This window comes from Lampetra planeri, chromosome 61 (genome assembly GCF_965212315.1).
Source record: "Lampetra planeri chromosome 61, kcLamPlan1.2.h2, whole genome shotgun sequence".
NCBI lineage: Eukaryota > Metazoa > Chordata > Hyperoartia > Petromyzontiformes > Petromyzontidae > Lampetra > Lampetra planeri.
In genome coordinates this window covers 3,242,483-3,386,661 of record NC_136167.1, presented here as the reverse complement: position 1 = coordinate 3,386,661, position 144,179 = coordinate 3,242,483, and the positions used below count along the sequence as shown (strand labels likewise).

At 49.7% G+C, this 144,179-nt stretch overlaps 3 protein-coding genes and 2 long non-coding RNA genes across 8 annotated transcripts in view; 4 read left to right on the top strand and 1 right to left on the bottom strand.

The window, feature by feature from the left end:
• The first annotated feature begins 59,904 nt into the window (after window positions 1–59,904).
• On the top strand, window positions 59,905–75,506 carry LOC144736513 (uncharacterized). Its single transcript, XR_013588767.1, has 3 exons — window positions 59,905–59,991; window positions 63,990–64,068; window positions 75,262–75,506. It is a non-coding gene; the product is annotated as an uncharacterized LOC144736513 (long non-coding RNA).
• On the top strand, window positions 66,417–74,868 carry LOC144736536 (interferon-induced very large GTPase 1-like). The gene is made up of 3 exons (XM_078619085.1): window positions 66,417–69,803; window positions 70,359–70,662; window positions 74,845–74,868. The coding sequence occupies exons 1-3, from the start codon at window positions 66,487–66,489 to the stop codon at window positions 74,866–74,868; spliced, it is 3,645 nt and encodes a 1,214-aa protein (XP_078475211.1). The 5' UTR covers window positions 66,417–66,486.
• Window positions 75,507–76,431: 925 nt separating the features above from the next.
• On the bottom strand, window positions 76,432–83,181 carry LOC144736568 (uncharacterized). Its single transcript, XR_013588774.1, has 3 exons — window positions 83,105–83,181; window positions 78,031–78,443; window positions 76,432–76,712 (listed from the first exon to the last, which is right to left on the bottom strand). It is a non-coding gene; the product is annotated as an uncharacterized LOC144736568 (long non-coding RNA).
• A 2,682-nt stretch (window positions 83,182–85,863) lies between these two features.
• C61H1orf21 (chromosome 61 C1orf21 homolog) lies at window positions 85,864–124,899 on the top strand. Of its 4 annotated transcripts, none has more exons than XM_078619037.1 (6): window positions 85,864–86,068; window positions 107,678–107,936; window positions 109,285–109,436; window positions 110,621–110,682; window positions 117,979–118,039; window positions 119,226–124,899. In XM_078619037.1, the coding sequence occupies exons 2-6, from the start codon at window positions 107,795–107,797 to the stop codon at window positions 119,262–119,264; spliced, it is 456 nt and encodes a 151-aa protein (XP_078475163.1). In that variant the 5' UTR covers window positions 85,864–86,068; window positions 107,678–107,794; the 3' UTR covers window positions 119,265–124,899. The 4 variants fall into 4 exon arrangements, with proteins under 4 accessions (XP_078475163.1, XP_078475160.1, XP_078475161.1 ...); XM_078619034.1 differs by having other exon boundaries at window positions 85,870–86,068; window positions 110,618–110,682; XM_078619035.1 differs by having other exon boundaries at window positions 85,870–86,068; window positions 107,627–107,936; window positions 110,618–110,682.
• Window positions 124,900–139,064: 14,165 nt separating this feature from the next.
• Window positions 139,065–144,179, top strand: part of LOC144736497 (E3 ubiquitin-protein ligase RING2-like) — a 19,456-nt gene continuing 14,341 nt past the window's right edge. Inside the window, exons 1-2 of the mRNA XM_078619042.1 lie at window positions 139,065–139,336; window positions 142,539–142,674. The gene's annotated coding sequence lies outside the window, so the exon portion shown is untranslated. The remainder of the gene's footprint in view (window positions 139,337–142,538; window positions 142,675–144,179) is intronic.

The following is a 144,179-nucleotide window of genomic DNA, read 5'->3' as shown; positions in this document are numbered from 1 at the left end:
TCCTCCTGTTGCTCTTTTGGAAGCTGTTTGATCCGCCACCGCCTGATTCGTGCGGCCTCGATTCTGCGTCGGTTTCTTTCCTTCGCCCTCTGTACCTTCATATCTTGCGTCAATGCCCCGCATTTGCCTGGTGTCTCTTGCAAGGCCTTCATCGCTTGGCTGTCTTGTTCCGCCTCCTTATTCTCTGCTGTAAGCGAAACGGCACTGCCCTCCCATCGAGAGCGTAACTTGCACCACCAGAGAGACATCCTCATCATGATGCTGCCTCTCGAGACTTCCTCCCCCTCCATCTCTTGACGTCGCTTCTCCTTTGCCGCTTTTTTCTCCCGCCGTAGCCTCAACTGTGCAGCCTCCTTCCCCCGCATCTGTAGATAATATTCCTTCTCTGAGTTTTTCTCCTTTTCAATCTCGTTGATCCGCCACCGTTTTAGTGCCGTGGCCTCGATTCTGCGTCGGTTTCTGGCTTTCTCCCTCGTCGTGTTCAGATCTTGTGTTGTTACCCTGCATGTCCCTAGTCTTTCTAGCTTGGCCTTTTTCTCTCGATTGTCTTTCTTATACAAAAATACACTCGTTAGGGTTAGTGCGTTCTTCATCTGATCCTTCTCCCTCTCTTTCCTGGTCTTCTTCTTCTGCTTCACCCTCTCTTTCCTGGTCTTCTTCTTCTGCTTCTCAATCTCTCTTGTGGCCTGCTTTTTCTGCTGCTGTTGTTGATCTTTTGCGGTCTCTTTAGACCATTGTCTTCCTCTTCCAGCCTCCTCATGACTCTTCATCTCCACCATCAGGTCTCCTATTCTTCTTCTTTTTGAAGCACAACTGCAAGTGCCAGTCCTTGAGTCTGTGTAGGTCCTCTGAGTTTTTATGCGAGTTTTGGGATCTCAATGCGAGTCTGTGGATCGCGCTGGGAGGCTATGGCTCTCTATGTGAGACTATGGATGTGATCACGTAGTTGGCACGGGTCCCCAGTGCAATTGCACCACCTGTACATGTACGAGACAATTTGATGTAAGGGAGGTCTGGTCCTCGTGTTGCTCACAATATATACAACTGGGCCTGTGACGTCACTATTTCCTGTGCGCTCTCAGGTGGGCGGAGCAATAATGACGTCACCTCCGCACGGTTTATGACGTCTTCAACGCGTCACTGGCGGCAGCCAATCAGACGGGAACACAGGTATACACTCCAATTACACGCACACCACTTGATACACACACAGCACAGCTACCCACAAGACCCGCGGTAATGTTGCCTCCACTTAGTGGTGAACGGTGGTTATTGTCAACACAATCATGTTGCAAGCTTGATTGTTAGTAAAAACACAAACTCGCGTCTTATAAACATTTACTGGCTATGTATAAAACGTTGCTGTGGAAATATGTGTAGAGAAATTTGGATGACGCTTGTTGGCATAGACAGATGACATGTTAAAAGAAACTGACCACATAAAGAAAAGTCACTGACTTCAAGAAATAATCCTGGCTAGGAACTCCCACCACATTGTAAAAGTGTTTAATCGTGTACCATAAATAGACCGCTTGACACTGCTTTGACATGTTCAACCAGCTGAGCAAGTTCACCCCAAAATCTGCCACGCTAATATATTTTATTTTGTTTGGCATGGCACGAAGCTCAATAAAATTTCAAAAGAGTTAAATTATCATGGTGGGGTAACTTGTAGGCCTATCGTGCCCCCGAACTCTAAATATGTGTAGTGGATTCAACTGAGTCGCAGACGTACTTCTTGGAGGCAACACATATTTATTAATACCAACACGTAACACAAAGGGGTTACTGCCCCTTTTCCAGACAACCTATGGTGGTGGACCGCCAGGCTAACTACGCTAGTTACGGGGGGAGTAGCTGGGGTCCTTGGCCACGACCACCTTAGAGAAACCTCTTGTTGTAATGTATCACGCGGTAACACCGTGGGGTATTGTGAGTAATGCATCACGTGGTAACACCGGGGGGTATTGTGAGTAATGTATCACGTGGTAACACCGTGGGGGTATTGTCAGTAATGCATCACGTGGTAATTCCGTGGGGGTATTGTCAGTAATGCATCACGTGGTAACACCGGGGGGTATTGTGAGTAATGTATCACGTGGTAACACCGTGGGGGTATTGTCAGTAATGCATCACGTGGTAATTCCGTGGGGGTATTGTCAGTAATGCGTCACGTGGTAACACTGTGGGGGTATTGTGAGTAATGTATCACGTGGTAACACCGTCGGGGTATTTTGGGTAATGTATCACGTGGTAACACCGTCGGGGTATTGTGAGTAATGTATCACGTGGTAACACCGTCGGGGTATTGTGAGTAATGTATCACGTGGTAACACCGTGGGGGTATTGTGAGTAAAGTATCACGTGGTAACACCGTGGGGGTATTGTGAGTAAAGTATCACGCGGTAACACCGTGGGGTATTGTGAGTAATGTATCACGTGGTAACACCGTGGGGTATTGTGAGTAAAGTATCACGTGGTAACACCGTGGGGTATTGTGAGTAATGTATCACGTGGTAACACCGTCGGGGTATTGTGAGTAATGTATCACGTGGTAACACCGTGGGGTATTGTGAGTAATGTATCACGTGGTAACACCGTCGGGGTATTGTGAGTAATGTATCACGTGGTAACACCGTGGGGTATTGTGAGTAATGTATCACGTGGTAACACCGTCGGGGTATTGTGAGTAATGTATCACGTGGTAACACCGTGGGGTATTGTGAGTAATGCATCACGTGGTAACACCGTCGGGGTATTGTGAGTAATGTATCACGTGGTAACACCGTGGGGTATTGTGAGTAATGTATCACGTGGTAACACCGTCGGGGTATTGTGAGTAATGTATCACGTGGTAACACCGTGGGGTATTGTGAGTAATGTATCACGTGGTAATACCGTCGGGGTATTGTGAGTAATGTATCACGTGGTAACACCGTGGGGGTATTGTGGGCAATGCATCACGTGGTAACACCGTGGGGGTATTGTGGGTAATGTATCACGTGGTAACACCGTGGGGGTATTGTGAGTAATGTGTCACGTGGCAACACCGTGGGGGTATTGTGGGTAATGTATCACGTGGTAACACCGTGGGGTATTGTGAGTAATGTATCACGTGGTAACACTGTGGGGGTATTGTGGGTGATGTATCACGTGGTAACACCGTGGGGGTATTGTGGGTGATGTATCACGTGGTAACACCGTGGGGGTATTTTGAGTAATGTATCACGTGGTAACACCGTGGGGGTATCGTGAGTAATGCGTCACGTGGTAACACTGTGGGGGTATTGTGAGTAATGCATCACGTGGTAACACTGTGGGGGTATTGTGAGTAATGCATCACGTGGTAACACTGTGGCGGTATTGTGAGTAATGCGTCACGTGATAACACTGTGGGGGTATTGTGAGTAATGTGTCACGTGGTAACACCGTGGGGGTATCGTGAGTAATGTATCACGTGGTACCACCGTGGGGGTATTGTGAGTAATGTACCACGTGGTAACACCGTGGGGGTATTGTGAGTAATGAATCACGTGGTAACACTGTGGGGGCCTGAACCCACTTATAACATAAGGTAAATTTTTGCAACTCGGGAAGGGAATGGCATAGATGTATTTTCTGCTTTATTATTAAGATGTTAGTGTCGAGTTTTTTAGTGTCTGTAAGTAGGTAGATGGATTTAAAGGAACATGCGTACACAAGATATGGAGCATGATTTCACGTTTCCAATGTTTCACCTGGAGAGGAATCAAGACACCACGCTCATGCACATTTGCATGAGGTACCTGGGTCGCCGATATGAGGAGAGCAAAAACGTAAACACAACATGAAGTAATCGAAAATGGAACAGAGTGCACAAACATTGTCGCTATTTAACGTAGCAAATGTCCAGTCACGACAAATCGGTTCGTACAATTTATTAAAAATAATTCACATTCACATTGACTTACAAAACCATTAAAACAATAAAATTGACAAATCTTTTTTTAGCTGTTTCTATTGTTTAGTTGATTTTACTTCCACTGTGCCTCCGATTAGCAAGGTTGATATGTACAATGCAAAAAAAGGTAAATTACATTCAAAAATAGACTATTGATGAGTATTGCACTTGCACAGACACAGACTGGGAGAAGCGGCATGAAGTTATTCAGAATAAAGCTGTCAAATGTCCCCTTCTCCCCCTCTCCATTGATATCTAGCAAGGTTGTCGGTCCAGTGGTCTCCATGCTTGAGCTGAACATTGCCACGCTTCCACTCGCGACCTCCTCCTTCTCTTGATGCCGCTTTTTCATTGCCGCCTTCTTCTCCAGCCGCAGCCTCAAGCACGCGCCCACCTTTTCCCCCGTCTTTAGTCGCGAGGCCTTTTCCTCCTTTTGCTCTTTTGGTAGCTGTTTGATCCGCCACCGCCTGATTCGTGCGGCCTCGATTCTGCGTCGGTTTCTTGCCATCGCCCTCTGTACCTTCATATCTTGCGTCAATGCCCCAAATTTGCCTGGTGTCTCTTGCAAGGCCTTCATCGCTTGGCTGTCTTGTTCCGCCTCCTTATTCTCTGCTGTAACCGACACGGCATTGCCCTCCCATCGAGAGCGTAACTTGCACCACCAGAGAGACATCCTCATCATGATGCTGCCTCTCGAGACTTCCTCCCCCTCCATCTCTTGACGTCGCTTCTTCTTTGCCGCTTTCTTTTCCCGTCGTAGCCTCAAATGTGCAGCCTCCTTCCTCCGCCTCTGTAGATAATATTTCTTCTCTGAGATTTGCTCCTTTTCCATCTCGTTGTTCCGCCACAGTTTTAGTGCCGTGGCCTCGATTCTGCGTCGGTTTCTGGCTTTTTCCCTCTTCGTGTTCAGATCTTGTTTTGTTACCCCGCATGCCCCTAGTTGTTCTAGCTTGGCCTTTCTCTCTCGATTGTCTTGCTCATGCATACATAGACTAGTTACGGTTAGTGCGCTATTCATCTGCTCCTTCTCCCTCTCTTTCCTGGTTTTGTTCTTCTGCTTCTTCGTCTCTTTCCTGGTTTTCTTCTCCTGCTTCTCCATCTCTCTTGTGGCCTGCTTTTGATGCTGTTGTTGATCTTTTGCGGTCTCTTTAGGCCATTGTCTTCCTCTTCCAGCCTCCCTCCCATAGCTCTTCATCTCGAACATCAGGTCTCTTATTCTTCTTCTTTTTGAAGCACAACTTCAAGTGGCAGTCCTTGAGTCTGTGTAAGTCTCTGAGTCTTTATGCGTGTGTTGGGATCTCAATACGAGTCTGTGGATTGCTATGGGAGTCTATGGCTCTCTATGTCAGACTATGGATGTGGTCACGTAGTTGGCACTGGTCCTCAGTGCAATTGCACCACCTGTACATGTACGAGACAATTTTCTGTAAGTGAGGTCTGGTCCTCGTGTTGCTCACAATAAATATAACTGGGACTGTGACGTCACTATTTCCTGTGCGCACACTTGGACTGTTTAGAGCCACATGTGGGCGGAGCGATGATGACGTCACATCCTTGCGGTTTATGACGTCTACACCGCGTCACTGGTGGCAGCCAATCAGGCGGGAACACAGGCGAGAGCCACACCACTTGATACAGACACAGCACAGCTACACACAAGACCCGCGATGACGTTGCTTCCACTTAGTGGTGAACGGTGGTTGTTGTAACACAATCATTTTGCAAACTTGATTGTTTGTAAAAACACAAACTCGCGTCTTATACACATTTGCTAGGTATTTTTAAATGTTACAGTGGCAATATGAGTAGATGAATTTGGATGACGCTTGTTGGTATAGAAAGAGGGCATGTTAAAAGAAACTGACCACATAAATAAAAGTCACAGGCTTAAAGAAATAATTATTGATAGGAACTACCACCACATCGCAAAACTGTTTAATCGTGTACCATAAATAGACCTCTTGAGATTGCTTTGACATATTCAGCCAGCTCAGCAAGTAAACCCAAAAATATGCCACGCTAATATCAGGGTGGGGTAAATTGTAGGCCTATCGAGCCCCCGAACTCTATATATGTGTAATGGATTCAACTGAGTTGCAGACGTACTTCTTGGAGGCAACACATATTTATTAACACCAACACATAACACATATCCCCACGTGGTAACACCGTGGGGGTATTGTGAGTAATGCATCACGTGGTAACACCGTGGGGGTATTGTGAGTAATGAGTCACATGGTAACACCGTGGGGGTATTGTGGGTAATGTATCACGTTGTAACACCGTGGGGGTAATGTGGGTAATGTATCACGTGGAAACACCGTGGGGGTATTGTGGGTAATGTATCACGTGGTAACACTGTGGGGATATTGTGAGTAATGCGTCACGTGGTAACATCGTGGGGGTATTGTGAGTAATGTATCACGTGGTAACACTGTGGTGGTATTGGGAGTAATGTATCACGTGGTAACACCGTGGAGGTATTGTGGGTAATGTATCACGTGGTAACACCGTGGGGGTATTGTGGGTAATGTATCACGTGGTAACACCGTGGGGGTATTGTGAGTAATTCTAGATTTGAAGCTTTCGTGACTGCAAGGATTCATATTCTTAGGTTTTTTCGGTAAAGTCACGTAGGTAAAAAATTGAAATTAATAAAAGCAAAATAAAATAAAAATCACGACGTTTCAGAGGCAACACAAGCTTCCGTCTTCAGGTGGAACCGTCACAGCACGATAGCTGTATCAAGTGAGAGAAATTCCAAGAACACAGTATTTGTATATATACTGGTTGAGGGTGGGAGGAGCCAAGGTAGGCCCTGAATATTATTTTGTGAGGTTCGGTGCGGCTGAAGCACGCTGTTAGGAATGAGCCTTTGTTGTGTAAACTAGATGTGGATGAGGTAAAGGTGCGTGTTAAAGGGACTGGCCATTTTGTCATGTAGAGATGATGCGGCTAAAATCCCTGCCAGGAAATGAGTATTTGTTGTGTAGAATGGTTGACTGAGTCTATTATTATGTAGGGGTGGTGCGGCTGAAATCGCTGCCAGGAATACTCCAAATATGTGTAGTTAAATCTTTTTTGCATGGTTAATAACATCTTTCCAATGATTACTAAGTTTGTATCCATCATCACGGTTGAAATTATGTTTGTGTTTGTATATTTGGATGGCCTCGTATACAAACCTTTGATGGTAGCCAGGAGGCTTGCAGAGCACCTTAGTCTCGTTAAAGACAATTTCATGAGAGCCCACAGCATTGTAGCAATGATCGGCAACGGCGGAAGAATCAGGTTTGCCTTGTTTCAGATCTGACTTGTGCTCGCGGACACGATCAGAGATATGACGTTTCGTTTCTCCAATGTAGCAATCACCACAACTGCAACTCAGTTTGTAGACTCCAGGGTATTGTAAGTCAGGAATGACATCTTTCACAGATGGAATTAGATCACATATTTTATGTACTGTACTGAATCGGACTTGAATCTTATGTTTGTATATAATTTTGGAGATCTTTTTGGTCACGCCTGCTATGTATGGTAACGTGATAGTTTTGATCGGAGTTTCATGTGGCTGTTTCTGTATGGTGGGAGAAACAGCTTGGCGGATGGTGCGGTCAGAGTATCCGTTTATCCTGAGGGCCCGATGTACATGTCTTAATTTACTGGCCAGGTGGTGTTGGTCAGAAATGCCATGAGCTCTGTGGTATAACGTTTTGATGAGAGCATTCTTTTGAGATGGGTGGTGGTGGGAATCGGGTTTCAAGTAGGAATCTGTGTGGGTGGCTTTCCTGTAGACAGAATGTCCCAAGGATCCGTCAGGTCTCCTCTCAAACAGAATATCTAAGAATGGCAGTTTACCATCTTTCTCCACTTCCATGGTGAATCTGATGGATGGGTGTCTGGAATTGATATGGTCCAAGAAGTGGTTCAATGCTGGGAGGCCATGTGGCCAAATGACGAAAGTGTCATCCACATACCTCTTCCACAGGGAAGGACGCAGGGTGGATGTCTGGATGGCGTCTGATTCAAACTTTTCCATGAACATGTTGGCTATCACTGGTGACAAGGGGGAGCCCATAGGGGTACCCTCATTCTGTTTGTAGAAGGTGCCATTTCAGGTCAAATAAGTGTTGGTGAGGCAATTCCTAACCAGCGCAGGTACATCCAAATTCAATCTATGTTGGACCAAGTCCTCAATTATTGTTAGGGTGTCAGGTACTGGGCCCTTGGTAAACAGAGATACTACATCAAAACTGACGAGGATATCATCAGGAGATAGTACCATGTCCTTGACCATAGAGACTAATTGGGTTGAATTGAGTACTGCCAAAGAGGTCTTGCCTGTGAAGGGAAGCAGAGTATCTGATAGAAACCGGGCCAGTTTGTATGTAGGAGAGTTGATCATCGACACGATGGGTCGTAGCGGGGTGCCTTCTTTATGGATCTTGGGAAGACCATAGAGTCTGGGAGGTCTTTCCGCCGATGGTTTTAGAGAGGGAAGTTTGGTTGGTTCGATTAGGGAAGTCGAACTCGTGATGATTTTGTTAGTTTTTGTCATTAGGCTGTTAGTAGGATCATTTTTAATTTTGGAGTAACTCCCATCATTAAGTAGGTCCAGGATTTTGTTGTTGTATGAATCTTTATCCATGATGACCGTGGTATTGCCCTTGTCTGCCGAGAGGATGACAATATCATCTCTCTTTTTTAGGTCCGCGAGTTCAGAGCGTTCGTTTTTGCTAATGTTACTAGTGGGTTTCTTAGCATTCTGAAGATTAGTGGCTATTTCAGCTCTTGCTACATCCGCATGGATGTGTCCTATGCCTCTGAGGGCTACATCAATCTGAGAAATCACATCCTCTACTGGTATATATTTAGGGGTGACAGCGAAATTTAGTCCTCTGGCTAGTACCGTTTTCATATTGTCAGAAATTGGGATGTTACTCTGATTAATAACGGTCTTGTTGATATCCAGCTTTGTGATGTGTGGCTCTGGTTTCTTCTTAGATAGGAGGTTGAATTTAGAAATCAGGTTAGCTTTGCATTTGGCTGACATTGAGTCAGCAGAAGCAGAAGTCATGTTGTCAACGAGGTTCCAGTCGGAAGGGGACATTTTTTTTGTTAACATTAAATGTGTTTGTAATAGAGTGTTGTCTAAATTTTTGAGTTCAGATCGGAGTAACCTTATTCTCTCCGAGATTAGTGATAGGCCAGCTTTAAATAAAATCTGTTTAGAGTTCGGTGACGACACAGCAGCAGATGTGAGTGTGAAAGCGATGGGTATTACCTTGTTATTTAACACGTAGGCTGTCGCGACCAATGTTATTCATAATCAACATTTTTGGGTTTAGATCGCGTTATTTATAAATGTGTCGTAACCCTCCACCACCCGACACGGCCAATCAGTAAAAATGTGTCACATTGACAAAAGACAAATAGTTCACTGCTTTAGCCCACCGGTGTGTTGAAGCCACAACATTTACAATTTGAGTACGACGTTTCGCCGGCAATTGCATCCAGCATCATCGGGCAATTCGCCAGAATGGTGAGGCTCTGCTGTGTCTCCCGTTCTTATATAGAGCAGCAGCAGGGTGACGTCATCATTAACTCATTAACTCATCAGGTGCAAAGATTCAAGGGGGTAATGATTGTAATTATATACTAGATTAGTAATCAGGCTGTTGTTACGATGCGAGTTGTAGATTAGTAATCATTTGGAATGTGTTTTATTGTGATTATGCTACATTAGTAATCAGTTAGTGTTTGTTTCCCTCATAAGGAATTGTAATGTATCTTATTTAATAATATGCTTCCAGGCCGCACTAAGCCTGTAGCTGTCTGAGCGATTAAAGTTATTTCTGTTTCTCTCAATTTCAATCGATTCTCTAATTAGTCTTTGCCAGTAGTAACTAGTTTTACACAACACTGCCACGTTGTCAAAATCAATTGAGTGTCCCTGTTGGCATGCATGTTCTGCCACTGCCGACAGTTGTGTTTGTGATAGTTTAATATTTCTCTGGTGTTCTTTTAGCCTTACACTAACGTTACGCCCTGTCTGTCCAATATAGCATCTGCCACATACACAATTAATCCAATATACACCTTCTGTTGATAATTTAGGTAATTCGTCTTTAGTGCATGTTACTAGTTGTTGAATTTTGTGTACTGTACCAAATCTTACTGTAATGTTTTGCTTTTGCAAAACACGGGCTAATTTGTCAGTTACTACTGAGATAAATGGTATTTTTATTGTTTTAATAATCTGATCGCTTTCAGCAGTGTTGCTTTGGATCGTGATTTGGCTTTTAGTGCTCTGTTAATTTGAGCATTATTGTAGCCATTCTGTCTTAGTGCTTCTTTAACATGTTTAATCTCTCTCACTAGACTTTCACCATCTGACACTGTTTTAGCCCGATGTATGAGCGTCTTGATAAGAGAGGATTTCTGAGCTGGGTGATGATGCGAATCTGCATTCAGATAGGCATCAGTGTGCGTTTGCTTTCTGTAAACGCTGTGTGTTATTTTACCATTTAGGCCATGCCCAAGTAAAATATCCAGGAACGGGAGTGTGTTATTCACCTCCATTTCCATGGTGAACTGAATGGCCGGGTTTTGTGCATTGAGATGATTTAGAAAATCGTTAAGTGTATCTTTACCATGTGGCCAGACAACCAAAGTGTCATCCACATATCTAAACCAAAAGGATGGTTTTAATGTGCTCGAGGCAAGTGCTCTGGTTTCAAAGTTTTCCATGTGTAATGCGGGCGTAAACGGCTTCGCGGATATGACGTCACGGGGGGGAGGAGTTAGGTCACGTGTGAGAGAGGGGTGAGGTCTTAAGGGAGAGATACCAGAAGAGACGGGAGAGTGTGGGAGATAGAGTTAGAGTGAGGCCACGCAGGGCGGAGGTCGAGGAGTGGCGAGATCGCCACACACACGGAGAGTAAGACTTGGCACCGTCGGCCAGCGGTGACCAAGCACGGAGGAACGACGGGCAGCGGTGGAGCTGCAGTGAGGGCAGTGGTGGAGCTGCAGTGAGGGCAGCCGGAGGACTGCACAGGGGATTCTGCAGCGGAGCTGCAGAGGTGTGGAGGCTACGGGAGCGAGGGCAGCTATGGAGCTGCCAAGGGGAGAGCTCTGAGCGAGGGCCGTGTGGGACAAGTGTAAGAACCCGAATAAAGGACAACGGAGACAGACCCAGGATCGAGTCCTTTATTACACATGTACAAATTTGCTATAGCAGGAGATAAAGGAGAGGCCATTGCTGCTCCCTCCCTTTGTTTAAAGAATTCGCCTCTCCATAAGAAGTAAGTGTTATTTAAACAATGGTCTGCGAGTTTCGGAATATCTTTTGGTAAACCTGTATTCTTTACCAGTGTATCAAGTAATTTAAGCGACTCGCTCACTAAGGTTCCAGTGATCGAGTCGCTTAAATTACTTGATACACTGGTAAAGAATACAGGTTTACCAAAAGATATTCCGAAACTCGCAGACCATTGTTTAAATAACACTTACTTCTTATGGAGAGACGAATTATTTAAACAAAGGGAGGGAGCAGCAATGGGCTCTCCTTTATCTCCTGCTATAGCAAATTTGTACATGGAAAACTTTGAAACCAGAGCACTTGCCTCGAGCACATTAAACCATCCTTTTGGTTTAGATATGTGGATGACACTTTGGTTGTCTGGCCACATGGTAAAGATACACTTAACGATTTTCTAAATCATCTCAATGCACAAAACCCGGCCATTCAGTTCACCATGGAAATGGAGGTGAATAACACACTCCCGTTCCTGGATATTTTACTTGGGCATGGCCTAAATGGTAAAATAACACACAGCATTTACAGAAAGCAAACGCACACTGATGCCTATCTGAATGCAGATTCGCATCATCACCCAGCTCAGAAATCCTCTCTGTTTTAGCCCGATGTATGAGCGTCTTGATAAGTGTCAGATGGTGAAAGTCTAGTGAGAGAGATTAAACATGTTAAAGAAGCACTAAGACAGAATGGCTACAATAATGCTCAAATTAACAGAGCACTAAAAGCCAAATCACGATCCAAAGCAACACTGCTGAAAGCGATCAGATTATTAAAACAATAAAAATACCATTTATCTCAGGAGTAACTGACAAATTAGCCCGTGTTTTGCAAAAAGCAAAACATTACAGTAAGATTTGGTACAGTACACAAAATTCAACAACTAGTAACATGCACTAAAGACGAATTATCTAAATTATCAACAGAAGGTGTATATCGGATTAATTGTGTATGTGGCAGATGCTATATTGGACAGACAGGGCATAACGTTAGTGTAAGACTATAAAAACACCAGAGAAATATTACACTATCACAAACACAACTGTCGGCAGTGGCAGAACATGCATGCCAACAGGGACACTCAATTGATTTTGACAACGTGGAAGTGTTGTGTAAAATTAGTTACTACTGGCAAAGACTAATTAGAGAATCGATTGAAATTGAGAAAAACAGAAATAACTTTAATCGCTCAGACAGCTACAGGGTTAGTGCGGCCTGGAAGCGTATTATTAAATAAGATACATTACAATTCCTTATAAGGGAAACAAACACTAACTGATTACTAATGTAGCATAATCACAATAAAACACATTCCAAATGATTACTAATCTACAACTCGCATCGTAACAACAGCCTGATTACTAATCTAGTATATAATTACAATCACTCCCCCCTTGAATCTTTGCACCTGATGAGTTAATGAGTTAATGATGACGTCACCCTGCTGCTGCTCTATATAAGAACGGGAGACACAGCAGAGCCTCACCATTCTGGCGAATTGTCCAATGATGCTGGATGCAATTGCCGGCGAAACGTCGTACTCAAATTGTAAATGTTGTGGCTTCAACACACCGGTGGGCTAAAGCAGTGAACTATTTGTCTTTTGTCAACGTGACATATTTTTACTGATTGGCCGTGTCGGGTGGTGGAGGGTTACGACACATTTATAAATAACGCGATCTAAACCCAAAAACGTTGATTATGAATTACCTTGTTATCTCGGTATCTCTTTAGGAAGGCCAGCGTCTCGAGAAGCTGTGACTTCTTGTCTCGTTGTCTGTTAAAAACTCTAACAGATAGGTGGAATTCCTCCCCGTAGAGGCTATTAATTCTAGATTTGAAGCTTTCGTGACTGCAAGGATTCATATTCTTAAGTTTTTTCGGTAAAGTCACGTAGGTAAAAAAATTAAATTAATAAAAGTAAAATAAAAATAAAATAAGAATCACGACGTTTCGGAGGCAACACAAGCTTCCGTCTTCAGGTGGAACCGTCACAGCACGATAGCTGTATCAAGTGAGAGAAATTCCAAGAACACAGTATTTGTATATATACTGGTTGAGGGTGGGAGGAGCCAAGGTAGGCCCTGAATATTATTTTGTGAGGTTCGGTGCGGCTGAAGCACGCTGTTAAGAATGAGCCTTTGTTGTGTAAACTAGATGCGGATGATGTAAAGGTGCGTGTAAAAGGGACTGAGCCTTTTTGTTATGTAGAGATGATGCGGCTAAAATCCCTGCCAGGAAATGAGTATTTGTTGTGTAGAATGGTTGACTGAGCCTATTATTATGTAGAGGTGGTGCTGCTTAAATCGCTGTCAGGAAATTAGTCTTTGTTGTGTAGAATGGTTGACTGAGCCTATTATTATTTAGCAGCATCACAGTCGTTAAAAAGTGATAGAATCTGCAGGTGCAATATTATAGGAATGCAATGTTTGTTTCTGTATAATAACCCTATTTTATTTATTTGAAATGTGATCACTATGGGCTTAGAATGTTAGTTTGTAATCCATCAGTAAACCCAAGTATTTGAAGCACTCCGCTCGTTAAATGACGTTGTATCTCATATCCATAATGTTGAAGAGAATTAAACTGGATTTTTGTTTTAAGAAAAGAGCATGATCTTCGTTATTTGGGGGATTCCGGAGCGACTTTGGTGATGACACTTGATATTGCATGAACTCGAAATCGTGTTGGAGAGTATGTTTGACTTCGTTTGGAAATTTACTCCATACTAGTGTAGTGGGTTCACTTGAGAGACACACTTAACTCAGGAGGCAACATGTTTATTCTACGACCACAACGGGGTCAATATATAAACATAACCACAACGGGATAACTACATAAATGGGTCAGGTCAGTCAGCACACTGCCTGACCCACGATGCCGAGCACGAAGACCGGAGACCGAGGAGAAGAAGTAGCACGGCGGGTTCCATGCCAGCAGACAGCCCCAATGGGACCCCGGGACCTCCCTTTCATGCCCCCCAGTGTGGCCTCGCTCCGCTCTCGACCACGCCCCCTGCTGGAACTTCCCAGAAGGTTCTGGGCCATACACATCGTGACCCTTCTGTCACCTTTGACCCACATCCTTACCCTGTCCTGTCACGTGCCCTTGCCAGCCAACCGGGCTGCTATGTCCTCAGATGTCCCCTCTCTGCCAGCCACCAGAACCATGCCCCCCAGGGACCATTTTCCATGACATAGCATACCCTGCTGGCAAAGAGGGCTACTTACACTCCCAGTTCTCTCTGTCAGTAGCTGGCGCTAGGCGCCATAGTGACCCATTATATATCACTACACTAGCATGACAATGTTATCAGCAACGATATTGAATTATGAGCGATTTATGTGGTCCAAAATTGTTTAAATATAAAGGGAACAGAATTGCAACCAGCATGGAACCTCGTGGATCACCCTTTGTTATTTTAATATTTGTGGACGAGATGTTATCGCCATGCACATTTTTCGAGAACGGTCTGAAAAGTAACTTTTAAACGATTTTAATGTACTGTTTGAAAAATGTAGTTTCCCAAATCTGGCGAGTAGAATACCATGATTCAGCGGTGTCAAAGTCTTTTGACACATCGAAGAAGAGTGCACAGCAGTAGTGGACTTTATCCAGGTTACTGAAGAGAAATTTTAATTTTAATACTGTCATCTTCACGAAAATCAGACTGTTTACTGTGCAGCAGATTGTGACTTTTTAGGTCGCAGTTCATTCGTGATTTAAGTATATTTTCGAATATTTTAGTAACTGATAAATATTTTAGTAATACAAAGCTGCTTATCGCTTGATTACATTTTCAGTGTACCGGTATACCCTAAGCTGGCAATATCGGGTTGTCAGGAGCTCTTGGTTGGGACTGCACGCTCTTGGGTGGCTGCCAGTCGTGTGTGTGTGTGTGTGCTGGTGACCTCGCGACTCCCCTTGGCAGGAGTCCATCCACCGCCTGCTTTCACGCGCCCATGACCTTTCGCTCCTCGCGTGGAGTTCACGGCAATCGTCCACCCGGGGCCTGTTTTGCACGTGCCGTGTTCTAGCAACTGGGGCGCCACGGTGGCTAGAAGATGTCAACTACCTCGTCTGGTGTACGAGAGTCATAGGTTCGATCACAGCCCTGACGCCTCTATATTTGGAGTTTGTGTGTCCTCCCCGTGGTCGAGTGGAGATTCTCCGGGTCCTCCGGTTTTTTCCTCCACATTTATAATCAACATCACGCGCTTATAATATTTGGCTATTATACATTTCCACACGATGAGCCACTTCGTTGAGCTATCATTTCTGGTCGCTTCTAAAAAAGAGCTACACAGTTCATTGGAGCCTTACCTGGTAAAAAAAAAAAGTTTTTAATGGAACTCGTGTTCTCCGGAGCCACGATCAACAAGGATATGGGATGGGAACTCTGTGGACTGGCGTGGGCGGGTGCCACACAACTGTTTTGTGGCTTTGGTCTCCAACACGCAACCGGTGTGCTGTACTAGTAATTAATTGGCACCTGTTTACGTGACAACCCTTACAAATTGGCTGTGTCGGGTGGTGGCGGGTTTTTACGACACATTTGTATATTTACGCGATCTAATACAAAAACACCCTGTATTATGGGTGTTATGGGACGTTGTTAGGTTGGGTTTAATTTTTTGTTTCCCACCTTTTTGCCCTGATGCACCTCGCCATTTAGGATGAGGAAATCCCCTTACGGACACGTGCCACATTTTCAGTTACACAGTGTTGTCGGGGAGGGGGGGGGGGTGAGCACCAGAAGGAGAGCCGTCCATAGGGGCCGGGGGCAAATCCCACCGCGTGGGCTTCCCGCCGACGCCCTCCAATGAAACTGGAAAAATAACATCTGACAGTTTTTTTACGTGGAAGCGCGTGCCCCGCCCCCCCCCCCAAGCGCGGGGCCCTGGGCGGTCGCCCCGATTCGCCCCATGCCCCAGGGGGACAGCTCCGACCGGACGAACCGTGTGAGTGGATTTGGCGGAATACAAGGGAGATGATTACACCTCCATGTCCGCCACACCTCTCAAAGATACGACGCGTGGGGCCTCCTTTTGAAAAGAGGTTTGCCGAGTGCTCAGCGGTTACAGCCGTGCATTACGCGGAGGTAAGGTGCTCATTTAGTGCCACAGGCTGCAGGGTTATCATTGTCCAACAGGCGTGCGGGCGGGAGGGCAGGCGGCCTCTTGTTGGCCTCACCCTCTCTCGACCACAGGAGACGGACCACCTACGAGGGTTGTTGTCTTCCGAATGCGACTTGTTTGCTCAACCTTCACGAAAACAATGAGCATCACCAATGGGCAGGGGCGGTTTCTTCATTAGGGCGATTGGGCGACACACCACCAATGTGTGAAAGGGACTTTTTCAATCACATTAACAATCTCATTCAACCACAGAGCTATGCTAGCCGTTACTGTGCCTCTGGATATAGTCCAATCAGCGTCATGTCACGTTCTGTGGAGTACCGCCTCTTTTTGGGCGATTTCACTCCGGCTGAGAATCGCCCAGAGTGGTCCCATAGACTTACATTCAAAGATGATTTTTTTCGAAAGGCGGGCGCTGCAATGCATTCTCTATGGCTTCCGGGAGGGCTCGCACTAACGTGCTTACGTCATCATACGTCAGCACGTTTCAGTCAACAATTTTATTTGTCGCCACCTAGTGGAATTTCGATTTAAAGCTTTCGTGACTGCAGGAATTCATCTTCTTGGTTCTTTCGGTAAAGTCACGTAGAAGGGAAGTAATAAAATAATAAAAATAAAACATAATAAAATAATTCTCACGACGTTTCGGCCACAACGCAAGTAGCCGTCCTCAGGTGAAAACCAGGTCTGTCGAGGCGACAGCGTCTGAATAAAACAGCACACGTGCTTGGAGCATGTATTTCAGCTGGGTTGGAAGGGGGGAAGAAAGGCGGAGCCTTAACAAAAGAATATGAAATATCAAGAGGAATTTAGCATATTTATGGGAAATGCAGGTATGTGACTAGTACTGCATATGCCCGTGCATTATGCAGGATTAGCAGCATCAAAGGGAGGGGATAAGGGTAGCATTAATGAAGGGAAGGAGTGTTAATAGTATGTAGCTGCAGTAACTAAAACCACCACGTAAACAACTAAAGTATAAACTACATATTATCATCAGTATACTAAATATACTCTACAATACGTTGAGTTACTAACAGTAAGTAATACATTACAATTCTACGTCCTAAAAAAAATATATATAATATGCTTGCATCTAAACTTTATTCTCTTACATCACACGAGTCTACACCCTACTATATACTGCCATAGACAAACCCAACATTAAATTATATACTGTATTGCACACCAAAGAAAGGTTCTCCTTTTCCGACCACCTTGTAAGTGCCACGCTGCTACAAGGAGAGATGTTTCAACAGCATGGCCATACATTCCCTGTTGAGGCTCTGAACATCACTGTCAGGGCATACCCTATGTTAAATAAGGCGAAGCTGAAGACTGAACTGTCTGTCATTTATGAGAGTCCAGAATTCAAGGGCTGCTGTGGTGCACTAGCGCTGTACCAGGTTTTGCTGAAGTACAACCTCCATGATACTTTTTCAGAGACTGTTGCTCTGTTGAACATCCTCATAACCACTCCCATGACAACTGCTGAAGCTGAGAGGTGTTTCTCAACCTTAAAGAGAATCAAGACATTCCTGAGAAATGTAATGGGACAGGAACGTCTGAATGCAATGGCTATGCTTTCCATGGAGAGGGAACTAGTCAGGAACATGCCTGCTTTCAATGAGAGAGTAATTGATCACTTTGCTACTTTGAAAGAGAGAAGAGCAAAATTTCAGTATAAGTAAGCAGTGTATTAAGCGAGTAATGTGATGTAAGTAGTGTAATAATAGTGAGTATAGAAACAAACAAGGAGATGTATTGTAAGAGTCACTTTATTTTTCATTAATATTAAAGTAGTGAAGTTGCCTTTACATGCTTAAGCTGTTAATTTATCCATTGCATGGGTGGACCTTATCCTTATCAATCATCCAAACATTTGCCCCCCCTGAGAGATTTTGCAGGAGCCGCCACTGCCAATGGGTGGAGGGAAGATCGCAGAGGAAGGCGCGACTCTATTTCCCGGGCACCGGGGCCGTCTCGCGGTGACCCCCAAGCGACTGGTGGAATGGGCCAGAGGCGGGTCGCTCCGTGCGTGGGCGACACGCGGGAGCCAATCGCTGAGATTGCGAGCTCCGGGTGGCGGCCGTGGCTGAGAAGCCGAGTTTGTGGCATTGGAACTCGGCGGGGGAGGGGGTGTGGGGGGAAGGGGGCTGAGGATTAAGGGCAGAAGGGGAGGTGGGGGCGCCTAGGAATATTTCCACTCATCCGCTGGAATGTTTTCTTCAGCTCAGCCACAGGAAGCTCAGCAATGAATGGTGGCGCATCGATTGATGTTGACGAATGGATGAGCGGAGCACTGCGCTATGGGCCCAGCGACCCGCGTTCTATTCTCGATCCGCGACCAAAAACAGTGACGACTATTTTAAAATGAGTACCCGGTTCTGCGTGGAAACTTCAGCACTGGGGAGACAAAGGTGGAATGGCATGCTGTATCGGCCTTCATAAGTGCTCTTTAACATCACTTGCCTCATCAGTCTGTTAAAGGCTATACGGGAGATATTTGTCTTTGGAACGAGTAAAGAATTTCATTGCGTGAATGTTGAACAGAGTTAATGGCTGGGTGAGTTTCTGAGAGTTATGAATGAGTCTAATTGGCAATGACTTTTGTCGGTGAATGATGAGAGAATGAGTAAGGGACGAATGAACGAATGGAAATCTGTAAATTGGCGGGGGTGAATGATTCAGCGACGAAAATGAAATACATTCGTGAGTGGGCGAATGAATGGCGAAATTAAGAGATGAAGAGTCAATAAATGAGTAGATGTCATGAATGGATGAGTGCACAAATGAATGAATGAATGCATGCATGAATCTATGAATCAATGAATATATTAGCGAGTTGAACGGCTGTTGTGGGTAAGTGGAGGTGCGAGGCGCTGGGCCTCAGGCGTCCCCGTGGCTCTGAAGAGCCGAGTCCGACTCTTCTCCCAACTCCTCTGGCACTGGCTCCAGCTCCCTCCCCCAGTTTCCCTCACTGCCCTCATAGCCCTGCCCAGGTACCTGCCCACTGCCCTCCCAGGCCTGCCCTGGGACCTGCCCACTCCAATGCCTATTCTGCCCACTGCCCTCCCAGGCCTGCCCTGGCACCTGCCTAATGCCCTCCCAGCCCTGCCCGGGACTCTCTCCGCTGCCCTCCAAGCCCTGCCCTGGGACCTGCCCACTGCCCTCCAAGCCCTTCCCTGGGACCTGCTTAATTCCCTCCAAGCCCTGCCCTGGCACCTGCCCAATTCCCTCCCAGCCCTGCCCGGGACTCTCTCCGCTGCCCTCCAAGCCCTGCCCTGGGACCTGCCCAATTCCCTCCCAGCCCTGCCCTGGGACCTGCCCACTGCCCTCCCAGGCCTGCCCTGGCACCTGCCTAATGCCCTCCCAGCCCTGCCCGGGACTCTCTCCGCTGCCCTCCCAGGCCTGTCCTGGCACCTGCCCAATTCCCTCCCAGCCCTGCCCGAGACACTCTCCGCTGCCCTCCCAGGCCTGCCCTGGGACCTGCCCATTCCAATGCCTGTCCTGCCCACTGCCCTCCCAGGCCTGCCCAGGTACCTGCCCACTGCCCTCCCAGCCCTGCCCGGGACTCTCTCCGCTGCCCTCCAAGCCCTGCCCTGGGACCTGCCCACAGCAGCGCGGCCATTCTGTCGCGTCCAGCAGGCGGCGGTACTCGGCGATCTCGGCCTCGAGTTGTAGAGGATCCGAAGGGCGTGGGGGGAGGGGTCCCAGGGGAAAGAGGGGGCGGGGCCGGCCCTGTACGTCCCCCCGGAGCGCGCGCTCCCGGTGCTCAGTGCGCACGCGCAACAGGATCCTGCGCAGCGCCGCAGTCTGGGTGAGAAGGGGGGGGGGGTGATGGGGGGGGGAGTGGTGGCGCAGCGGTTAGCGTGGCGCTGCGCGACGTAACCCGACTGACGAGCGAGTTTGATTCCCGCTCACGGCGGTAAGGGGCCGTCCATAAATGACGTCACGCAATTTTGGACGGTTTTTGACCCCGCCCTCCCCTCGTCACACGGCGTCACAAAAAGTCAGACCCCCCCTCAAATATGACGTCACAAAGCTCTGCCCCTTCCCCCCCCCAAATAAAACATGCTTCAAATCGCTTTAAACTATTGTCATTGTAGTGCGTATTTAATGTGGCGCTGCACTCTGATGTTGTAGGAGAAAACATTTATTAAAAAGTATATTTAATTAAGTAGAACGTGTTGTCTATATTTATTTCAATTTGAGCATTTTGATGTGACATCTAATTTCTCACACATCGTCACAAATGTCTGACCCCCCCCCCTAGGTGCGTGACGTCATTTATAGACGGCCCCTACACACCAGCGATGATTGTCTGAACCCGTCCTGGGCCTCCCCTAGGTCGACTCAGCTTTAAATTATGAAGCCACTTCGTCGAGCTATCATATGTGGCCAGGGCGCTTCTGACAAATCAGCTATATAGCTCAGTGGAGCCTTACCCGGTAAAAAAAAAAATTCAAATGCGTACGGTGCGGTGTATAAACATCGCCACCAGAAAGACAAAGGCGGCCGGGCATAGTGTCGGCCACACCACCCCTCGTGTGCCGTGCCGACATTTCTAGGTGCTACTGGCGAACAGAATTTGCCCCAACAGTCTGTCAAAGGCTATTCGAGCAATCTGTTGCCTTTTGGTCAACTCAAACGAAGCACCTGCTCTGCTTGCATATGTTGTGCCACCAAACACTCCACAGTCCACCCCATTAACTCCACATTGGAGATGCAGCGGTTGTGGAGAGAGTGGAGAGTTTTCCGAACCCTGTGCAGTGTGCTTAGGGGCGTCCATAAATGACGTCACGTGATATTTTTGACCCCCCCCCCCCTCGTCACCCAGCGTCACAAAAAGTCAGACCCCCCTCAAATATGATGTCACAAACCTCTACCCTCCCCCAAAACCATATTTCCATTTTTAAAATAAAACATGCTTCAAATCACTTTAAACTATTCTCATTGTAGTGCGTATTTCATGTGGTGCTGCGCTCTATTGAAGGAAAAACATTTATTAAAAAGGAGGCGTTGGATAGCTGAAATTTAGCATAAAATTCACTTGAAAATATTCATCGTCCAACTAAAACTGCAGATGTTCCGAATATTATATTGAAATAATATTATAATTATTAAATATGAAAAGTAATTATAACTATAAAAATGTTGTAGTAGAACGAAGCAAAATGGAAAGTACAATTGTAGAGGAGTAGAGGAGAGTAGTGGCGTCGTGTGCGCTGTCCAGTGCGATGACATCACGGGACGTGGGGTCACGCGCGCTGGACAGTGCACATGACGTCACGTCTCCTAGGGTACTTAAGGGATACCCCGTGACGTAAGCGGGGTCACCGTGGGAACGGGTAGATTAAGCAGGGTGAAGAGGGAACCAGGGGTAGAGAGAGGGATCGAGTGGTGAGTCTGGGGAGAAGCCGGTGGTAGCCGTAGAGGTGCTTCTCTCTCCGGTCGGTGGAGTCGGCAGAGTCCACGATCCGACACGAGAGAGAGAGACCGGAGCTAGCCGGCAGGGACCCGGACTCAGAGTAGGACCCCTAGCCCCTGGGAGTTGTGTACCCTGTGTAATATTGTAACAGCTTTAATAAACCCTGGCGAAAGCCCTTAACTTACCTCCGTCTACAAGTACGTCCGTCGGAACTACTCAACACAATTATAACAATCACATATTCATTCCACAGAATGAAAAGCCCTGGTAGAATCATGAAAATCTGAATGTTGAATAACAAAATTTATGCTTCTCCATTCTCCCATGGAGGAGCAAAATGCTCCTTCGTGGAATAAACAAAAGGTGACCTTAGTAAATTTAAATAATCAAATAGTTAATAATGAAAATGAATAAAAATTTGTGTTGTTATAACAATTATATTTAATTAACTAGAACGTGTTGTTTATATTTAAAGTTGCGCATTTTAATGTGACGTCACATTTCTCAAACCCCCCCCCCCCCTCGTCATACATCGTCACAAATGTCTGACCCCCCCCCCCCCAGGTGCGTGACGTCATTTATGGACGGCCCCTTACGACCAAACTCTGGTTTGACATCGGAGGTCTAACTCAGAATCACCCGAGCGGCACTACCTTTTCACCGGCTGCGTAACGCTGTATAGGAGCTACCTGACCTGCCGGTCAACACGAAGCTTGGGGTCGTCTTGGTCACAGCCATGTGTTTGTGAAACGTGCAGCCCATTAATGGAACATTTTCGCCAGTTATAAACATTCAGGCTGGCCTGCCTACGACCCCTCCTGGATTTAACCAGGCCGGATTGTGTGAGGAGCTCACAAATCCTTTAAAGATCTGGACAAAGTCCCATCGATGAGCTCCTCCAGCAGGCAAGGCTGCATTGGCTGGGTCATGTTGCCCAAACAGATTTTGTTCGGCCGGATAGAGGGGGATAAACGGGCGCGGCAAGGGCTACATAATAAATTAAATTACGTGGTATGCGAGGATATGGAGCTGAGTGTACCAGCAGTGTCAAGCTCAGCCTTTGTGGAGTAGGTTCGTGAAGGACGCTACAGGGCAGTTGGAGGCAGTCGCCCTCCATCAACAACGAAAGGCAGAGGAGTGATGCTCACAGCAATGAGTGGAGTGACGGGCGGTTAAATCACAACACGTTGGCACAGTAAAGAGCACAGGTAGTGCATCTGCCAGTCATCTCAGTCAGTTAACCCATGGCACCTGGGTGTGTCCCGTGACCTCCTGCCAGCAGGTATTCGACATTTCACTTGGCCGTAAAGTGCACATAGCCTGGCACAAGCGCCGTGGCGATGTCACCGCTACTTAGTAGCAAATGGCGGTTGTTGGTGCTGCTACTGATAGAGGAAGTGGTGGAGAAAGTGGTGGTGGTGCAGGACGTGGTGGTGGTGCTGGAGGTGGTGGAGGAAGTGGTGGTGGTGGAGGAATTGGTGGTGATGGAGGCTGTGATGGAGGTGGTAGTGATGTCACCTGTGCGAGCAGCTCGCTTTTCTCCACCTTGAGCTGCTGCTCCTCCCTGCGCAGGGCTCTGCACACGCCCAACGCCTCCAGCGCCTTCGCCCTCTCCTGCGAGGGTCACACACACGGAGTGGCACACAAACAGAGTGTCACAACAACCGCCATTCGCCACTCAGTCACCACGGCGCTTGTGCCAGGCTAAGTGTACTTTAAGGCGACGTTAAGTGTCGAATGCCCGCTGGAAGCAGGTCACGGGACAGACACAGTTCCCATGCGTTGACTGATGCACCACCTGTGCTCCCTACTGTGCCAACTTGCTGTGTTTTAAACGCCAGGCGCTCCGCTCGTTGTTGTGAGCGTCGATCCTCTGCGCTCCGTTGTTGCTGGAGGTCGACTGCCTCCAACTGCCCAGTAGCAGCGTCCTTCACAAGCCTATTGCACAGAGGTCGATCTTGACACTGCTGGCACCAGTTATTGGCAAGTCCACTCAGCACCACATCCTCCTGTACCACATCACTCCATCTCTTCTCTAGCCCGTGCCGCGCCCGTTTAGCCCCCTCGATCCGGCCGAACAAAAGCTGTTTAGGCATGCGGTGGCTGGGCATGCGGGCTACATGACCCAGCCAACGCAAACTTGCCTGCCGGAGGAGCTCACCGATGGGACTGTGTTCAGATCTTTATATGATGTGTGAGCTCCGATTTAAAGCTTTCGTGACTGCAGGGATTCATCTTCTTGGTTCTTTCGGTAAAGTCACGTAGAAGGGAAGTAATAAAATAATAAAAATAAAACATAATAAAACAATTCTCACGACGTTTCGGCCACAACGCAAGCAGCCGTCCTCAGGCGAGGACGGCTGCTTGCGTTGTGGCCGAAACGTCGTGAGAATTGTTTTATTATGTTTGATTTTTATTATTTTATTACTTCCCTTCTACGTGACTTTACCGAAAGAACCAAGAAGATGTGTGAGCTCCTCACACAATCCAGGCTGGTTAAACCCAGGATGGATCGTAGGCAGGCCAGCCTGGATGTTTCTAACCGGCGAAGATGTTTCATTTGGGCGATCCATGTTTTGCAAGCATAGAGAGGGCAGGGCATAACCATGGCCGAGAAGACCGGAAGCTTCGTGCGGAGTGACAGACCAGGTAGCTTCTACACAGCATTACGCAACCGATGAAACGAAAATGCCGCTCGACTGATTCGGAGTGAGACCTCTGCTATCAAACCGGAGCCAGTCATGAGCACACTGCGCAGGTATGGGAAACTCTCCACTCTCTCCACAACTGCCCCATCACCGATTGGGAGTTGTGGGGGTGGAGTGCCTGATGGTACAAAATACCCAGGCAGGTGCTTAGTTTTGGTTGTGCTGATGGTAAGGCCCTACCTCTTAGTGGCAAGCTCCAGTTTCAGTAGCAGTGCCTCCAACTCCTCCTCTGAATGAGCAGCTATTACCAAATCATTGGCATACATAACGTGGTTGACCAATAGGGAGCCATCCCTTGACCGCACCCGGGCATCGATCAACCCTCCCATTGTATCTGTACCAGATGTAAATTTCTCTGGTACAGCCATCAAAGGCTTCACGAACTACGTGGTCGAATTATGATGTTAAATAATGTGGGAGCCAGAGGACATCCCTGTCGCACCCCAAGGTGAACAGGGAATGACTCCGACTCCCGACCACGTAGTTTTACCCGGGCCCGCTCACCATCATGAAGGTCCTTAATGATCGTGAGCAGAGGGTCAGGGACTCCGAAAGCACGAAGAACAACCCAGAGCCCAGGCCTACTGATGGTATCATAGGTCTTGACCAGGTCAATAAAGCAGAGATGTAGGTCTTGTTGGAATTCCCTACATCTCTGCTGTAGCAGACGGACATAAAATATGGCATCTGTACTGGACCGCCCTTTCCTGAAACCAAATTGGGGCTCTGCAAGCCTCTCCTCAGCGTGCCTAGCAAGGCAATGTTGAATAATCCTTGCCAGGACCTTTCCCGGCACACTGAGGAGTGAGATTCCCCTGTAGTTGTTACAGTCAAATCCTGCGGAACCCGTCCAGTGGTCCAGACTGTTGCTATGATTGTCATGTAGGGCAGCCTGTGCACAAACGCCACCCTCCCTCAGCATTTCGCTTGGGAGATCATCTCTGTCCGGTGCCTTTCCTGGTCTCAGACTCTGGATCGCCTTTAGTACTTCCTCAACAGATAGCACCTCAGCCAGCCACTCACAGGGGGTGACTTCTTCTTCCAATATTTGAGGCACCGCAGCCTTAGCAGGTTCATCCCCACTTTGTCCCACGATGTTTTCCATGTCGAGGGATTTCCCCTCTTCACAGACATGCTCAGCAAATTTGCAAACCTGTTCCTGGGGGTCAGAGATTGGATCACCGTTTTTTCCCCTAATTATGGTAATAGGTGTGGCGCTGCAGCTTACTTTTTTGATGGAGTTAAATGGGATTTGTGATCGCGGGCCATTGAGGGAGACTCCATCTCCTCAGCAACCCGCGACCACCACCCATCCTTGCAGCGCCTCACGGCTCTCCGAACCTCTGAGCGAAGGCTGCGGTAAGCCTCCTCATTCTCTAGCGTGGGATGCTGTAGACGATTAGAGTGGTCCTGTTGCTTTTTCTCAGCCAGCTTGACCACCTCCCCTGTCAGCCAGGGTCTCTGGGGAGGTCTGGACCGCGTATCCAAAGCAGCCATTGCAGCTGCCTGAGTCACAGTCCTAAACCTCACCCATTTACCCTCGACATCTGGAGGAGTGGGGGACGATGCCAACCTCAGCCGCAAGCGATGATGAAATTCTAGCTTTCAACTTTCATCAGCTAGCTGAGACCAGGCCACCTTAGATTTGAATGGGGTCCTGGGTGCACCCACCACCGGAGTGGAAGAATGACAGGCGCATCTTACAGATGACAAGTCGATGGTCAGAGGGCAGATCAGCTCCACCGTTGGTCCTGGTGTCAAGGACATGGGCCCGTATTAGCTGTTCCGTCACTATGTAGTCAAGCAGATGTTCTTGCTTGGACCTGGCATGCATCCATCATGTTGTGTAGATGTGCCGATGCCGGAAGATGCCTTCTATGACCTCCTGTGACAGGAGGTCATAGCAGGCATCTGACTCATCGGCCTTGCCTTCAACCCTCCACGGATGCTCGTCTTCGGTGGGGGCATAAGTAACCACGACCACCACTCCTCGCCTCCGGTTGATGGGAAGGCGAGCCCAAAGTATCCTGGGGCTTACAGCTTCCCACACTTCACCGCCATGCTCCCACGCCCCCTTCATTGTTTTGTTCAGAAGAAGAGCCACTCCCTGTTGTTTGATAGTCTCCTGCCCCGAGTAGAGGACTGTCCACCCCTCATGGTGGCAGGAACCAGAGCCGGTACACCGGACCTCCTGAATACCACAGAGATCCAGGCGGTGCTGGTCCAGCTTTCGACAGAGTAGTGGCAGCCTCTCCTCCGCAGTGAGTGTTCGAACATTCCACGTGGCCATCCGTAGTGGCTTTTTGTTGTTTCTGGAGGAGCCCCGAGGGTAAAGATTAATTTCCTGGCGCCGCCAAATGGGGTTTGGCCAGGAGACGTCATAGACACCTGTCCCCCCGGGGCCTCCGGCACAAGCTAATTAATTACATTTTTGCGTGAGTGACACACACGGGTATCACCTGTGTGGGTGAGTGACACGTGGAGTGACACACACGGGTATCACCTGTGTGGGTGAGTGACACGTGGAGTGACACACACGGGTATCACCTGTGTGGGTGAGTGACACGGGGGCTGCATGGAGGCGCGTGGTGCTGCCCCCTCGCAGGCAGAGCGCAGCTGCTGCAGGGCGCATGCACACGGACCCCCCACGACCCCCAGGCCCCCCACGACCCCCGGGCCCCCCACAATCCCAGAGCCCCCCACGACCCCACGAGTCTCCTCCGCGTGATGAGTAATTTCCTAGGGGTCGGGGGGAGACGGGGGTCACAGGGCTCTCGGAAATAACACAATCAGAGACGGTTATGATGGAGATGATGATGATTCCTGAGATAATGATGGTGGAAATTCTGATGATGATGATGATGGAGATGATGCAGATTGAGATGATGCTGATTATGCTTGAGATGATGATGGAGATGATGATGGAGATGATGGAGATGATGTAGATTGAGATGATGCTGATTATGCATGAGATGATGATGATGATGATGATGGAAATTATCATGGAGATGATGGTGATGATTCTTGAGATAATGTTGATGGAGATGATGATGATGATGATGATTGAGATGATGATGGTCGAGATGATGATGATAATGATGACAGAGAATGATGATTGAGACGGTGAGGGTTAAGATGGAGATGATAATGATGATGGAGATAATGATGGTGATTATTAAGATGAAGGAGAATGACGATGAAAATGATGGAGACGATTATGATGAGTAAGATGACGATCATTGAGATGATGAGTATAGGATGCAGGAATGAATTCACACTGGTCAGGAACAACGCTCCCCTGTGTGTCGCTCCCCTGTGTGTCGCTCCCCTGTGTGCCACTCCCCTGTGTGTCACTCCCCTGTGTGTCACTCCCCTGCGTGTCACTCCCCTGTGTGTCACTCCCCTGTGTGTCACTCCCCTGCGTGTCACTCCCCTGTGTGTCACTCCCCTGTGTGTCACTCCCCTGCGTGTCACTCCCCTGCGTGTCACTCCCTGTGTGTCACTCCCTGTGTGTCACTCCCCTGCGTGTCACTCCCCTGTGTGTCACTCCCCTGTGTGTCACTTCCCTGCGTGTCACTCCCCTGCGTGTCACTCCCTGTGTGTCACTCCCTGTGTGTCACTCCCTGTGTGTCACTCCCCTGTGTGTCACTCCCCTGTGTGTCTGTACTGGTGAATAAATACTCACGTGCTGGTGATTGTGAGTACGTGTGTGAATGTTAGTACGTGTGTGAGCACTGGTGAGTACGTGTGTGAGTACTTTGTCTGAGTGTAAGTACTCGAGTATTTGTGCGAGCCCTACTTGCTGGAGATAGACGGATGCCCGGCACTCAGCGTGGTTCTCAGCGTGGCTCTCAGCGTGGCACTGAACGTGGCACTGAACGTGGCTCTCAGCGTGTCTCTCGGCGTGGCACTGAACGTGGCACTGAACGTGGTTCTCAGCGTGGTTCTCAGCGTGGTTCTCAGCGTGGTTCTCAGCGTGGTTCTCAGCGTGGTTCTCAGCGTGGTTCTCAGCGTGGTTCTCAGCGTGGTTCTCAGCGTGGTTCTCAGCGTGGTTCTCAGCGTGGTTCTCAGCGTGGTTCTCAGCGTGGTTCTCAGCGTGGTTCTCAGCGTGGTTCTCAGCGTGGTTCTCAGCGTGGTTCTCAGCGTGGTTCTCAGCGTGGTTCTCAGCGTGGTTCTCAGCGTGGTTCTCAGCGTGGTTCTCAGCGTGTCTCTCAGCGTGGCACTGAACGTGGCACTGAACGCGGCTCAGCTCGTGGCTCAGCGCGTGGCTCAGCGCGTGGAGTCGCGGCTCGAGCGCCAGGATATGAGCGAGACTCGAATCTCGACGCTGGCGCGACTCGGCGCAGCGAGCCTCGGCGAGGAGACGCAGCCCAGATTCACGGTGACACCTGGCGAGGGTGAGCGTGTGGGTGAGCGAGACAGTAGGTGGGGTGTGGTGGTGAGTGGGTGAGAGAGTGAGTGGGTGAGTGAGTGGGTGAGTGAGTGGGTGAGTGAGTGGGTGGGTGAGTGGGTGAGTGAGTCAGTGGGTGAGTGGGGGAGTGGGTGAGTTGGTGAGTGAGTGAGTGAGTGGGCGAGTGAGTGATCGAGTTAGTGAGTCAGAATGTGAGTTAGTGGCTGAGTGGGTTGGTGAGTGAGTGGGTGAGTGGTTGAGTAAGTTGGTGAGTGGGTTGGTGAGTGGGTTGGTGAGTGGCTGAGTGAGTTGGTGAGTGAGTTGGTGAGTGAGTTGGTGAGTGAGTGGGTGAATGGGTGAGTGAGTTGGTGAGTGGGTTGGTGAGTGAGTGGGTGAGTGAATCGGTGAGTGGGTTGGTGAGTTGGTGAGTGAGTTGGTGAGTGAGTTGGTGAGTGAGTGGGTGAGTGAGTGGGTGAGTGAGTGGGTGAGTGAGTTGGTGAGTGAGTGGGTGAGTGAGTGGGTGAGTGGGTTGGTGAGTGGGTTGGTGGGTGGGTTGGTGAGTGGGTTGGTGAGTGGGTTGGTGAGTGGGTTGGTGAGTGGGTTGGTGAGTGGGTTGGTGAGTGGGTGAGTGAGTTGGTGAGTGAGTGGGTGAGTGAGTCGGTGAGTGGGTTGGTGAGTGAGTGGGTGAGTGAGTTGGTGAGTGGGTGCGTGAGTGGGTGAGTGGATGAATCTCACCGTCTTCTCAGTGTCTCCACCACTCGCTCCTCCTCTCTGATCTCCCCCTCGAGTATCGCGCACTCCCAGGTCACGTGCTCCACCTCCACCACACATCAGCATCATCATCAGTTCATCATGGTGAGCCCACCATGATCATCAGCGTCATCTCAGTATCATCATCATCTATATCATCGCTAGTTTATCATCAGCAGGAGCCGCATGCGTTCACAATCATCATCAGTTGACCACCGTCGTCATCACCGTTAGTTCATCAGCAGCATCATCATGAACATATTGTCCTCATTATTATCATCAGCATCAGGACACCTTCATCACTAACAAAAAACAAAGATCCCCCGTATAGTCTTAACAGACTGTTCAGGCAAGGACTGTTAGCGTGCACTGATGAAGGCCAGAACGGCACACGAGGGGATGGGTGGCCAGCACCACGCCCAGTCGCCTTTGTCTCCCTAAGCGGCGATGTTTACACACCGCACCAGGTACTCATTTGAGGCTGAGTCGACCTGGGGGAGGCCCAGGTCCGGTTTCAGATAATCGTTACGAATTATTGGCGTGAGCAGGGATCGAACCCGGTTGGTGGGTTTGGTAGCAGAGTGCGCGAACCGCTGGACCAAGTCACCAACAAGCAAGCACGATGTTGAACTTCTTTTGCACCGTACGTAGACAAAGCACAGCAGTATTGGGTGTGATCGTTGGCCCAGCAACTCACCGAATCACTCCTCGAGTCACTCGCTCGCTCACTGGCGGTCAGTCACCCCCGTGTCACTCTTGTCCCGCTACTACTGAACTCCTGACATGGGGCTGTCCATAAATGACGTCACGCAATTTTGGACGATTTTTTACCCCCCCCCCGCTTCGTCACACGGCGTCACAAATATGACGTCACAAAGCTCTGCCCCTTCCCCCCCAAAAAAAAAATAAAACATGCTTCAAATCGCTTTAAACTATTGTCATTGTAGTGCGTATTTAATGTGGCGCTGCACTCTGATGTTGTAGGAGAAAACATTTATTATAAGTTTATTGAATTAAGTAGAACGTGTTGTCTATATTCATTTTAAGTTGCGAATTTTGATTATTACGTCACATTTCTCAAACACCCCCGTCTCCCTCGTCACACATCGTCACAAATGTCTGACCCCACCCCCCCTAGGTGCGTGACGTCATTTATGGACGGCCCCCATGGCTACCGTAGGAAGTGAACTTCGCTCGTTGATTTCTCTACTCGTGTTGAGGACGCGGTCTCTACCGGACACGGAATGTCTCATCTCAACCACCACCACCACACTGCAGGTCACAACAACACTCTCCTACTCACTCAACCACTCAGTCATTCAGGCATTCAGGCATTCACTCACCCACTCACTCACCCACTCAGCCACTCACCCACCCACTCAGCCACTCAGCACCACACTGCACATCACAACAACACTCTCCCACTCACTCAACCACTCACCCACTCACTCACTCAGCCACTCAGCACCACACTGCAGGTCACAACAACACTCTCCCACTTACTCAACCACTCACCCACTCAGTCATTCAGGTATTCACTCACCCACTCACTCACCCACTCAGCCCCTCAAGCACCACACTGCACGTCACAACAACACTCTCCCACTCACTCGACCACTCACGCATTCACTCACCCACTCAGTCATTCAGGCACTCACTCACTCACCCACTCAGCCAGTCAAGCACCACACTGCACGTCACAACAACACTTTCCTACTCACTCAACCACTCACCAACTCACTCACCCATTCGCTCATTCATCAACCCACTCACTCACTCACTCACCCACCCATTCACAGATTCACTAATGCACGCATTCCCTCACGCACACATTCACCCACTCACACATTCACTCACTCACCTATTCACTCACTCGCCCACCCACCCACTCACTACCTCACATATTCACTCACTCATCTATTCACTCACCCACCATTCACACATTCACTCACTCACCCACTCACTCACCTCTGCTGCTGCTGCTTCTGCTAAGAGATCTGAATATCTCGCTGATAGCCGTGTGGCTCAAGCCCCAGCCGTCTGACTGTCTCAGCTCAACTACCAGGCAGTGTGGGATGACCGTATCACTATTAACCCACAGGTTCTCTACCAGGGGTAGGTGGACCCCTGGGGAGTACGTGGCAATGCCCCAGAGGGGTACGGTGAGATGATCGATACATGCGTGAAATGTTCTTAGGTTTTTTCGTTAAAGTCACGTAGGTAAAACATTAAAATTAATCAAAGTAAAATAAAATAAAAATCACGACGTTTCGGAGGCAACACAGGCTTCCGTCTTCGGAAGCTTGTGTTGCCCCCGAAACGTCGTGACTTTAACGAAAAAACCTAAGAATATGAATCCTTGCAGTCACGAAAGCTTCAAATCTAGAATGCGTGAAATGATATCATACGTGAAGGCCATTGGTGAATAATCAAGTATGATGAATCTTCCAGTAAAAAATAACTACAATTTAAAAACCAATTGTGTTGAGTTTGTTTTCCTTCCCTCGCGCGTTGGCCACGTACAGTGCAAAAGAAGTTCAACATACATACGATACACTATACACTACATACTACACTATACACTACACTATACACTACATACTACACTCTACACTGCATACTACACTATACACCACACACTATACACTACATACTACACTATACACTACACACTATACACTACATACTACACTATACACTACACACTATACACTACATACTATACACTACATACTACACTATACACTACATACTACACTATACACTACACACTACACACTCCTAGATACACTACATGCTACACTATACACTGCATACTACACTACCCACTACATACTACACTATACACTACATACTACACTATACACTGCATACTGCACTATACACTGCATACTGCACTATACACTGCATACTGCACTATACACTGCATACTGCACTATACACTACACTATACACTACATTACACTACACACTACATAATCCACTACATACTACACTATACACTACATACTACACTATACACTACACCATACACTGTTCTACACACAGAGTGAGTGCAGGTTGTGTGTTCTCTCCCCCTGTTCTACACACACAGAGTGAGTGCAGGTTGTGTGTTCACTCCCCCTGTTCTACACACAGAGTGAGCGCAGGTTGTGTGTTCTCTCCCCCTGTTCTACACACAGAGTGAGTGCAGGTTGTGTGTTCACTCCCCCTGTTCTACACACAGAGTGAGCGCAGGTTGTGTGTTCTCTCCCCCTGTTCTACACACACAGAGTGAGTGCAGGTTGTGTGTTCACTCCCCCTGTTCTACACACAGAGTGAGTGCAGGTTGTGTGTTCACTCCCCCTGTTCTACACACACAGAGTGAGTGCAGGTTGTGTGTTCTCTCCCCCTGTTCTACACACAGAGTGAGTGCAGGTTGTGTGTTCTCTTCCCCTGTTCTGCATACAGAGTGAGCGCAGGTTGTGTGTTCTCTCCCCCTGTTCTACACACAGAGTGAGTGCAGGTTGTGTGTTCTCTCCCCCTGTTCTACACACAGAGTGAGTGCAGGTTGTGTGTTCTCTCTCCCTGTTCTACACACAGAGTGAGTGCAGGTTGTGTGTTCACTCCCCCTGTTCTACACACACAGTGAGTGCAGGTTGTGTGTTCTCTCTCCCTGTTCTACACACAGAGTGAGTGCAGGTTGTGTGTTCTCTCTTCCTGTTCTGCGTGAGTTTCCTCCGGGTTCTGCAGCTCCCTCCTCCCGTAACTAAACCCACACCCACAGTGGAACTGGACCCAGAATAAAACCCACCTCGTCCATGAGCACCCCCAGGTCTCCATCGCCCTGCGCGTGGTCTCCGCTCCACGCGGCCGCCGGGAGGTCACGGACTTCGTGGCTCCATCTCCACCACGGGGGTCCCCGTGGTGCGGCCGGGCAGGGCTCTCCCTCGCTGCCGAGACCCCTGCTCCACGGCGGGGCTCCCACAACCCCCACGGCTCCCACAACCCCCACGGCTCCCACAACCCCCTCGGCTCCCACAACCCCCTCGGCTCCCACAACCCCCTCGGCTCCCGTCCCTGGCCACGTGCCCGCATCTCCCGTTCCCTTTCCTTCTGATGCCCCTGTCCACGCCCCCAATTCCGCACCCGACCTTGACCCTAATCTTGACCCCGAGCCTGACCTCGCCCTGGCCTCGTCCAATGCCCTCTCCACTTCGCATGATACCAAGAGCGGCCTTGCCCCTAACCCTGCCCAGTCCGGCTCCTCCCTCCGTGCCCCCAACTCTTTCGCTGGCCTTGCCCCGGCTGCTGTTCCTGCCACTTTCAATGCCCCCCGCCTTGGCCCTGGGAGATGAGACTCCTCCCGATTCGGCATCTGCTTCCCATCACCACCTCCATCACCGCCATCACCACCCCCATCACCGCCATCACCACCACCATCACCACCACCCCCATCACCGCCATCACCACCACCCCCATCACCACCACCATCCTTGTCGTCACCACTGCCGTTACCCTGCGAGCGGCCCGTGACCGCAGCCCGTCGAGTTGTACTCCAGTCCCGTTCGTCCGACGGTTCGGCTCCCTCCTTGGGTCCCGCACCGCGGCTCACGCGCACCCAGCGCCGCGCGACCCCCTCGCGGCCAGGGGTCTCGGGGGGGTCGTGGATGAGTTGTTCAGGGGCCTCGGGGGTCAGGGATCTCCGTCGCGGGGGTAGCAGCAGCACCGGCTCCTTGCGCTGTCGCTTCTGCTGCTGATGATCATGATCGTGATTAAGCTGCTGCTGCTGATGATCATGATCGTGATCAAGCTGCAGCTGCTGCTGATCATGATCGTGATCAAGCTGCAGCTGCTGCTGATGATGATGATTGTGATTGGAGCTCTTCAGGAATATGACCGGCACCACGGAGCCCGTGTGGGGGCTCTGTGAGGGGAGCCCCCCGCCGGGCAGGGAGTCGCACAGTAGCAGCAGCATCGCGCCGTGAAAGGGGAGCCCCCCTCGAGGGGTGCCGATGTCTTTAACCAACTCCCCCCCTCCCCCCAGGGACCCCCCCCCCCCAGGGACCCACCCCCTGGGACCCAATCCCTCAATTGCAAGGTTCATGAAGTGCCTCCCCTCCACCCCCGCTAATTAAAGCGAAAACACAAACAGAGATTTGCTAATTAGGGCGAGGGGCGGGGCTGTGGGGGTGTGAGAGAGGTGGGGGGGAGGGGGCCGAAGCAGCGAATTGGCACGGTAGGGGAGCGGTGGTGCAGCGGTTGGCGCTCGCTGCGCTACGGAACCTGGCGATTGTCTGAACCGGTCCTGGGCCTCCTCACCTAGGTCGACTCAGCCTCAAACGAGTACCCGGTGCGGTGTGTAGTAAACATCGCCACTAGGGAGACAAAGGCGGCCGGGCGTGGGGCCACCCACCCCCTCGTGTGCTGTCAGCTTTCGTAGTTGCTACTCGCTCACAGCACTTGCCCCAACAGTTTGTTAAGGTTATACGGGGTATCTTTGTTTTTTTGGGGGGGGAAAGCGATGCAGATAGTTGGCACGGTAGGGGGCACAGCTGGTGTTGGCATCTGTCACTCATCTCAGTCAGCTGGTGGTGGCATCTGCCACTCATCTCAGTCAGTAGATGGTGGCATCTGCCACTCATCTCAGTCAGCTGGTGATGGCATGTGTCACTCATCTCAGTCAGCTGGTGGTGGCATCTGTCACTCATCTCAGTCAGCTGGTGGTGGCATCTGCCAGCCATCTCAGTCAGCTGGTGGTGGCATCTGCCAATCATCTCAGTCAGTAGGTGGTGGCATCTGCCACTCATCTCAGTCAGCTGGTGGTGGCATCTGCCACTCATCTCAGTCAGCTGGTGGTGGCATCTGCCACTCATCTCAGTCAGTAGGTGGTGGCATCTGCCACTCATCTCAGTTAGCTGGTGATGGCATCTGTCACTCATCTCAGTCAGCTGGTGGTGGCATCTGTCACTCATCTCAGTCAGCTGATGGTGGCATCTGTCACTCATCTCAGTCAGCTGGTGGTGGCATCTGCCAGCCATCTCAGTCAGCTGGTGGTGGCATCTGCCACTCATCTCAGTCAGCTGGTGGTGGCATCTGTCAGTCATCTCAGTCAGCTGGTGGTGGCATCTGTCAGTCATCTCAGTCAGTTGGTGGTGGCATCTGCCAGTCATCTCAGTCAGCTGGTGGTGGCATCTGTCAGTGATCTCAGTCAGTTGGTGGTGGCATCTGCCACTCATCTCAGTCAGCTGGTGGTGGCATCTGCCAGCCATCTCAGTCAGCTGGTGGTGGCATCTGCCACTCATCTCAGTCAGTAGGTGGTGGCATCTGCCACTCATCTCAGTCAGCTGGTGGTGGCATCAGCCACTCATTTCAGTCAGCTGGTGGTGGCATCTGCCACTCATCTTAGTCAGTAGGTGGTGGCATCTGCCACTCATCTCAGTCAGCTGGTGATGGCATCTGTCACTCATCTCAGTCAGCTGGTGGTGGCATCTGTCACTCATCTCAGTCAGCTGATGGTGGCATCTGTCACTCATCTCAGTCAGCTGGTGGTGGCATCTGCCAGCCATCTCAGTCAGCTGGTGGTGGCATCTGCCACTCATCTCAGTCAGTAGGTGGTGGCATCTGCCACTCATCTCAGTCAGCTGGTGGTGGCATCTGCCACTCATCTCAGTCAGCTGATGGTGGCATCTGCCACTCATCTCAGTCAGTAGGTGGTGGCATCTGCCACTCATCTCAGTCAGCTGGTGGTGGCATCTGCCAGCCATCTCAGTCAGCCGGTGGTGGCATCTGCCACTCATCTCAGTCAGTAGGTGGTGGCATCTGCCACTCATCTCAGTCAGCTGGTGATGGCATCTGTCACTCATCTCAGTCAGCTGGTGGTGGCATCTGTCACTCATCTCAGTCAGCTGGTGGTGGCATCTGCCACTCATCTTAGTCAGTAGGTGGTGGCATCTGCCACTCATCTCAGTCAGCTGGTGGTGGCATTTGCCACTCATCCCAGTCAGCTGATGTTGGCATCTGCCACTGATCTCAGTCAGCTGGTGGTGGCATCTGCCACTCATCTCAGTCAGTAGGTGGTGGAATCTGCCACTCATCTCAGTCAGCTGGTGATGGCATCTGTCACTCATCTCAGTCAGCTGGTGGTGGCATCTGTTACTCATCTCAGTCAGCTGATGGTGGCATCTGTCACTCATCTCAGTCAGCTGGTGGTGACATCTGCCACTCATCCCAGTCAGCTGGTGGTGGCATCTTTCAGTCATCTCAATCAGTAGGTGGTGCATCTGTCAGTCATCTGAGTCGTTCAACCCCATGTGAACCTGCTGGGTCTGTCCAGTCCACAGCGGCGAGAGCCTTTGACACTTCACGCGATAGCCTCAAAGTGCACCTTGCCTGGCACGGCGCCGTTGTGACGTCACCGTCGCTTTGTGGAAAATGGCGCCTGTTGGTGTTGGCATTGGCGTAACCCGGCGACTCAAGTTTCATTCCCGCTCACGGCCACCAATACAAGTGACGATTGTTTGAATCGGCCCTGGGCCTCTCCTAGGTCGCCTCAGCCTCAAATGAGTACCTGGTGCGGCGTGCAGGAAACATCACCACTGGGGAGACAAAGCCGGCCGGGCGTGGTGCTGGCCACCCACTCCTCGTGAATCGTCGCAGCCTTCATATGTAATATTCGCTAACAGCACTTGCCCCAACAGTCTGTTAAGGCTTTATGGGCGATCTTTGTCTTTGGTGTGTGAACCATATCTGCTCCATCAACAGCGATAGGATGGTCGACACGATAATCGCCACACCGTGACGATTATCGCGACATAGAAATCCAGTGGTGGTGGAAACGCTGCACGTGGCGTGGCTGCCTGTGATCCTGCCGTGCTGTGGAGGCAGCAGCAGATAGGGAGTTGGTGGATCACGCACGGATGGGGTTGTGTGGACTAATCTCCATCTGTTCCATCTCACTCCCTTCTACCCGTGTGTGGACTAATCTCCATCTGTTCCATCTCACTCCCTTCTACCCGTGTGCAGACTAATCTCCATCTGTTCCATCTCACTCCCTTCTACCCGTGTGTGGACTAATCTCCATCTGTTCCATCTCACTTCCTTCTACCAGTGTGTGGACTAATCTCCATCTGTTCCATCTCACACCCTTCTACCCGTGTGTGGACTAATCTCCATCTGTTCCATCTCACTCCCTTATACCCGTGTGTGGACTAATATCCATCTGTTCCATCTCACTCCCTTCTACCCGTGTGTGGACTAATCTCCATCTGTTCCATCTCACACCCTTGTACCCGTGTGTGGACTAATCTCCATCTGTTCCATCTCACACCCTTCTACCCGTGTGTGAACTAATCTCCATCGGTTCCATCTCACTCCCTTCTACCCCGTGTGTGGACTAATCTCCATCTGTTCCATCTCACTCCCTTCTACCCGTGTGTGGACTAATCTCCATCTGTTCCATCTCACTTCCTTCTACCAGTGTGTGGACTAATCTCCATCTGTTCCATCTCACACCCTTCTACCCGTGTGTGGACTAATCTCCATCTGTTCCATCTCACACCCTTCTACCAGTGTGTGGATTAATCTCCATCTGTTCCATCTCACACCCTTCTACCCGTGGGTGGACTAATCTCCATCTGTTCCATCTCACACCCTTATACCCGTGTGTGGACTAATCTCCATCTGTTCCATCTCACTGCCTTCGACCCATGTGTGGACTAATCTCCATCTGTTCCATCTCACTCCCTTCTACACCGTGTGTGGACTAATCTCCATCTGTTCCATCTCACTCCCTTCTACCCGTGTGTTGACTAATCTCCATCTGTTCCATCTCACTCCCTTCTACACCGTGTGTGGACTAATCTCCATCTGTTCCATCTCACTCCCTTATACCCGTGTGTGGACTAATCTCCATCTGTTCCATCTCACTGCCTTCAACCCATGTGTGGACTAATCTCCATCTGTTCCATCTCACTCCCTTATACCCGTGTGTGGACTAATCTCCATCTGTTCCATCTCACAACCTTCTACACCGTGTGTGGACTAATCTCCATCTGTTCCATCTCACTCCCTTCTACCCGTGTGTGGACTAATCTCCATCTGTTCCATCTCACTCCCTTCTACCCGTGTGTGGACTAATATCCATCTGTTCCATCTCACACCCTTCTACCCGTGTGTGGACTAATCTCCATCTGTTCCATCTCACTCCCTTCTACCCGTGTGTGGACTAATCTCCATCTGTTCCATCTCACTCCCTTCTACCCATGTGTGGACTAATCTCCATCTGTTCCATCTCACACCCTTCTACCCGTGTGTGGACTAATATCCATCTGTTCCATCTCACTCCCTTCTACCCGTGTGTGGACTAATCTCCATCTGTTCCATCTCACTCCCTTCTACCCGTGTGCAGACTAATCTCCATCTGTTCCATCTCACACCCTTCTACCCGTGTGTGGACTAATCTCCATCTGTTCCATCTCACTTCCTTCTACCAGTGTGTGGACTAATCTCCATCTGTTCCATCTCACACCCTTCTACCCGTGTGTGGACTAATCTCCATCTGTTCCATCTCACACCCTTCTACACCGTGTGTGGACTAATCTCCATCTGTTCCATCTCACTCCCTTCTACCCGTGTGTGGAATAATCTCCATCTGTTCCATCTCACTCCCTTCTACCCGTGTGTGGACTAATATCCATCTGTTCCATCTCACTCCCTTCTACACCGTGTGTGGACTAATCTCCATCTGTTCCATCTCACTCCCTTCTACCCGTGTGTTGACTAATCTCCATCTGTTCCATCTCACTCCCTTCTACACCGTGTGTGGACTAATCTCCATCTGTTCCATCTCACTCCCTTATACCCGTGTGTGGACTAATCTCCATCTGTTCCATCTCACTGCCTTCAACCCATGTGTGGACTAATCTCCATCTGTTCCATCTCACTCCCTTATACCCGTGTGTGGACTAATCTCCATCTGTTCCATCTCACAACCTTCTACACCGTGTGTGGACTAATCTCCATCTGTTCCATCTCACTCCCTTCTACCCGTGTGTGGACTAATCTCCATCTGTTCCATCTCACTCCCTTCTACCCGTGTGTGGACTAATATCCATCTGTTCCATCTCACACCCTTCTACCCGTGTGTGGACTAATCTCCATCTGTTCCATCTCACTCCCTTCTACCCGTGTGTGGACTAATCTCCATCTGTTCCATCTCACTCCCTTCTACCCATGTGTGGACTAATCTCCATCTGTTCCATCTCACACCCTTCTACCCGTGTGTGGACTAATATCCATCTGTTCCATCTCACTCCCTTCTACCCGTGTGTGGACTAATCTCCATCTGTTCCATCTCACTCCCTTCTACCCGTGTGCAGACTAATCTCCATCTGTTCCATCTCACACCCTTCTACCCGTGTGTGGACTAATCTCCATCTGTTCCATCTCACTTCCTTCTACCAGTGTGTGGACTAATCTCCATCTGTTCCATCTCACACCCTTCTACCCGTGTGTGGACTAATCTCCATCTGTTCCATCTCACACCCTTCTACACCGTGTGTGGACTAATCTCCATCTGTTCCATCTCACTCCCTTCTACCCGTGTGTGGAATAATCTCCATCTGTTCCATCTCACTCCCTTCTACCCGTGTGTGGACTAATATCCATCTGTTCCATCTCACTCCCTTCTACCCGTGTGTGGACTAATCTCCATCTGTTCCATCTCACACCCTTGTACCCGTGTGTGGACTAATCTCCATCTGTTCCATCTCACACCCTTCTACCCGTGTGTGGACTAATCTCCATCTGTTCCATCTCACTCCCTTCTACCCGTGTGTGGACTAATCTCCATCGGTTCCATCTCACTCCCTTCTACCCCGTGTGTGGACTAATCTCCATCTGTTCCATCTCACTCCCTTCTACCCGTGTGTGGACTAATCTCCATCTGTTCCATCTCACTCCCTTCTACCCGTGTGTGGACTAATCTCCATCTGTTCCATCTCACTTCCTTCTACCAGTGTGTGGACTAATCTCCATCTGTTCCATCTCACACCCTTCTACCCGTGTGTGGACTAATCTCCATCTGTTCCATCTCACACCCTTCTACCAGTGTGTGGATTAATCTCCATCTGTTCCATCTCACACCCTTCTACCCGTGGGTGGACTAATCTCCATCTGTTCCATCTCACACCCTTATACCCGTGTGTGGACTAATCTCCATCTGTTCCATCTCACTGCCTTCGACCCATGTGTGGACTAATCTCCATCTGTTCCATCTCACTCCCTTCTACACCGTGTGTGGACTAATCTCCATCTGTTCCATCTCACTCCCTTCTACCCGTGTGTTGACTAATCTCCATCTGTTCCATCTCACTCCCTTCTACACCGTGTGTGGACTAATCTCCATCTGTTCCATCTCACTCCCTTATACCCGTGTGTGGACTAATCTCCATCTGTTCCATCTCACTGCCTTCAACCCATGTGTGGACTAATCTCCATCTGTTCCATCTCACTCCCTTCTACACCGTGTGGACTAATCTCCATCTGTTCCATCTCACTCCCTTATACCCGTGTGTGGACTAATCTCCATCTGTTCCATCTCACTGCCTTCGACCCATGTGTGGACTAATCTCCATCTGTTCCATCTCACTCCCTTCTACACCGTGTGGACTAATCTCCATCTGTTCCATCTCACTCCCTTCTACCCGTGTGTGGACTAATCTCCATCTGTTCCATCTCACTCCCTTCTACACCGTGTGTGGACTAACCTCCATCTGTTCCATCTCACTCCCTTCTACCCGTGTGTGGACTAATCTCCATCTGTTCCATCTCACTCCCTTCTACACCGTGTGTGGCCTAATCTCCATCTGTTCCATCTCACACCCTTCTACACCGTGTGTTGCCTAACCTCCATCTGTTCCATCTCACACCCTTCTACACCGTGTGTTGCCTAACCTCCATCTGTTCCATCTCACTCCCTTCTACCCGTGTGTGGACTAATCTCCATCTGTTCCATCTCACACCCTTCTACACCGTGGGTGGCCTCATCTCCATCTGTTGTTATGAACACGGTGACGTCATGCAATCGGCATTGCCAATTAGCCGAGCGCCCGGTTTGGCTCGCCATCAATTACAGCCGCTTGTGTGTTTAGCGGAGTGTTAATTAGTTTGTTTATCCATTCACAAGCGCTTGTTTATCAGGACGTCAATAATCGTCGACAATGACGAGGGACGATAACGACCATGCGACCATAGCACATGCAGACAATACACACAGGTGTGTGTGTGTGTGTGTGGAGGTGTTACACACACAGGTGTGTGATACAGGTGATACACACACAGGTGTGTGTGTGTGATACAGGTGATACACACACACAAGTGTGTGTGTGATACAAGTGATACACACAGGTGTGTGTGTTTGTGTGTGATACAGGTGATACACACAGGTGTGTCATACAGGTGAGACACACACACAGGTGTGTGTGACACAGGTGTGTGTGTGATACAGGTAATACACAAGTGTGCGTGTGTGATACAGGTGATACACACACACACAGGGGTGTGTCTGTATGTGAGAGATACAGGTGATACACAGGTGTGTGAGAGAGATACAGGTGATACACACAGGTGTGTGTGTGTGTGTGTGTGAGAGATACAGGTGATACACACACAGGTGTGTCGGTGTTCATCGTCTAATGGCATCACTCGTCATCCCCTTAATTTACCACCGCATTAGCGCGCAGGGCGCCGCGAACTTCTATCGCTGCTGTAATTAGCGAGTGCCTGCGATGACCCTGCCTCGAATCCGCCTGCTGCTGTTGTTGCTACCACTCAGCCGTCACCTCTCACACAGCGGATTTCTCTCTCCCTCCCCGTGTCCCTCTCTTTTTTTACGATCAGAGGAAACAAGAATATGCTCGAAGTAGTCGGCACTTTGCTTCGTTCATCATTTCGTTTTTTTATGCTTTGCTTTATGTAAGCCCCCCCCCCCTTTTTAATGAAATATTTTACGCTCTGCTCTCCTTCTTCGTACCCTTCCCCCTCTCTCCCTACTACATGTCTATGTTCCCCCTGTTTTCTATGTCATATTTTAAATAGTATTTTCACATTTTTTTCTCCATCTCCCTCTCTCTCCGTGTCCATTTCTCTCTCTCCGTGTGTATATGTGTGGGTGGGTGTACACGCGTGTGTGCGTGTGGGTGAGTGTGCACGCGTGGGTGAGTGTACACGTATGCGTACGTGTGGATGAGTGTACACGTGTTGGTGTGTACACGTGTGTATGTGTGTACATGTGTGGGAGAATGTACTAGTTTATGTGTGTGTAGTAGGTTCGAATTAGGTGCACACACACGCAGCTTGGAGGCAACACTATTTATTAAACGGTAAATAACATAACGCTGTACATGAGGTGGTGACCACCTTCCTCAACTCACTAACACTCTGGAACGCGACACAGACTGGACCAGGCAGGCAACGGCCTGCCTGGCCCAGGACGACGACTCGGGACTTGACGACCGATGATGTCTTCACTTCGGAGTACAGTACAACAGCCTTGCTCTGCGTTCACACCACGCTTATATCTGGTTTGGCGTGGCTGGCTCCGCCCCGGCGTGGCTGGCTCTCTTCAGGCCACGCCTCCCTTCCCAGGACACGCCTCACTTCCCCCACCTCTGGGAAGGTCCGGATCCCTCCACCACGTGACCCCCCAGGCACCCCCTTGGGGCCCCCAGCCTTCGTACAGGCCAACACAGTAGTGACCGTTCTGTCACTACATCACCCCCCCCTGTATAAACACACAGCCGTCCCCGGCTGTAACACAACTGTGAAACATCGAAAAGGTGTGCCTCCGAACCAGCAACATCAATAAATGACCGGCGACCGATAAAAAATACAATCACGTAATATATACAGAATCGACGAGGGTAAGAGGGAACCGCATAGAAAACGGGGAATTAACAACAAATATACATGAAAACTGGCTAACCCACTTACACTCCAGCACAGCCCCCCCCCCCCGTTAGAATCACGCATGCAATGACAGTCACCCGTTAGCACCCCCCCCCCCCCCGCCTTTCCGACGCGGCGTCACAACCAGCAGCACGCGTCGGCCATATCGGTGGGATTTTAACCCAGTCTCTCTCCAAGACTCGCATCGCAGCATATAGCTGTACCGACCGAGTTGAGACGACCCAGTCTCTCTCCAAGACTCGCATCGCAGCATATAGCTGTACCGACCGAGCTGAGATGACCCATCGTTCACTCACTGCACAACATGCACCCTAACAACTGAGGGATACAGTCTCAATGTAACAGGACAACTCCACCTGAACCTTACGAATCTCCAGCCCACTGTTTCAACGCGCTTCGGAGGGTCTCAACCTCCGAGCCGTCAGGTCAAGCTGTCAGCCATAGCATGACGGGACCACACTCCCTGAGCCATGTGAGCACACAGCCCACTAGGCTAGACATGCCACGGAGTGTTTCGATCTCCGGGCTGTCAGGTCAAGCCGTCAGACACAGCATGACGGGACCACACTCTCCGAGCCATGTGAGCACACAGCCCACTAGGCTAGACATGCCACGGAGTGTTTCGATCTCCGGGCTGTCAGGTCAAGCCGTCAGCCATTGCATGATGGGACCACACTCTCCGAGCCATGTGAGCGCACAGCCCACTAGGCTAGACATGCCACGGAGTGTTTCAATCTCCGGGCTGTCAGGTCAAGCCGTCAGCCATTGCATGACGGGACCACACTCTCCGAGCCCTGTGAGCGCACAGCCCACTAGGCTAGACATACCACGGAGTGTTTCAATCTCCGGGCTGTCAGGTCAAGCCGTCAGCCATAGCATGACGGGACCACAACGTTCATGTTAGACACGCAACACTCACTGGGCCATCCTGGTCAGGACCTGCGCCCCAAGATAGGTGACAGCCAGCAGCACAATTCCAAATCCCTGGCAGCATGTCACCATCGCAATTTAACACCATCACAACACATACAATTTGAATTATGATCCCCCACAGAACTGATCCAATGCCGAACAGGTACGCACAATTTGTGACGATCCCGAATATTCAATGGTCACAACAATACACCTCACATCCCGTATCCGTACACATCATCTCCGAGACTCGCATTGCAGCATGCAGCTGTACCAACCGAGTGGAGAGAGCAACGCAATTTGACAGCAATTAATGGAAACGCACCCCCGATACGATGTAGAACACAAGGGGCATTCCCGCACAAAAGACATCATCTGTGCCACAACGGACAGGAGCCAACCAGTGAGGTTGAAACACACCGAACCTGTCATTTCAAAAACCCCTTCAACATTAACCATGGGACTCAGGGCATTCGAATTTTGAGAGCAAAAAAACTATACACAAACCCCAAGAATCGCCGAATTGATTAATACAGTATATGCAGTATATGAAATTCGTACAGTCAATCATTTGGCGCAATGCTCCATCCAGTCCCCACATGGCAACACACACAATCAATACTCCAGACAATCCGTACATAGTAAATAATCACAAGCAAGTACCCAACATTCCATACACTGTTAACAATTCCAAGCAAAGCTCCATACGGTCTGTACCTTGGCAACAATGACGATCAAAGTTTCTTACAGTTACACGTGACAATCACGAGCGAAACTCCATACAGTATACACAATAACAATGGCGATTTTGCAACAAAACGATGTAACAACACGAGTCGTTAACACGGCAACCTATAGCATATCAACGGAGCTCGGGACACCAACAACGAATTAATCATTAACTACACCCAGAAGATACCGATCACGACGCCGTAATTAACAACAACACTGTTACAAGCAGAAACCCGCATGGTCGCCGCGTCACTTTATCACGCACACAACCGGACGAACACGCTCCGCAAACCAGCGAGTTAAAAAAAAAACACCCGCGATCGCAACCCGGCACACGCAAGATGGGTGAAGTTATTATTATTTTTCTCGTGTCATGTCACGACTCGCCTGGCAAACTGTGAATATCGGAGGGCGGCAAGGTGGAGCACTGGGACGGCCCGAAGAATCTTTCATGGTGAACACGGCCTGCTCTTGCGAACCCATCCACCTCTCGCGCTCGAGCAGAAGGCTGGAACTCCCCCTCTGCAGGCGTTGATGTCGGCGGGAGCGGCATTTCGGCAGCAGGAGCGGCGTTTTGGCGGGAACCGCGCCCCAACCAGTCCTCGAGTTGGCGGGAATCGCGCCCCGACCAGCCCTCGAGTTGGCGGGAGCGGCGTTTTGGCGGGAACCGTGCCCCGACCAGCCCTCGAGTTGGCGGGAGCAGCGTTTTGGCGGGAACCGTGCCCCGACCAGCCCTCGAGTTGGCGGGAACCGCGCCCCGACCAGCCCTCGAGTTGGCGGGAGCAGCGTTTTGGCGGGAACCGTGCCACGATCAGCCGCCGAGTTGGCGGCCCCACCGCGTGGCCCGCATGCCTGGGCCTCCCCCCGCCAGCCCCCGCAGAGACGACGGTGTCCTCTCCCCGCGGCTCCATCGCTCCGTTCCCGATGGCGGCGAAGCAGCGGTGCGATGCCAGTCCCGCCGCTCCGCGTGCAGCGCCATCTCTCTCTCTCTCTGTCACCGGGGCTGCCATCCCCGGGGCTGTCCGAAGGATGGTCGTCACACCATCCCCGTCGTACGAAGGCGTCCAGATGAGTTTTGTCTTTGTTTTTCGTGTGCCCATTTTACTTCCCTAGGATAACACCTAGCAATATTTATATTTCCACAACTTCTGACACCAAATGTAGTAGGTTCGAATTAGGTGCACACACACGCAGCTTGGAGGCAACACTATTTATTAAACGGTAAATAACATAACGCTGTACATGAGGTGGTGACCACCTTCCTCAACTCACTAACACTCTGGAACGCGACACAGACTGGACCAGGAGGCAACGGCCTGCCTGGCCCAGGACGACGACTCATGAAGTCTTCACTTCGGAGTACAGTACAACAGCCTTGCTCTGCGTTCACACCACGCTTATATCTGGTTTGGCGTGGCTGGCTCCGCCCCGGCGTGGCTGGCTCTCTTCAGGCCATGCCTCCCTTCCCAGGACACGCCTCACTTCCCCCACCTCTGGGAAGGTCCGGATCCCTCCACCACGTGACCCCCCAGGCACCCCCTTGGGGCCCCCAGCCTTCGTACAGGCCAACACAGTAGTGACCGTTCTGTCACTACATGTGTATACACGTGTGGGTGAGTGCACACGTGTGTGTGTGTAGTGGTTCGCGCGCTACGCTACGAACCTGGCTACCCAAGTTCGATTCCCACTCACGGCCAACACCAGTGACGATTGTCTGAACCGGTCCCGGTCCTGGGCCTCTCCTAGGTCGACTCGGCATCAAACGAGTCACTGGTGCGGTGTGTAAACATCGCCACTAGGGAGACAAAGGCGGCCGGGCGTGGTGCTGCCTACCCACCCCCTCGTGTGCCGTGCCGGCACCTTCATAGCTACTTGTCTCCGTACGCACAGTACATGGAGAGCGGTGAGAGAGTGGTTAGCGCACCGCGCTACGAACCCGAGTTTGATTTTCAGGTCAGAGTCAACAGCAGTGACGATTATCTGAACCACTCCTGGGCCTCCCCGACGTCTGCTCAGCCTCATGTGAGCACCGCCGTGCAGAGACAGCTGCCCCCGAGGTCCCCTAGGACACAACGATGTAAAATGCTGCATGTAAGCATGGGAATGCTTGTAAGGCGCTTCGAGATGGTGGCGTTGAAGCCAGCGCCCTGTCCGTACACCCAGGCAGGTGCGGTGGATACGTGTCTGTGTACGCGCGTGTGTGCGGTGTGCGCGTTTGAACATTCCACCAGATCATCAGCCTGCATTATACGACCGCGGCATGTACGCTCATGGTCCGGTCATTGCGGCGACCTCAGACAAGGAGTTGGAGGCGCTGCTAAGGTGGGGCCTGACCATCAGCCCCAAACAAAACGAAGCACCCGCTCCTGAGTATGTTGTGCCATCAAACACTCCACCCCCTCAACTTTCCGTTGGTGATGGTGCAGTTGTGGTGAGAGTGGAGAGGTTTCCATACCTGGGCAGTGTTCTTTGAAAACTAATTTCTTTAGAAATGCTTTTTGAGTTTAGTTTGTTGTCATTCCCAAGCACCTCCGATTAGCGCGGGTGGCTACGTACGGTATGAAAGATGTTCAACATACATACACACGGTGTGCTTGTGACCGACTCCAGTTTGACAGCAGAGGTCTCACTCCGAATCAGTCAAGCAGCATTATCTTGTCATCGGCTGCGTAACACTATGTCGAAGCAACAGTGAGGGAAAAAAGTATTTGATCCCCTGCTGATTTTGTACGTTTGCCCACTGACAAATAAATGATCAGTCTATAATTTTAATGGTAGGTTTATTTGAACAGTGAGAGACAGAATAACAAGAACAAAATCCAGAAAAACGCATGTCAAAAATGTTATGAATTGATTTGCATTTTAATGAGGGAAATAAGTATTTGACCCCTCTGCAAAACATGATTTAGTAGCTGGTGGCAAAACCCTTGTTGGCAATCACAGAGGTCAGACGTTTCTTGTAGTTGGCCACCAGGTTTGCACACATCTCAGGAGGGATTTTGTCCCATTCCTCTTTGCAGATCTTCTCCAAGTCATTAAGGTTTCGAGGCTGACCTTTGGCAACTCGAACCTTCAGCTCCCTCCACAGATTTTCTATGGGATTAAGGTCTGGAGACTGGCTAGGCCACTCCAGGGCCTTAATGTGCTTCTTCTTGAGCCACTCCTTTGTTGCCTTGGCCGTGTGTTTTGGGTCATTCTCATGCTGGAATACCCATCCACGGCCCATTTTCAATGCCCTAGCTGAGGGAAGGAGGTTCTCACCCAAGATTTGACGGTACATGGCCCCATCCATCGTCCCTTTGATGCGGTGAAGTTGTCCTGTCCCCATAGCAGAAAAACACCCCCAAAGCATAATTTTTCCACCTCCATGTTTGACGGTGGGGATGTGGTTTTTGGGGTCATAGGCAGCATTCCTCCTCCTCCAAACACTGCGAGTTGAGTTGATGCCAAAGAGCTCAATTTTGGTCTCATCTGACCACAACACTTTCATCCAGTTGTCCTCTGAATCATTCAGATGTTCATTGGCAAACTTCAAACGGGCATGTATATGTGCTTTCTTGAGCAGGGGGACCTTGCGGGCGCTGCAGGATTTCAGTCCTTCACGGCGTAGTGTGTTACCAACTGTTTTCTTGGTGGCTATGGTCCCAGCTGCCTTGAGATCATTGACAAGATCCTCCCATGTAGTTCTGGGCTGATTCCTCACCGTTCTCATGATCATTGCAACTCCACGAGGTGAGATCTTGCATGGAGCCCCAGGCCGAGGGAGATTGACAGTTATTTTGTGTTTCTTCCATTTGCGAATAATCGCACCACCTGTTGTCACCTTCTCACCAAGCTGCTTGGCGATGGTCTTGTAGCCCATTCCAGCCTTGTGTAGGTCTAAAATCTTGTCCCTGACATCCTTGGAGAGATCTTTGGTCTTGGCCATGGTGGAGAGTTTGGAATCTGATTGATTGCTTATGTGAACAGGTGTTTTCTTTATACAGGTAACAAGCTGAGATTAGGAGCACTCCCTTTAAAAGTGTGCTCCTAATCGCAGCTCATTATCTGTGTAATAAAAGACTCCGTCAGGCACTGCTGGTCTCCGTTGGTCTTTTATTAGGTTCTTTCTCCGCACCCTACTGGTCCTGTCCACGGACCAGCGTCGTCTCGCGCGCGCCCCACACGCACTACCTTGTCAGCTCCTCTACTCTTCCTCACACCCCGCTAGTCCTGACAAGGGACTAGCGTCTCCTCTCGCGTAACACGCACGCTCCTCCATTAGCTCCTCCACTCCCGCACTCCGCACACCGCTGGCCGACGGCGTGCTGAAGGTCCTTCGGCCACGTGGCCGATGGCGCGGATCTCCTCTCACCACCCAACGTGGCTCAGCCTCTTAACTCCCCCAACTCCCCTGATCTCTTCCGGGCTCCCACTTATATCTTCTCCCCCACGTGACCCTGACTCCTTCCCTTCCGGATCGTCAGATCCGGCCTTCCCATACTGCCCTGCTGGCTCCACCCCCATTCACCTTGCTTCCCATTGGAGCCGAGGTGAACGGCGGCCCCTCCCACACGCCCCTCATACCGGGCTCCGCCCCCCAATACCCCGGGCCGTGTGATTGGGCCAGAGCCCAGCAGCAAACCCCATTTACGCTCGCATTACATCTGTATTAAAGGCACCTGGGAGCCAAAATCTTTCTGATTGAGTGGGGGTCAAATACTTATTTCCCTAATTAAAATGCAAATCAATTTATAACATTTTTGATATGCGTTTTTCTGGATTTTGTTGTTGTTATTCTGTCTCTCACTTCAAATAAACCTACCATTAAAATTAGAGACTGATCATTCATTTGTCAGTGGGCAAACGTACAAAATCAGCAGAGGATCAAATATTATTTTCCCTCACTGTACGAGTTTTGCCTAATAGGAGCTGTATCAACAGTGTCAAGAGGTGCGGCCTATATCAAATTTTCCCTGGCTGAAAATATCAGCGAATTCCCGCAGCAAAGTACGCAACTTGTCCTGTTGCTCTCGAGACAAGTCCGGATTCTCCACGTACAACTTGTCTGCCCATGTGCTATCCAACTTGCCTCCCTGGTCCACCATGGCCACAACCCTTTCTACAGATGGGTCGAAAGCTTCACAAGCTTCACATAACCAGAAGGCAAGGCACCGCTAACGTCCTTGAAACCAGTACAGGACTGGATATCTCGATCTCACCAATCCTGATGCACGCCTCTATTTGCCCGACAATCCCAGGGGCAGCAACACACGCGTTCATGACTGGCCTAATACAACGGTTCTTTGGGGGCAACAATTCATCAATCACATCTGAAATTATGGTAGCCAATGCACTCGCATCGACTAAGACCTGTACTCCTACCCCCTGGATAAATCTCGCTACCGCCGACGAGCCCGCCGTGGCCGCTATGACTCAGCGCGCCAACTTGGTACTGGAATTTGGCCAACCATCTACCGTCGGAACCCATCGTTTGCGTTTCATGACAAGATGATGAGGGGGTGAAAATGGAACTGGGCGCGAGAGACAATCTAGATGCGTGAGATGGTGGCTGAGGCCAGGTGTCCGATGTGTCGCGACTTGCCTATCGGGCTTGATGAGCGGTGATCAGCGGGGCGGAGGGCCTCAAAGGTGTCTTCGATGTCCTGATGCCGATCCAGCATCCTCTTGCAATGTGGCCCGGCTGGCCACATTGGAAACAGGCACCGGCTGATCTCCATGACAGAGGGGCCTCTTCTTTTCCCCGACCCTACCCTGGAGGCCGCCACCCCATGTCCTGTCTACACGGCCCCTGGCCCTATATCACCACCGCAAGCTCCAGCTCTCGCCACAAAGGCCCCTCGGCTGCCTAGGCATGCCCCGACCAAGCGGCCACCTTGGGCCATTGCTGGATATTTACATCAGCTTGTACACACTGGGCCACTCGTAAGGACGTCAGCTCTTCCTCCTCTATTACGGGCAGCACGACACCCAACTCCTGCGCCAATGCCAGTAGCCTCTCTACCGCCAAGGAGTCGAGTGCCGCCTGGTCCATATACGGGTGTGCCGTCTGTCCCAACGCCCACAGTGCACTGCGGAAGGCGAGAGGCGTCTCAGCCTCCCCTCACCTCTGCTGCAGAAACCTCCTGCGGGCATTGGACGGCGGATCAAATATGGCCGCTATGTGGACGTATGCCCACTGTAGCGTGGCTCGATCTTTTTCAGGGATAGCCCGGAATGCTGCCAGCACGTCGTCGTTGAGGGCCGTAGGCAGAGCTTCCTCCTCTGTCCATCTGACAGACAGGTAAGCCACCTCGAAGTGGCATCAAAAAGCGGCCCAGTCACCTCCAGCCACGACGAACTCGCGGATGGGAGGCAGTCACCTGGAGCAGCTCATCACTCCTTCGTGCGCCGCCGGAGTAGACGCGCCTTTGACCATGCCACTCTCAGCGGGCAAAATGGTGGGCAGGGACCGCGTGGCCTCCACAGTGGGAACATCGGCGGCTGGTGGTGTCTCCGATGGCTGGCGCGGCTCTTGCGCCGCTACTCCTCCACCCGGTGCAGCCGTAGACAGCTGCATGACCAACTGTGTGACGGTCGCGAGGAGGAGGTCGAGGCGGCTTGCCACCTCTCACCATCCATCCTCAGTGCGTGGCTGTAGGGGATCTACAACCCTCTACCCCGACTCCGCAGCCACCGTTCCCATGCCCGCGTGGTCCTCGACCGGAATCGTGGATTTCGGGGCTGCCAACAGGGTCTCCTCATCATCTTCTTCTTAGGTTTTTTCGGTAAAGTCACGTAGGTAAAAAATTACAATTAAAATTAATAAAAGTAAAATAAAAAAAACAAATAAAAAATCACGACGTTTCGGAGGCAACACAGCACGCTTGCTGTGCTGTGACGGTTCAACCTGAAGACGGAAGCTTGTGTTGCCTCCGAAACGTCGTGATTTTTATTTTATTTTTATTTTATTTTACTTTTATTAATTTTAATTTTCATTTTTTTACCTACGTGACTTTACCGAAAAAACCTAAGAATATGAATCCTTGCAGTCACAAAAGCTTCAAATCTAGAACTCCTCATCATCGTCGCCCTCATTCGAAGTCGGCACAGGTGGGTTTGTTTCTTTATACTTTTAGAAGTAATTCTTTTCACTTCTGACACCAAATGTAATGTACGACTCACGAGACAATAACCGTAGAGGCACCTTCCTATTTATTTCTCGTAATTCATGCTGTTACACTCGCTAGCACAACACTGACCACCTAGCAACGACGGCACTGACCAACTAGATAGCTGGTTAACTAGCAGTGGTGACGTCGAGCGATGACAGAGATGGCAGCAACGACGGCGATGAGGACAACAGCAACGACAAGATGACCCTGACTCCCACAGATAGCCACGAGGATCCTTCTCTCACCCTCTTTTATCCTTCCAGCAGGGCCCGGCCCAGTCCTGGCCACGCCCCCCTTCTGGAACCATCTAGCTGGTTCCTGGGGGCTACAAGATGGATCTCTTCCACGACCCTTGGCCCAGTTATTCTCCCTTCCGTGACCCTTGCCCCAGATCTTCCCTTTGGTGGATATACCCGTAATTGCTACCCCTGGTCGCCAGTCGGCGCTGCTACACTACAGCACGCCCCCCCCCCCCCCCCCACCTCTTTAGAATCATAGCCAACCCGGCTAATATTTAGCAATTACAATATTTAGGGCAAAGCAACATCCCACAGAACAAGATAATCACGAGTAGGGCAGAACAACGACCCAGTTCAACACAACACTAATAACGCGACGCAAGGGCGAGAAAAGTAAAAAAAACACAACCCGTCATTCGGTGAATCACAATTCTGACACACAAAATATGCAACGTGGGATGGGACCTCTGATTAGCGGTACTTTCCACATTTGGACCGGGTCCTCGACGCCAGACCCCCATCTTGGGCAGGGTCTTGTTTTCCTTGGGGCTCTGGGGATTCGCACAAAGGGCCTGAAGGGCTCGGCCCCTCCCTGGACTCATCCGAAGGACTCGACCGGACTCCCGCCCGGGGTCCTTCGCCCGAGGTGGCCTCGGGAGGATTCCTGGTCGTCAGTGGCTCGGATCCTGTGGGCGGCACAATGCAACTTTTCTGAGGCTCCTGCAGCTGACTGCCCCGGCTCGTCGGACACATCAGCCACCAACTGTACTGGTCACCCCTGGTCGCCAGTCGGCGCCGCTACACTACACTTATATTTGTGGGAATTACAGACGCATATAGACCAATAGAGATACATAGAGACCCATACTCAGAGACCCATGCTTATAGAGACCCACAGAGAACCACTCATAGAAACGCACAGATGTCCAGACTCAGAGACCCGCAGAGACCCATACTCGTAGAGACCCATACTCATAGTCGCCCACAGTCATAGAGACCCATACTCAGTCCCACAGAGACCTACACTCAAAGACCCACAAAAACCCATACTCAGAGAAACACTCGTAGAAACAGACAGAGACCCGTACTCATAGACCTGTACTCATAGAGACCCATGGATACCCATACTCAGAGACCCACAGATACCCATAACCCTTAAACTCACACACAGTGTGGATCGAACCCACACCCTCCTGCACGCCAGGCGAGGTAGAGAACATACCATAGCCACCACAAGCACTAGAAACCCAGCATTCATACCAAGTGTCAGATACAACGAGAGTAGATATTCAAACAGATTGGCACGTCGCAGCTTCAAGGTAGGGCTGACCCGATCGGCATGTCATGAGGAAATATGAGCCGATGGGAAAATCCCCATTGACAATCAATCATATTTATAAATAAATAACTCTTTGTTTTCGAGTAGAGATACCAACAACAGTGCCCACGTGTAACTCCTAGGGGGCCTCATGGCCGAGTCTATTCGAGGCTGCCAGGTGAGATTCTTCACCGGTGCTGCTGACACAGCGAGTGCTGTAGAGCGACAGCGATGCAGCAGCGAGGGTTGATGATGATCTATGGCTCTTCTGTCGCCCAATGTGCGTGCAGCTGAACAGTCTTCTAAGTCAGTGGGGGTACGGGGACCCCCTTGGGGTAACGGGAGGTGATTCCTAAAACGGATGAAATAATCGAATTAACATGTAGTAGGCTCCATAATGGGGGTATTTCGGTAAGATCGCGTAGAAATGTATTTGTCGTTAAACCCGCCACCAACCAATCAGTAAGATTGGTCATGTAAGCAAAACGTGCCCATTCGTTATTCGTAGAGCACACGCCTGTTTGAGTGTTGGAGCAGAAAACCCACAACATTTACAATTCGAGGACTGTGACGTTTCGCCAGTAGTTAGAACTAGCACCATCTGGCTGATGATGATAGTTGTATCATCTGGCTGATGATGCTATTTGTAGCATCTGGCTGATGATGATAGTTGTACCATCTGACTAATGATGATAGTTGTATCATCTGGCTGCTGATGATAGTTGTATCATCTGGCTGATGATGATAGTTGTACCATCTGGCTGATGATGCTAGTTGAACCATCTGGCTGATGATGATAGTTGTATCATCTGGCTGATGATGATAGTTGTATCATCTGGCTGATGATGATAGTTGTATCATCTGGCTGATTATGATAGTTGTATCATCTGGCTGATGATGCTAGTTGTATCATCTGGCTGATGATGCTAGTTGTATCATCTGGCTGATGATGATAGTTGTATCATCTGGCTGATGATGATAGTTGTATCATCTGGCTGATGATGATAGTTGTATCATCTGACTGATGATAGTTGTATCATCTGGCTGATGATGATAGTTGTATCATCTGGCTGATGATGCTAGTTGTACCATCTGACTGATGATGTATCATCTGGCTGATGATGATAGTTGTACCATCTGGCTGATGATGCTAGTTGTAATTACTGTCGGGTGGTGACGGGTTTAATGACACATTTATATTTACGAGATATAACCCAAAAACCTTTATTATGATAATGTTGATCGCGAAAGCACTACTACTACGTGTTAAACTGACGGAGTAGGCTTTCGCAACAAATATTATCCATAAGGAAATTTAAAAATATATTTACACGATCTACCCCCCCCCCCCTCTCTGCCCTCCAAAAAAATCTGTGTGTCAAATATTGTACGTGAGAGTCATTGGTGAAGAAAATCACGTGTGATGAACCTGCCAATGTAAAATAGCTATAATATTCGGATCCATATGGTAACCTGAAACGATATAAAATACCTTTCTAAACTAATTGATTGTAAACAACGCGGTGTCCAAGAGTAACCGGCGAGTAGTAACTCGTAACAAGTTGAGTCAAGCTGACAAGCACTACACCACACTGCACACGACTAAACCCTAAACTACTATGCACTTTACTACGACACCCTACACTTCTATACCCTACACTAAACACTACACTGCTATACACTACATTATACACTACACTTCTATACCCCACACTAAACACTACACTGCTATACACTACATATACACTACACTTCTATACCCTACACTAAACACTACACTGCTATACACTACATTATACACTACACTTCTCATGTCATCATCATGGCTTGGCTTCGCGAACGAAGATCTAGGAAGGACATCCACGTCTTCTGCAGGCACGCTGGTGGCTGAAGAGGCCTATGCGGGACAAGCAGGTCTTGCCACAACAGCTGCAAGTATAGGTCTCATCTGGGATGGGTGCTGAGGGATCATGGTTCTTCCTCCTTCTCCTTTTGTCCTCCATACGGGCCCTGCGGGTATCTTCGAAGAAGGAGGTGGCATGGTGGACTGTGTGCCGCCAGGAGTTGCGATCAGCTGCTTGTGTTGCCCACTGACGGTGATCGATGCAGCAAGCAGTGAGGGACTTCTTCACTGCTATACCCCACACTACTACATATGTAATGCGGGCGTAAGCGACCTTCCGGATGTGACGTCACGGGGGGTGGAGTCATGTGACGTGGGTGGAAGGTTCGGGTCCTTAAGCGGGTAAACCGGAAGGGGAAGTCAGTCGGGTGTGAGCGGAAAAGAGTGAGGCCACGCGGGCGAGTGAGAAGAGGGGGGGGCACCGACGGCCATCGGGAGCCAATCCCGAAGACAGGAGGAAGCTGCGGAGTGGTGTGCAGCTGCAGAGGAGACAGCCAGAAGGGCTGCGTGTTAGAGGCAGCGGTGTGGCTGCCAGGTGGAGCTGCGGAGAGAGAGAGAGAGACAGCACGAGGCTGTCAGAGCTGCGGAGAGAGAGAGGGAGACAGCACGAGGCTGTCAGAGCTGCGGAGAGAGAGAGGAGTTGCAGCGAGTACAGCCAAGGGGGGCTGTGTGAGAGAAACAGCAGCGGGGCTGCTGTTGTGGATCGGGCCGACATCGGAGTCAGCACCGTGGAGAAGCTACAGAGTAGAGACAGCCGTGTGGGAGTACAGCACGAACCGAATAAAGGACACTGAGCCAGACATCGTGGTCCAGTCGTTTATTACACATACTACACTATACACTAAACTACTATACACTACTGTACAATACATAACTATAGCCTACACTTTACACTATGATACACTACACTGTAATACCCTCCAAGATACACTACACTATATACTACTATACCCTATACTATGCACTACTATGCAGTACACTATGATAGCCTACATTAGACACTACACTATACACTACACTAGACACAGTACATTACACTACATACACTCCACTATACACTACGCCACTATACACAGTACTCTACTATACATTACACCACAATATACTACTAAACTACACGATATACTGCACTACTATACACTACACTACACACTACCCCACTATACACATTACCATACACTACACTGTTATACCCTACATTATGCACTACATAACCATATAACACTACACCAATATACACTACGATACACTACAATACACTACACTACTATACACTACACCACTATAATCTACACTATACACGACACCACTATACACTACACTATACACTACACCACTATAAACTACACTATACATTACACCACTATATACTACGCATTACACTACACCACTATATGCTACACTATACACTACACCACTATGTACACTACACTATACACTACACTACTATAAACTACACTATACACTACACCACTATAAACTACACTATCCACTGCACCACTATACGCTACACTATACACTACACCACTATAAACTACACTATCCACTACACCACTATACGCTACACTATACACTGCACCACTATACGCTACACTATACACTACACCACCATACACTACACTATACACTACACCACTATACACTACACTATACACTACACTATAAACTACACTGCACCACTATACGCTACACTATACACTACACCACTATACACTACACTATACACTACACCACTATACGCTACACTATACACTACACTATACACTACAGCACTATATACTGCTAAGTGAATGCTCAGCACATTGCGCTGTAGAGCACCACAAGGAGGGGTTTTCTACGACCGGTCACCGCGTCTGAATTTGCCTTCTTTAAGGTCAAATTACCTAGCCGGCCACATAGACAAACCTCCCCCAGGTAGCCTCTAGCAGTCTGTAGGGGAAAGTGCTGTTACACACACTCAAAGCTTTCCCAGGTAGCTTATCGCAGGCTGTAGGGGCAAGTGCTGTTACACACACACAAAGATCCCCCGTGTAGCAGGCTCTAGGAGCAAGTGCTGTTTAGTTGGACTCAGAGACTTAAATAGAATCATACAGACCTTTAGAGATCTGTATGGTTCTATACAGATTCGTAGATACCCACAGCAACCAAGAGACTTATATAGACGTATACAGACCCATAGAGACCCGTAGACACTCACATAAATCCAGAGACCCATACTGCTCTCAACGCATGGCGTTGATTCTAAACGTGGAGAGAAATAACCGGAGGACCTGGAGACAAATCCACGCGACCACCATGGGGAGAGAGAAAGAGACGCAAATTCCACATACACAGCAGCAGGCATAGTCAGATGGGGATCGAACTGACGACCTCCTGCGCATCAGGCAAGGGAGATAACATCTGCTGACCACACTGGCCATAGAATCACACATAGTGAGGGTCACTCACGACCTCCTGCACCACAGGCGAGGGACGTAGCATTTCATAGCCACCGTGGCGCCCCTGGATCGTCAGCTGTAGCATCAGCTCGGTTCGACATACCTTTGTAACACTCTTTATATATTTATCATACAAACATTTATATCCCTCCACTAACATTCACAGCATATGTGACAAAGGTCGAGACATGGAGGTGTGGTCTCCCCGTCTCTCTGGCTCACAACTTCTATAAGAGACGGGGGCACGGCACGCAAGCTGCACACCGCCTTCCTTCGCCTGCAGTGAGTGAGTCGCTATTTGTGTGTCTGTGTATCGGTGTGTGTGTGTGGTCCACTCAGCCTCTAATGGGTACCTGGTGCGGTGTGTAATCATCGCCATTGGGGAGACAAAGGCGGTCGGGCGTGGTGCTAGCCACCCACCCACTCGTGTGCCGTTCCGGCCTTTATAGGTGCTTGCTCACAGCACTTGCCCCGATAGTCTGTTCAGGCTATACGGGGAATATGTCTTTGTGTGAGTCTGTGTGTGAGTCTGTGTACGTTCGCCTGTGTGTTTGTGCGTGAGTCTTTGTGTGTTTGAGTCTGTGTGTGATGGGTCAGTTGCTGAGAGCTTGTATAAGTGTCCATACCTGGGCAGTGTGCTTATGACCAGCTCTAGTTTGACAGCAGAGGGTTCACTCCGAATAATTCGAGCGGCATTATCTTGTCATCAGCTGCGTAATGATGATGTGTGGAAACTACCTGGTCTCTCGCTCCACAAAAAGCTGCAGGTCTTCTCGGCCACGGTCATGCCCTCCCTTCTACTACGCTTGTGAAATATAGACTCTCTTTACGGAACATCTACGTCGATTAGAAACATTCAGGTTGGCCTGCCTACGATCCATCCTGGGTTTAACCAGGCTGGATTGTGTGAGGAGCTCGCAAATCCTTGAGATGTCTGGACACAGTCCCATCGGTGAGCTCCTCCGGCAAACAAGGCTGCATTGTCTGGGTCATGTAGCCCGCATGCCCAGCCACCGCATGCCAAACCAGCTTTTGCTCGGCCAGATAGAGAGGGCTAAATTGGCGCGATACGGACTGGAGAAGGGATGGAGTAATGTGTTACAAGAGAATGTGGAGCTGAGTTGACTTGCCGGTGACTGGTACCAGCGGTGTCAAGATCGGCCTCTGTACAAGAGGCTCGTGAAGCACGCTACTGAGCAGTGCCAGGCTAGGTGGACATTGAGGCTACTGGGCAGTTGGAGGCAGTCGCCTTCCAGCAACAGAGGGCAGAGGAGCGACGCTCCCAATTACGAGCAGAGCGCAGGACGGCGAAAATATAGAAAGTGTGCACAATAGGGGGCACAGGTGGTGCATCGGCCAGTCATGTCAGACAGCCAACCCATGGCACCTGCTGGGTTTATCCAGTGACCTCCTGCCAGTGGACGTTCGACCCTTCACGTGGCCTTAGTGCAGTCTGTCACAAGCGCCGTGGTGAAGTCACCGCCACTTAGTGGCGAATGTCGGGTATTGCTGTAAGTCTGTGTTGATTGTGTGTTTGTGAGAGTCTCTGTGTGTGTGTAACTTCACTTGTCCCTACACTCTGTTACAGGCTACACGGAGGAGGAAAGATTTGACTTCGTCTTTGAACCGACTGGGCTCGGATCACCCCGACACGATGGAGCAACGCGACGCAGGTGCAGAGACAGCAGCAGGGAGCGAGATTAAACATTCACTAACAGATGTTATCTCTCTCCCCTGGTGGACAGGAGGATGTGGGTTCGATCCTTACGATGTGCGAGTATGTGAGCAGTGTGGCTAGGAGATGTTATCTCCCTCGCCTGGTGTGCAGGATGTCATGGGTTCAATCTCCACCCTGACGATGCCTGCTGCTGCTCTTTTCTATGTGCGAGTCTGCGTCTCTCCCCATGGCAGTCGCATGGATTTGTTCGGTTTCTCTCTCCACGTTTAGAATCAACATCGCGCGTTTAGAGTCTTATGCGTCTCGATAAGTATCTGGGTCTCTATGGACCTCAATGTATTTCTATGGGTCTGTCTCTGTGGGTATCTTTGTCTCGGTGTGTCTCTATGAATATGGGTCTCTGTGTGTCCAAGGGCGTGACGTGGGTAACCAATTCTGGCGTCACAAATGAAATGAAGTCCGCCAGGAGGAAGTGTGGTGTGGGGAGGTTGGTGATTGTTGGGAGGCGAGGGCACAACAACCCAAGGCTCACTCAGATTTAATGGGTTTTAGGTCTTTATTTTGCTCTCACCTTAGATGACGGGAAGTGTGGTTGTTGCGATTTAGCCCCAGCCCCAGCAATGCCACACAGAAACCCTGCCTTATTGCTACAACATCCGTGGCCTTCAGCCAAGGCCGTAGCAATGGAGTCAACATTGGGGGGGACCAAATCTTCCAGGGGGTCTAGGGGTCCCCCCCCAGAAAAAAAAATCTAAATTTAAAAACTATTTTTCTGCCTAAAATATGAAAAAATTCAATGTACAGCACTACACATAACACTGAACTGTGGATGAGATATTTCGTCATCCTTGCTCTCAAGATCGCAATAAGGTTACATGGGTACAAGTCTGACTCGACTTATTCAATTACATGTAACATTCACAATAAGGCAAGTGGCAGGCTTCGTTGTTAATTTGGCCTCATATTTATCGTAAAAATGTACCAGCATTATAAAGGCATTTACAGCATTATAACATCCATTCTAACATTATAACAGCATTCCCATTATTATAAGAACATAAACGAACTTAAAGACAATGCTTCTTAAAGTCCCACAATGAAAAGATACACCTGTCTTCACGGAGATTTTATTTGTGCCTCCATTTTGTACTGCATCAAAACAGGAAATTCCTGTGTACACACACCCCCCACCTGCCTTGAGGCAAACACCTGCCGTAAGGCAGAACAAGGCCCCTGGGCTGCAGGTACTGTGAGGCCCCCAGTAATATTTTCAAAAGGAAAACAAAGTAAAAATAAAATAAAAGTTATTTTACAAGGCTAACAACAAATAAAATTCAGCATTCACAAATGAAATAACTTTTCACGTCATCTCTGGAGGCCTTCCAGCTGGCAGAGGCCCCTGAGCTGCAGCCCCGACAGCCCGTGCCTTAATCCGGCCCTGGACCCCATTCAAACCGTTAGTGGCATGGTCTCAGCGAGCTGATGAAAGCTGCAAGAGAGAATTTCATCATCGCTTGCGGTTGGGGTTGGCATCGTCCCCCACTCCTCCTGATGTCGAGGGGAAATGGGCGAGGTTTTGGAATGTAGTTCATGCATCTGCAATGGCTGCTTTGGGTACACAGTCCAGACTTCCCCAGAGACCCTGGCTGACAAAGGAGGTGTTCAAGCTGCCTGAGAAAAAGCGACTGGTCCACTCTCATTGGCTACAGCATCCCACGTCAGAGAATGAGGAGGCTTACCGCAGCCTTCGCTCGGAGATTCGGAGAGCCGTGAGGTACTGCAAGGATGGTTGGTGGTTGCATGTTGCTGAGAAGATGGAGTCTGCCTCAATGGCCTGCGATCACAAATCGCTCTTTAATTCCATACAAAAAGAGTAACCTGCAGTACCACACCTATTACCATCATTAGGGGAAAGAACGGTGATCAAATCTCCAACCCCCAGCAACAAGTTTGCAGATTTGCTGAGCATTTCTGTGAGGTCCTGGGGGAGGGGAAATCCCTCAGCCAGGAAAACAACGTGGGACAAAGTGGGGATGCGGTGCCTCAAATATTGGAGGAGGAAGTCACCCCCTGGGAGTGGCTGGCTGAGGTGCCATCTGTTGAGGAAGTACTGAAGGCGATCCAGAATCTAAGACTAGGAAAGATACCGAGCAGAGATAATCTCACAAGCCAAATGTTGAGGGAGGGTGGCCGTTGTGCACAGACTGCCCTACATGACATCATAACAACAGTCTGGACCATTGGACGGGTTCCACAGGATTGGAAGGATGCCCTGCTGGTCCCCCTCTTTAAGAAGGGGGACCGCACAGACTGTAACAACTACAGGGGCATCTCACACCTCAGTGTGCCGGGAAAGGTCCTGGCACAGATTATTCAACATTGCCTTGCTAGGCACGCTAAGGAGAGACTTGTGGAGCCCCAATGCGGTTTCAGGAAAGGGCAGTCCTGCACAGATGCCATATTTTTTGTCCGTCTGCTACAGCAGAGATGTAGGGAATTCCAACAAGACCTACATCTCTGCTTTATTGACCAGGTCAAGCCCTATGATACCATCAGTAGGCCTGGGCTCGGGGTTGTTATTCGTGCTTTCGGAGTCCCTGACCCTCTGCTCACGATCATTAAGGACCTTCATGATGGTGAGCGTGCCCGGGTAAACTACGTGGCTGGGAGTCAGAGCCATTCCCTGTCCACCTTGGGGTGCAACAGGGATGTCCTCTGACTCCCAAATTATTTTACATATATTTTGACGACGTAGTTCGTGAAGCCTTCAATAGCTGTACCGGAGGAATTTCCATCTGGTACAAATACAATGGGAGGCTGATCATTGCCCAGGTGCGGTCAAGGGATGGCTCCCTATTGCTCAACCATGTTATGTATGCCGATGATCTGGTAATTGCTGCTCACTCAGAGGAGGAGTTGGAGGCGCTGCTGCTGAACCTGGAGCTTGCCACCAAGAGGTGGGGCCTTACCATCAGCCCCACCAAAACTAAGCACCTGCCTGGGTATTTTCTACCATCGGACACTCCACCCCCACAACTTCCAGTTGGTGATGGGGCAGTTGTGGAGACAGTGGAGAGTTTCCCATACCTTGCCAGTGTGCTAATGACCGGCTCCGGTTTAGCAGCAGAGGTCTCACTCCAAAACGGTCGAGCCACATTATCTTTTCATTGGTTGCGTAACACTGTGTGGAAGCTACCTGGTCTATCACTCCGCATGAAGCTTCAGGTCTTCTCGGCCACGGTCATTCCCTCTCTTCTCTACGCTTGCGCCCCCCTAATGGAACATCTTCACTGGTTAGAAACATTTAGGATGGCCTATTCCCACCACGGGGCTTAGGGCGTGCCGGCTGGCAAATTATTTATATCTTAAACCCCACCGTCCGAGAGCCAAATCCCCCGCAAGTGCGAGCACGCGGAGACTTTTATATATAAGAAAGAAGAAGAAGAGAAGATGGCAGCCGACCCATTAATCATTATTGCGCCCATACACTATGAAGCCAATTCAGGGGCATTGCGATGGAGACTGCCCTGTTGGGTTGAGCCAAATTCCTGGTGTCAGAAAACCATTGGACATTCCTCAGAGGAATCCGCGAAGTAACACCCGACAATGAGACCGGTCGATCCTAATCAAGACACTAGGTGTGTGTGAGTTTATTCAATCGTCGGGGCAATAGGGGTTGGTGTGGCGGGGTGTGGGGCCAGGGTGCGATTGTGGGGGGGGGACGGGGGTGCTGCGATGTTGTGGCATCACATATCGTAGGGTGGTGTATAGTGAAGTGTATTGTAGTATATAATGTAGTGTATATAGCATCTGAAAGCGCACGATACAGTGGCCATCTTTGTTCTACAGCCAGCCATAAGCCACTGCCACTGCTGCAGCGAGGATGTTGATCGCAGGCTAAGTGCATTTGTAACCCAGAGCGCGAGAGTCAAGGCAAGCTCAGCCGCTGTGCGATCGCATGTCAACTAACCAACAAGCACGCTGTCGTTCTAGGGGCACTCACTCAAGACGACCCAGCCACGGATGGCGATGAGGATCCGGTCGAACACCCACAACAACCTCGGTTTAGCAGGTACTCTTCCTATTTTGGTAATATTCCGATTGCCACTATTCCTATTGAGACTATACATTTTGCTACTACAGTATTCATATTGGGACCATTCCTGTTCGTACTAATCCTATTGGTATTATCCCTATTGACAGTATTCATATTGGCACTATTCCTATTGGGACTATTCATGTTGCCACTCTCCCTTTTGGCACTATTCCCGTTAGTAATGTTCCTATTGGTACTATTCCTATTGGTACTGTTTCTATTGGGACGTTCCCTATTGGTACTGTTCCTATTGGTCCTATCCCTCTAGGTTCTATATCCCCCTTGCCAGGAAATGTTATCTCCCTCGCCTGGTGTGTAGGAGGTCGTGGGTTTGATCCCCACCCTGACGATGTCTGCTTCCGCTGTTGTTGTCTTTTTGGATTCTGCGTCTCTCTGTCTCCCCGTGGTGGTCACGTGAACGTGTTTCCGGGTCGTCTGGTTTGTCTCTCCACGTGTAGAACGGACGTCACCACGCGTTCAGGAGGATTTGGCCGCTGTACATTTCCACGCGATAAGCCACTTCGTTGAGCCACCATTTGTGATGACCAGGTCACTTCTGAAAATAAATTAGGTCACAAACAAGTTTTTGAATGCCCGCACTTTTATTTGAACTCAACATTTTAAAATACATTATTTTGACCCCAGAATTAATCAAATTACATGTGCTAAATAAAAGTGGGTGGCTTGCATAAATACATTTAAACACATCGAAAGGAAGCCACCCACTTTTATTTAGCACATGAAATTGTATTAATTCTGGACTCAAAATAATAAAATTTCTACTTTTGAGTGCTAATAAAAGGGTGTGCGTTGAAAACTTGTGTTTATACCTATTTTTTTCCTTTAAATATAGTTTAACTTTTCAACTGTTATGCTATATTTCCAGGTAAGACCCGCTAGAACGATATAGATGTTCTTCAGAAGTAACCTGGCCACAAATGATAGCTCAACGAAGTGGCTTATCACCATGTGGTTATTTATAGCAGCCAAATACTCGAAGCACATGTTTCTAATTGTGGAGGGAAGACCGGAGGACCCGGAGAAAAATCCCTGCGACCACGGGGAGAACGTGAACACTCCAAACATACAGCGGGCATCAGGGTCGGCATCGAAATTCCAAATTGCTATGGCAGGAACTTCGCACAAAGTGGTCCCTATTGTATGACCCTGTAGAGATAAACAATGATGGCTTGCCGATGTCAACCCTTGTACCTACAATAAATAAAGCCATGCACATTGATATACAACTGTCTATGAAATTAAAGGTTGATAGCACGCAGCACAAAGAATGGCTATTACAATTTGAACAATGATCACCCCGATTTCAAAGTAGTGAAATTACATTTAGAACAACACGATACGTATGACGCGTTTAATTATCGTATTTGCCATCATTAAGTACTGTACTGTATGAAAGACGGTAAGACACATCTAGACTGCAATGGTGTAGCAATGCGCGCATATGCACAATGGTGCATATCGCGACACAGTGTTTATAGTGCATAGATTTAGCCCTTTAACTGAAAAAACTTTAATCAACAATCATGAGAACATTTCAGCAATGAAAATAGGGATGACGTTTAGTTGTAAATCATGATCACGGTTCACCTGCTCGGCGCGTTGGAATGGGAGTGACAAAGCAAACGATAATACTATTTATTAAGACTATAACTCCGTCATTATTTCAGCAATAGTAATTAGTATTGGCATTGTTGGTAGCGCGCTAAGAGGGAGCCACAGCGGGCCACTTCGGTGCCATGCCGAGCGGTGAGATAAGCGCCTTTCATTGGTCATAGGCTCCCCAACAGCCGCTGTGATTGGACAAGACGTTCCCCCACATTGCTGGGCGCAACCATTCGTGATTTAATATGGGGGGGGGGGGGTGACAGATTGTAAGAGCGTTAATTATTAAAATAAAGTAAAAACACAAATAGGCCCAGGAATCGGTGGGACCTGGATCGTTTTTTTTAATGAAATCTTAAATTGCCACGCGAGACGAGTTCGTAGATCCAAAGATTTGAAAGAAAATAACAAGACAACAAGGCGAGGTCAATAAAAGTGTGCATAAAGAGCTATACAGCTTTACACTTGGTACAATGTAATTAAAGGTTTAGTTAAAATAAATATTATAATTCTGAGTAAATTCGTCAAGAGTGTAATTAACATTCGTGACGTTATTCGTTCTCCCCTTTCTTTAAATCTGGCAGCACTGCAGCTCTCTCCGCACCGCGTGGCCTTGCCCATTGTGCCAAAAACAAATCCACTTTTCAAACTCTCCTGGAAGACCTTGACCTGTGGAAGTATTACCCACAAAAACTCTCACTCAAGGACGTCTTACAAGTATCGGTAAGCAACACCAAGAGGGAGCAGCCAAACTCCTTGCAAGACGTCGCCATGCACTTCCTTCACGGCATTTTTGCGGCAAATTCAAATTCTCGAACGACAGAGCTCAGCTCCGGGAACGTTTTAGCTGAGGCCCAGCCGGCAGAACCTGAAAGCGAGTTCGCGTTTCTAACCAAATGCCACACAGCCACAACCCTTGGGCGTAATTCTATCAGCATATTGGATCTGACAGCGGCGGTCTTCCTGTGTGCTGACCGGTGCTTGCAACAGGCGATTATGGTCAAGATGTCTCTGTGCCAATTTGCATTGCCACTGTTGCTGCCCGACTCCAACAAAGGCAAACTCACCTTCTTGCTGTGGGCCATGCGTTCCGTGACTCATATTTGGAGACCTCACGGCAAAATGAGCAGCCGAGGCCATGTCGAAGATTCCATGGCCAGAGCGCAGATGCCCATGGTATCCTTCGTACGGATCGGGAACTGCAAAGTGTCCAAATCGGAGGTCCTCAACATGTTCCTGAGCAATAGCCCGCACGATTTATTCGTTCACCAAAACATGATATGCAGGGATTTGCCAAGAAACATTTCAAACGGTGTGGTGGAGGTTTGCTTTAGCCTGCCACGCGGCAATGAAAACTCTGACCTCTTCCCAGATATAGTTGCCATTTTAAATCTTCGTGGTGATGCTAAAGATAGCCTGACCCAATTCCAATTCTTGAAAATGACATCGGGGGCGCTCTTCGTATTCGTGGAGGAACTTGGAGAACGCGAACGCACCTTTTTGACCTCAAACTTCGAGCAGAATTCAAAGCCATTTCTTGTACTAGACTCGGAAAGAGCTGCAGAGGAGGAAACAAACAAAAACCTACTGTGCGTCGGCAAACATCTGAAATTGGAAGAAAATAACGTTTTTTTTGGGAAAGATTTCAGAAGTAATGCGTTCAAGGAAACGTTTAAAAAATTCGTCGTTGGCGCCGTGAGGAACATCGAGTCCAAGAAGAATAGTTTGCAAGAAGCCATTGGGACTGCCGCAGCGCTTAATATCGTCATTGACGAAGGGGAAAATGATCTGCGCATCATCAGAGAGTCGGTAAAAAACGTCACAGATTACATCACGAAACACGGCACGTGCTCCATCAAAGAGATGATGCTTCCGCGTCAGGACAAGCTGTGGCGTGACTGGGCAGACCTAGACAAAGAGCAGTGGTGCCGGAACAAGATCAGCAAGGGGAGTTGTGAAGAATACCGCGCGAAGATCGAGACAGAGAAACGCAAACTTCGGGAGCAGCAGTCCAAGCTGGAGCTCTCCCCGCCAATGGAGATATTTGTCCACGAACTAACAAAGCCATCCAAAACGAACCTGCTCTTTCTTCAGTGCTTGAAAGTAGAACTCGATTCGTTGTCAAGAACCCCAGGACTGTTGCCTTCACTGGGTGTGGAGCATTTCATGCGAGAATTGGCACAGATCTACGAGGCGTCCAAAGCTTGCGACACGGCTCCCCCTGGATCCCCGGCGCTGCCGTCGGTCATGGCGCAGCTCCTCCTCGACGGCTTTCCCATGGAGCTCATGGACGGCGATGCTGGCTGCATCCCAATGGATTGGGTGACGGACGTCCTGGACGAAGTCCGCCGCATGCTCGGCGAAGAGGTGCGCGTTCTCGTGCTGTCTGTGCTCGGCGTGCAGAGCACAGGAAAGTCCACCCTCCTCAACATCATGTTCGGCCTCCAGTTCGCCGTGAGCAGCGGCCGCTGCACGCGGGGAATGTTCGCGCATCTGGTGCGCGTAGACGACCTCCTGAGGGAGACACTGCGCTGTGACTTCTTCCTGGTGATCGACTCGGAGGGGCTGAGGGCCCCGGAGGTCTCACCACGCCGTCCGACGGTAGAGCGCGACGCCGAGCTGGCCACGCTGCTCATCGGCCTGAGCGACATGGTGCTGTTCAACCTCAGGGTGGAGAACGCAGAGGAGCTGAAGGACATCCTCAAGACCGCCCTCCACGCCATTATACGGATGATTGATGCCGGGAGGAAGCCCTCCTGCCTGTTTATCCACCAGTGCTCGGGGGATCTGTCCGTACACGACAAAAACGCAGAGGGTCGGGAAAGCATCCGCAAGCTGCTGGAAGAGAGCACGGCTGTGGTGACGAAGCTTGAGGGCAAGGAATTAGTCAAGCAGTTCTCTGAATTCATGGAGTACGACGTGGTCAACGACAACTTCTACTTGCCGGAGCTCTGGACCAGCGGCTTGCTGGTGAAGCCCATCAGTTCCGAGTACAGTGACAAAGTGCTTGATCTACAGAAGTACATCTTGGAAAAGTTTAAATCCAAGAAATCCACTCACACTCTGTCAGAGTTCAGTGATTGGTTGAACATCATATGGACCGCTATGAATAAAGAAATATTTATGTTCAGTTTCAAGAACTTCCATGTTATCAACCCCTACATCCAACTGTGCAGTGAGTACTCTGCCTGGGAGGAGAAGCTCAGCGACAGGGTAAATTCCTGGCTGAACGTCGCAGAAAACAGAATCTCGAACTCAAAACCCACGGAGCTTGACGAGTTGTGTGCTGAACTCGAAAGCAAATTGAAGAAGGAACTTTCAGAAAACCAAGGGCAATTTGAAATGCTATTACAGGATATATTTGACAAATCTAAAGATTTGCACTTGCTTCTGAAATACAAAAAAGACTTTTTGGACAGTTACAGAATGTTTACAGAAAAAGTTATTTTTGAAGCTCTTGAAACGTATAAAAATAAACGTGTTGAAGCTCTTCAAAAATATGATAGGCGTGAAAATAGCCAACACTATCATGCGTTCGTGGTAAGCCACTTCACACAACGGATCGTTAAGTGCATTCAACAACTCCTGCAGAACTACAAAAACAATTGCGCTGAACTTTCCGAAAACTCTTTTCAAGGTGATTTCAGTCGAATTTGGTCAGAGTCAGTGTCTTTGCTTAAAAATGAGGAAATAGAAGCTGATGTAAAAAAAATATTGTCCAAAGATGACAATTGTCGAAAACGCTTAAGTGCTGGACCATTGTGCGACTTGGGGAAAACAGCATTCGTCATCAGGGACACGGAACACAAACTGTCAACAAGTGAAATGCACCGTTCATGGACGAGCCTCTCCACCTTCGTAGGTGATGTCGTGAGAGATTGCACCGCCTTTATAGAAGGCTATGCCAGCACGAAGATCAGTTACAGTTCCAAGCAGTGGGACGAGCTACTGGCGCACATTGATTCGCTGTTGAACGCAGAGTACAAAGGGTGCAATGCTCCACTCAAAGTTGACATCAAGCTGTACGTTTGTTCTATCGCTGTAGAAGCATTCACGCGACTGGACGAGGCGCTACTGGAGCACAAACTGTCAGACATAAGGAGCACTGCCCGGGACCTTTTGGGGCAAATGTGCCAAAGTGGGAATGAAATACAGAACATCGCTGCCGCCTTTAGTCAATGTTTCATCAAGCCGGCCCTTGGGAGAATTATCCATCAGCATTTGGGGACAAGGCTCGTGAAAATGATCAGAGAAAAAAGCAACGCATTTTCGAGTCGTAAACACCTACAGATGAACGTCCTCTTATACGTGCTCATGGAGGAAGACTTTGCCCTGTTTTTAAATTTCATACGCTCTCATGAAGATGTCACACACGACTGGGTGAAGAACTATGTCATCCACATTTGCAAGCAATGTAAATTCTTAAACTGGCATAACATCTGCCTGGAGAAAAAAAACATTTTAGAAGAAGTCAAATCAAAAATTGAGAACTCAGTGACGGCAGCGAAGGCAGCACAACCCATCCCAGCAACTGTAGCCGATCTCTTCCACAGCCTAAAAAAATTACTCGACAAAGACGTCGTGTTCCAGCACGTGGAGCTGCTGAGAATGTTCGATCTGTACCCCCTCGTTGACGCCCAAAGCCTTGAGAGACTTTCGGCCGCAGTCGTCACCCACCTGGGGGCGGTCATTTGCGAAGTGCAGCCAAACTGCAGTGACACCTGCGACGTTGAGAAGACACTGAAAGACCTTCGCGTGAGACCACATCGGCAGCTGCTGTGGATGCTGCGAGGCTGCGGTCAGCAGTGCCCACTGTGTGGAGCTCCCTGCGATCGCGGCGGAGGCAACCACAGGGAGCACGCGGCCACGGTTCACTATCCCCAGGGGTTCAAGGGCTGGAGGCATCACGACGGGACATTCATGTGCGACGTGTGCACCACCTCCATGGTGCGGAAAAAGAATGAACGGATGGGTGAGCATACGTTTTACAACGCAGACACGGGAAAGATGCCCGTAAAATTCAATACGTTTTCTAAAACCTGGGACATCCCACCAGATCCAGACATGGAAAATCCCCTCTTCTGGAAGTTAGTCTTGCACCAATTCAACGAGCAGTTGGCCCAGCATTATGGGGTTGGCAATGCGAAAATACCTGCTGAATGGGGAATGGTTACAAGGCAATGTGTGGAGGATGATTTGAGTGAAAGATATTTTGGTCGGACTGGTGTGTTGGACAAGATCATCAAATGGGTGAAACAAAAGAGCCCAATTACCATCACAACAAAACCGCCCTCAAAAAATACAAAAACCTCTGACTGCTGAAATAGTGGCAAGCCCAAGACCCTTGATCGCCCTAATCGAGGGTCCGCAGAGTGTTTTCTTATCGAATGCATTTCAGTGGGGTCAAAATTTTATTAAATAACCCAACACATGGAATTCATAAGAATGTGTTAAGTCTTTCCTCGTTATTCGCGATGAGGGATGCGTTACGGAGATACTCGAGAATAGCAAACTTCGTGGATAATGATATTGGCCTGCAATTTTTATTATTAATTCCTTTAACAAAAATACTTCAATCAGCTATTAAACATATGAAAATCATCTTATCATTTTATTTCATCACGTTATCTATAATCTGCGACACCACTGCAGATGAGATAAGTGAAGTGTGGAGGCCATGGGACAGATCCAGATGTTATGGGACAACTAATTGAGATGACTGGAAGAGTCCAGTTCCTCCACCAAGACTCCAGTTCCTCCACCAAGACTCCAATTCCTCCACCAAGACTCCAGTTCCTCTCCCAAGACTCCAGTTCCTCCACCAAGACTCCAGTTCCTCCACCAAGACTCCAGTTCCTACACTCGCTAAATAAATAACTTAGCGCAGGCATGTCCAAAGTCCAGCCCATGGGCCAATCACGGCCTGTGGTCAGATTTCATACGGCCCGCAGCTTCGGTCTTATAATGTGTTATTTATGGCTCGCTAGCTCTGTCAGAATAAATAAATCATAAAACTTTAAAGATGTAATTCCTCCTTTCACCACACGGTGGCAGCACCATCCTAATGCTATCTGGCTCTGCATCCGTGCCGAGAACCCTTCTCGAATCATTTCTGCCGTGGCGACTGCAAATAAAAGAGAAAAGTTGACAGGAGCGGTGGGAATTACAATACTTCACTGAAAATCGAGGCAATTGTGTTTGTCTACTTTGTACAGAGACGGTTGCCTTGTTTAAGAAGTTCAACGTAAAGAGACACTACGAGACTAAACATGCTACAACATACGACAAGCTAACAGGGAATGACCGCGCTGAAAAAGTGAAGCAACTCCAAGCTGCTCTGGCATCGCAACAGCGATTCTTCACGCGGGCCTGTGAGTCAAAGGAAAACATCAGCTACGAAGTGGCCATGTTAATAGCTAAACATGGCAAACCTTTTACTGAAGGTGCATTTATATCAAAGACTGTCATGAAAATGGTGGAGAACATTTGCCTCGAGAAGAAGCAAGAATTTATTAATGTTTGCCTGGCACGCAACACTGTGGCACAGAGAGTTGAGGACATATCGTCAGATATTCAGAGACAACTGGGGGACAGGGGAGTGGCTTTTGATTATTTCTCATTAGCCTGCGATGAAAGCACCGATGCATCTGACACTGCACAACTACTTATTTTTTAAAGAGGAGTTGATGACAACATGAACGTGACAGAGGAGCTGCTTCACCTCAAAAGCCTTAAAGGGCAAACCAGAGGAACAGGTTTATTTGTTTCTGTTTGTGAAGCTGTTGATGATATGAAACTACCATGGAGTAAAGTTTCTGGGATCATTACCGATAGTGCGCCTGCCATGGCTGGTGAGCGAAGTTGATTGTCCACACTGATCTGCAATAAAGTCAGCGAAGAAGCAGGTAACGCTATTAAACTTTACTGCATCATTCACCAGCAGGCTCTCTGCACCAAACATCTCAAATTTGACGATGTTATGAAACCAGTGGCAAAGGCAATCAATTCTATTCGCTCTAAAGCTCTATCCCACCGACAGTTTCAGCAGTTCTTGCGTGACATCCAGGCTGAATACGGTGACGTAATATATCACAACGATGTGAGGTGGCTAAGTCGGGGGTCCACACTGCGGCGATTTTTCTCTCTCAAAGAGGAAATTGGACATTTATTGGGTGAGAAGGGACAACCAATGGAAGAACTGTCCGATCCTGTATGGCTGGCAAATCTGGCTTTTTTGGTTGACATAACGAAGCATCTGAATGCACTGAATGTTAATATTCAAGGAAAAGATGAAGTGGTGAGCCAGCTATACGCTCACATCAAGGCCTTTGGAACCAAACTGCAACTTTTCCAAAGACATTTGTCCCAAACAGAGCCCTGCACCGCGCACTTCCCAGCTTTGAAAGAGGTCATTGACAGTTTCCCACAGGACAACATCGGTTGCGCAAATGAAGAGTTATGCAACAGCTATCGCATCTCTTTCTGTGGAATTTAACAAACGCTTTTGGGACTTTGCAGTTATTGAAAAGGACATGTTGCTTTTCTCTTCTCCCTTCTCCGTGGACCCTGATGATGCTCCTCCACAGCTGTCACGATGAGTGCCGCAGAAAACACCAGCAGTGTTCTCTTGTTGACTTTTACCGGCAGCTGGACAAAAGCAGGTTTCCAGAAATGCGGTCATTCGCTAAGAAAATGCTGAGCTTATTCGGCTCCACATATTTGTGTGTGCAAACATTCTCAGTCATGAACTTAAACAAGAACCAATTGAGGTCAAGAATGAGTGACTCCCACTTGTGTGACATTTTACGCATCTCAACCACTGCCCTCAAGCCAGACCTGTTTTATTATTATTATTTTATTATTTCCATTCTACGTGACTTTACCGAAAGAACCAAGAAGATGAATCCCTGCAGTCACGAAAGCTTTAAATCGAAATCAGACCTGGTCTCTTTACTGAAATATAGATCTCAGTATCACCCTTCTCATTAGTGTCAGCAAGTTATCTGTTCCTTGATCAATCTGAAATTGAGTGTTTTGAACGGTAACATCTGTCACTATTAACAGTGAAAAGCCTAAAGCACACTAATGCACTTGGACTTATGGCACTTGTTTTTATTAAACTCTTGAATAATATTTGGTTATAACTGTTGATATTATGTACCTGTAGATGTAACACAAACTATTGCTTTCTGAAAGATCTTGTAAAAGACAAGGGCAAATTAACTTGTTTTAAAGTGTAATGATAACAGACGACTTTGCATTACTTATAACTCCTGTTTAAAATGTTCACGAGGCAAAGATATTTAACTCATGGAAATGTAAGGTATTCTATACAGTTTGTTCAATGTTATCTGACTGAATGAAAGACAGAATTGTGTTTTTAGAGTTGTTCACGTCTGCCTGAGTGACTTATATTTGGTTACATTGTCATTTGAAAAATAAAAGGTAATTGTGACAATGAAAATTTTTTCTAACAGTGTATATTTTCACGTAACTTTTGTGGTTTAAAAAATGTCAGAAGGAACTATTGGCCCCCGGGCATCTTCACTTTATCAAATTTGGCCCTCTTTGCAAAAGGTTTGGACACCCCTGACTTAGCGAGTGTCCATGTTGGTTAAGTTATTTAGTGGGCGTCCATATTGGTTAAGGCATTAACACAAAGCGGTGCTCCAATCAACCTGAGCACAGTGATAGTATTAGGAAGCCACTGGAGCTATGCACTTTTAAATCTCATTGGAAACGAATTTCTTTAGAACCGCATTTAGTTTGTTGTCCTTCCCCTGCACCTCTGATTAGCACGGTTGGCTACGTACAGTGCAAAATAAGTTCAATGTACAGTACAGCAATATCTCGTCAACTACAATTTTGCCAACCATGGTTTCGAGTATTGATGCACAATATTACGTGTACCATTTTTGCCAACCACGGTACAGCGTTTTGCATAACCACGGTTTGGTTTTCCCTGCTACCCTTGATTAAGATGTAATTTTTGATATTTGTAATCCACTTAATTCTCTTTTGAGAAGCAGAGTGGATCGCGTCCATTCCTCCTTCAAAGGAGTGAAGACAGCAGCAATGGAGGAGTGTTTACAATGTGGTCAATGGTTTGATGCACCATTTGTGCATCAGGTGGCTGCATCGGCCACGTGTTGATTCGGTTGATAGTTGACCATTGGCGGTGCAGAAGGTTGAAACCGGGCGATTCGACGACAGGATCGCTGAGTGAGAGATGTTATGCCGGCCGCAGTCCAGACTTGCTTCCGTCTCTCGCCTTCATTTGTATTTGTGGCGTAAAGTGAGGCTACTGATGTGATCCGGAAGGGGTGATGTATGTTTCAAATCTCCAGCCGTGTTCAAGCATCTGCCACACCAGGGGCGCAGCAAGCGCGTTACCCATCACGCTTGCCCTGCGTGCCACAGTACTTGTCCGTGTCATTGAGTTGTTGTGCAGCGGTACGTTACATCGTAGTAGTGCTGTAATTTATACCTCGTGAAAGTTGTACCGTAACTACTGTGCAATGCCACTATTTTTTTCGTCCCCATCAGTAGTGGTGAAGGTGAAGCCTAATGTGAAGAAGAGGGCAAGGAGAGGAGGGTTGTGGTTGAGTTTGCTCGATCGTCCCGCGCCTGGAGAGACTGTGGCGTCGGTAGGACGTCATCTGAGCTGTGTGAGCGGAGGGCAACCTCCCCCCCCATCCCCTAACATCATCGTCATCAGCAGCGTCACTGTCAACGTTATCTGGACTTCACTATTGATATTAAAGGTTATTAAATGTATTTTTTGTTCACGATGAATGTAAAAATTGTATTTTGTTCATACAGAGTCACTGTGTGTTTGTATAGTACTGTATATCGTTCTCAAGTTTACTGAATGCGTAGGATGCGGTAGTTAGGCTTCAATACGAGCATCAACGCCGGCTGCGGGACATAACCCCCTATTTTCCATCCGCCTTTAGTCTTGCCAACCAACCAACCACGGTTTTGCCAACCGCAGGGCGGCAGGGGCAGGGGTTTCAGGGGCCTAACCCCCACGGTTGGTGAGGGATTGCTGCTAGCCAACCTTACCACGTAAGTCAGGGGTGGGGAACCTTTTTTCTGCCAAGGGCCATTTGGATATTTATAACATCATACAAAATTATCAACTTAAAAATTAGCCTGTTATATTTGGTAAAACATTGAATAACTCATCCCTAATGTGATGGCTGGAACTGATTCTCTTTGGTGAGGCGAGTGATGTTAGCTGGTGTTGACGATGTTGCTGCTACTCGCAACTGCTTTTCCAGGTTTGCTCCGAGATTTATTGAATCTCGAGTCCCGCCTGCGGTTGCCTTGGCAGGGCCACACCAAATGATTTTGCGGGCCGGACGTTCCCCAGCCGTGGTGTAAGTGAACCACTGTGGTCTTCTGCTCCTTCAACGGAAGAGGAACATGAGAACGACACGGAACTCCCTCGCGGAAACCCTCTCGTCACGGCCAGCAGACGTTGGCGTTTAGCTCCTGAACATATTGCGGCCATCGTGCGCAAGAATACTGTAGAATAGAATCCTGTTCACTTCATCTCAAGGAAAGTTGCGCTTAGGAGTTATTGGCCCTCAAGGCCCTTAGCTGATGGACCTCGATGTGGCTTTGTGTCATTTATTTTGGTCAGAAGAAAAAAAACAGAACTCTTGCCCCGTGTAAATGTTGTTCATTAACGACAGTGAATGCCAGTCCATATAAAGTTCCATTTTCAAGTTTATTTAGTTCAATCAGTTGAGCACTTTTGTACATGTGGGTGTGTGTGGGTTGGGAGGTCTGTGGGTTTATTTGTATTGTGTAGTGTTCGTGGTTGGGCGTGCAGTTGATCACCCACCCCCTCGTGTGCCATTCCAGCCTTCATGAAGTGTTCACGAACTGCACTCGTCCCAACAGTCCGTTAAAAGGCTATACGGGCTATCTTTGTCTTTATCTTCAACAGGTCTGGGAAATTGTGTTCGTATTCTTTGTTTCGACAGGCTCTGAATGAAACACAGGGCAGTAACAATCAGTACCACGAAAACAATCAACTCCACACAACCACTACAACTACAATCGTATACGTAAATGACTGAACACATCGTCCGTTTTCGTAGGGGGCCGTCCATAAAAGACGTCACGCGATTTTGGCCGATTTTTGACCCCCCCCCCTCATCCCACGGCGTCACAAAAAGTCAGACCCCCTTCAAATTTGACGTCACAAAGCTCTTCCCCCCCCCAGCCCATAATTCCATTTTGAAAATAAAACATGCTTCAAATCACTTTAAACTATTGCCATTGTAGTGCGTATTTAATGTGGCGATGCACTCTGATGTTGTAGGAGAAAACACGTATTAAAAAGGAGGCGTTGGAAAGCTGAAATTTTGCATAAAATTCACTTGAAAATATTCAACGTCTAAATAAAACTGCAGATGTTCAGAATATTATATTGAAATTCTTTTATAATTATAAAATATTAAAAGTAATTATAACAATAAAAAATACTTGAAACTTTGTAGTAGAACAAAGCAAAATGGAGAATACAATTATAACAATCACATACATATTAATTCCACAGAATGAAAAGCCCTGGTAGAATAATTAAAATGTAAATGTTTAATAACAATCATTCAATTTTTTCACAAAATTTATGCTTCTCCATTCTCCCATGGAGAAGCAAAATGTTCCTTCATGGAATAAATAAAAGGTGAACTTAGTACATTTAAATAATCAAATAGTTAATAATGAAAATTAATCAAAATTAGTGTTGTTACAGCAATTATATTGTTTATATTTATTTAAAGCTGCGCATTTTGATGTGACGTCGCATTTCTCAAACCCCCCCTCCCCCCCTCGTCACACATTGTCACAAATGTCTGACCCCCCTCCCCCTCCCTAGGTGTGTGACGTCATTTATGGACGGCCCCTAGCCAATATTACGATTCATTATTTTGTTTTTAGTTTTTGGCCACGTAGGAGTGATCTGGCCAAATTTGTATCATGAAACCCTCCACCACCCGACAGCCAAGCAAAATACGTCGTCACTCATTGCTGGAGGAGCAATGCTCGTGCTAAAATACCGACGTTTGCTAAGTTTGGTGTTGAGGATTGTTTACAAACTCAATCACCAGTGAGTTGAACTGAAATAATAGCAATTGGCACCTCATTCAACGCTTGTGCACCGAGTGACAATGTCATATTTTAACTGTGTCGGGTGGTGGAGGTTTTCACGTCACGTATTTTTGGTCCAATCGTTACCACGCGGACTAAACCAAACATAAATGATTAAGCTAATTGGACAAAACACGCCAGTGGTGTTACCGTGGATGCTGCACCTATGCTCGCCCCATCTGCTGCCGCTTCCGCAGTTGCTGCTGGAAACGGCGCAGGTTGCGCCGCAGCGCCATCGTAGCGACCCGCTTGCTTCTGCGCAGCGCCACGCCAAATGCAGGGCGACAGCGACGTCTGTGCCATGCGTCACCCGCGCCAGCACCGACAACAGCGCCAGCCCCGGCGCCATCCCCGGCCCCAGCACCGCCCCAGGCACCAGCCACGGCATCAACCAAGGCACCAGCGCCGGCCACAGCCCCAATGTCCACACCACCATCTCCGGCCGCGTGGTTCGCAAATCGCCGCTGCAGCTGAGGGCCTGGTATGCGGAAATCACCACCGGCGAAAACGTCCATGGAGGCGTCCATGTGGAAGGATCTTGAACTGTGCACACGAGCTCCGCTCTGTAAGCAAAGTGAGCGAGAGCACACAGCGCCACTGTGACCTCACGCGGGCCTTGTCATGTCACGTGGGCCTGAGATGTCACATGGGCTTGAGATGCCACGTGGGTCTGAGATGTCACGTGGGCCTGAGATGTCACGTGGACCTGAATTGTCACGTGGGCCTGAATTGTCACGTGGGCCTGAATTGACACGTGGGTCTTGTGATTTCACATGGGCCTTAGTTGCCACACGGGGTAGATCAACTGAGTGAACTCTGTATTGCAAGTCCAGCATGCAAACCATCACACCGCAGTGGCAGCAACACCATTCACTTGAATAAATCTCGACCAAAGTTGCTGCTGGGAATTATTGTCCCAGAAATGTCAATTGCCTGATTGGCCTGCATCTTGTTTTACTTAACTTGTTTGGCGTGAAGTAAGCTACAATGTATTAATTAGCAACAACAACAATGAATGTCAGTCCACATCAAGCTGAGGTCGCATGTCTGGCTTGTTAAACCGGGTGTGAACTGAAGAGACCAGTACGAGTCTCAATTTGGTCACCAGAATGAAAAAAACGACTTAATTACAAAGTACTGAGCAAGACAAGCGAATAGAAACCAGCACGAAAACAAATGAATGACAACATAGATAGGAAATACTACACACGCACAAATAAGCATTCGATTAAATACATTTCTTGCAACGAATATTGGGTCGGACAAATCGCTTTAAAAACATTGACAGCAAAGTTAAGTCACGGAGCCATTGAGCATAGAGACGAGAGTGATTATTTCTCTGTGCAAACAGACGGGGACATATGGTAAATAAAGCTGTCGCACAGAATCCACAGCTCGGCATCACCTTGTGATTTAGACAACCACTGGCTTCCCCGGGACAGCAACACTGAGTCCGTAGACTCTTTTTTCAGGAGGGTCCTGCTAACATTGGAATCTTTGGCCAACACCAATGGCGTTGTGTCCACGTGGTTAGCTGTGCGAGGAAGCCAGAAGGCCCGGGGGGAATCCCATGCAAAACGTGGAGGCAACACACAAACGCCACCCGCTCAACTCACTCGCACTCAGAATATAAGATCCCTCGTATAATCTTAATTTTAGAACTTTCGTGACTGCAGGAATTATTATTTGGTTCTTTCGGTTAAGTCACGTCTAAAGATAAAATAATAAATTAAATTGTTATTATTTAATTATTTAATTTAATTTATTATTTTATCTTTAGACGTGACTTAACCGAAAGAACCAAATAATAATCCCTCGTATAGCCTTCACCAAGTTGTTTGCGAGCACCTCTGAAGGCCAGAACATCACATGAATGCGTGGGTGACCAGCACCATGCCCGGCCGCCTTTGTCTCCCTCATGGAGATGTCTATGCATCGCACCAGGTACTCATTTGAGGCTGAGTTGACCTAGGGAAAGACCAGGACCGGTTTCAGATATGTATCAATGACGTTGGCCGTGAGTGGGAATCGAACTCATGTGGCGGGGTTCGTACGGCAGTGCGCTAAGCACGACACCACCGCTCCCCACACACTCAGAGGAACAGGCGGAGAGGACATGTACAAACGCCACAGAATGGACGTTCCAGTCGGGAATCAAACCCAGGCGCCTCTTGCTGCGAGGCACGAGCATCGCCACTGCACCCCCACCAGCCTGCCACCCAGGTGGAAGGATATGTTTGAAGCGATGGAACACCAGGTAACTGGGGCATTAGCAGAATATAATAATCTAGATCTGAACAATAGAATCAGGCGTTTTTGTCCAAGGTGCAATCCACTTGAGTGGCGTGGGACCATCGAGGATGCCCAGGGTTTGGGTCCTGCATGAACCCTCCTGTGCACAGGCGGCAGGCACACATCGCGGTTGAACACGGAGGACGCTTTCGCGACCATTATCATCCATAATATAGGTACTTTGGGTTAGATCGCGTCAATATATAAATGTGTCGTTAAACCAGCCACCACGCGACACAGCCAACTAGTACAGTACGGCTTAGGGGCCGTCCATAAATGACGTCACGCGATTTTGGACGATTCCCCCCCCCCACCATCGTCACACGGCGTCACAAAAAGTCAGACCCCCCCCCCCCTCAAATATGACGTCACAAAGCTCTGCCCCCCCCAAAACAAATATAAAACATGCTTCAAGTCGCTTTAAACTATTGTCATTGCAGTGCGTATTTAATGTGGCGCTGCATTCTGATGTTGTAGAAGAAAACATTGATTATAAAGTCTATTTAATTAAGTAGAACGTGTTGTCTATATTTATTAAAAGTTGCGCATTTTTATGTGACGTCACATTTCTCAACCCCCCCCCCTCATCGTCACACATCGTCACAAATGTCTGACCCCCCCCCCCCCCTAGGTGCGTGACGTCATTTATGGACGACCCCTTGTCACGTAAACAGAACGTGGCCAATTCGTGACGAGTTACAGCACACACCGGTGTGTCGGAGAGCCAACATTTACAATCGGAGTACGACACTTCGCCAGCAGCAGCAGTAACACGTCGTAGTGTGGCCCACACGCTCAGTCGCCACCAGAGGGCGGCCGGATGTGTCCCGTGACTTGCAAAGGGCACATGCTGTGTGTTCATGCTGCAGTTAAAAATCATCATTGGCGTCGTTGTTGGAGAGTATAAATTAAGGCCGTAGCCATGGAGTCAACATTGGGGGGGATACAATCTTTCAGGAGGTGTGGGGGTCCCCCCCCAGAAAAAAATATCTAAATTTTAAAACGAATTTCCTGCCTAAAATATAAAAAATTCACTAAAACATAGGATGGACTTTTTAATATTTTTTTACAATAATGTCTAATAGTGTATTATATTACATTGCTCTGTTTTATCTGTTTTACCTTTTCTTGTTTCATTGTATATAATGGCAGAGAAATTGGGAATTAATAAAGTACAACCATAACCACAATCATATAAACAGAAATCTATTTTATAGCAATAAATTGGGGGAGACATTTTGAGCATATTTGAATATTGAGGGGGGGGGGGTGTGTGTCCAATATCTATTATAGTTACCGCCTTGGTTCACTCTGCAAGAAACCGGTTCGTGCTGTACTTGGAACGAAATGGCCACGTTTCGTTTCCGTGGCAAACCTTGCTAAGTGGCTGTGTCGGGTGGCGGCGGGTTTAACGACACGTTTATATTGACTCGATCTAACCCAACAAAAACCTCGATTGTAAAGCCGAGGGCGACCACAGGGGTCAACAAAACAACCGCTCCCACACGCTCCGTGTCCTAGCGAGTCGATTTAAGGGTCGGGGGGGGGGGGCTGGGTTGCCAACACCACGCCCGGCTGCCTTTGTCTCCCCCAGTGTTACATGTTTTACAAACCGCGACAGCAGTTTACTCGTTGAAGGCTGAGTCGACCTAAGGGAGGCCCGGCTCAGATATTCACCACAGTTTCTCGTCGTGAGCTGGAATCGAACTCGGGTCACTTGGCTCACGGTAGCGCAGTGCGCTACCGTATACGATGGGGCGCTACCGCTCCCCATATATTCAGGGTGGCCCACAAGTAAGGACACACAGGGTTATTTAATTTATTTTAATATACTGGCATTAACGCATGTTAATTCTGTATTTTTAGAGATAATATTGAGTCTATTATTATTATTGTCTACATAGTGTCTTCTTTCTGTGAGGCCACATGAATCAGTCATTTACAAAACTCGACCACGAACCTGGAATGATTTGAAACAAAATATAATTGATGAACGTTCAAAGATGACACTCCTGGCATCTTTTAAAAAGTCCTAAAATTAATTTCAATACAGATGTCACGCATGCATTCATGTAAATGGAAGTCACTTTTAACCTTTGTTCAAATAAATTAAACAAATCAAAGTTATTTGGTAAAATAAATAAAAAATCCCCGTGTCCTGACTTTTGGGCCACGCTGCATATAACACGAACAAAACAAAGATCTCCCGGGAAGCCTTAACAGACTGTAGGGGCAAGTGCTGTTAGCGAGCACCTATGAAGGTGCCGGCATGGCACACGAGGGGGCGGGTAACTAGTACCACGCCCGGCCGCCTTTGTCTCCCTAGTGGCAATGTTTACACACCACACCAGGTACTCGTTTGAGGCTGAGTCATCCTAGGGGAGGCTCAGGACCGGTTCAAATGATCGTCACCGGTGTTGGCCGTGAGCGGGAATCGAACTCGGCTCGCCGGGTTTGTAACCGCTCCACGAACCGCTCCTCAACGTAAAACATGTCTCGCGCACGCACGCGCGTGCGTGCGCGTGCGTGCGTGCATTGGGCGGACAGGTTCTGAGCACCGAATTTCCCCTGCGATAATGAAGGAGCCAGGTTGTCCATTCTCTTTGGTTATTTCGGTAAAGTCACGTCGGTATAAAAGATTAAATAAATGTAATCACGACGTTTCGGGCGCAACACAAGCGTCCGTCATCAGGTGGGACAACCGCAGCAAGAAGCAAGTGAAGTGGGAAAATTGTTTCTTGCTCTGGTTGTCGATGGCGCGAGGTCCTTGGCCGCAATCTTCCAGGGGGGCGTCCATAATGACGTTTCGGGTGTTGCGCCCGAAACGTGATTTATTTTATTTTTCTACCCACGTGACTTTAACCGAAAGAACCAACGAGTATGGATTCCTGCAGTCACGAAAGCTTCAGACAAACGCGTACAACATGTTCACCTTGTTTGCTTTGGTTGTCGTTGTTGATGTTGCAACGAAGGGAGGAGATCTGCGACGGTTGTGAAACGGTCGGCAACCACGCGCACGTGCAGCGCGCCGGTTGGATGTTTATATCTCCCGGCGCGGCAGTTGAAACGGAAGTGAAAATTTAACAAATATTTAAAAACTAGCTTTTTTTCTGCCCGTCCAAGGAAGGGTTTTATTTTGCAGTGGATCTGAAATATTAAATAGGAAATTGTTCAGCTCATGATTATTAATGAGGGGCGGGGGGGTGGGTTGCCCCATGTGGAGTGACGTCACCCGCTAATGGTTATTGGGGAGGGGTGCGGCATGTGGAGTGACGTCACCCGCTCATGATTATTCATGAGGGGGGGGGTTGCCCCATGTGTAGTGACGTCACCCGCTGATGGTTATTGGGGAGGGGTTCGGCATGTGGAGTGTGCGCCCAGCACGCTGTGGGTTCACTCTCCACCACAGCGGCACGTGCTGTAACGAGTAACGAATTGGCCACGTTTTGTTCACGTGACAAACCCCTTACTAGTTGGCGGTGGCGGGTTTAACGACGCAACATTTATATATTTACGACATCTAACCACACACAAAAAAAAGCCCTCTATAATGGATGGAAAAACGTGGTTCGCCTGGCCGCTGCGTGCCATGGGACAAAGTGTGGGTATTGCTCGCCTCTTCCGAGACCGCTGGTAGGCACGGAAAGAAGAGTAGGCCAAAGAGCGCCACCCACTTCTGCAGCTCACCACCTTCTTCACTCGCGCTACGCCAGACGCGAGGGCAAGATGTGGGCCACGCAGTGACCGCGGTTGCCAATGTAGCAATTGCCCCACGGCTGCCGCTGATGTATGGGGGGAGGTGTTCATCCAGCAGTGGAGAGCCCACGGGGGGAGGGGTTCATCCAGCAGTGAAGAGACCACGGGGGGAGGGGTTCATCCAGCAGTGGAGAGACCACGGGGGGAGGGGTTCATCCAGCAGTGGAGAGACCACGGGGGGAGGGGTTCATCCAGCGGGGGAGGGGTTCATCCAGCAGTGGAGAGACCACGGGGGTAGGGGTTCATCCAGCAGTGGAGAGACCACGGGGTTCATCCAGCAGTGGAGAGACCACGGGGGGAGGGGTTCATCCAGTAGTGGAGAGACCACGGGGGGAGGGGTTCATCCAGCAGTGGAGCGCCCACGGGGGGAGGGGCTCATCCAGCAGGGTAGAGACCACGGGAGGAGGGGTTCATCCAGCAGTGGAGAGACCACGGGGGGAGGGGTCCATCCAGCAGTGGAGAGACCACGGGGGGAGGGGCTCATCCAGCAGTGGAGAGACCACGGGGGGAGGGGTTCATCCAGCAGTGGAGAGACCACGGGGGGAGGGGTCCATCCAGCAGGGTAGAGACCACGGGGGGAGGGGTTCATCCAGCAGTGGAGAGACCACGGGGGGAGGGGTTCATCCAGCAGGGTAGAGACCACGGGGGGAGGGGTCCATCCAGCAGGGTAGAGACCACGGGGGGAGGGGTTCATCCAGCAGTGGAGAGACCACGGGGGGAGGGGTCCATCCAGCAGGGTAGAGACCACGGGGGGAGGGGTTCATCCAGCAGTGGAGAGACCACGGGGGGAGGGGTCCATCCAGCAGTGGGGAGACCACGGTGGGAGGGGCTCATCCAGCAGTGGAGAGACCACGGGGTAGGGGTTCATCCAGCAGTGGAGAGACCACGGGGTTCATCCAGCAGTGGAGAGACCACGGGGGGAGGGGTTCATCCAGCAGGAGAGAGACCACGGGGGGAGGGGTTCATCCAGCAGTGGAGAGACCACGGGGTTCATCCAGCAGTGGAGAGACCACGGGGGGAGGGGTTCATCCAGCAGTGGAGAGACCACGGGGGGAGGGGTTCATCCAGCAGGGTAGAGACCACGGGGGGAGGGGTTCATCCAGCAGTGGAGCGCCCACGGGGGGAGGGGCTCATCCAGCAGGGTAGAGACCACGGGGGGAGGGGTTCATCCAGCAGTGGAGCGCCCACGGGGGGAGGGGCTCATCCAGCAGGGTAGAGACCACGGGGGGAGGGGTCCATCCAGCAGGGTAGAGACCACGGGGGGAGGGGTTCATCCAGCAGTGGAGAGACCACGGGGGGAGGGGTCCATCCAGCAGTGGAGAGACCACGGGGGGAGGGGTTCATCCACCAGTGGAGAGACCACGGGGGGAGGGGTCCATCCAGCAGTGGAGAGACCACGGGGGGAGGGGCTCATCCAGCAGTGGAGAGACCACGGGGAGGGGTCCATCCAGCAGTGGAGAGACCACGGGGGGAGGGGTTCATCCAGCAGGAGAGAGACCACGGGGAGGGGTCCATCCACCAGTGGAGAGACCACGGGGGGAGGGGTTCATCCAGCAGTGGAGCGCCCACGGGGGGAGGGGTCCATCCAGCAGTGGAGAGACCACGGGGGGAGGGGTTCATGCAGCAGTGGAGAGACCACGGGGGGAGGGGTTCATCCAGCAGTGGAGAGACCACGGGGGGAGGGGTCCATCCAGCAGTGGAGAGACCACGGGGGGAGGGGTCCATCCAGCAGTGGAGAGACCACGGGGGGAGGGGTTCATCCAGCAGTGGAGCGCCCACGGGGGGAGGGGTCCATCCAGCAGTGGAGCGCCCACGGGGGGAAGGGACTCATCCAGCAGTGGAGCGCCCACGGCTGCCGCTGATGGTGGTTCGCGATTGGCCCTGCACCGACATCATCACGGACGCGTCCCCTTTAAAAAAACAACCCTCGCCGACTTGCCGTGCCACATCTGTGCCCCTCCCGCTAAATAAGCCCTCGCTCGCGTCAACCGCGCATGCGCAAGCCAGCCCTCGCGAGTGCACGCGGGGCCCCGCGAGGACGTGGAGGAGGAGGGGGGTCCAAATTTAGCAACGGGGAAGAGGCGACTGGGAAGCGATTCGGGCGGCGCGACTTTAAGGCTCTGAGGCGAACAGAAAGCAGGTGAGAGACATCGCCATCAAACTTACACTCGTACACGTCTGCGCCGCCTCGAGAGCGATCGGAGGCAAGCCGCTGGTCGCCACGCGTACGTGTTTAACTTTATTTATTAAAATTATCGCTATCCCCTCATGCTCCGGGGGGGGAGGTTTCAATTGGCACGGCGTCGTCTTATTGTTTCACGTCGCTCGTGTCCGCTCGTGAGGTTTTTATTGTTAATTCGTAATTTCTTACGGTTTTAAGACGCGCGCATCGCAGCTGCGACATCGCAGGTTTGTGTCCTGTAAAAAACACACATTTGTGTTTGCTTTAAACGTTGATATGTTGAAGAAATAATCATCTTTATAAAAAAAATCGCCTGGCGCCGAGGTAGGCCCAAGGCATGGAATTGCGAACATTGAATATTGTGCGTGACACGGATGGGTGGGAAGAACTTGGCCCCGGCCATAGCAATGTGGAATACACACACAGCACACACAGAACACACACGCACACACACAGCATACAGCATACAGCACACAACACACGCACACACAGCACACACACCACACACACACAGCACACCACACAGCGCACACACAGCACGCACACACAGTACACACCACACACAGCGCACACACAGCGCACACACAGCACGCACATAGCACACACACCACACACACACCACACACACACAGCGCACACACAGCACGCACATAGCACACACACCACACACACACAGAGCACGCACATAACACACACACCACACACACACAGCGCACACACAGCACGCACATAACACACACACCACACACACACAGCGCACACACAGCACGCACATAGCACACACACCACACACACACAGCGCACACATAGCACACACACCACACACACACCACACACACACAGCGCACACACAGCACGCACATAACACACACACCACACACACACAGCGCACACACAGCACGCACATAGCGCACACACACCACACACACACAGCGCACACACAGCACGCACATAACACACACACCACACACACACAGCGCACACACAGCACGCACATAGCACACACACCACACACATCACACACACACATAGCACACACAGCACACACCACACACACATCACACACACACATCACAGCACACACCACACACACATCACACACACACATCACCGCACACAGCACACACACACAGCACACACACACATCACACACACACAGCACACACACAGAGCACACATAGCACACAGCACACATAGCAAACAGCACCCCACGCACACATAGCACACCACACACACCACACATACACCACACACACCACACACACAGCACACACATCACACACAGAGCACGCAGCACACGCAGCACACGCAGCACACACACCACACACCGCACACACAGCACGCACACATCACGTACATTGCGTGGCTATAATTGTGTCGTGTGTGAGGGGATGAAAGCGCACGGCTGCGTTGTGATGCCGATGAGAACCCGTGATGATGATGATGAGAACCGTGGTGATGATGAGAACCCGTGATGATGATGATGAGAACCGTGATGATGATGAGAACCGTGATGATGATGAGAACCGTGGTGATGATGATGGGAACCGTGATGATGAGAACCGTGGTGATGATGATGATGAGTGGTGATGACGGGAACCGTGGTGATAATGATGAGAACCGTGGTGATGACGGGAACCGTGGTGATGACGAGAACCGTGGTGATGACGGGAACCGTGGTGATGGTGATGGGAAGCGTGGTGACGATGATGATGAGTGGTGATGATGGAACCGTGGTGATGATGAGAACCGTGATGACGATGAGAGCCCGTGATGCTGATGATGAGAGCCCGAGTTCTTGTCCCCGGCCAAGAGGCGTCGCCTTAAACCAGTCCGCCGCTGGGTTCGACTCCACTGGCCCTCAGCACCGTGGAATTTCCGTTCGTTAAGAAGAATCATGATGCAATGTTGTTATTGTTGTGCGGTGGGAGCGGTGGCGCAGCGGTGAGCGCACGCGCTGCGCCCTGAACGTCGGTGGCCTGAGTTCGAATCCCGGCTGCGGCCAACATTGGTGGGTGATGGAACGTTTCTGGTAACAGCACACACCGGTAGTGTGTTGGAGGGCAAAGCCACGACAGTCTGAGACGTTTCGCCAGTAATTACAACTAGTTCCATCAACTAGCCTGAACTAGTTGTAATTATAACTAGACGATGCTAGTTGTAATTACTGGTGAAACGTAGTAGTACTCAGATTGTAAATGTTGTGGCTTTGCTCTCCAACACACTGGCGTTGCTGTACTCGTTACGAACTGGCATGTTACCGAAATAACCAAAGAGTATGGATTCTTGCAGTCACGAAAGCTTCAAATCAAGATTGGCATGTTCTGTTTACGTGACAAACCTTACGAATTGGCCGTGTCGGGTGGTGCCGGGTTTAACGACACATTTATATATTTACGCGATCTAACCCAAAAACTAACTGCATGGATGATATTGGTCGCGGAAGCTTCCGTGTTAAACATCGGTGGGTGGTGTTTAGCTGAACCGAGACTGGTTTGGGGTCTCCCCTTCACCAACCCGCATAGGCGGGAATGGTCGGGGCCCAGGGAAAATCCCAATGTGTGCCCCCCCCCCCTACACCCCCAGACGCCTTAAAACTAAACCGCAATTATTACATCTGCTGACACTGGCGTTGAAAGCGTGCCGCCCCCCCAAGCGCGGGGCCCAGGGCGGTCGCGCCGCGTACCCTCGGGACGGCTCTTGTCAACTCGCGTTGGTCGGCGTGGTACATGAAGCATTTGGTCAAATAGTGGCCGACACTGGTGCGTGGGTTGTATCTTTGTTTTGTTTAATACAGCGGTGGATTGAACATGGTCGGAATGTATTCCATGGTGTAATGTGGGCCCTTAGCCACGGTGTATTCTGGACTTGCAATCGAGAGATTGCCAGTTTGATCTCCCGGCGCGGCATCTGAAACAATACTGAAGTTTATTATCCCCCCCCCCCCCCACACGCTTCAGTCCTCCCAGCAATATGAATGGGTTCACTACAGGCGGTCGGCAGGTGGCGTGTGGTGGGTCAAAGTATGGGTATCCTTCTCTCTTTCAACACGAGTCACGAGGCGCGGGGTGGCCTCCATTCTACGGCATGAGGGTAGCACAGTGGCACACTGGTGCCTCGCAGCAGGATACACCTGCGTTAGATTCCCAAGTCTGGCACCCTTTCTGTGTGCAATTTCTATCTTCTCCCCGTATTCTGCATGGGGTTTTGTCTCCAGGGTTCTCCGGTTTCCTCTGATAGCGAAACACATGCAATGTAATTGGTGTGGGCCATACATCCCAATGCATGACCTTCCTACAACCAAAACATCTCTGACTCGGTGAAACTTTCCTGAGTTAAAAAGTTATTATCTAGCAGTGGATAGATAATGGTTGATGAAGATGGAGCCTAGGTCTGGCGATGGCCGAACTTGTACCGTGGATCGAATTTTCACATCGCCACTGCTGCATCGTTTGGGTTGTGTCTTAAGTTTTACCCACAAGGCGACAGGTTCTGTATTCGGTTTTCACTCAGTCTCGTGCACATTTGTCCATGACTCGAGGCTTTCCTGACCAGAAGGACCTCCACAGTTGTACTCTATCTCACAAGGATATATGGTCAAACTGCTGTGCGCAACTGGGTATTTATAGGCTTCTGCGTGGCCAGGTTGTGGGCGAACGTAGAAACCACACGGCAGCCTAGGTCAGCGGGTGGCTGTTGGACTGTACTGTTGTGCTCCCCATCTATGCGCCTCCCCACCCTCCACCGTTGGGGGGAGGGTGGGGGGGAGGAGGCCTTCATCCAGCATTGGATTGTCAAATGTGTCGTACATGCACCTGGGGTTAAATTTCAGAAGATGAATAAGAACAACATTGCACCAACATTATTTTGAAGTGCTTTTGTAAATGTTGTTTTCTCAGTGCAAACTCACGAAAGAAGTTGAAAATATGACATTTTCAATTTAAACACCAATGTGAATTCATTGGTGATATACTGCTCCGGGCGATCCATTTATAGATACCCCACTGATTTTTAATTACCCTCTTTCGAATGACCTCGGCTCTCGCATTATGGAATGTTCTGAGTGCATCAGACCGGTTAAGTTGGACAAAATGTTTCGGGAAGGAGTTAATCAGTGCATTTAGATTATAGTGGGCAATGTCTGAAAGTTTCGATTTAAAGCCTTCGTGACTGCAGGGATTCATATTCTTGGTTCTTTCGGTAAAGTTTTCTTGCTGTGGTTTTCACACCTGATGATGATTGCTTGTGTTGCCATCGAAACGTCGTGAGAATTGTATTGTTTTATTTTTATTATTTTATTATTCCCCTTCTACGTGACTTGACCGAAAGAACCAAGAATATAATGTCTGGAAGCTTTAAATAAAAATGTGGATTTCTCACTTAATGTCTCTCATCCAGCGGTGGATTGACAAAGGACCGCATGTACGTTTCACCTCGGGCCGCGCCCGCCAAAAGAGAGCTGCCAAACACTGTACAAGAAAATCACAGTGTACCGCCACATGGAACGGTGGCAAGGGTCTGTATTTTCCTTAGTAATCGAGTAATGTCTCCTGACGTAATAGTAATCGTGTGCTGGTTGCAGCCTCGAATGCATAGCTGTTGACAACCCTGGTGTGTCCACTCTGCAATGGTGAAGGTGCAGCGCTGCAATTGCTTCGTTGCATGCCTACAGCTGGCAGAAGGGCCTCCATTAGAGGGAGCTCTGGAGGGCCCTCTCTTAATGATTATTTGAGGGTGTTGACCCCCTTTCACTCAGCAACACTCTCCAATACTGATGGGACAGATGAACTTCGTCCAAATGTGTTGCGCTGCTTTCTTTAAAGCCAGGATTTGTTCCGTCGATACCCATAGGGGACGGGATTTTCGCAACATACACGCGGGTCCACCAAGCCTCGCCTCCACAGTGCTGGATTGCAGGCTGCATGCATAGGTACGCATCTGTGCATCAAGTTGTAAATGTTGTGGATTTACTCTCCAACACACCGGTAGGCTGAATTTGTAACTAATTGGCACGTTTTGTTTACGTGACAAACCTCTCTAATTGGCCGGAGCGGGCTTAACTGCACATTTATACTGGCGCGACCTAACCCAACAAATCTTTATTATTGGTCTCGAAAACCTACGTGTCAAACTCGCATGCAAAGCCACCACTGCCAGGCAACGTCGGTCAATCCATTTACACCGCTGGGTGAAAAGAGATGTGGGGGGGGAGAGGAATTAAGAAACTTGAACTGTTGTTTGAACTTCCGGGGACCTCTGCAGTGGAAGCCCAGTGTGCTGACCATTACACCACGGCAACAATCCTTGCCTCAACTGCATCCCTGTCAATATCAACATTGGTGAAGGTAACATTTGAAAACAAAATAACCTCGGCAATAAAGTGACATTTCACAATGAAAATGTTTACCCTCCTCCAAGCTAGAGAAATGGTGTGTGTGAACGTGGAGCAATGTCTATTTCGGGCCAAGGGTTTCGCAACGATTGGCAAAATGTGGATATTTAAATGTCCAGATGGATCTGAAGATGACTCGTAGAAGCAGAAATGCTGTGTCAGACTCCTTGAGGTTGCATGTTCCCATCCGTCTTTCTGCCACCCAACCGTGATTTAATCCGGGTTCTCAAGTGCAGTGAGTTGATTGTCTAATCTCTGTGGCAAATGACTCGCGCAGAAACTCCGTAGGGTTACATGGAGACCAATTGATTTGCATAGAGATGTGTACACCTAAGCAGTGAGCCATATAATTTACATAGAGGCCCATAGACTTACATGGGGGACCTGTGGACTCCCCATTGACAAGTTGTGATTAAACTGGATAAGGATGACGGTGAGAGATTGTATTGATGATTGGTGATGATTAGCCCATGCACACTAGCTGATTTAATCCCCCCATCTCCTCGGTGGTGTACCTCTCGCGACGGAGTTGGCTGTAACTCCGTCATAATTCTTGACCATCGGCCATCAACCCTTCTAGCCATGACGTGTCCTGCCCAAGGCCACTTACACAGATTGAATGATGCCATTAACCTGAAACAGTTGAGACAATGGGTGAGTTTAATAAATCATCCCCCCCTTCCCCGCTACGCATTGGTCCACCCAGCAGTATAAATAGCTACACCGCAGTTGATTGATGGGCAGGGCACGTGTGTGGTGGGGTAAAGTGTGGGTTACTTCCACCTTTTCCGAGACATCTGGCCAGCATGTAGGAGGAGGCAAACCCCTTTTTGGAGGGGCACTCCCTAGCGCTGCACTATAGTGGTTGCTCATTCAGCAGGAGTCGTGTTAACAAGCTATTTCAGGGCTGCACCTTTAAATGTTTGCTCACGATTGGGTAATACGCTGTGTAGTCCTCTACTTAAGATGGAGATGCGTTACGACGACCCCATCGTAAGTCAAAAATATCGTAAGTCGAAGATGGCCTAGCCTACCCAGGAGTCTTAAAGAATGGTGATAATTTAGCAAAACAAAGCAATTTACAGTACTGTACTGTATAAACTATATACTGTATGTATTTATTAATTACAATACTGTATTGCACAGTAAAATGTAAAGTAAGAAAACAAGGTTAATTCTTAGCCTACCTATATGAACTGCAATTAAATAGAAAGTTTTTTCAGGAAACAATCCTATCTGCATCACACAAAGTGGGAGATGCGTACATTCCGGCAGCGTCCCAACATACAGCATCGTACCTCGTACGCTGCTGCGTTTGCCTGCCGCGCGAAATTTAAAATATTTAAAAATTTTGTCGTATCGCTATCGCCATCGTAAGATCGAAATATCGTAAGTCGGACCATCGTAACTCGGGGACTATCTGTATAGCCTTCCATTGTGCTGCCATTCACTGCTGCGACTTGTGCTGTGTTGCCAATCCCCCAAGGTGTCTGTACTGGTGCCTGGCCTAAGGTGCTACCCCTAAATAAATATTGTTCAATAAATAATGAGCGAAGCTCCCCACATGGGGACCCCTGCTGTGTGCAATCTGCACACTGCATGCATGCACACTTGTGCAGTGTGGCTGTGGAGAGAGGTGGTGTAGTGGTTAGTGCGTTGCGCGAATAGCCCATAACTCTGCATTTGATTCTTGCTCGCAGCCAATATCAGAGATGAATATTTCTGAACTTTTACTCTGAGAGTGTGTGTACACGTGGGTGTGGTGGTTGTGTAAGGTATGCGAGGCGGTGGCTTGTGTGTGCGCGCTGATGGTTGTGTTATGAGAGGCGGTGTAGTGGTTAGGACACTTTAATTACGATACAAACCCGGTGACCTGCGTTTATATCAGAACTAGGACAAAGCCCCACCCCTAGGTCAACTCAACCCTTAAATGAGTTCCTGGTGTGATGTGTAAACATCGGCACTGGCTAAAAAAGGACAGCCGGATGTGCTGCTGGCCATACCCCCACTCCCTTGTGCATCAACGCCGGCCTTCATAGAAGCTGGCGGTAACATAACTTTCCCCAACAAGGCTGCAGGCTCCGCTGGAGATGTTTTCTTTGTTGACTTTCGGGTGTTAGAGGCTTGCTTTGTTATCTTTGGGGAGTGTGTAGGTCGCTTGTAATCCAGCAACTTGGAGGTGAGGGGTGAGGATTGGCGGTTTGAAGAGTGATAGGGACACTTTGTGGATGATGTCGTGTGGATGTGCATGTAAGAGAAGCTCAGTTGAGAAGATTGCAAACATCAGGTCCTTGCTGTGATCCTTGTCCCCCGAGTTCGATTCCTGGCCACGGCTACTCGCACTAGTGGTGAGTGACATCTAATCAAGGTCCTGGGTACCTCGCCATCATCAACAATATCGTTGTAAGCATGACAATCTCGTCAGGTGGAAGAGGTTTAAAGCAAGCAATTATGGAGCATTGCGTTGGTTACTGAAACCTATGTTATATTAGTAAAAAAAAATATTTTTCAATCGCATAATGAGTATATTGGCGCTATCGTTTGTATAGCGCAGGGCGATCATCGCGAAGGAAGGCGCTCCTGTGTTTCGCAGACGGTCTACAGTAGTTTCACAGTCGGAGGGTAATGTTGCAACGCGATCTCCCGATTGAGTAATTTGCCATGCGGTTTTATCAAAGTCGGCAATTATGGGCCGTGACGCTGGCACGCGATGGCCTTCTCGTTTCAATTGACGTCAAGGGATCTCTTAACGTGCGCTGTGGAGCGGACGGCGCATGGTCTTCATGATCAATGCACAGCGCAGAGTTGGCCGGGGCGGCCGCAGAACTCGAACCACAGACCTCTGCAGCAAGCGGCAATACGCTCTACCACTCGGCCATGTCGCAGCCCCTGTCGATCAGAGACTCCTCTACTTAGGAACGAGTTAGGTTCCAGAGGTCTGTTTGCATGTCGATTTGTTCGTGAGTATACTCTTGTCGATTCCAAATATGTTGTGCGGCATGTGCACTAAACACGGGGAATGGCTTTAAAAGTTGTATAATCTCCTGTAGATGCCACTGGTTCTTAATGTTCTGTAGATGTAGATGCCACTGGTTCTTCATGTTATGTAGATGCCACTGGTTCTTCATGTTTTGTAGATGTAGATGCCACTGGTTTTTACACTGAGATCTCTTTTACCAGTGGCAAAATATAGTAGTAGGTTTTTACCCTTTTAAACTGGTACAAAACTGACACCTTTATTCAAGGCATCATGTATGCAATAACCACAACACAAGTAGTCAAAAAAGCAAACCAAAAGAAGCAACTCTGATAATGATAATAATATGCACTGTCCTTGAAGTTGATTGGTCCACACCCGAGACTGCGTTGATTGGTCCACACCCGAGACGGCTTTCTTTAAAGAAAGCCGTCTCGGGTGTGGACCAATCAACTCCACAACCGAGACGGCTTTTTTTAAAGAAAGCCATCTCGGGTGTGGACCAATCAACTTCAAGGACAGTGCATATTATTATCAGTTGATTGGTCCACACCCGAGACGGCTTTCTTTAAAGAAAGCCGCCTCGGGTGTGGACCAATCAACTTCAAGGACAGTGCATATTATTATCATTATCAGAGTTGCTTCTTTTTGTTTGCTTTTTTGACTACTTGTGTTGTGGTTATTGCATACATGATGCCTTGAATAAAGGTGTCGGTTTTGTACCAGTTTAAAAGGGTAAAAACCTACTACTATGCCACTGGTTCTTCATGTTCTGTAGAACTAGATGCCACTGGTTCTTCGTGTTCTGGAGATGTAGATGCCACCACCGCCATCTATTGCACGGCGGTTGAACTTACGACTCGGTCTGAACAGGCAACTGGACATACGGACAGATTTGTTCGTATCTCTGAAAGTTCGTAAGTCGATTGTTGGTAAGTAGAGGAGTACCTGTATAATCTCGCTGTCCGAAGAGGGATTCTGGTGGTTGACGTGAAACTGCCCGCACCCCTAACTATACCTGCCTACCCCTCACTCCTGCTACATGCCCCCCCCCACAACACTCACCAGCTCAACACGGAATAATGTATGCGCAGGAGGCGGCAGCAGCAGCAGAATGCCTTTTTAGTACCGCAGGTGCGGCCACAGGCCAACTAGCATGTTACTTACGTTTGAAAAAGGACCATTAGCCTAATGATTTGTATGTAATGGGGCAGCAATAATGATGAAGGCAGTGAGTTTTGCAATGGATTTCTCTTGCAGACTCTAGGGCAGGATTTGTGCTATACTTAAGGTAGGAAAAATGTGCGTAATTTAACGCAATGGCCACTGAAGCCTCACGTAAGTGACACTTTATGGAGGTGTAAAGAGAATGTCTCTTGCACGGTTGAGAAGTAGAAAGCTCACGTAAAAATTGGATGCTGCCACAGAGGTGTGACGGTTCATACCTCGCTGGACTTGCAATCCAGAGGTGGCCGCTTTCATTCCATCTCTTGGCGGCGAAAGTTGAAACAACGGTGCAAGATTCTTAAACCCCTCCCCGCTCACCACCACCTTTGTCCACTCAGGAGTGTAAATGAGCTCACGCCACAGTTCGTCTATGATCGGCAGGTGCCGTGTGGTAACTTTAATGTGGAGGAGTGGGCCAAATGCCCTCTCGTGGAGGTTTTTCTGCCAGAAGTGGCATGAACAAGCAGTTTGCATAGCTGCACATTTACCTTTATAAACAGTCAATGAATGAATGAAATAATTTGTATATATAGAGGACTACGGAGCTTTGGAAATTGTTAGTGGCGCAGGTTCACCGCCTGGCTGTCTTCCAGCTTATCTGTGGGTCCCTCGGCGATTGTGTGATTGAAATTTGCATGAATTATGCTGTATGCATAACAAAAAAAAGCTATTCTCAGGTACTTATTGCGTTTTAATATAATAGGATTTTTAGTTTTTTAAGTGGGATCGTGTTTGTCTTTGCGGAAGTAACTGGGTTAGGTTCGAAATATGGATATAACCTGGGCACACCCTACCTCTGAACTAGAATTTTTGAGGGCACTGAAGTAGTTTTCCGTTTTAAAGGCAAAGTTTAACAAGTAAACACTTGCCACCATCCTTCAAACCCATTGGTGAAAAATACATAATATAATGTTCATGCGAGAGCCGGGGGCTTACGGGACTCCAGGGTCCCCACCATAAGGTTATTTGTTTAAGGCAAATTATGGATGGAGTTCAACCTTCTACGTCTCATAAGCAGAATTAGGCTTGTTAAATAATTTATACTGGATTCCCAGATAATATTGGCAAGAGCGGCAGCAGCAGCATCTGCTACTTGTTACAAAGAAAGAAATTCAATAACGTACAGACAGATGCACGTGTCATTTCAGTGCAAGAGAAAGTCGGCAGGCAGGCTAAAGGGAAGTAAAACAAAATCGATAGTATACAAGACAGAAAGAGAAGTGGCTTAATGTCGAAATAGTGCACACGCACGAGAGAGAGAATCAGGGCCGTGGAGACAGCCAAGGGAGACGGAGAGTGAAGGTGGTTTGTGATTGCCACCTTGCTTGAAGGTAATTTCCATGCCGTGTAATCATCGGCCGCGAGCGAATGATGGCGCGGGGACTTGGACGCTGGCTTCGCGAGGGGTGAAGTGTGCCGCTATGTCAGAGTAGAAATTCCTCCCCCCCCCCTCCTCCGAGGCAGTTTCAGTGGGAGTTGAACCTTTGGTTCATGGCGAACGGGCCAAGCGGTCCGTTTGTCCATCTGTCTACCAGTCCTTTTGTGCATCTGTATATTCCTCTGTAGGTCAGCTCCTCTGTCATTCCATTCATCTTAGCTGTCTGTCTCCCTGTCTATCAGCCGGTGTGCCTGCCTGTCTCTCTCACTCCGTGTGTCTCTCTTCATCAGTTGTTCTGTCTGTCTGCCTGTCTGCCTCTGTGTTGGTCTTACCGGTCTGTCTCCCTGTCTATCAGCCGGTGTGCCTGCCTGTCTCTCTCACTCCGTGTGTCTCTCTTCATCAGTTCTGTCTGTCTGCCTGTCTGTTACTGCCGATGCATTTCGCTGTCCTTCAGTTTATCTTTCTGTTCATCACTCTCTACCTCCCTGCATCTATCTATCCATCCATCTCCCTGTCTGCCCATCTCTCCCTTCCATCGGTCCATATACCGCGTGGAGCCGAGTGCCTGGACGGGGCGTGGCTGAGAGATGGCCTGCGTGATTACACGGTCTAGCTCGCTCCGCGTGGTTGCTCCCCCTCGCTGCCAAAGCCGGCGGTCACTGCCGTGTGACCCGGTTTGACCGGTCTTGCCGGTGACCTTCACGGCGAGAGCCACCCCACGACTTAAACACAGAGTCGGAGACCTCCGCTACAAGATCATATCTCCTAACCTATCGGTGCATTTAACATGGCTGTCCTGTATTGTGATAGTGGTGATGTCAATTTTAGTTTCTAAAGATGTGTTTTGTGTACAGTCGGTGGTCAGTCACTCCCTTATTGTTCTTCAATCGCTACTGCCATGATTGCTGTTCCTGTGAACTTCACTCATTGATTTCTTCATCCATGTTTGAGGGCTCTGTCTACTGGAACTGAATTATTTCATCTCATCTATACCTTGTTCAACAAATTGTGTCAAGTGGCATCACTTTTGTGAGCCAGAAGACCCAAATAGGTGGGGCTGTGGTGGCTATGCGTGTCGCCTCCTCGGAGGAGGCAGTTGCAGGATAGTCGGCCTCCAACAACAACTGAGGGCAGAGGAGCGATGCTCACAACAACGAGCGGCGCGCCGGGCAGCTGAAATGCAGCAAGTTGGCACATTCGGGGGTACAGCTGGTGCATCTGCCAGTCATCTAAGTCAGCCAACCCATTGCCCCTGGGTCTGTCTTGTGACCTCCTGTCATTGAGCCTTTGACACTTCACGTGACCTCAAGGTCCACCTGGCCTGGCACCTTCGTCGTGGTGACATCACCGTCACTTGGTGGTGAGTGGAGGGTATTGGTATTGGCCTGTAACCCAGCACTGTGGAGGCTGCGAGGGTTGGTGAATCACATACCGATGTTGTGAAACTCCCTTTCCCAGAGGCGTCGAGGAGGTGCCATACCCTGGGTCAGTATGGTTTAATCTCCATCTGTTTCCATCTGTACAGGATGAGTGTTTCCCTAATTGTTGTAGAAGTTTATAGGTCTCTGTGCGGGTTAATGAGCCTCTATGTAAATCTATTTGTGACTGGGCTGAGACCACGAACTCGCTACCCTTGAGAACCCATTTTAATCACAGCTTAGACTTTGTGAATCTGTGGCTCTCTGAGTGGGTCTCTCTGTGAGTCTTGGGCTCTGTGTGAGTCTATGGGCTATGTGTGAGTCATTGCTGACTGCGCTGAGACATCAACTCTCACTGCACTAGAGAACCCGGTTTAACCACAGGCAGCGGCTGCAAACTGGAATCCAACTCAGGTTCTGAGTGGTGCTGGCTCTGCGCTCTGACCTCACCCGGCCGCCAACCCCCAATGCAATTTTTTTTTCATCACGTGTGAGTGCCCGGAGAAAACCTACAAAACATCCCAGAAGATAACCCTTAAATGGTTTTGCTGTACAGGTGTGTAAGGAACCTAATTGCTATATTGTAATCCCATGAGCACCTCGCTTTCCAGCAGGTTTGGAATTGTCACAGATCTACACGTGACCCACCAACCCTTGTAGCTGTGTTTCGTATCATTACTATTACTCGTTTGGTATTATTATTGTCTTGTGTTTGTGGTTTGCTTTATTCTCGATACAAATGACGATTCACTTCAAAAAGTTCTCCGGTTGCAGTTCACTCAAACGTAAGCGTGCCTGAGTGTCCTAACTTTAAAATCTATAACACTTATAATGCGTATGCTGTCAGAAGATCAATGACGTGTAAACGATAATGTGTGGGATCCTGTCTATGGTGTCATGGACTTGAAATTCAGAAGTCGCCAGTTCGAGTCTCTCTCCCGGCACCGCAGTTGCAAGCTTCTTAAATCCCTCCAAATACCACTGCCTCTGTCCACGCGGCAAATTGAAATGGAGTTTCTGCAGTTTAAGTCAATCGGCACACCGCGTGTGGTGGGGTAAAGTGTGGGTAACTCCTACCTCTTCCAAGATGTCAGAGTGGAAGATTAGGCCAAATGCCCACTTGTGCATCATAGCAATATATGCCGGGGTTCGATTCCCAATTCGGGTGCTTCTCTGTATGGAGGCTGTACATTCGACTGCTCTGCAGAACGTGAGTTTGAGTGAGAGTGGGAATGTGGTGTTGGTATGTTCTCCCGCTGTCCTGCGTGGGTTTTGGCCAAGCATCCCAATTACCTGAAAACTACTTAATGGGTATTGCACACAGCAACATGGCAGGACCCTCCTAAAGAAGTGTTTAACTAAAATTTCAACTATTTTTTATTTTACCAGGTAAGGCTCACTGAGCTATGTAGCTCTTCACCATTGGTACCTCATTTGCCAGTAAAAAATATGATAATAGGTTTTTTACCCTTTTATCTGGCAACAAAACTGACACCTTTTTTACGAGGAGTCATGTTTGCATAGACCACAATACCTGCAGTCATAATGCAAACAAAAAACATAACTCTGATAATGTATGCACTGTCCTTGAAGTTGATTGGTCCACACCCGAGACGGCTTTCCTTAGAGCCTAGTCTCACATGGGTTGGACCAAATGACGCCAAAAGGCGCACAACTCAAGGACAATGCACCATCAGAGTATGAGAGCTCGGGGTAAGCATTTACACCATTGGTACCTCATTTGCCAGTAAAAAATATAATTGTTTTTTTACCCTTTTATGTGGCAACAAAACTGACACCTTTTTTTTTACAAGCAGTCATGTTTGCATAGACCACAATACCTGCAGTCGTAATGCAAACAAAAAACACAACTCTGATAATGTATGCACTGTCCTTGAAGTTGATTGGTCCACACCTGAGACAGCTTTCCTTTAGAGCCTATTCTCTCCCCCGAGCTCTTCTTCAGACGTGGACTGGCCACAAATCATAGCCCAACGAAGTGGCTCATCACATGGAAATGTTTCGCAGCCAAATACTCTTGACACTTGTTTCTAAATGTGGAGGGAACAACCCAGAGGACCCGGAGAAAAATCTGTGGGGCCACAGAGAGAACATGCAAACTCCAAATATACAGGCATCAGGGTTAGGATCAAACCCACGACCTCCTGTATACCGGGCGAGGTAGTTAACATCTCGCTACCGTCGCGCCTCAGTGAGGCTCTCCTGGTTCAGTGAGTGTCGTGTAACAACGTGAATAATAAAAAAAATACACTTCCCCATATCTATTTCGACCAAGAATGTTTTCAAAGATTTGTACCCATCCCATTGACCGCACTGCCTTCTCGTATCGGCCTTTTCGTCAACAGTGCCGTGAGAAAGCAGTTGCTGGGCTTGCACCCTCTGCCTGCCTAGAGTAGTTTCACCATGCGTCGCGGCAATTCTGAAAAGCGTCGCGTCGCAGTCGGTCATTAGCGCACACGCATCGTCGACTCTGGGTTCGTAGCAGTCGGGACCAAAGTCCTCCTTGCGTTGCGGTCCCTATCTCGGGCGCCCTCGTGATAACGAATCTCCTTGGCTACACTTTCCCGTTATCAGGTGGGTGCGCCGCTGCCATTCCCTGGCCGCCTCGGGCGTTCATCTATTCCTGGGGACCTTCCTGCTACTCGGCGTGCAAAGGGATTCTGTGCGGTTGGCGAGGCAGCCGTCATGCGCTTCTGCATGAGTCTGCATGAGTGTGCATGAGTGTGCATGAGTGTGCATGAGTGTGCATGAGTGTGCATGTGTGTGTATCTGTGTATCTTGGCCACAATCGAATTTTTATTTGAGGGTCGCCACTGAAATGTTGAAGATCTGCAGTTGAGACCAAACGTGCTGTGAGCATCGCGGACCTGATAGTGGTGAACGTAGCTAGACTCGAGGGTGAGTTTTGTTAAGCCTGTGTGAAGACCGGTGGGGAAGGACGAAATCTAGCAGTCCAGGGTGTCAAGGAGGATGGAGATGAATTACATATTTTAGCGGTGCAGGATGTGTGGGGAAAAGAGCAGCGGTGAGGGAGCAGGTTCCACTGCTAAGCCCAGTCCCCTTGGGTCTCGGTGCCCTCTGCACAATGGGGCCCATCCCCTCTGGTTTGTGAACAACCCCCCATGAGTTGTTGTAGTTGTAGATATCAGGCCTTGCCGGTGCGTTTAGCCCAGAGGAAAGGTATGAAGCGTGTTAACAGCCTGTTCATTGAAGGGAATTCACTCCGAAAGTGTGCCAGGATTAATTATAATGTGCGCGCTCGCTAGTGTGAGTGGCCTTCATAGGTACTGCTCGCTAACAGCACTTTACCCAAGCAGCCTGTGTGGGCTACACAGGGGATCCTTGTCTTTTCACTTTGCATATGTGTGTCTGTACATGGCACTGTTTTTACTACGTGTGTGTGTGTCTACGTGTATCTGTATGTTTGTGAGCAGATATGTCTGTGCTGGGAATGATGGCATAGTGATTCGGGCACCTTTCCTCGAACCTGGTGACCTGGGTTCAATTCCCACTCACAATTTTTATGATTTTTATCTGAACCGATTCTGGGCCTCTACTAGGTCAGTTCAGCTTTAATGAGAACCTGGTGTGGTGTGTGAACCATCCGCACTGGGGAGAGATGAAGGCAGCCGGGCATGGTGCTGGCAACACTGATCTTGCCCCCCATGTCAACCTTAATAGGCGCTCACTTTAACACGTAGTAAGCTGTGAAGACCAATATTATTCATAATCAAGGTTTTTGGGTTCGATTGTGTAAATATAAAAGTGTCGCCAGCCTACACGGCCAATTAGTAAGCTTTGTCACATGAACAAAACATGCCAATTAGTTACTTGTTTCGGCACACTGCTGTTATGGAAAGTGAACCCACAACGCCGTTTCACTGGCGATTTACAACCAGCTTCATCGGGTGGTTTGCCAGAATTGTGAAGAAGTCTTCCAGCTTCTTGTCTTGAAAAGTCGGGAACCACGACCGCAGTTGGCATTGAATTCCTGGTGGCTACTGAAAGCAATCGGAGATTTTAAGGATAGGATATTTTAAGATACGAAATGAATGCAATAAATGTGCATAATTCGTACGGAAGTTCATTCATTGCTTTAACATAATGATGTTATCTCTGAGCAGGTTGAACCTTACAATTCAATGGGGACCACCGGGTGAGGGGGGTATTGGTCACATTGCGCTGCCCCCCCCCCCCCCGCTTGGATCTTCCACAGTGCCAGTGTGAAAGAGTAGGCCAAATATCCTGTGAAGAGAGAGGATCTAGCAGTTTAATTGGGTACACCACACTCAATCGGCAGAGATCACGTGTGTGTTGGTGGGGGTAAGTCATCCGGCCAGCTTGGAAGAGTAGGCCAAGGTGATCTTCCGAGAGGGTGGAGGGACCTCTACCAATTGGCGGTGGCGTGAGTGTGCAAATCACAGGGCTGTACCAACTGCACCCGTCGCCAGCGTGGGGGGGGGGGACGAGGAGGGGGTCGTGAAGACGAACTCATTGCAGTTTGAAAGCAGTGGCTAACAAGCGCAGAGTTTGGATGGTGCGGTTTGGGTGGCTAATTTTGCCGAAAAATAGGCCCTGCGGCGTTTGTGATTTTAATGGGGCGGGGGGGGGGTGACCTTTTGTGATTGCAAGTGCTAAAGGTTAAAGGGATATTTTTTTTGTTTACTCTGAAATATTGGCTTGTGCAAGGCCAAATGTTGTAGCCGTTTTCAGTGCGATGGCTTGGACAAGTCGTGGGTTTGATTGGGGGGGGGGGAGGTCCCCTCTCCTCCTCCCCTCGGGGTCCTAAGCAGATCTTATTTTTGTGCCCCCCCCCCCCTCATTTCTCTCAGTTTATAAAATCCTATTGAGATGAGGGAATAACAAATGAAGACAAAACCATTGCAGTTTGAAAGCGCTGGCTAACGAGCGCGCAGTTTGGACGTGCGGTTTGCGCGGCAAATTTTGCGGGAAAATAGGCCCTGCTGCGTTAGTGATTTTAATGGGGGGTGGGGGGGCGGGTGGTGGCCTTTTGTGATTGCAAGTGCTAAAGGTTAAAGGGGTATTTTTTGTTTACTCTGAAATATCGGCTTGTGCAGGGCCAAATGTTGTAGCCGCTTTCAGTGCGATGGCTTGGACAAGTCGTGGGTTTGATTGTGGGGGGTGGGAGGGCCCCTCTCCTCCCCTCGATTGGGGGCCCTAAGCAAATATTGTTTTTGTGTCCCCTCCCCCATTTCTCTCAGTTTATAAAATCCTATTGAGATGTGGGAATGAAAAATGTAGATTTAAGTAAAGGCATGGTCCTGCAATTGCATGCTGGTGCCACTGTTAGTGAAAGAAGGGCCTCCACTGGAGGCAGCTGTTAGAGAGTCCCTCTGCAGGGGGTATCTTTGGCCTATTCTTCCACACTGACCAGACATCTTGTAAGAGGTGTTGGTTTCCCCACGGCATGCAATCTGACGATTGACAAACTGTGATGAGCCCGTTTCCACTGCTGAGTGGAGGGACGGCAGGCGGAGGGGGGTCCGCATCGTTTCAACTGCCGAGCCGGGAGTTTGACCTCCTGTGTCCTTATCCATTTTGTGTACAAGAACAGAGAGGGTGGTCGGATGGGAGAAGGGAGATGCAGACAAGTTGGCGGTGAGAGAGAGATCACAGTAATTGTGCGATTTATGTTGATTAGCCTATTGTATTGTTCAGAATTTCTAATATTGTATTGTTTAAAATTTCTAATCCTTTCCAGCTCAGAGCCCGCTTGCTTGCCCATCGCCACATATATAGCCTTGTTGTAGCTGCTCTCTCGCTAGTTCAGCAGTTCCACTGCTGGATTATATTTTTTCCGCCTGAGGACGACCGTTTGTGTTGTGATCGAAACGTCGTGATTTATTTTCTACCCACATGACTTTATCGAAAGAACAAAAGAGTATGGATTCCTGCAGTCACGAAAGCTTCAAATCAAAATATAATTTATAATTTGAGCTTATATTTACTGCACCGGTATATATGGATCTGGTGCCTCCCATGAGCCACTTGTGTGCCTTTGCTTGGTATAAGTGTTGCTTCTCATCCACCACTGGAGGTTAAACAGGCAGGCCACAGCGTGCCTTCTCAACCTCACCCCCGACACGTTGTTCCTCGGTAATAATATTCTGCCCCTTTTTAACATTTTCTATTGCCTTTTCACAATTCCAATTTGTACTGCTGTTGGTGTCTTATAATGAGATGAGGGCCCCCCCCACCCCCATGGGCATTACAGGGATGGTCCCCGGTGTCTCGGTCGAGCCAGCTCAGCGCTGTGACCTCTGCGCCACCTCTTGAGCGAAAAACCAAACGTAACGTGGTAAATGTTATTTTGTGTGCGTGCGGTCATTTTTGGTAGAGGTTAGGGCCCCGCGCTACGAACTCGGCAACCCGAGTTCGATTCCTGCTCACGGTCAACACCAGTGGCGATCATTGAACCGGTCATGGGTCTCCCTTGGGTCTACTAGTCTGAATTGAGTACCTGGTGCGATGTGTAAATATCACCACTGGGGAGATGAATGCGATCGGGCGTGGTGTTGGTCAACCATCCCCTTGTGTGTCGTTCTGGCCTTTATAGGTGTTCGCTAACAGCGCTTGCCCTCACAGTCATTGCTGACCGCGCAGAGGCCATAAACTCGCTACAGTTGAGAAACCCTGTTCACTAACAGCTCTATCAACGTGAAGCTGTGGATCACTGTGCGAGTTCGTGGGTCGTTGCATAAGTCATTGGTAACTGGGCTCTGATCATCAACTCGCTACACTTGAGGAACCCCGTTTATTCAGTTTACGTGTCGGTGGCGGTGGCGCATAGCACCAACGGCAAAAGCACAACACATTCGTGAATTACATTGCCCCTTAAAGTAAAAAATGTATAATTAGATATGTTCTCCCCCTGTTCTGCAAAGAAACTGAGCCTGCATATTGTACTGCGATATAAGAAACTTCCGCTATTATACAGCGGCACTGACCAGTCGGCTGTAGGGCATTTTCATTTCATTGTCGAGAAGCAGTGGGTGCCCTTTTAGAGTACAGTATACAGGAGTACAGTACAGACTATCGCTAGCGCCACCGCTCGGCAGCGTCCTGAATCTCTCGCAAACAACGCACCCATCATAAGCGCACGCACAGGAAGGTGCCAGATGGCTGTCGGGATTTTTTCGGGGTAAATGAACAAATATTTGTGTTTTCCGTCCGTGGCAGACGCCGGTTAATAGAGCCTTGCGGATGGCAAAGTGGCGGATAATCACGTCGCTCTTGCTGTGAATGAGGCTCTTCCTGGCCTCTAGAGTTATTTTTTAACCTGGATCGTCAAAGTAAACTGGAAGCATTAAACAATCGTCTCCTATCACCTCTCGTGTTTCTGCCCTTCGTCTCCCTTAGCCACGTTTTTCGGCTTCGTGTCTCAACCCCAGCCGGGCAGAGATCCCCCGTGGTTTGCTTCCAAAATTGATTTCGCGGCAATGATCTAATTTTGACTTCGTCCAACGTTTAAAGGAGTAAAAAGAACGCCGCTGCTGTTTTATTGAACAGCAGGAGCGTGCGTATGACCAGATCGCCTAGAATGTATGTTGAACTTCTTTCGCACAGTACTTAGCCAATCGCGTTAATCGGAGGTGCGGGGAAAGGACAACAAACTAAGCACAAAAAGCAGTTCTTACTAAATTAGCTCTCAATCTGGATTTCAAAGTGCATAGCTCCAGTGGCTTTCCGAGTATCATCAATCCACGTTTCTCTCTTCCTGTCCATTTGTTTACCTGTATAGCCCCCCAATCTCTGCTGACATTCTAATGCCGCGTGCGTAGAGACCAGCAGTGTTTTGTTTTGCATTCTTGTTGCTGCTGCTGTTGTCTCCCAGCTCTGTGGTTTACTGCTGCTACGTATTCATTGCAACACTCTACGCCACCAGGGCCTTATCACAGAGTTTTTGTTCATCGTTAGTGAGCGTTGCTGCACAGACGGGTAAGGAAGCTTGGTTGTTTCCACACAGAGCGTCTCTTTTCTGAAAACATCCACCTCCTGTGAACTCGCTGCAATCGCATTTGCTAGTTGGGTCGTTCTGTAACATTGTAAATAGTGAAAAGTAATAAAAAGCTAAATGGTTGGAAGGTGCAGCTCTGCAAATTCCTGCTCGCACCACTGCTGGTCGGAAGGGTGATCACCAGAGGGAGCTCAACAGAGCCCTTCTCTACAGGTTATTTGGTCTACTCTCCCACGCTGGGGGCAGGGGGTGGGGGGGGGGCGGAATTTAAGAAATTCGCCCCCCCCCATTGTTTCTACTGCCACGCCGGGAGATAGAATCGACCCGGCGACCTCTGCGTTTCTTGCCACCGCTCGTGTGCTGTTTGTGTGCGCGTCTCTGTGAGCAGTTGCGTTACCGTTTGCGGAAGAGATGCCGCTGTCGACCGTTGACCTGCTCGGCAATCTTTAGCTGACGCGCTTTTGTCTCGTGAGACATTGCTAACGATGCAATTTATAATGCGTAGTGACATTCACGGACGGAAAAATGACCGTGATACTGAGTTGGGGAGCCAGGCTCGGTGTCACTTGATAGCCAGGTGATAGTGGTGGGGCCTTTTAAGTGTCTCTTTAAAAGGCGATGCAGATTGACTGCTGCTGCTGCTGTGAATGTGCAGCGGCGGGACGATGATGGCCACGTTCCAGATGGCGGGGGCTGCCACGGAGAGACGACGCCAGGCAGTAGCGCCGCCCAGGTCGGTGGTCGAGAGAGGAGGAGGAGGAGGAGGTTGAGAGTCGCGCTGCTGCAGCTGCCGATCGTTCTCACGTGAGCCATAGTGCAGGGTGATGGGAGCGGAGAGAAACACGGTGGACGACCGAGAGTAGAGGCGCTGTGGCAGAGGCAGGCAATGGGAAACCGGCAGAGAGAGTCCAGGGAATCCAGCCGAGGATTTGCAAAATGTACGAACTACGATTGGTCGGCACGACCCTGAATACGGCGTTTGTTCTCCTCCGTTGCGCAACTGCTCACTCGGATGTGGGTAGTGGTCGCGGGGACCGATTGCGTTGCACGATTTCGGGATTGGCGATTTGTTTGCTTGACCGATTTGATTGCTCGTGAGCCGGCTTCAAAAAATGCGCGGGGAAGGACGCGCCAACGCTGACGCGTGGTGTCCACTCCCCTTGTCTTTTCCCGCAGTAATGCGCGAGCTCGGAGGCACGTGAAGCCGCACCGGCGCGCGGCAACTCTCCGCCGGAGGACTCCGCCGGAGGAGGGGAGGAGGGGGCGTGGGGGAGGGAGGGGGAGGGTGCCCCGATGCGCGTGCCCGCAATGGGCTGCGCCTCCAGCAAGAAACAGCAGTCGGTGGGGCCCGGCGACGAGGAGGAGGAGGGGGGGGAGACCAACGGAGCGAGCGCCGAGAGGGCGCAGCACAACGGGGACGCACACAAGAAGGGAGGTGAGCGGGTGGAGGAGGCGCAACCACCACCGTCGTCGGTGCCACCACAGTTCGTGGGCAGCAGCGCCGTCATTAGCGTCATCGTCAGCAGCAGCGTCATCCTCATTGGTATCATCTTCGTCATCGGCGTCGTGAGTGGCCATCAACAGAGCGCAGGGCAATGGAGACGCGCGTTAGGGAGATGAGGGACGTTCCCACCATCACCCCTCATCATCATCGTCGTGGTCATCATCAACCGCTGTCCCACACGAACTTCCGTCGGGCACATTGCGTGTGATATGGACACAGGCTAAACTTATCGATTGGCGAATTAACGCGGCATTAAAACTGCTTGCCTGGGAGCACGGCTTCCGGGGACGCGTACACCCTGGGAAACGTGTCCACCGGTCCATGACTGTTACATTTCCCCTGTGCATGTCTTCCTTCCAGAATAATCGATCAACAATACCAATCGGTAGGAGTAGCTTGGTTGGCATGGGCCCAGATGCAATTAATGAAATGGACCCCACTGCTCACCACCCCCCACCCCTACTTGTGTACGATTTGTAGCCCAGGGCCTGGGTGGGCCCCTCTGGCCCATGGGGGCCTGGTGCAGTTTGCACTGCCTGGGCACGATGAAAGCCACGCCACAGTTTTTTAGTTTAATTTCATTGAAATATATGTACTAGTTTTTTTCTGTACACGAAAACAAAGGCCCAGCAGCGGATATCCGCCAGGCCCTGTGTACCCTACGCATCCTGATTGATGGGGGGGGGGGGGGGGGACACGGACAACCTGGGACACAGTTTAGAGTTTTTAACTTTGGATGTATTTTCAAGGGGCCTACCTCCTCATCCGACCGTGAGTGAACAGATTCGGCACTCTTTCCGCCAAAAAACCACACACGAGATAAGGATTCCCCTGTCAAATGATAGAACATTATTTTCTTTGCTGTGTTTATCTTGCGATGACTTTGCTAAAAAAAGAAAAATCTCGTGTCGATCTGGGAATCTAGCTGAAACAAGGTTAAAAAGGGGTTTCCTTTATTTCAATGGCTTTAACTTTGCAATCCATTCCAGTGCAGCTCACGTTTTTGCCGAGGTTATTGAATTTGTTACTTGCAATGTTTTCCACATTTAGAACCCCATGTGTGGCCAATCTGGCATGGGCTGCTACCGTGCGATCCACCAAGCCTCCCTGCCTGCTCAGCTGTGCTGGAGTGCGCAGGCGGTGGCGGGCGGCGTAGCCACCGCCGCCACCCACGTGCACGTTTGCGTTTTCAGCCTCGGCTTGGTCGATTGTTAACGCAGTAAATAAAAATCCGAAAACAACATAACAAAAAATCACACCTTGGCCCGTTTCTCCGCAGACAAACCCTCGAAGACGGACGTGGAAGGGCCGAAGAAAAAGGCCGCCGGCGCCGATGGGATCGGTGCTCTCAGCACCATGCAGAACCACCTCGCCGCCAGGCCCGATGCCAACGACCGATTTGCGGGGATTGCCGGGGATGCGGCGGCCGGGGTGAGCTGCTCCCCCCCCCCCAACTCGCCCCACCACAGCTCCTCCGGCTCAGACTCACAAACCGGGGGGGTGGGGGGGGCGATTCCGGTGGATTCAATCAAAACCCAACCCCCAAACACAAAGGAGCCAAGAAATAGAAAAAAATCGCTTTGAAAAAGTTCCGTCTTACGGCGCGATTTGAATGAAGTGAGAGAGGGGGGGGTGGGGGAGTCAGCAGAGTGTACGTCCAGTAGAAGTGAATTCCACTGGTTGCCATTGGGTGAACAGATTTAGCAGGGTTGGCTACATACACTGTGAAAGAAGTTCAAAATATTTCTGGTTTCTTTCGGTAAAGTCACGTAGAAGGGAAATAATAAAAATTATACAACGAAAACATAATAAAGTTCTCACGACGTTTCGGCCACAACGCAAGCAGCCATCCTCGGGTGAAGAAACAGAGCTGTCTGAAAGACACCTGAGAACGGCTGCTTGTGTTGTGGCCGAAACGTCGTGAGAACTTTATTATGTTTTATTTTGATTATTTTATTATTTCCCTTCTACGTGACTTTACCGAACGAACCAAGAATATGAATCCCTGCAGTCACGAAAACTTTAAATCCAAAGTTCAACATACATATGAGTGGGGATTTAACAAACTTGCTCTCCCCATTGTTTCAGTTGCTCTGCTGGGTGCCCACCCGACACGTGGCCCGCACGTTGGGCAGTCGTCTGCCAGGAGGGGAGGGGGGGCGGCGATGATTGCACCGCACTCATCGCCAATTGAGTTGTTTGCGGTATAATTTTTAGACTGGGGCAAATTTGGACTGTAACTTCGGCACGTGATGGCCTGCTCGTTTCGAATAATGACACGGGATCATTAACGTCCGTTGTAAAGCAGATGGCCCGCAGTCTTTTGTGATTAACACACGGTGCAGTATTGGCCAGGGCTACCTGCCGGAATCGAGATATAAACCTCCGATTAGCACGTTTGGCTACGTATGGTACCAAAGAAGTTCTACATAGGAAAGAACTTATTCGTCCATACATAGTTATGAACAGGCTACCGCTGGGCCGCGTCACCGCCCTGTGTGTTGCGCTTCCGCAACAGGCACCGGGTCTAGCAGAAGGAGGGAGGTTTGGTGGTGATGGTGGTGGTGGTGGCGGCAACAACGACCTTGATGCCTCGTTCTGTTGTCTCTCAGAAGCTGGGAGTCGGGAGGCAGATCGTGAGAGATGGTCTTCAAGTGAGCGGAGGAGCGCGAGCCAAGTAAGGCATCCCGCTGCACGGCGTTTCTTTCCTCCTGTCTGTCTTTCACATGGGCGGGGTGAGGGGAGGGGGGGTGGTCATGAGATCATTGGGTACGAGCAAAACTTTCCTGTCAAGTTGCATTGCTGTTGAGAATTTATCCTGCGGAAAAGCAGCCACATTAATGCGCACCATCTCCTTCGTTCCTATGTGGAAGATCCAAGACAAGCCATGCAACACAAACTGTGGACAATATCGACAATCTAGTAAACCCATAATGATAGAGATCTATTTAGAAACAATCCATAGCAGTGCGATTGTGGCCGTACAGACCTCCGCATTGGCATCGAGCTCCCGAGCACATTTGCCATGTGCAAGGGATAGAATAGAATCAGACATGTAAATAAAGGGCTAATACTGAAGTTTTTAAACAGTAAAAACAGGTTTTACCCTTTCTGACAATAAAACACGAGGTGTTAGAATTTGTTTAAACACCAGATAGATACCTTTTGCAAGGTATAAAGTCTGTATTAACCACACGTACTTTCGGCAAAACAAGTAAACGAACATGCTCTGATAATGATTTTTGCCTTGTCCTTGAAACTGATTGGCCTACACCAGAGACGTCTTTATGGCCCTGTCTCACCGGTGTGAGACCAGAGAACGCTTCAAAGGCGAAAGTACAAAGACAAGGCAAGTCTCGGAACATTTATAGCTCGGGTTGAGCAGTTACATCGATGGGATACCTTTTTTTGCCAGTATCTAAAATGAACATTTTAACACCTCCTGTTCTATATTATATTTTCTTGCTGTGGATTTCACACCTGATGATGATTGCTTGTGTTGCAGTCGAAACGTCGTGAGAATTTTTATTGTTTTATATTTATATTATTTTATTGTTTCCCTTCTACGTGACTTTACCGAAAGAACCAAGAATATGAATCCCTGCAGTCACGAAAGCTTTAAATCAAAATTTAAAACCTCCTGTTGTGTTGCCAGAAAGGGTAAAGCCTATTCTTATTAATTTTCATAATTGTTGATATTGGCAGCAAAGATCCCATCGACGAAAGTTTTGCTACCTCTCTTACATGGAGGTACCAATTTCTTCTCTGGCATCTGCACGCGGATCGCCGTGTTATTTAACGGAGCCATTATTGTGAAATGTAAAATTTTATTGGCGCCAGGTCAAACGGAGGCGGGTTGAGTTCGTTGTGGAAGGAATCGCCGTAAAAGCTGCTGACTGCTGCTGCTGCAGCAGTTTTCCTGTAGCCACAGGGCGGCCACAGGGCGGCCACAGGGCGGCCACAGGGCGGCCACAGGGCGGCCACAGGGCGGCCACAGGGCGGCCACAGGGCGGCCACAGGGCGGCCACAGGGCGGCCACAGGGCGGCCACAGGGCGGCCACAGGGCGGCCACAGGGCGGCCACAGGGCGGCCACAGGGCGGCCACAGGGCGGCCACAGGGCGGCCACAGGGCGGCCACAGGGCGGCCACAGGGCGGCCACAGGGCGGCCACAGGGCGGCCACAGGCCAACGAGGGTGCTGCCCGGCACTCGTGGCGCGGTGCCACCATGGCCTGGCGCCAGCGGCGCGTTCGCTGATCGTTGCGGGGGTTTTGCGGTTTGAATCCAGCGACCATCCTGATTAATACTGCGGTGTAAAATAGCCGTAACAATATTACTACGACTAACACCACGGTGGTCGTTAAAAATTCCCGTGCCAGCATTCGCAAGAGTAGGCCCGTCGTGTGCAGGCGTTGGGGTACAACATTCGGCAAATTCGAAAGTTATCGGATTGATGATTATACACAACGCCAATCATCGTCCCCCCCCACCCCCCGTGCTACTGACAGAAGAATGCCCCAGGTCACCAGTAGATGAGACTCATCCTCGTCTGTTGAGTTTTCATCTGGATAAACAAATTCTACTTGACACTCGTTCGTGTACCTGTGAACTACTGGCACCATCACAGGAGCACGGTTAATTGCAGTGTGTCCTAACATTATATGGGAAGCTATATATATTTATAAAAACAAAGACCTTCCGGGTAAACTGTAGGGGCAATTGCTGTTAGCGAGCACCTATGAAGGCCGGCATGGCGCACGAGGGGGTGGGTGGCCTGCACCACGCCCAGCCGCCTTTGTCTCCCCAATGGCAATGTTTACATATTGCACCAGGTACTCATTTGAGGCTGAGTCGACCTAGGGGGGAGGCCCAGGGACTGGTTAAATTTAAGGTCACTGGTGTTGACCGTGAGCAGGAATCAAATTCGGGTCATCGGGTTTGTAGTGCAGCGCGATAACCACGACACTACCGTTCCCTTATATACACACACACAAACACGGTGTCCTGCCTACTATTGTTACGTTTCTTACTCAGGAGAGCTTCATTAGGGGGGACCACGACCGCTGCGTTTCCCCCAATTAATTTATCGCGAAATAACCTGGAGCATGACACCGGCAAGCGCGTGGCCACCTCGTCTTCCAGCAACGACCGCCACGGTGCAGGCTGCCCGGAGTGTTTGTGGTTGATAACAACGCACCCGCGGTATTGGCCAAGGAGGTGGTTGTGGGTCTCAAATAGGGATATTTGTTTTTGGAGAGGTGGGGGCGTAGGGGGTGGTGGGCGTGTACCCTACATAAACATTTAAGTAAATTATATTTTAAAAGAAATTCGCACTGCCAAAGCTTTTGCACCCTTGTGAGCTGCGCAGAGAGATGTAATGTGTGCCGATGCAGGTCCAGTCCAGTCCTGTACCGTGTGCAGTGACCAACTAGCACTGGATCGTGCGATCCCGAATCGTTTTGCGTTTTTGGTTACTTTTACGGTGGTTTTAGTTCCCCGTTGCCACATTTATTTTTATATTGCTGCTTTTTTTCTTTGTTACACATTGTAAAAGAGCAATATAAATAACATTGCGAGCCGTAAACGGGCTAAATAAAGAATGGGACCCTGCCACAATGGTGTAACAGCAGCACACTGGACTGGCAATCCAGAGGTCGTCGATTGAAACGCCACCATCCACCGCCTCTGTCCACGCTGCAGCATCACGCCGCAGTTAAGTCTATCGGCAACGCGCCTGCGGTGGGGAAAAGTGTGGGTACTCCCACCTTATCGAAGCTGTTGAGCCAGCGTGGAAGTGTAGGCCAAAACGCTGCCCAGATGGAACTCCGCAGAGCTCCCTCAACTAGTGGAGGCCATTCCGCCACCAGTGGCACGAGTGAGAAATTGTAGGGCTGCGCCTCTCCATGTCCTGAATTAGCCCGGAGCGTCGAGGACACTCCAGTCGGAGGAGAGTGGAGGTAGCAGGAAGATGATGCTCGCCCGTGTGAAGACCTTTGCATTTTATTGGGTGGTGCTGAGCTGGTTGGCGCCAGACTTGGTTTATCGGAAGGTTGCGAGTGCAAAGTCCAGTTTGGGGTCGGGTCAGCTTATTGTCATTATCTGGGAGCTGATGACAGAGGTCACGGGCCACTGAGCCAGCACCGCTAAGAGCTTGGGTTCGAATCCATGTTTCAGCCACCCACTGTGATTAAACTCGGTTGCAATGCACTCCGATTAGCATGGTTGGCTACGTACGGTGCGAAAGAAGTTCTACATACATACTGCCTATAGACTCAGCAGTGCCCATAGACTCAACGCTACCCATAGACTCAAAACTACCTATAGACTCAACACTGCCCATAGACTCAACACTACCCATAGACTCAACACTACTCATAGACTCAACACTGCCCATAGACTCAACACTGCCCATATACTCAACACTACCCATAGACTCAACACTGCCCATAGAATCAACACTGCCCATAGAATCAACACTGCCCATAGACTCAACCACTGCCCATAGACTCAACACTGCCCATAGACTCAACACTGCCCATAGACTAACACTGCCCATAGACTCAACACTGCCCATAGACTCAACACTGCCCATAGACTCAACACTGCCCATAGACTCAACACTGCCCATATAGACTCAACACTGCCCATATAGACTCAACACTGCCCATAGACTAACACTGCCCATATAGACTCAACACTGCCCATAGACTAACACTGCCCATAGACTCAACACTGCCCATAGACTAACACTGCCCATAGACTCAACACTGCCCATAGACTCAACACTGCCCATAGACTCAACACTGCCCATAGACTCAACACTGCCCATAGACTAACACTGCCCATAGACTCAAGACTGCCCATAGACTCAACCACTACCCATAGACTAACACTGCCCATAGACTCAACACTACCCATAGACTAACACTACCCATAGACTCAACACTGCCCATAGACTAACACTGCCCATAGACTCAACACTGCCCATAGATTCAACACTGCCCATAGACTCAACACTACCCATAGACTAAACACTGCCCATAGACTCAACACTGCCCATAGACTCAACACTACCCATATACTAAACACTGCCCATAGACTCAACACTGCCCATAGACTCAACACTGCCCATAGACTCAACACTGCCCATAGACTCAACACTGCCCATAGACTCAACACTGCCCATAGACTAACACTGCCCATAGACTCAACACTGCCCATAGACTCAACACTGCCCATAGACTCAACACTGCCCATAGACTCAACACTGGCCATAGACTCAACACTGCCCATAGACTAACACTGCCCATAGACACAACACTGCCCATAGACTCAACACTGTCCATAGACTCAACACTGTCCATAGACTAACACTACCCATAGACTCAACACTGCCCATAGAGTAGACTCAACACTGCCCATAGACTCCACTACTCATAGACTAACACTGCCCCTAGACTCAACACTACCCATAGACTCAAGAATGCCCATAGACTCAACACTACCCATGGACTAAACACTGCCCATAGACTCAACACTGCCCATAGACTCAACACTGCCCATAGACTCAACACTGCCCATAGACTCAACAGTGCCCATAGACTCAATCACTGCCCATAGACTCAATCACTGCCCATAGACTCAACACTGCCCATTGTCTCAACACTACCCATAGACTCAATCACTGCCCATAGACTCAGCACTACCCATAGACTCAACCACTAACACTCTCCATAGACTCAACACTGCCCATAGATTCTACACTGCACCTTCGATTAGAACGGTTGGCTACGCACATCGCGAAAGACGTTCAACGCATATACAACATTGGGTCTTTCTGCACTGCCGTCTGTTCCTGCCCACGAACTTGGCCCCACAGGCCGCAACGCCTAGCGCTCGACGCTCGCCCTTTCCGCATAACGCAGGCTCAATGCCCGTTGAGCTTGCGTGATCCGACGGCGATCGGACGCATTGCGGGTGGCTTCGTCACAGGGTTGGTCCACGTTAATGCCGTTTTTTGGCTGTGGTTGTGGCTATATTGCGGCTGTTGTCGTCATTTCATTTCAGTTGCGGTTGTAATGTGGTTGTAGTTGTGATTATAATGTTTGTTCGTTATATTGTGGCTTCAGTTGTGGTTGTAAAATACTTATGCACGAGGTGTTGATGATATTAATGTTGTCGATATGTCACTGGTGGATGTTGATATATTATTGTTGATGTGAACAATTATCTTATTGTTGTCGATGTATATTTGTCATTAGATTGATGTCATGTTGAATCGTTCTTGGTGTTGATTTAGATCTGTTTTTATCTGTTCATATTGTTACGTCACATTATTGTTGTTGTTGTTTGAAAGTCGGCCAGTGACTGTCGATCAATCCGTTTCGCTTGTGATTCACTGTAGCGATATCCCATGCAAATGCACGGCAGTGCTAGTTGGCGGCCTTCGTTTAACACGTATATCACGTTTGATCGAGTCTCAAGACCTTTTTTTTTAGGAAGGTCCTGACAGGGTATGTTTGGCCACATAAAAACCTTGCCAATCACGGCTTTGCCTCTAAACAGTTTGTTTAGTGAGGTCGGTTTTCCAGAAGACTGGGATGAGGGGAGTGATGTTTCGTCTATACGTGGTTGGACATTGCTAAGATTGTTGCGAAGATAGTCGTTCGACTCTTTTCGCACCGTACGTAGCCAACTGCGCCCATCGGAGGTGCGGCCTTGCGAGAGATGAGAGAGCGTTGCGTCCGTTGGATGGGACTGCGGTGCGAATGAATTGACTGCGTGGAACGATTTATTTACCGCGTGTGTGTGTGTGATGATGCAACACACAGGGAACTCGACACGCTCGCGCACAATGCAGATGTTCGCAGGCGCGTTGCCGCACGCATCTAGCCGTCCACTCTGGGGAGGGGGGGGGGGCTCAGTGTTGGGGGAGGGGGGGAGAGCGGTTGGGCACGAGTGCAGCGGTGCGGAAAGGGTGGTGTAGAGACGGGGGTTTGGTGATGAGGTGAAATTGAAAATAAAGATTGTACACGCGCACGCACAAGGGACGGAGAGCGACTCCGCGCTCCTTTAGTACAACGGCAAGGGGGGAATTCACTTGGAATTAGTTCAACCGAAAGAGGGGGAGAGGGAAGGGGGGAGGGAGGTGATGATTTTGTACCCAGGAGCGCAACCCTATTTCCCAGCGCGGCATTTTGCAGGAACATAACCACCCCCCTCCCCCAGCCCGCGTTCACGAGGTTTCCCTTACAACGGTGGGCGTTAAAGATCCCTTGACATCATTCGCAAGAGTGTGCTGCCTGCCACGTGTCGGCCAAGAGGGTCCAAATTCGCCCAAATTCGGAAATGACACCGCGGATCGCTCGATTGGGATCGCACGCAGCAGTCACCGCCCCCGACTGCAGATGAATGTCCCCGGGTCACTCTCTTACCTCTCTCTGTTGCTCCTGCTTGTGCTCAATCACAGGCTGCCGCTCCTTCTCTCGTCTCACTCCCTCCCTCCTTTCACTGGAACAAATTTCCCGCTCCACATTAGGCAGTCGCCTTCGCTCACTAAGTTTCCGTTCCTCACTCAAAACTCGCTTATTGTTTCCTAGCTCACCCCACGACCCCCTGAATCTGCCCCTCATAACCACCACCACCGTTACTGTTCCCTCTTCATATTCTCATTGCATGGCTGTCACTCGTTCCGCATTCATTCAATCCATTCATCATGATTTACTGTCATCAGTTTCGCTTTCACCGAATTCACTCATCACAGATTCGCCCCCATTACTTCCCTCTCATCTATTTCATTCACCTCACCTCGACCGTTACATTCACACACACACTCACACGTGTTGTACCGTTCTTAATTCTCCATAAAGTGGCCTTAGCTAAGGCGCTGAATAAATTCCGTTAAGATAACACCTCGTCCTAGTCTCTTGAGATCACGTCTGGCTTAACAGAATTGACTTGCACTTGTTTTGCAGCCTGCACCTGTCGGAAAGTCAAATTGAGTTCTTCCGCATGTTGGATGAGAAGATAGAGCGGGTAAGTTCATTATTGCATCTCTACATCTGTGATGATGATGATTACTACAGTGATGTTGAAGATCAGCTAATCTGTGGATCATATTAAAGGTAAAAACCATTTATAATTTGCAACGAGCACTGTTTTAGTTCACTATCCGAGAGAGAGAATGTTTCGGAGGCCACCGGCAAAACCACAAACAAATGCGAGAAGGAGCCACCAGCTCTGTGGTGCTGTATTAGAGAGCTGCCGTGGTGGTGTTTAGGAGATTTTTGACCAAGCTCCATGAACGGGTGTTTACATCACCCGTAGCAATATTGACAATAATGATGCAAATTTAAACCCGCACAGGGCCACAGATCGCTTACTCTAATCCCCGCTCCTCACAGCCTGTTGTGCTGCTAATACCTCCGGCTTGGGATTGTTTTGGTGAACTGCGCAAATGGCTTAGCGAGCGGGGGGCTAACGCCAGGGCACATTTGCTCATTAGGAAAGCAATCCGTTGGACGAGCAGTCAAGGGTGCTAATTATGTACACCCTTTGCGCCGTTGTGAAAGGCCACCCTTTGTTATTTTATATAATGATCTTCCTAATGGTTTTGGCGCAACAATACGGCAGCAGACTTGATCGGCCGACGTGCACCACCGATGTGTTAACACGGAGGCGTTCAACGGCTGCCTGCGATCTCCCGGGGAAAAAACAGGAGGAAGTGCGCACGAGAGGGGGCGGGGGAGGGGGGTAGGAGAGAGAGAGATGGGAGAGTGTTATGGGGGAGCTTGTATGGGAAAGAGAGGGAAGAGAGAGGGGATAATGCTGTCGGGTAAAATCGCTAAATGGGGGGACAATGGTCGGGATCAAGGAGCGAATCAACTCGGAGGGATAATCTCTCTCCCATTTTGACGAGTTGCGTAACGCCAATAATACAAACGTTGATTTGGCTCCCGGTGGAGCCACCTGCCCTCCTTTATGCCGGGGCGGCTCGGCGCTCCGCACAGCTCCGTCTCAACACCCCCCCCCACCCCCCCTGAGTCTTAGCTGTGACTGAAGCCATGGGAGTGGGGCACAATAATTGCAGCTGTCTGTCGCCCCCCCCCCCCCCCCCCGAAGTTACCCTGTCCTGTGTTTTTTTTCAATACCGGTATTTTTTTTTGTCAGATGCAAACAACGCACCTTGCCGATCACTCGTTGTGTTTTCTTCTCCCGGCAGGGGCGCGACTACTGCTCTGACGACGAGGACGTGACATAGGCGGGGACCCCACCTCCCCCCCCCCCCCCCCCACAGTGAGGGGGGGGCTGCCCCCCGCGCCCCCGCCTGCCTGCCGTGAGCGCCACCGGACGGCGTGCGTGTCTCCGTGTACATACGACGGCGCGGAGTGCAAGACGACGGACAAACTAAACTCTCCCGAACGGGGAGATGACAGCCGTCCTCCAATTGCGCGTCGCGGCGGGAAATGCGCATTGACGCCGCGAAACGGCGGGCGTGTGAGAACCCGCGGCTGGAGCGACGGCACAGACGATCGAGACGGGAAGACTGTGCGAGGAGGAGAGGAGACGGCATAGAGGTGGTTGCCGTTTGCCGATGCGCCAAAACGTTTCGAGAATCTCTTCACGTGCGCCCATGCATTTTTTTTATCCCTCCGAGTGAAGGACGGGGCAAGGCTGGAGGATGACGATGATGACGATGATGTGTTCGTGATTTGTTCATCTCCGAAGAAGACGACTGCTGAGTCTGATGGAACGCAACAGTTTGGAGGTTCGTGAATAATAAATATCTGTAAATAATAACGATCATGATGATGATGATGAAGACGATGATGGCAACCAGAAGAAGATTTTGGGACACGTTCCTCTTGCGGCCGCTTCGACCCAGGAGTCAATCGACCAGATTCCGCCGTTGAGATGGAGAGAGTGATTGTTTTAAAACATAATTTTAGTATTCTACCCTCTGCAGCTACGTTGCTGTTGTTGTCGTCGTCGTGTTTTTACTTTCCGCGCGCGCAAGGGCTCATTCCCGGCCGCGGCGTTATTCGTGGAGCCTGCCGCGCCCCACCCCCCGCCCCGCGCTCTGTTCGCCGCAGGGCTTCCCCTGCGCTCCACCCTGCCGGTGGCGGCGGCGGCAACTGCATTCTCCCTCACTCCAAGCCGATTTCAACTGAACTGGGGGTAGAGAGAGAGACAACCTTTTTTTTAGCTTTGCTCTGCCGTGCGGTTTTTCCGATTTGGCGCCGTTCGGCACGACGTCCCGACGGCGTCGCTGCGGGAGCCGCTTCTTCAGGAACTGCTGAATCTGAAATCGGTTTGGGAATAGCGTTGATGACTGATGGGCACCGACGGCGAAATCGTCACGTCAAGAGTCGTGGCAGACGCCACGGAACGCACCGCTGCGGCGGTAACCGCGGAGTGCGTCTGCAGCGGCAACGGAAATGGTGACGACGACGATGACGACGACGACGACGCAGATTTGAACAATGGAATCATTTGGAACTAATTACTTGCTTAGTTCCCAAATTCAGTCGCTGAAGAAGCGGCCGGCGTGTGGAGCGAAACGTCGGACAGCGTGCCGAACGCAACCGTGTTCCGCTGCAGCACAACCGCGAGAGCCTACGCAAGTATCAATCGGAACATTCCCATCTCCACCAGATTCTTCCCCTAAATTATTATTTTTCTACAGATATCGTCGATTTCTTTTAACTTTGGCAGAAGACGCAAGTGCCACGGGAGTTGTTCGAATTTTTTTATTCTAAAGTCTTAATATTAATGTCTGCTGAAGGTGTTGTCATTGACACGGGGAAGTGACATTAAGTTGTTGACGTGGTATCGTAAACACTACGAAAGTGGCAGACTTTGTAAAATATATTTTTCCCCGTGAAGTTCGTGTCGAGAGCGATGAGAGCGCAGCTGCATGTGAATCTCGCCGCCGTTCCCCACCGATTAATTTTCCGACCGTCGATATTTTGCCAAATTATTGTTTTGCAAGTGGACAAAACGCAAACGCTAACATGCTCGTGCATTTCAACACGGTACCGTCCCGTTCCGTTCGCTCTTCTTAAGCCAAACTGAAAACTAGGATAAATACAAAACCGAGCAGTGTTTTTCTTCTGGCTGGGGTCTACACGTGAACCGATCGGTTGCACTTCTTGCTTGCGTGCAACTGAATGTCTTCTAATACGGACGCATATCTGCAACCAGTCACGAGCAGTTGCTTGCAATGGTAGAGAAAGGACTCCGCTTTCAAGCATCGATCCTCTCAGACGATTTGTAGCGAGTCGTTCCGTCACCCACTCGACAACATTTGCCCACAGCTACGATTTACGTTTTTATGGGCAGAGTGGGTGTGGCCGGACACGCGCCACGGCCCGGACACCTCGTCCTAGTTGCGCACGCCACCACTCGCTCGCATGCGAGCAGCGCATGGGCCAATGGGCGATGGTGCGATCCGATTTATTTATTTTTACCCCCACGCAAGCGATCCGATGGAGCGGCTCGGTGCTTAGGTGTGCAGCCGGCTTGAAGAATTGCCCAACATTTCCCAACGTGTTGTGCCAACGCATTTATTTTGGGTCGACTTTGCCAATTTTTCCCACGTTTGCCTTCTTAGAGGTGGGTTGGGGGGGTCACCCATTAGCTCTGTGCCACGCTGGTGACCAACAATCATTCCTGGGGGGCCGTCTGTCCATCTGCGTGCAGTGAAATCACTTAAAAAATACGAAATTAGGGAGTGATATTGTTTTTTAAGCAAAGTGAATGCAAATTCATTTGTGTGGGGTGTTTGTGTGATAGTAGTGATGGGGGTTGTGTGTGAGTTAATAGTGATGGGTTGTGTGTGTGTGTGTATCTGTACGTGTATGGATATTTGTACGCATGTTTCTGTCAGTGCGTGCATGTGGAATTCATGTAGGTGTGTGGTGTCACTGGTGAGTGTGTGTGTATTGGTTTACTGTGTGTGGAGTCGTGTGTGTGTGTGTACTGTGTGAGTGGATTTACTGTTTGGGGCTATGTGTGTGTGTGTGTGTCTTTACTGTTTAGGGTCACTGTGTGTGTTTGGGTTTGCTGACCTCCCGCAAGCGAGCCTTCGACATTTCGCATCGCTTCAGAAAGCATGCAGCCTGGCACAGATGCCATGGAGACATCGGCGCCACTTAGTGGCGAATGGCGGCTGTTGTTTCGTCTCTATGTACTGCTGTGTGTGTGTGTGCGCGCGCGAGTTTGCATGTACGTGTGTACGGAATGGCAGTTCGCCGGTTTGCACAATGTGCTACGAACAACTGACCAGCGTTTAATACCTGGCCACGTCCAACAAGTGGTGAGCATTACCCGTGAGGGTACTGCTCACCCCAGCCCCCCTACTTCACCAACCCTCGGTGACCAGTGCGGTGAAGTATGGTCAAACATCCCCCATGTCCGATACGGATTCGAGAGGCTGTCACCCAGCAGCAAATTGACAAGGGGCTGCAAGTTAGATCACTATGTACAATAAACTGCAATGGGGCGAGCCTAAAGTGGCCGTTGTAATGAGGGCATGGTGCGATGTGTCGTAAACATCAGCACTGGGGAGGGAAATGTGGCCGGGGGGGCGTGGAGTCCGGCCACATCAGCCCCTTGCATGGCGCTACGGCCTTTAATAGGTGCTTGTTTGTTAACAGCACTTGCCCCAACAATTAAAAAAATGCACAACAGGCGATCTTTGTGTTTGTATGTGTGCATGATTGTGTGCATGCTTGGGGGAATGTGTGTGTGCCCTAAGTGTGTTTAATGGGGGAGCTGTAGTGTGGCAGGTCGGCGCGCTGCGCTACGAACCCGGCGACCCGAGTTCGATTCCCACTCACGGCCACCAACACCGGTGAGGATTATCTGAACCGTTCATGGGCCTCCTCCGCTAGGTCGACACGGCCTCAACTGAGGACCTGGTGTGTAAACATCACCACTGGGGAGACAAAGGCGGCCGGGCGTGGTGCTGGCCACCAACCCCCCTAATCTGCCGTGCCGGCCTTCATAGGAGCTCGCTAACAGCGCTTGGCGTAATATCTGTTACGGCTATACGGGAGGTCTTTGTGTATGAATGTGCGTGTGTGCATGTTTATAAGTGTATGACGTAACCATCACTTAGTGGCGAATGGCGGGTATTGGTATTGGTTCATGAATGCGTCTGTATGTATGCACTGGTATGAATGCGTGTGTGTGTGTGTGTGAACATGTACGTACGTGTGCTTTTTAGGCCGTCAAGTTTACCCCAGCCACTTGATTCATTCATTACTCTACTTAATTACCTCCACACCCGCAACCTCTCCACGACGTTGGGCGGGTGAACCGTAAAGGGATCGTTCTGCCTCGTGGCGTTGTGACTTAACACACACGGCTAAGTAGTCAGCTCTCAGGGCTTGTGAGATACAATTCCACATCCGACGTGAACCAGCCCGGCGCTGTTCATTGCAAGTGCTCCTCAGCACATTCGGCAATAATGAGCTTGAGAAGACCTCCGCAGTCGTCCCCAGTGCTCCACAACGACGCACCGTGAGTTTGTGTACAGGGTCTCTCTGCGTACTGATTGTACAATTCTCGATTTACCCAGGAAAGCCTCAAAGAGTCCCAGGATTGGTTTGCAGGAGGGTTTCTGCTCAGGATATTTGGCCACGTGTTTTGTTTAATGTCCCCGCTTAACAGACGCGTGTAATGAATGCATCGGTTCCGCGGGTTTTGTCACGGTCGCGCTATTGGCGTCGCGTCGTCATGAGACCAAGAATCCGTTGGAAAATCTCGCACGGTGGTACAGCAGCTTCACGTTAGAGAGACGGCCTGCGGAAGTGGACATCACAGAGTTATCTCTGAGAACCTTTGGAGTGACATGCTGGTCCACAGAGAGTACCGATATTGTTTAATTCTCCAAGCTGGAATTTGGACAAATTGTGTACAAAACCAAATTGAATGTAATGTTTTTTTTTCTGCAGTCATTGCTGACCAGGATGAGACATTAACTCACTGCGCTAGAGCCCAGTTGAAGCAGAGGCAGCGGCTGGAACCTGGATTTTGAACCCAGGCTCTCAGCGGTGCCGGCTTTGAACCCCCTGGGCCACCCGGCCACCAAAATGCCAAGTGTCCAGCAACAAACTGCACTAAATGACGATGCAACAGCTAGAGTTAGAAGGTTACTTAAATTGAGAAAAGTTCTAGAAACTTGGTGAAATAAGCCAATGGGAGGGAGTTTCAAAGTGGAGCAATGCGAGGGAGGAAGCGGAGAGAGAAGTTGAGGTGACGTACATTGCGGCGGTCGAACAGAGGTAACTGGTGGACTTCCTCAACCCGTGTGTGGACGAATCGCTGGGTGAAGTTCATGGGGGCAGTAACCACAGTGGTAGCTATGGAAGGGTGGCAGGGAAGTGACTGATCGCCAGAGAGCGAGTGGCCGGCGTGAAATCGGTGAGGTTCACGGGAACAGTAACCATCGCAGCAGAGCGATAAGGAGACTCCCAGATGCACCTGGGCTGCGATGTGGCCAGGAGGTGGCAGTACAGCAAGCTAGTTTGTAAACCCATCTGCAAGGCCCTTTAGCATGTCATCTTCTCTTGCATACGTGGTTGGTTTAGTGCAGATATTCCGATTTTTCTCCCACGTTAAGCAAAGCACGTCCAATAGCAATTGGCCTCCCCCCTGCAAAAGGAGTTGAGATTCAGTGAGGCTTTCATGATAGGTAATATATGGCATTATGATTATTAGTGTTTTTACTCAAGTGTTCGGTGGAAGGTTCATTGTAGAAAAAAATAATGTCTGGATGGATTTCCATTGGGAGTAAAAAAAAAGTGTCTCAAACGCCGATGTTGTATACCTTAAGGCTTCCACGTGTCCCTATTTCAGAATCACAATATTTATTTATACTGCAGGAGTAATCCGATGAGCTATGAAGCTCTTTGTTTCACAGATGTCCAGTAGGGGAACGGGGTAAGAACGTGACAGGAGAGTCCCACAGTCCCGATGGTTTTTATGAAATTCTGTCCCAGCGTGTGCCCCCCCCCCCTCGCCTGCCTGATGGGTTTTTTTGTGTCCGGATTTTGTCACCGGTTTCAAATCCTCTCTAGGCCTCATGTTCAACTCGTGGTTCAGGCCAAAGGGTGGGGCCACCCGGGTAGGGGGTGGGGCTAGTTTGTGGGGCTAGTGCGTGAGTGGGCGGGGCTAGTAGGTGAGTGGGCGGGGCTAGTAGGTGAGTGGGCGGGGCTAGTAGGTGAGTGGGCGGGGTTCGTGGGTGGGGCTTTGTAAAAAAAGTAGGCGGGGCCACCCTGTGGCCCACTTAAGCCTCCCAAAAATATTTGGTAGCCGTCCAATGGAGACCACCACCACCGCCGTTGTCCTGCGTTGCGTGTGCCAGTGAGGAAACGTGAAACTCTTCCAAGTCCTTGAAGAAACTCTAGTGCAGAATCCATGGGGGGGGTTCGGGGGGTTGCTTTGGGTGGTGGGTCACTGGGTTTTTTCAAAAGTGTTTTTCTTTGACCTGTTCATTTTAACGGGAAAAGAAAAAAACGTTGCAATTCAAGTTATAATTATTTTGTTTGAAGAGTAGGCCGTGTGCTGGCATAATATAATGAATTAATTGCACGTAAATTATTAAATTGGGTAAAAATCACATGCCACCATCACCCGCTACTGGAAGACCACACTCGTCCGTGAAACATGATGACTGTGACTAAAGACTTGTGCTGTGAAGAATAGTGCTAACACCAAATGTGCTACTTTAATCATAAATTATCTGGCAAAGCTGCTGCATTGGCAGTGATGCATAAGCACAATTAACACAAAACATCTCCACATTCGTCAATGACCATGCATGGCATTAAAATATAAGGCTGCACACAGTTGTGTTGATGAATGTGCAGAGTTTTTTTTAAACGCATTAATAAGGTTAACTTAAACCCAGGGATCGGCAAGCGAGTGAAAGGAGTGCTCAACTTGACGCACACATTTTGTGGCGGAGTGTAGGTTTAACAGAAGAGTCCCTCCCTCCCAACCACCCACCCACCACCAGGTGGAGATGGCATGAGCCCTTCACACGATGCACCTCCCTCCACCAGTATTGGAGAATGTTGAATCCGTCTCGGCAGTGTTGAGCGGTTGGCATGCCCCCCCCCCCCTGCAAGCAATGAAATGCCCAAAATCCTCCCCTCCCCTTCGTAGCCTGGCGCCTGTTCCCCCTTCTGGCCCGTGGGCCTGGTGCAGTTGCCCCCCCCCGCCACAACTCCACAATTACGTCGCTGCGTCGCGTAACTCCACGTCGGTTTTGACTCTTAGCCTCTCGCGAGTTGTTAAATGCTGCCGGGTTAACGCAGTGTTACAGAAATCCTCCTGCAGGCCCGTGGACGGGACGTGCTTGTATTTGTACGTGTTTGAAGAAACGGACCCTTGTCCCTTATTATTTTAGCGAAAGGGGTGGATCTATCTGACAACAAAAAACAAGTTTAGCCGTTTTGGAGCTTCACTAAGACTGTTGTGTACCTCTTGTATCTCCCCCCACCGCACAACTGAGCCGTCACCAGGGGTTGTGCCGGGGCCAACCTGGCCACGACACCAGGAGGGCACCGGGGTTTCTTTTCCACTGCAGAAGCCAAGCCGTGCCACTGACGTCCACGCACAGTGAACGTGTGGGTGACGCCGGTTATGCCGCGTGCCGACCGACACGCGGCGAACGAGTCGTCAACCACCGCCTCCCTGGCCTTGCTTGGCCTCCGAGACAGATTTTGGATGACGTTTTGGCGAGGCTGACCGTAGCACGGCTTTGGTTCCGGCTCGGCACGGGAAAATAGTGGAAAAAAATTAACCCGTACCGCGACGAGTGACCAACTGGCTCGGCTCGGATGTGCCAGTGGAAAAGGGGTTGAACTGAAGTTGGGGGCAGGGGTCACGTGTTTGTATCCCTCTTGTGTGCACTCGTGTATCCCGACACAAGCCGCCCTCGGTTTCCATTGAATCCCTGTTGTTGCGTGGCCTTGTGTAAAAGCTGAACACTATTACTTTTTTAAATCTACTATCATGATTATTATTATTATCATTGCTGTTTATATCAATAATGTTTTATTTTCTTACGTTATGCCATTGAGTTATTGTGTGTGCAATCCGACATGCTTACATATCGTGTGCAGCACGTTAAGCGGAGGAGGGACGCCACGCCTCCGATGAGCACGGTGGGCTATGTATGGTGCGAAAGCTCAACATGCAGAATGGAGCCGAGCTTGTGAAACGAAACGCGAATGGAAAGTGACGCCAGGGGAGTTGGGATTTAATGCTCGCGGCGCCGAAACGCAACGGGATGGGATGAGGTTGCACGCGATTGTTCTAATGATCATGTCGAGGTATTGCTCGCTCACGCGGCTGCTGGTGGAAAGGGCCTCCGCTAGACTGAGCTCTATAGGCCCCCCCCCTCCCCCCCCTGGAGTATACTCCACGCCGGCCAGTACGTTATAGGAGATGTGGGAGTGAGCAACCCGCACTTTACCCCACCGCACGCGACCTGCCGATAGACTGAACCACTCGCGGCATTGATGGGTTGACGGAGGCGGCGGTGGGAGTGGTGCCGGGTGGTGGGGGGCGGGAGATGGAATGGGGAATGGGCGATCTTTGGATTCTAAGTTGAGTTGTGTTGCTGGCCGTGACGCCGCCACCACGGACAGCATCGGGCGCCTGTTGTTACGGGCAATTGAATTGCGGTATTGGGTTCCTAGCCCTGAGCCCTTGCCTCTGAAGTAACCATGCCGTTTGGTGGTGCCCGCTTATCGCAGTTTTTCGTCATCTCTGTCGCCGTGGGTAAGAGAGAAATATCCGCAAAAAGGCAATAAGCGTGTCACCTTTAAAGAGACGAATACATTTGAGCGTTTTTTGGGGGAAAATGTAAAAAAACACGTTTGAAAGCACATCGAAAGTGTAAAGGACAAATTGCCACGTTATTTAGTCACACCGTTAACATATTCAGGTCCCGATTCCTAACCACCGCACCGGTCACACATTCATCTTAAACCTCACGCTAACCCGCTCTGGCCTAACACACCCTCCACATCTACCCCAACTCCTCGTCCCTAACCCTCATCACACTTGCACTGCGTTCTCCGGATTACAAGCTGAACCTGGTAATCGACGATTGTGTAGCCTTAACTCCAACCCAAATTTAAAAGTAAATGGTAACCCCCCTCGCATCCTAATCCTCACCAATTTAGAAGCCAATCAAAAACATAAAAAAATCGCTTCTAACCCTCACCAACCATCTTTCACTGCGCAGTTTATCCATTGACTTCATTCCAAGACCAATCCAATTCCCCTGGATCAGCTGTTGAGAAAGAGCCAGGGAAGACTTTCTGGAGCTCTGCTATCGGATCACTTGAGCAGAAATTAATCGAGCACAGAGTAGCGCCATCAACATCATCATCATCATTAACATCATCGTCGACGACATCTTCAGCCTTGGTGTCATTTTCACTTTACAATTCGCTTCTCGCCCATTGCGTTCCGCATAGACCACCCCCCCCTCCCTCACGGATTTGCTTGGACGATGGATTGTTGTGGCCGCTTCGTTTTATTTAAGGGACGCCGCGTGGCCTCCTCCATCTGTGTTTGTAAGAAGTGCGACACGTCCTGGAGGCCAGGTATTTTGTATATTTAATTAAAGAAAACGTGTGTGTGCTCGCTAGTTTCTGTATATGCAATACCCACCCCCTCCCCCCATTCATAGCATGCCACACTTAAAAAATAATGGAAATGAAAAAAAAATACTGTAGGACCGCGCTGTTTATCCAAGTCATCCATGATGGTTACTTTACACTACTCGCCCCCCTCCCTGACCCCGTCCCCCCGCGATTTTAATAAACATGCATTTTTTCACAATGATGCTCTCGTGATTTCAATACATTCGCAGCTCGCTCTGCGCTTGAGCGAGATACGGGGGGGGGGGGGGGGGGCGGTGATGCGGTTCGAATCCAAGGTGGGCCGCCCTGGTTAATGCTGCCCGTGGTGTGTATCTAACCGTGATGAAACTACGGCTACTCCGCGCCAACCACTTGACTCGAAGTGGACCACAAATATCCACCGACGGCGCTCAAGAAGAGAGTTGTCGCGTGCAGCTTTCCACGATTACACCAGGAAATACATCGCGTGGGGATTAAGCACAAGAGCAATCGTTGCCCCCCGCCCCCCACTACCAGCAGACGAATGCACCCCCACCCACCCCCCTGTCGCTCTTGCAATTGAGATTAATTCCGGTCTCGAGTTCTCGCCTGGTTAAGGGGCCGTCCATAAATGATGTCACGCGATTTTGGACGATTTTTTACCCCCCTCCCCTTCGTCACACGGCGTCACAAGAGTCAACCCCCCCCCCCCCCTCAAATATGACATCACAAAGCTCGGCACCCCCCCCCAAACCATATTTATATTTAGAAAAAAACATGCTTCAAATCGCTTTAAACTATTGTTATTGTATTTTTCGATTTAAAGCTTTCGTGACTGCAGGGATTCAACTTCTTGGTTCTTTCGGTAAAGTCACGTAGAAGGGAAATAATAAAATAATACCGAAAGAACCAAGAAGATATTGTTATTGTAGTGCGTATTTAATGTGGCGCTGCACTCTGATGTAGGAGAAAACATTAAAAAGTCTATTTAATTAAGTAGAACGTGTTTGTTATATTTATTTAAGGTTGCGCATTTGGATGTGACGTCACATTTCTCAAACACCCCTTCCCCCCAACTCGTCACACATCGTCACAAATGTCTGACCCCCCCGCCCCAGGTGCTGGACGTCTTTTATGGACGGCCCCTCCCAACACACCGCGCCGCAGGGCGGAGTATGGCTAAACAACGCCCTCTAACGACGTGCAGAGGCCAGCGACAAAGATCACTTGGAGGTGTAAGAGATCGGGATGTGCACGTGTCTTGAAATTGAGCAGGGCTATAGGAGGGCTTTGGATCAGAGACGAGGGGAGGGAATTCCCAAGGGGAGCAATGTGATGGAAGAAGCAGAACGTGAAGTGGTGTGACCTGCTGTGTGGTGAGTGGGCGAGGGAGTGAGTGTGTGAATGAGTAGGGCAGCGAGCGGGTGAGTGAGTAGGTGATTAGATGCATGAGTGTTGGTGTGACCTGCAGTGTGGTGAGTGGGTGAGCGAGTGAGTGGGTGATTAGTTAACTGAGTGTGTGTGTTGGTGTGACCTGCAGTGTGGTGAGTGGGTGAGCGAGTGAGTGGGTGATTAGTTAACTGAGTGTGTGTGTTGGTGTGACCTGCAGTGTGGTGAGTGGGTAAATGAGTAGGTGAGCGAGTGGGTGAGCGTGAGTGGGTGATTAGATAACTGAGTGTGTGAGTGCGTTGGTGTGACCTGCAGTGTGGTGAGTGGGTGAGTGAGTGTGAGTGGGTGATTAGATGACTGAGTGTGTGTGTGTTGGTGTGACCTGCAGTGTGGTGAGTGGGTAAATGAGTGGGTGAGTGAGTGTGAGTGGGTGGGTGATTAGATGACTGAGTGTGTATGTGTGTGTTGGTGTGACCTGCAGTGTGGTGGTCGAACACGTTGTGGATGAGACCAAATCATAGATCGAGTCCTCAACACGGGTGGAGGAATCCATGAGCAAACTTCCAGAGAACAGTAACTAACCACGGTAGTGGAAATGGCTGGGATGTATGTATTTTGAATTGTCTTGTTGACTGATGATTACCTTTAATTGGCTGTCAGTGAGTGCCTCCGTTAATTGGAAGGGCACAATGGATGGCATTGTGAGTGTGAACCGCAATGAGATGATAATATCCAATTAGTGTCGCCTGTCATTCATTACACAGATCGCTTAAATGCCACGGTGCGAGGGTGCTGCTTATGTGCTTATTTTTAAGCGAATACGGTCGCAAGATTATTTCCGTCTGCTGTGCTCGACCCAGCCAAGGCGCAAACCCACAGGCAATTATCTGCGCACTATCCAGGCTGTAAAAAGCCCGCTTAGCTTCGGAGGCCTGACGAGTTCGGGCGCAGGTCCTGGCGTGATGTGGCTACACGCAATAGCCGTCATCGTCCTCACGCCGCAGTAGCGTGAGCAGGCAGTTGTAGTTCAGGACTGGCACCGAGGCCTCGGCAAGGTAAGGTAAAAGTTAAAAGGTAAAAACAACGAGCCTACCTTTACCCTACCTTTTATCTTGCCACAATACAATCACTCTACCCTACCTTTTACCCTTTAGCAGGTAAGGTAAAAGGTAAAAAGCAACGAGCCTACCTTTACCCTACCTTTTACTCTTGCCCCATACAAATTACCCGATTACAGGGTAATTACTGGGGTACTACACATGAAAAAGGTTTATAACGGTAAATGCTAGGTAGAGTGCTTTATTCATATAGAATACTCTCGATGATTCAAATTTTACACGCTTGTTGTCGTTGTTGTCATTGTTGTCGTTGTCGTATCCTCAAATCTTGTAACTCAATTTTAACCCACTTCCTAATGTGGTATCGACTGCAAACTTGGTATACTTATGTCATACTGATGACAATATATTCTACCATAAAAAAGATCTATTTTTAAACATTATTTTGTATATGTTATGTTTCGGCTTGGGTCTAATAGTCCACGCTCAACTGACGTTGGCTGTAATTGGCCACGGTCCCTTACGTTATGGCAAGCTTCAGGGCCACTTCCTGGAGTCGTGGAGTTCTGTCATTACGAGTACATTTAATAAAAGCGTGTTTTTTAAATATTACTTATTAAATGGAGGCCACGGACTGCGCCACGGAGCTTTTAGCAGTAAACAAGGCACCGTATTTATCGGGTAATACTTCGCGCTACCTTTACCCTACCGGGTAATTCTTCCGAGCTACCTTTACCCTACCCTTTACCTTACCCCTTGGCATGTCGACACCTTTACCCTTTACCTTTACCCTTTTACCCGGTAAAAAGGGTAAATTACCTTACCTTGCCGTGGCCCAACTGCAACCACCAACGGAAGGTGTTTGAGAACTCTCCGGCTGATAAGGATGTTGTTGTTTTTTTATTTTGAAATACAGGGTGCTTCAAAACAAAATGATAACACTTCTACATGACTATCGTTTTTAATGGATAAAGAACGGATAAGTTAATACACTGTAACATGACAACAAATGTATGTTATCTATATTCTATCTTCTTCTATATATATGTAAAAGTAAAAAATTGTGGGTTTGTGTGTGGTCGCTCACTTGGCTCTCCAACGGTGGGGTTATGTGAAAAAAAATAGCCAGGCACCACGCCGTAAGCCCCGCGGTCAGCAAGCGCTATTCCTTTTTCACACCCGTCAACTTTCAATTAGTTCAATTAGTTCAATTAGCGATTTAGTGCGATTCTTCACTGTGTGATGTCCCCCCCACCCCGATGCGTGTAGGTATTAACACTATATATAGTCTCTAGATGCCAGAGGTGTGGACTCGAGTCATGCGACTTGGACTCGAGTCAGACTCGAGTCATGATTTTGATGACTTCAGACTCGACTTGGACTTGCCTCATCTTTGACTCGACTTGACTCGGGACTCGAGAGCAAAGACTTGAGACTTACTTGTGACTTGCACAACAATGACTTTGTCCCACCTCAGAGGTGTGGACTCGAGTCATGCGACTTGGACTCGAGTCAGACTCGAGTCATGATTTTGATGACTTCAGACTCGACTTGGACTTGCCTCATCTTTGACTCGACTTGACTCGGGACTCGAGAGCAAAGACTTGAGACTTACTTGTGACTTGCATAACAATGACTTTGTCCCACCTCTGCTAGATGCTACCACTATAGGCCGTAGATATTACTGCAGAGCGGCCGGGGAGATCATGGCTGCGGGGGGGGGGTAGCAGCCCAGCCCCTGCCTGCAAAGGTGCCACCTCGGCCGGCTGGACAATCTAGGCGAGGCCGGAGGCTCTGCACGGGACTGGGCCTCACCACGCCACTCTGTCAGGTAAGCAGAGGTGTGGACTCGAGTCATGCGACTTGGACTCGAGTCAGACTCGAGTCATGATTTTGATGACTTCAGACTCGACTTGGACTTGCCTCATCTTTGACTCGACTTGACTCGGGACTCGAGAGCAAAGACTTGAGACTTACTTGTGACTTGCACAACAATGACTTTGTCCCACCTCAGAGGTGTGGACTCGAGTCATGCGACTTGGACTCGAGTCAGACTCGAGTCATGATTTTGATGACTTCAGACTCGACTTGGACTTGCCTCATCTTTGACTCGACTTGACTCGAGACTCGAGAGCAAAGACTTGAGACTTACTTGTGACTTGCACAACAATGACTTTGTCCCACCTCAGAGGTGTGGACTCGAGTCATGCGACTTGGACTCGAGTCAGACTCGAGTCATGATTTTGATGACTTCAGACTCGACTTGGACTTGCCTCATCTTTGACTCGACTTGACTCGGGACTCGAGAGCAAAGACTTGAGTCTTACTTGTGACTTGCATAACAATGACTTTGTCCCACCTCTGCAGGTAAGTACTTTGTGCTATAGAGTCGATAAATACTGACATAGAGTTAGCATGTACTACTGTCGTGATAACAGATACCACAACAGTCGGTATGCACTGCTGTAATCATAGCAGGTACCACCACAGTCAGTACGCACTGTACACTATGATGCACCACCACTACGGTGCGTACCGTGAGCGTTCAGGGTCTCGGCGCAATCATCGTCTTCACTGCGTTTCGACATCGCGGAGTGGCAGTGATGTCGGATTGATTGGTACGGAGTGAAGTACACCCCTGGAAACAATAGTGTCCCAGAAATAAAACATTTAATTGCCTCGCCCATTTAGTACTATTTGGTACCCCGGGGTGACCGCCATCAGTATCATTTGACCAGGTAAGGTCCATCAGTCGACTTCCTTTGCCAGTACCAAAATATAATAATCGGGTTTCTCCCCTTTTTTTTGACAACAAAACTGAAACCTTCTTACAAGGATTCATGTCTACATTAATCACAATACTTGCAGTCAAAATGCAAACAAAAAACATACTATGATAATATATGCATTGTCCTTGAAACTGATTGGTCCACACTAAGGGACAGCTTTCTTTTGAACCTCGACCGAATTGGTGCTTGACCAGAGGACGCCAAAAGGCGTATAGCACCAATTGGGTCGAGGCTCAAAAGAAAGCCGTCCCTTGGTGTGGACCAATCAGTTTCAAGGACAATGCATATATTATCATAGTGTTTTGTTTGCATTTCGACTGCAATTATTGTGGTTAATGTAGACATGAATCCTTGTAAAAAGTTTTCAGTTTTGTTGCCAGAAAAACAGGTAAGGTCCGCTGAGCTATATAAGATTTATTTCAGAAGCGATCTGGCCAACAAGTTATAACAGCCAACGACTCTGAACGCGTGGTGATGTTTCTACTTGGGGGGGGGGGGGGGGCTGGAGAGACCGGAGAAAGAATCCACGCGACAAAGGAGAGAGAGGCACACCAACTTCCCAATATACAGCAGCAGCAGGCGTCAGGGTCGGGATCGAACCCACGACCTCCTGTACACCAGGCGAGGTAGTTAACATCTCCAAGCCACCTTGATGATGATGAGAGAAAGAGACGCACACTCCAAATATACAGCAGGCGTCAGATCGGGATCGAACCCACGACCTCCTGTAGACCAGGCGAGGTAGTTAACATCTCCTAGCCACCGTGGCGCTGTCATCGGATAAAATCGTGAATCGGGATGATTTGTGATCAATTCCGCTCAGTCGACCCATTAGTAATCAAACATCGAAAGTATCGCGGTTAATCGTAATTTGGGGGTTAGTCGCCGTGTCGATGCATTGCCAATCGATCCACGGATCGAGTAATGATTTGACACGGCCCCCTTCGTTTGATTGGCTAATATCGGCGAGATCGATGATTCCATCATGGTCCGCTTTCATTGTTACCACGACGCCTCGGTAACAATGTCCCCTTTGTTACATTGTTACATTGCACTGCGGTAACATTGCCACCTTTGTTACTTTTGTAGTGTTGTAAATATTGACGAATAAAAGTCTTTGAGGCACACTTTGTTTATTGTCTTTTACTACAGGGTCCCTAGCATGAAGGGTATATCGGTCCCTTCACCCGCTTCCTAGGGAGCTGTGGCCTCCGGACTATACGGGACCTACTCTGGTGACCCGTTCCCTATCGTCCTCTGGCTGGGACCTAGGGGAGGCTGACTGACCCTGACCTCCTGGTCCGTAGGTCCTGACCACTGGCCTCTCTGAGCTCCAGCCCTTAGAAGGACTGTAGTGCTTGGGGTCCAGGGTCATATTCTCCAGCCCGGGCTTCAGTCTTCAGTGTGTAGATAACTGAGCCAGAGCTCCCTGAGCTCCGGCTTATATACCGGTTCGTGGGTGGCTCCGCCCTGGCCACGCCTTCCTTCTGGAACACTCTCAGGTGACATCTTTCCCCCGGTCCCCCCCCCACCCGGGGGCCCGGGGAATGTCTCCCAGGATCCGTTTACTGGGATCCGCCGTTGGCGTCTCTCTGGCCCATGGCATGTGCCCTGGCGAGGTAACACCTCTGCACTCTATTGACGGTAAGAGGAACTACAGGCTGGTGAATGGTGAGTGACAATCACCCCGACACTTTGTTACATTGCACTGCGGTAATCAGCCCGGGCCTCTCCACTGCTGGTGAATGTCTCACTCCCCCACCTCTAATTCACCATCAGCATCATCAGCCAGGGTCTCTCTACTGCTGCATGAGTCTCACTCCCCCCACCTCTAATTCACCATCAGTGTCATCAGCCAGGGCCTCTCCACTGCTGCATGAGTCTCACTCCCCCACCTCTAATTCACCATCAGCATCATCAGCCAGGGTCTCTCTACTGCTGCATGAGTCTCACTCCCCCCACCTCTAATTCACCATCAGTGTCATCAGCCAGGGCCTCTCTACTGCTGCATGAGTCTCACTCCCCCCACCTCTAATTCACCATCAGTGTCATCAGCCAGGGTCTCTCCACTGCTGGTGAATGTCTCACTCCCCCACCTCTAATTCACCATCAGCGTCATCAGCCAGGGCCTCTCTACTGCTGCATGAGTCTCACTCCCCCCACCTCTAATTCACCATCAGCGTCATCAGCCAGGGTCTCTCCACTGCTGGTGAATGTCTCACTCCCCCACCTCTAATTCACCATCAGCATCATCAGCCAGGGTCTCTCTACTGCTGCATGAGTCTCACTCCCCCCACCTCTAATTCACCATCAGCGTCATCAGCCAGGGCCTCTCTACTGCTGCATGAGTCTCACTCCCCCCACCTCTAATTCACCATCAGTGTCATCAGCCCGGGCCCCTCCACTGCTGGTGAATGTCTCACTCCCCCACCTCTAATTCACCATCAGCGTCATCAGCCAGGGCCTCTCTACTGCTGCATGAGTCTCACTCCCCCCACCTCTAATTCACCATCAGTGTCATCAGCCAGGGCCTCTCTACTGCTGCATGAGTCTCACTCCCCCACCTCTAATTCAACATCAGCGTCATCAGCCCGGGCCCCTCCACTGCTGGTGAATGTCTCACTCCCCCACCTCTAATTCACCATCAGCATCATCAGCCAGGGCCTCTCTACTGCTGCATGAGTCTCACTCCCCCCACCTCTAATTCACCATCAGTGTCATCAGCCAGGGTCTCTCCACTGCTGGTGAATGTCTCACTCCCCCACCTCTAATTCACCATCAGCGTCATCAGCCAGGGTCTCTCTACTGCTGCATGAGTCTCACTCCCCCCACCTCTAATTCACCATCAGCGTCATCAGCCAGGGCCTCTCTACTGCTGCATGAGTCTCACTCCCCCCACCTCTAATTCACCATCAGTGTCATCAGCCCGGGCCCCTCCACTGCTGGTGAATGTCTCACTCCCCCACCTCTAATTCACCATCAGCGTCATCAGCCAGGGCCTCTCTACTGCTGCATGAGTCTCACTCCCCCCACCTCTAATTCACCATCAGTGTCATCAGCCAGGGCCTCTCTACTGCTGCATGAGTCTCACTCCCCCACCTCTAATTCACCATCAGCGTCATCAGCCCGGGCCCCTCCACTGCTGGTGAATGTCTCACTCCCCCACCTCTAATTCACCATCAGCATCATCAGCCAGGGCCTCTCTACTGCTGCATGAGTCTCACTCCCCCCACCTCTAATTCACCATCAGTGTCATCAGCCAGGGTCTCTCCACTGCTGGTGAATGTCTCACTCCCCCACCTCTAATTCACCATCAGCGTCATCAGCCAGGGTCTCTCTACTGCTGCATGAGTCTCACTCCCCCCACATCTAATTCACCATCAGCGTCATCAGCCAGGGCCTCTCTACTGCTGCATGAGTCTCACTCCCCCACCTCTAATTCACCATCAGCGTCATCAGCCAGGGCCTCTCTACTGCTGCATGAGTCTCACTCCCCCCACCTCTAATTCACCATCAGCGTCATCAGCCAGGGCCTCTCCACTGCTGGATGTCACGCAAACAGGGCCTCAAGCTCGTCATGATCGAGTGACGTCATTCGCAAGAGTTCTGCAGCAGCGGCAATCATCGCCCCCTACCGCGATAAAATAAAGCTGCTGCCAGCAAGCGAGCCTGCCACACTTGCATCATTAATGTTTCTGATGAGCCACCTTTTAATTGGCGCGTCAATAGCCAATTTAGTAATGTTCCAAATAAAATGTGTTTGTTTTACTATATGACGTCATCGTAGCGCCGAATCAGCTCGTTACGAGCGCCCCCCCCCCATCACGTTGGGTGATGACGTCACCCCAGGTAAAAAAATGTGTGGCGTCATCTCGTTACGAGCGCATCTCCCCATTGGCGTTGGGTGATTTCGTCATCGCCTGGTGAGAAAAATTGTTCGCGTGACGTCATACCGTTTCGAACGCCTCCCCACATTCACTCTGGGTGATGACATCATCGCTTGGTGAAAAAAAAATGAAAATTGGTTTTTTACCCTTTTATCTGACAACAAAACTGACACCTTTTTTACACCACAATACCCGCAGTCGGAATGCAAACAAAAAAAACACAACTCTGATAATGTCCTTGAAATTGATTGGTCCACACCCGAGACAGCTTTCTTTAGAGCCTCGTCTCACGTGGTGTTGGACCAGATGACGCCAAAAGGCGCACTAACATGACTCTTTGTAAAAAAGGTGTCAGTTTTGTTGCCAGATAAAAGGGTAAAAAAGCCAATTATATTTTGCTACTGGCAAATGAGGTTCCAATGGTGAAAAAAAAATTATTCGCGAAACGTCACCCGCGCTTGTCGATGACGTCACGAACCAAGGCATTACCCCTCCCCACCACCATCGTCGAAGCGAGGGGGGCGAGGGGGGGCTAGGGGATGGTGTGCGGGGGGTAGGAGCGGTGGGGGCTAGGGAGTGGGGGGGGCGAGGGGGGCTAGGGGCGCGAGGGGGGCTAGGGGGTGGGAGCGGTGGGGGCTAGGGGGGTGGGGGGCCGTGGGGGTTAGGGGGTGGGGGGCGAGGGGGGCTAGAGGGTGGGAGCGGTGGGGGCTATGGAGTGGGGGGGCGAGGGGGGGCTAGAGGGTGGGGGGCGAGGGGGGGGTGGGGCCCGTGGGGGTTAGGGGGTGGGGGCGAGGGGGGCTAGGGGGGTGGGGGGCCGTGGGTGCTAGGGGGTGGGGGGCGAGGGGGGCTAGAGGGTAGGGGGCGAGGGGGTGGGGGGCTAGGGGGGTGGGGGGCGAGGGGGGGCTAGGGGGTGGGAGCGGTGGGGGCTAGGGGGTGGGGGCCGTGGGTGCTAGGGGGTGGGGGGGCGAGGGGGGCTAGAGGGTAGGGGGCGAGGGGGGTGGGGGGCGAGGGGGGGCTAGGGGGGTGGGGGCCGTGGGTGCTAGGGGGTGGGGGGCGAGGGGGGCCATGGGATGCGGGGCGGGTAAGGGAGCTCTGCGACTGAGTCCGCGGGACAGCCACGTGACGGGATCGGACCAATGGCGATCGTCGTGACATGGTGGGGGTGGGGGGGATGGGGTGCAAGGGGGTGGGGGGATGGGGGTGCAAGGGGGTGGGGGGATGGGGTGCAAGGGGGAGGTGGGGGGGCGAGGGGGACCACGTGACGGGATCGGGCCAATGGCGATCGTCGTGACATGGTGGGGGTGGGGGGAGTCGCCATTGGCCCCGTGTGGCCGTGCGAGCGACTGAGGCGGACTGAGGAGGCCCCGCATCGCCCTCTCTCCAGCGCTCTCCCAGCGCTCTCTCTCAGCTCTCTCTCCATTGCCCTCCGTCGCCCTCTCTCTTAGCTCTCTCCCCAGCTCTCTCCCGTCGCTCTCTCTCCCAGTCCTCTCTCTCTCCCACAGCGCTCTGCCTCAGCCCTTTCTCCCAGCGCTCTCTCCATCGCCCTCCGTCGTGTCTCGAGGTAAAACAACAACAACACTCCACACACTCGCCCGACGTCTCCCCGCTGAGGGGCGCCGCACGCTTCGTCGTCGTCGTCGTGTGGGTCGCCGTGGCGCTCCACACGACGCCGACTCGTCGTGTCGCGTTCGCCCGATTAGAACACGACGACAACAACAACTAGGGCGATGGACGACGTTCCGGGGCGATGGGCCACATTCTTCTTCGTCAGGCTACGCGGGCAAGCCAGGCCAGTGAACACCGCGCGCCGTACGTCGTAGTGTGTGTGTGTTAGTGTGTGTGTAATAGTGTGTGTTTGTGTGTGTGTAATAGTGTGTGTGTAATAGTGTGTGTTTGAGTGTGTGTGTTTGAGTGTGTGTGTTTGAGTGTGTGTGTTTGTGTGTGTGTGTTAGTGTGTGTGTAATAGTGTGTGTTTGAGTGTGTGTTTGTGTGTGTGTCTTATTGTTTGTTAGTGTGTGTGTCTTAGTGTGTGTTTGAGTGTGTGTTTAAGTGTGAGTGTTAGTGCGTGTGTTTGTGTGTTAGTGTGTGTTTAAGTGTGAGTGTTTAAGTGTGAGTGTTTGAGTGTTAGTGTATGTGTGTGTTGGTGTGTGTGTTAGTGTGTGTGTGTTGGTGTGTGTGTGTAGGGAGTAGTGGTGTAGCGGTTAGCGCTACGCTGCGCTACGAACCTGGCCACCCGAGTTAAATTCCCGCTCACGGCCAACACCATCAGTGGCGATTATTTGAACCGGTCCTGCTGGGCCTCCCCTAGGTCGACTCAGCCTGAAATGATTACCCGGTGTGATGTGTAAACATCGCCACTAGGGAGACAAAGGCGGTCGGGCGTGGTGTTGGCCACCCACCCCCTCGTGTGCCGTCCTTCATAGGTGCTCGCTAACAGCATTTGCCCCTACAGTCTGTTAAGGCTACACGGGGGATCTTTGTCTAACGCGCGCAGCTCCCCCTCGTTCGCACCACCACCACCATCGTCAGCAATGGGTCTGTCCGCCCCTCACCCCCCATCAAATCCTTCTCAGCCATTGTCCGTCCGTCGTTCCGTGCCACGATACCAGCGAGAGCCGTCGGCGCCAGGAGCCGATTTCATCGCTCCGTCTCCTGCGGGCGCCGTACGTGGGGGGGGGGGGGCTCGGGTCGACGGCATTCCCATCGGGAATGCCACCGTCGGGAATTCCCGTCTGGAATGCCTTCACTTTACCAAACAATCGGTGTCGATGTTGTTGTTGTTGATGCATTACAGAGGCGGTTTCTTTTCGGGGTTAGATCGCCTCAATATATACAGTGAGGGAAAAAAGTATTTGATCCCCTGCTGATTTTGTACGTTTGCCCACTGACAAAGAAATGATCAGTCTATAATTTTAATGGTAGGTTTATTTGAACAGTGAGAGACAGAATAACAACAACAAAATCCATAAAAATGCATGTTAAAAATGTTATAAATTGATTTGCATTTTAATGAGGGAAATAAGTATTTGACCCCCCTGTTTACATGACTTAGTACAGTACTTGATGGCATATCCCGTATTGGCAATCACAGAGGTCAGACGTTTCTTGTAGTTGGCCACCAGGTTTGCACACATCTCAGGAGGGATTTTGTCCCACTCCTCTTTGCAGATCTTCTCCAATTCATTAAGGTTTCGAGGCTGACGTTTGGCAACTCGAACCTTCAGCTCCCTCCACAGATTTTCTATGGGATTAAGGTCTGGAGACTGGCTAGGCCACTCCAGGACCTTAATGTGCTTCTTCTTGAGCCACTCCTTTGTTGCCTTGGCCGTGTGTTTTGGGTCATTCTCATGCTGGAATACCCATCCACGACCCATTTTCAATGCCCTGGTTGAGGGAAGGAGGTTCTCACCCATGATTTGACGGTACATGGCCCCGTCCATCGTCCCTTTGATGCGGTGAAGTTGTCTTGTCCCCTTAGCAGAAAAAACACCTCCAAAGCATAATGTTTCCACCTCCATGTTTGACGGTGGGGATGGTGTTCTTGGGGTCATAGGCAGCATTCCTCCTCCAAACACGCCGAGTTGATGCCAAAGAGCTCCATTTTGGTCTCATCTGACCACAACACTTTCACCCAGTTGTCCTCTGAATCATTCAGATGTTCATTGGCAAACTTCAGACGGGCATGTATATGTGCTTTCTTGAGCAGGGGGACCTTGCAGGCGCTGCAGGATTTCAGTCCTTCACGGTGTAGTGTGTTACCAACTGTTTTCTTGGTGACTATGGTCCCAGCTGCCTTGAGATCATTGACAAGATCCTCTGGGCTGATTCCTCACCGTTCTCATGATCATTGCAACTCCACGAGGTGAGATCTTGCATGGATCCCCAGGCCGAGGGAAGTTGATAGTTCTTTGATGTTTTTTTCCATTTGCGAATAATCGCACCAACTGTTGTCCCCTTCTCACCAAGCTGCTTGGTGATGGTCTTGTAGCCCATTCCAGCCTTGTAGGTCTACAATCTTGTCCCTGACATCCTTGGAGAGCTCTTTGGTCTTGGCCATGGTGGAGAGTTTGGAATCTGATTGATTGATTGCTTCTGTGAACAGGTGTCTTTTATACAGGTAACAAGCTGAGATTAGGAGCACTCCCTTTAAGAGTGTGCTCCTAATCTCAGCTCGTTACCTGTATAAAAGACACCTGGGAGCCAGACATCTTTCTGATTGAGAGGGGGTCAAATACTTATTTCCCTCATTAAAATGCAAATCAATTATAACATTTTTGATATGCGTTTTTCTGGATTTTGTTGTTATTCTGTCTCTCACTGTTCAAATAAACCTACCATTACAATTATAGACTGATCATTTTTTTGTCAGTGGGCAAACGTACAAAATCAGCAGGGGATCAAATACTTTTTTTCCTCACTGTATATGTTGTGTCGTTAAACCCCCCACCACCCGACACGGCCAGTTAGTAAGGTTTGTCACATAAACAGAACGTGGCCAATTCGTTACTAGTAACCCCAAAAAAGCCCTTGATTATTGATGATGTTAATGATGTTGTTAATGTTGATGCTGCTGAGTCCCGCCTGCGTCCTCTAGTTCCCGCGTGTTGCGTTGCCGTTCCTCGTGTTGTCTCTCGGCGTAATATCCCTCGCGTCCACCGTGCTCTCTCCGATTCCCCAAATTATCTCCACCCCCCCCCAAACACTTCCTTTGAGCACTTTCCAACCTCTTGTGTCCATCCACCGTCATGTTTTTTTATCGTCAGGCCACGCTCACTGCTGGATTAGGACCTCTCCTCCTTACCCACGCCGTGCGGACCTGCGCGTGGGGAATTTCCTTTTCATAGCCCTCAACCACGGCGGCGCGTCAGGGGACAAGCCGTAGTTCGCGGGAGCATAGAGGTACAGTACAACATTGGAATTTGCCGTGCCGTTCGCCAATCACGTAGCCACCCCACGCAGCAGCCGATAGCGCCCGCAGGCAATCGGCCAGGCCCAGAGCTGCTTGGCTTCCCCGAGGTCTGACGAGGTGGTGGCCTCGCAAATTCCGTGTGGATTTGTCGTGGCCCTGCAGTGCACGGCCCTCCTGAGAAGAGGACAAAATGGGGCTCTGGTGCAGCACTGCCTCTCCTGCCCGACACGTGGACACTTCGAAGCACCTTGATTATAATTAACAAACAACAACAACAACCTCCACCACATTCGTCTGAAAACGCAATGGCCTTCGGTAAAAACTAAAAGGCGACGTTTCGGGCAATGAGCCCTCCATAGGACGTAAATAATGTGGTTTTAATAGTGTGGTCTAAAGAAGGACCATCATCTGAATTGTCGCCTTTGTATATGTTATTTTCTTTAAGTGCCACACACGGCGTTATTGACATATGTGCTGAGTGTGTGTTATTGGTGCTTGTGCACCACTGCCAACCCAGCATCACCGATGGATTTAATTTGAATTCGTTTTTGGTGGCTGGATTGTTGCAACGCGTCGGGGGAGGGGGCCTGTGGTGGATGACTTAGCGAGGCCTACATCCAGCAGTGGATGGATCGTGACCCATAAAACACTTTCTGACTGAACATCATTATCTGGCTTTGTGGCTCTGGTTCCAGCTCTTCATCCCTCTGATTAATACAACACACATGACACAATATACACTCAAATATGCATGTTATACAGCATCTAATGCTCCAGACACTACAGAAGCAGTTGGTGCATTTATTTTAGAGGGAGGCCGTCATAGGTAGAGACTCCAAAGGGAGAAGATCTTGAGCCTGGACTTGGGCAGGGAGTCGATATCACGGATGCATTCCACTGTACGTTGAGCAACTGCACAGCAATATAATAAGGTACTGCATATTTTCAGATCAACGTAATGCGCATACATTAATGTATGTTTATTAACTGTGAATAACCCAACCATAATCGGTACTGCACATTCTCAGATGAACATGATCCATTGTAATTGATATGACCACATTAACCCCCCCTGTGAGGCTCACATTGATGACCTCACCTTTATGTAATCACCAGCAAAAACAACATTCTCGAGTTGTAAATGTTGTGGGTTCACTCAAATACACTGCTGTGCTGAAGTAGTAACTTCAGATTGTCAACGTTGTGGAGTTGCACTCCCAACACACCGGTGTGTTGCTGTTCTAGTAACGAATTGATGTTTTGTTTACACGACAAACCTTACTACTAATTGGCTGTGTTGGGTGGTGGTGGGTTTAACGACACACATTTAGATTTACACGCTCCAACTGAACAAACACCTTTATTATGGACTTGCCATTGCGAGAAGGCACCAAGAGCTGTAGATGAATGACAACTTCAAGTTTTTCGCACACTCATTGGCAGCCTTCAAGTTGATTTTGCTTCACCAGGGGAGAACTCAAGGAACCAGGATAGG

Coding starts and splice junctions, on each gene's coding strand:
- LOC144736536 (XM_078619085.1), top strand. CDS start 66,487: ATGCACTTCCTTCACGGCATTTTTGCGGCAAATTCAAATTCTCGAACG. Junction 69,804..70,358: donor GCGCTACTGGAGCACAAACT/GTCAGACATAAG, acceptor TGACGCCCAAAG/CCTTGAGAGACTTTCGGCCG. Junction 70,663..74,844: donor ACGTGTGCACCACCTCCATG/GTGCGGAAAAAG, acceptor TTTGTGCATCAG/GTGGCTGCATCGGCCACGTG.
- C61H1orf21 (XM_078619034.1), top strand. CDS start 107,795: ATGCGCGTGCCCGCAATGGGCTGCGCCTCCAGCAAGAAACAGCAGTCG. Junction 107,937..109,284: donor GGACGCACACAAGAAGGGAG/GTGAGCGGGTGG, acceptor GTTTCTCCGCAG/ACAAACCCTCGAAGACGGAC. Junction 109,437..110,617: donor CCGGGGATGCGGCGGCCGGG/GTGAGCTGCTCC, acceptor GTTGTCTCTCAG/AAGCTGGGAGTCGGGAGGCA.